The 144179-nt window shown below is 45.3% G+C and overlaps 3 protein-coding genes and 2 long non-coding RNA genes across 5 annotated transcripts; 1 reads left to right on the forward strand and 4 right to left on the reverse strand.

Moving 5' to 3' along the window:
* Window positions 1-21265: 21265 nt before the first annotated feature.
* On the reverse strand, window positions 21266-36638 carry LOC146178492 (uncharacterized). Its single transcript, XM_084579984.1, has 4 exons — window positions 36627-36638; window positions 35846-36132; window positions 33708-33778; window positions 21266-22760 (listed from the first exon to the last, which is right to left on the reverse strand). The coding sequence occupies exons 1-4, from the start codon at window positions 36636-36638 to the stop codon at window positions 22414-22416; spliced, it is 717 nt and encodes a 238-aa protein (XP_084436110.1). The 3' UTR covers window positions 21266-22413.
* Window positions 36639-36755: 117 nt separating this feature from the next.
* Window positions 36756-72816, reverse strand: LOC146178493 (uncharacterized). The gene is made up of 4 exons (XR_014700604.1): window positions 72676-72816; window positions 59749-59870; window positions 41640-45782; window positions 36756-37927 (listed from the first exon to the last, which is right to left on the reverse strand). It is a non-coding gene; the product is annotated as an uncharacterized LOC146178493 (long non-coding RNA).
* Window positions 72817-79768: 6952 nt separating this feature from the next.
* Window positions 79769-95616, forward strand: LOC146178494 (uncharacterized). Its single transcript, XM_084578309.1, has 3 exons — window positions 79769-80076; window positions 87328-88162; window positions 92128-95616. Exons 1-3 carry the CDS (start codon window positions 79949-79951, stop codon window positions 92257-92259), a joined length of 1095 nt encoding a protein of 364 aa, XP_084434435.1. The 5' UTR covers window positions 79769-79948; the 3' UTR covers window positions 92260-95616.
* LOC146178495 (uncharacterized) lies at window positions 88952-97955 on the reverse strand. The gene is made up of 3 exons (XR_014700605.1): window positions 97919-97955; window positions 92295-92386; window positions 88952-89135 (listed from the first exon to the last, which is right to left on the reverse strand). It is a non-coding gene; the product is annotated as an uncharacterized LOC146178495 (long non-coding RNA).
* A 5488-nt stretch (window positions 97956-103443) lies between these two features.
* Window positions 103444-133132, reverse strand: LOC146178496 (immunomodulatory peroxidase-like). The gene is made up of 15 exons (XM_084579985.1): window positions 133086-133132; window positions 132267-132433; window positions 131160-131307; window positions 125945-126177; window positions 123741-123935; window positions 122941-123075; window positions 119281-119382; window positions 117880-117990; window positions 116776-116911; window positions 115171-115380; window positions 111637-111774; window positions 110310-110534; window positions 107808-107977; window positions 105263-105368; window positions 103444-103559 (listed from the first exon to the last, which is right to left on the reverse strand). The coding sequence occupies exons 1-15, from the start codon at window positions 133130-133132 to the stop codon at window positions 103493-103495; spliced, it is 2190 nt and encodes a 729-aa protein (XP_084436111.1). The 3' UTR covers window positions 103444-103492.
* Between the last annotated feature and the right edge of the window lie 11047 nt (window positions 133133-144179).

The following is a 144179-nucleotide window of genomic DNA, read 5'->3' on the forward strand; positions in this document are numbered from 1 at the left end:
ACATGTTAAGTTCACTTTTAGTCGCGCGGTAATTTGAGGTTAGATATTATCAAAACAAAACAAAGTTTTAAATCAAGTGATTTACGCCTGTTTTGCCAAGGTCTTAGTAGGTCAAGTATACCCAGCCGGCACTAAAGGACAAAAAAAAATTAGACGGCCTCTTAGATGTCTCTCAAGGGGAGAATGACAAAAGCATCAAGTATCCCGGACTTATTCGCGTACCTTACGCAGCAGCGGCGTACAGAACATGTATTTATTCCAAAATATAGGCCAATAAGGCTAAACTATCTTGCAACTCACCTCGCCGATATATGAGCTTGGGGAAGCGAAAACAACCTATTCCTTTACGGGCTCACCCGTAGCATATCGGTACACACTAAGTAAAGCTCGTAATGCTCTCTCGGTGGACCTGACAACCTCGTAAGTCACGTGGCGAAACACTCAAACAAGTAGAACCACCAGCGAGTCATCTGCAGCCTCGAACAATGCAAGCATAGCTGCTGGCACCACGCAACTGCTACCGTTCCGATCGTCCGCGTTCTTCAAAACAGCGTCAGAGCGATAGAGGCGGCGTGGGGCAGGTCAAAGGATGACGGCAGTGCTGACATCGAGGCAGCAGTGAAGAATTTTGGCTACGCGAGGAAGCTAGTTACGAAACTCCTCGCTCCCGCTCGTCTTTCCTGGATGATAAGACGCATACACATTGGTGAGTTGCGAAGGTCACGCGGTCTCATTAGGCCTCACACAGGGCGAGCCCCGATGCAGCAACCCTTTTTAAATGTCGCTCGCTGACCGATTCCTTGCAACGCGACTTCCGAGTTGCAGAATTCTTCTGCCAATCTTCGGTGCTTCAGGGCATAACGTTCATTTACTTCTGGGCTTTTTTTTTTTTTTTTTTTTTTTTGCACAATCGCATCTTTGCAGAATCCGGCGTCCACGGCAGCACCTGCAGCTTTGTGTCGTTCCTTGCGTGCCCATCACATACTTCCTCGTTGCTATCATCACCGTGGCTTTTCTATATGGGCCTTACTCGGACTGCCCCGCTCCAAGCAGTGTGCAACTGACGTTCCTAAGGCCCGTCTGGAAGCCGCTGCTGTTGCCTGCCCTGTACCTTCCCAACGCATACCAGCTGGCCTACCTCGTCCTGTCTGTCTTCACAGTTGGCCGCGAACTGGAACGAGACCTCGGCCACTGTGGGTCGGTACTGCTAACATATCAGTCAAGATATTCGACGCTTCACTATTCGTGAGATTAACAGCATCATTCAATGATAAATGTCTCTTCTTCAAAGTATGGCTTCACCGTAGAATTCCTAAACAATAAATCGTGTTCGATTTGTGAATTCATGTGGTTACATTCGGATCGAGACTGTACGCGCTTGCTTCAATTGACTATCTTTCACAACTGGTGATAATATACATGCACTGTTGCTTGGCGGTTATAGGATTTAGATTTGGTTGGTTTGGTTTGGTTTGTTTATGGATTTCAAGCTCCCAACACGACTCAAGCTGCTAGAAACGCCGTAGCGGAGAGCTCTGGAAATTACAGACACATGGGGTTTTTGATGAGCACTGACTTCGCACAGCACACAGGCGCCTTATTTTTCTCTTCCGTAGAAAAGCGGCCGCCGCTACCGGGATTCAATCCCCTATCCTTGGCACGGCAGTTGAGCGCTGTAGCCATTGCTCCATCACGGCGGGGCTTATAGCATTTAATGGTCGCCCTGGCTTCTGAAGTGCTTGCTCGGATACCAGATGGAGATGTGAGCGTAAACACTTATCTTGTGTTTTTTAGTATCTATCGCGCACTGTTCCTCTCGATTTATATAGCGAAGGTCCTATATATAGCAATTATCAAGGCTCCCTGCGAGTTATGCTATAGATATATAAACAGTTACTTTATAACATCTTGTTTATAACACATTGTCCGTATTAAGGCATGTTGTACTAGAATCCGCCCGCCGCGGTGTAGTTACAGTACATCAATACTTAGCCACAAGAACACAGCGCGATCCCAGCCGCGGTTGCTGTTTTTCAGTATATACTAAATTCAAAGCCCCTGTGTAGTACTGTGCGATGTCACTGCACGGCAAATAACCCTAGGTTTTTCAAATTATTCTAGCCATCCCCCATGGCTTCCCTCATAGAAACTGGCTCGGGACGTTAAACCCCTTAAACCGAACCATACTTACATCCGCTTTTCTTTGTACAGTCAAAGTGCTAATCCTACGCTTTGCACAAAATTTAAATGGCTGGCAGGAGGGAGGTTTGATTTCGTTGGTGGATTTTAACGTCCACAAGAAACTCAGGCCATGAGACACGCTGTAGTGGAGGGCTCCAGAAATTTCTTCCACTTGCGATTTTTTACGTGCGCTAACGTCCAACAGCACATGGGTACCTTACTTTTCGCCTCATAGAAAAGCGGCCGCCGCGGCTGAGATTCGATTCCGCATCTTTGGGCACAGAAGTCGAGCGCCTTAACCGGGAAGGAGAGAGGGAGGGAGGGTGTGGCAGAAGAAACCAAATGGAATGCCGATTGACGAAGCATTTCCCTATCAGCTTTGTAATAATTTCCACTTTCTGAAATAGATTTTAAAATCTCGAAAATTCAAAAACGCGACGAATAGAAAAAGGTGGTTTACGCGCGCGCAGCTAAACGTCAAAACGCAATGCACTCAGGGATGACGTCATATATCGACGTGCTTGCAGCCTTCTCTCCTACTGACAGCCGTATCAGGTGTCATGCGGATACGTGCAATGCTTCGTGGGTATGTGGATACGTACCATACCCCGTGGGCTAAATTAACACCTATATCCGGCTCTGCCGCAGTTTCCTGCGCTTGGCCATGGGACTGCTGCTAGGACTGAACGTGCTTCTGGATTGTCTTTCCTGGATCGCCTGGACGCACCTGGTTGCCTTCCAGGATGACTTGCCTCCACCGGTGAGGCACTCGGGCTCTTGCAGCTGTGCTTTGGTTGGCGCCCTGCTTGCCATGAAGGTAATCCACCACAGGAGGCACCCACACTGCGAGTACCACATGGCGTCGTTCCCCATCTACGTGCCTTTCTGGACGGGTGTGCTGCTCGAGATAACACTGCTGACTGTTGAAATGCCGGACGGCCACACACTCGGTCACATCACAGGAATCCTCCTTGGCCTTATTGTCATTAACTGCAGAAAAGAGTGCTTCGCTGGCTGTATTCCCGGAGTGCTGAGATGTCTTTCTGCTACCGGTACGCCTGAAGATCGTTGAGATGGATAGCCTCGTCTACGTGCCCACCGAAAACCTTTCATGTGCGTCTTGGTAAAAATGTCATAATTGTGCAAAAGACCCCTCCCAACAATAGTAGAAGAACGCTAACAATGTTCTCAAAATCTGAGTATTTTCAGAATTAGAGTTGCAACTTCCTTTATTTGCCTTCATTTCTTGCTTTGTTCCGCTCTGTCTTGTATGCAATATAATGGCATATTTCCTGCTGCGACTGACTTCACACCGCAGCCTACACGTGATGTTCTCGCTACTCCTCGTAGTTGTCTCGCATTAATCAAAACAAATTGTCAGTGAGATTATATAACGCATCTTAATAATCTCACAGATAAACTACCCCATGTAAGTAAACGTTCATTATTATTCGCTAACTCACCGATGCCGTATATTCTGCTCATGCATGTTTCATCTGCTTCCCGCCATGAACTGAGGCTTAGACTAATTTTATAGCTCTCTTTATCCTGTAGGAAGCTTAGGGCGAAAAAATCCTCAGTCGGATCCATCGCCACCATCAGATGGCAGCATTCTTCGATCATTGCCTTTTACTTTACATGCCGTATCTGGAGAAAATAGAGATACCCGCAAGGTCACATAATGGAAGAAAAATTGGGGACAAAAATTACAAAGGCCCTTTAATGCTGCTTGCATACTGAAGAAGGCTAAAGCATCGACTTCAAATCCGCCGGAGTCTGCCAGTATCTACGAATAATTTACTTTATTCAACTGCCATCCACTGTAACAAAAATAATTCCACCGTATATCTACTTATAGTATTCTAAATTACTGTTAATCCATCGCAATTTACTAGAACCTGCAGTAATATTCCGGAATCGACATTAATCATACTAAATCCACCAACATATACTCGAATCTACTCTAATCCAACTCATATCAACGTAATTCGCTCTTAGTCTACTGCAATCCACTATTAATTCAACGCTAATAATCACAATCAACGAAGTCCAATTCTAATCCAGCACAATACACCATTATGCTGCAAGGCAAGCTGTGGCAAAAATGAATTCGCAGTATTTCAAATAATCCAATGTAATCCAGTCTTTTCCGACCCGTTATACCACGAAATTTGTTGGAATCCAATTTAATTCTATGAACTCCACTCTTAATTTGCCAGAATCAACACCTGACGGTACTCATTATTAAAGGGGACCTGCAACTGCAACATCATTTGAGTGTATTGTTTTGCTTGCTTGTTGCAATTGTTGAGTTGTGGCGATGTTCCTACCCCCGGTCGTAACACTCATATTTCGGTACTTAATTTTTTTTAATTTTCTCGAGAAGCAAAATCATGGCACTGACAGTGTCGGCACAGAGTGGTGGTTCTTTACAGCTGTATGACGTGAACAGGTGGGTGTTGAACTGTTGAATAAGAAGCACAAGCACTGCAAATTGTATCCATTAGAAAAAAAAATTGTTATGTCGCGTTGTTGTATTTTATATTATGTCAATGAATCCAACATGTTTGCTTTACACAAAGGCACTGTGAAGCAGTGACTCTAAAAGCACTAACAGAAGCGCTGGTTACCACTCTGCATTAGACCTTCACTGCTTCACGACACACACACGTGGAACTATACCTGCTCCCATGCAGCCAAAGCTAGGCAGGAAAGAATTCAACCACATCGCTACCCGCCACTCGTTATTGTAAGATGCCTGCGGATAGAGAGAAAGGGGTGGTGAAGGAGCGGGCTCACAAGAAAAGCACAATAGTTTGGGGTGCATGGTAACAAAGGAATGTATCCTTCCCCTGCCTGCTCCTGATCTCTTTGTTCCTCATTCTATTTCTGTGAGGTGCCATGGAAGAGATCTCGTTAACTTCAGCAAATATATGCCGACTGGGAAATTATGAGAAGAAATCTTCTGCGGCGTTGTAGTGATGTGCTCATGCAGGCTGTTTCAATTGGTCACGCACGTGTCGTCAATGGCGAGCGAAATGGGAAATCGAAATACCGGGAAAATTGAATTGAGGGCAATTTTTGGTTTCGCCCCGCCGCGGTGGTGCCGTGGTTAAGATACCCGACTACTATGTCAAAGTAGCGTTTCGATGGAAGTGATTGGTTTGGTTTTGGGGTTTAACGTCCCAAAGCGACTCAGGCTACGAGAGACGCCGTAGTGGAGGACTCCGGAAATTTCGACCACCTGGGGTTCTTTAACGTGCCCTGACATCGCACAGCACACGGGCGCCTTGCTTTTCGCCTCCATCGAAAGGCGGCCGCCGAGGCCGGGATTCGATCCCGCGTCCTTGGGAACAGTAGTCGAGCGCCCTAACCACTGCGCTACCCCGGCGGGTCGATGGAAGATGGAAGTGAGACGAAGAGGCTTCCGTGTGCTATACGATGTCAGCGCACGTTAAATATCCCCCGGCCGTCGAAATTACTCCGGAGTCCTCCTCTACGGCTCCTCTTTCTCCATTTCCAGCTTCACTCCCACCTTCCTCCCTTCCCTTGCGGCACTGTTCAGGTGTCCACAGAAAAACGTGTGACAGAGACAGCACCTTTCCCTTCCTATGACCCAATTAAGAACAAAATTAGGACCATTTTTGGCTAGCTTTTATTTTGAAAATTCATTCCTTAATAACTCGGCTTCTAGCGCACCGATTCCTGTCATTCTTTTGATTTGGTATCTGCGCGATATAATCCATCTAAAGCATAGCGGATAAGCATTGCAGGGCTCCGTTAATATCCCCTGTGATCCACCATTATTACAACGTATTAAACCATAATAAACCCTTGATTAAATGCTACCTACTCTTGTAGTGGGATTTCTCTTTCTCTTTTGAATGTGGTGCTGGCTGACAGGGTGGAGCAGGAGGAGGAAACAACTTTGTTCAACGCATTACTAAGCGTCAAGTATATCCTGGGCCAGGGTCACCAAGGCTAACTGACCATTGAGCTGGTCAGATGCTAACCAAGCCTGCCACGTTGGGGGAAGAAGGTGTCGAAAGTGGGGCGAATGAATTGCGACAGGGCATGAAAACATGCAATGTTCCAAGTTTGCATTGTGTTCGGAACAATTTGGGCATGCGCGGGAATGTCTGATCCGGTATAGAAGCGATCTGGCAGGAGTATTTAGTTGTATGCGTCTAAGAATGCGTATTTGGGTGGTAGTGAGTGATTTATCGTATAAATATCGTATCCGTATAACTCGTGCTATGGTCTTTCCAGTTGTGATGTATGGATGCGAGAGTTGGACTGTGAAAAAGGTTGACCGCCGAAGAATTGACGCGTTTGAATTGTGGTGCTGGCGAAGACTCTTGAGAGTTCCTTGGACTGCCAGAAGATCAAATCAGTCAATATTATCGACCATAAACCCTGACTGCTCATTGGAGGGTCAAATTCTAAAGTTAAAGCTCAGCCACTTTGGTCATCTGATGAGAAGAGAGGAGTCGCTGGAGAAAGATTTGATGTTGGGAAAGGTTGAGGGTCGCCGGAGAAGGAGTAGGTAGCGAACGCGATGGTTAGATGGCATCCTCGAGGCACTGCAGATGAAGTTATGTGATGTTAGGAAGATAGTGAGAGACCGGAAAGCGTGGCGTGACATGGTCCATAGGGTCACGAAGAGTCGGACACGAGTGAACGACTGAACTGAACTGAGTGATTTATCAGGAAGTGTACGAAGAGTTTCTCTAATGTGTTCATAGTGAATGTTGATTTCTTTTTTGCAGTGAAGAGTAATGTCCACGTGGGTGGATAAGGTCAAGGAATCCCAGGCGCCCGGTGTTATAGTTCGCGGGCGAGGCGATGCACTACCTCATTGCCTGGGATTCCAGCTTGACCAGGAATCCACCTCAGTGTGACAGTGTTGGGACGTAGTTTGGTGAGAGCTCTGTGCAGATCATCCTACAGTTCTTCAGGAATGCGACCCGTATAAATGGCGCGTATAGCATGTACTGAATCAGTTATTCCATCCCAATCAGCTTAATAACTGGTTAACAGAAAATGAAAGGTGCTCTATCATTCATCTATCATCATCCATTGCGGGGATCTCGGCCACCTCCTGAGCAACTACCACTACCGCCGAATTGGTCTGAGAGGGTTTTCTCCCGACGCACTTCGACCGCGGAATGGTGAGCGACCTCATATCGGGCACTACCTGGCCACTAACGAGCAGCCCTGACCGCATAGCGACGCGAGTACCTACTCCTCTCAACAAAGAGGTTTTCTTCCAGCCGCCCGTCGACCCCTGTACGGATCAAAGGCGCGTCCCCACTGCGGGAAAACTAAAGGCGCAGTCCTCTGGGATATAGGACCGCCGCTACTGCACAGAATCAAGAGTCAACCCGACGATTTTTCACGTGTCTACCGACGACAACTTGGCCCAACGAACCCAACGACGAGCTGCGAAAGATTGGTTTCCGCCGAAATTACAGTAACCGCCGACAACTGTAGCGTAAGTGCACTCGTGGACACCGGCGATAATTTTTCGGTGATAAGCAACTAGTTACCCACGACCTGAGAAATGTTTGACGCCTTCGTGGTGATGAAAACATTTACTGCCAAAAAATATAGAACCGGGCAAACTCTCCTCCCTTACATGGCACGAGGTAGCCCTAACAGAGTAAACAAACTTTCAGGACGGTGGTGATGACCCAGGTCTGGTCTGTAGCAGTAGAGCTGGCAAGGAGAGTCTCCCCAGTATGACTCCGCTGTGGTTGGGGATGGCTGATGCCTTGAACTGGGCCGCAGATCCGCACAGCCGGCGGACATGTGGTAACGCCAATTGGTGTCTGTACATCGAGGATAGAAATCTGCAGTGTAACAAATTTCCCCGGCTACTTTGCTGTACAGCCCGAGTGCTCCAAAGACCTGGTACTCGGGTTGAATTTCCTTTGGGAGTACGGTGCCGTCATCGATTTCAGGCAGCTAATGGTGTCGCTTGCCGGCCACTGCTCTGTTGACGAGGAACCCTGAGCCACAGAGGACTAAGCTGCGAGTCTGTCAGGATGAAGTGTTCATACCGTCGAGAACCAGCATGTTTGTAACTGTAGAGTGCAATAGCAGCACCGGAACTCGTGGCGTCTCTGAAGCCAACATATCACCGCTCATGTATCGGCAGGTGTGTAGCTCGCAAACTCATTGAACTCAAGAACAAGCGAACCGAATTTTTGTTAACGAATTTCCGTTATGAACCGCAACGCTTGGCAACACAGTGATTGCGTATTTTGAAAAATTCGGGAATACACCGGACAGTATGCATTTTCAGAAACCACTACATCATTGGAAGAGTCGAGTACGCCATCTAAAACTTAGTGGACCTAAACCTCCAACTTAATGAAAAAAAAATGCTGTATGGAGGGCGTTATCGACTCTTTCTGGGACTGTTTTGCTTCGACATCCAGGGTTAGACAGACATCGCTCATAAAGCATTATATTATAGTCGTGGAATGCCAAACCACGTCAGTCGTTTTATCAGGTCAGCAATTTGCAATTCGCCAACAGGTCCAAGAAATGCTTCAGGACAAAGTGATACAGCCGTCGACGAACCGATGGACATCGCCTGCGTCCTAGTGGAAAAGTAAGATCGGACGGTTCTGCGTTGATTACCAGTGTCAAACAAAGTCACAAAAAAAAAAAAAAGAAGTCATCCTCTACCACGCATCGATGGCTCACTAGACCGGTTGCACCGCGCCAAATTATTTTCACTCCTCGATTTACGCAGGTGTTCTTGGCAGACAGAGGTGGACGAACGCGACCGGGAGAAGACCACCTTTATTGCCCCAGATGGTTTGTACGCATTCAGGGTGCTCCCTTTCGGCTAATGCTCGGCACCTGCAACTTTCCGGCTGATAATCAGACAATGAGCTTTGTGACCTAAAATGCCAGTCGTGCTTGGTGTAGTTGGGTGTTGATTTTCTTCAACACTTCTGGACACCTGAGACTCTTGCGCTGTTTTCGAAGCCATTCATTCAGCTAGCCGATCTCTCTCTCGCAAGCCAGACAAGTGTCATTTCACTTCACAAGAGCTGAAGTTTCTGGGCCACAATCAGAGCACTAAAGGCGTTAGTCCAGACCCCGATAATACAGCCGGCGTCCTTCCCCATTCCAGCCAACAAGCGAAGCGCACATCATTTTCAGGGTCTATGTGCATACGTATTATCGGCATTTTATTAATAATTTCTCATGGATGGCTGAGGCTCCAACCCGCTTTACAAATAGAAGGAACTGTTCTTCTGAGGCGAAGAGCACAACAGGCCTTTGAGGAACTGCGAATTATCTACAAAATACGCCTATACTTGGCTACTTCGACAAAGAAGCCGACACGGCACTGCCCACAAACGCAGTAACGTTGTCCTTTGTGTGGTCCTAGTAAAATGTCAGGATGGTGTCGAGTACGCATAATCGCATACACAAGCGGCACTTTATCACAGTCCGAGGAGAGCTATTCCATTAAAGAAAAGGCACACGAAGTAAGTACCTACGAAGCGACCCCCCACGGCACGGTGAAGGGCGTCATAAGGGACACCTTGTGTAAATAAATGTTCTTACCACCACCATAAGGGACATCCCGCTCGAGGATACTCAGGACAACGTTGTACACACGTATAACCCAACGGCCCTACAGGCAAATCGGATCGGTAAGATCCGATCAGTTGTCATCGCTTTCGAAGGGCATAAGTACCCAAATATGTGAGATACGGCACCTGCTCACGGAGTGCACGTTACATAGAAAACAAATCGACGTATACGCTATGCGTGCGGAAGAGTGGGCCACAGAATGGACGTGTGCCCGGATCATTCGAGCAATATCTGCTGAGGGTGCGGATTCTCCAACCCCGCCGAAAATCACAAATGTGTCCCGAAGTGCGGCCTGTGCGAAGGCAAGCACCTGACCGCGGACAATTGGCCTGCAAAGTCCACTTCAAGACACCCTACGTCATCCGCCGCCGGCGCTGGGAACGGCGCCGAGCAGAGGAAGACGCCGGGAGAAGGAACCGAGATAAGAAAGGTTCTGCAGACGAACCCAACCGTAGCGCCTCCATACAACGGGGTCGGTCACATACGCCAGGCCGCAACAGCAACACCAGTGGCTGTCAACAACAGTCGCCAGAGTCAACGGACACCGAGGGATCGCCGAGAAAAAGGTGGGCCGGACCAACATGTCTTCCTTCGCTCATACCAGCGACACCGAATTCCCACCCCTCACCCCCTCCCAACCCCTTAACTCATAAGCGATTCCGCAAAAGGACAGTAGTGAAGTGATAGAGCTTAAGCGGATCATAGAGCGCCAAAACACTCAGATCAAGGAGCAGAACGCCCAAATACAGGCGATTATGACTAAGATCAAAACGCTAGCGAATAACGGCAGCTTGGCAAATTCAGGACTCCAAGACAACACGGCGGCAAACAACGCCGCAGGCTTGCGCAGGGTGCCGCGGAGGGACCCCCTCGCCCCGCCAAGGGCGGACGGCGGGAGACGCTGATGCCACGCAAAGCGCAGCAAATATTCTAGAGGCGATGGACGCCTAAGAGAGCCCTGCGAGCGGAGAGGAAGCGGCAACCGCAGAAGCCGCGACCACGGCAACGACACAGATCCCGAGAGAAGATCTGATGGCCGCTTTGGCCGCAATTTCCCAAATTACCGAATGGCTAAGCAAAATAGACGACCGACACAAAGCTGTCGAGTCAGCCTCACACGCCATCGGTGAAGCACAAACGCCAAGCGCTAAAAGTAGCCTCAACATCGATGAGGAACCGCTTCGCGTCCCTGAAAAAGGAGCGGGCCTAAAAATAAAAAACGCGATCGCGAAAAGTCGCAATCGACTCGAGACGTCCGGAAAGAATGATGCAGAAGCCAAGAAGCACAAGAAGAAGACGGAGGGGGACATCACCGTAATTTACCAATGGAACTGCCGTGGGATTCGCAACAAAGAAGCGGAACTAATGCTACACATTGGCGGGCTAGACAAGCCCGATGTAATTGCTCTACAAGAGACAAACGGGAAACCAAGACTTTCGGGGTACGTCACTTACACGGACCCCACGGAGAACGGAACGGCGGGGCTCGTCCGCAATAACGTAGCGGCAACTCAACATGTTACGGCGCAGGGCGGACGCGAGCACATGCTGGTCGAAAATCATGCGAGAGAAATTGGCAACGCGGGCAATTTATTTGTAATGAGCGCGTACTGCCGGCCGTCACAACGGCAGTACGAATTTGTCAGCATCGTGAGCCAACGAAAGGGTTGGCGGGGACCAGGCCGCTCCTGATCCTCGGCGACTTCAACGCCCCTCACACAATGTGGGACTACAAGTTCCAGTCCAAGTAAGGAAAAGCATTGGCCAAAGCAATGGAGGAACACGGGATGGCCCTCCTGAACGAGCCGGACGTATACCTATACCAGAAGAGGCAACAGTGCCGCGAGGGACGCCACGCCAGACAGGTCGTGGTTATCAGGCACACTATAGACGTCTCCTGGAGAAGCGAAATGGGCCTGTGGTCTGACTACAGCGTAATCGGCATCACAATCCGAGGTTCCCGATATCGGGCTGTGTTAGTGACAGCGCGGCCGATCACGGATTGGGACAAGATGAGAACGTTCATCCAGGAAAATATGAGGCGTCCGAGGAAGAATCGGGATAATCTGAAACACGTCAGACCTACACCGAATGGGTGAGGGACCAGAAGAAGGCCCTCCAAAAATTTACCCAAGAAATCGCAACGACGTCGCAGACACCGTACGTGGACGCCAGACTGACCCACATGCGGGCGGCCCGGCAATCGTTAACGCGGCGATGGGAACGTCAGAGGCACAACAGAAATCTGGCCAAGCGCATAGCAGCCTTGAACAAACAGATCGCCGAGCACGCGGCCAATGCAGGGAGAATTGGCTGAAGACCTGCTATGGCCTGCAGGGGCAAGCTCTCGACGTGGAAGACGTGGTGCCTCTCGAGGCATCTGATCGACCCGCTGAGTAGCAAAACTGCGACCAATTGCAACCTTATGGAAGTATTGAACATGTGGAGACGACCGCAGGCTCCTGGAAGGCCTGAAGGCGAAGCACTTAAAGACAGAGAAGGGGCAGTACCCGGTGCCCGAGAGGTGCGAAGCTAGGACCCGACAACTAAGAGTTGGAACGGTCATGTTCCATGACGGAACTGTGGACAGCGATAGAAGAAAGTAACAAGAGAAATGCGCCCGGCAGGGATGCCATAACATACAAACATGTAACATGTAAAGCGGCCGGCGGCCTCCTAGGGCACATCAACGAAGCCTGGGAAAGCTCGTGGTTGCCGAAGAAATGGAAGGACGCCGAGGTCTGCTTCATTCCAAAGCCCGGCAAGGCCCTCACGATAGGCAACATGCGGCCCATCTCCCTCACGTCCTGCGCGGGGAAGGTGATGGAGCGCATGGTCCTTCGCCGGCTGCAGAAGCACCTCGAAGAAATGGATCAGATGCCGAAGACTATGTACGGCTTCAGCCATCTCAGCACCCAAGACGTGATTATCCATGCTGGTCATCAAGCCGGCGCACGGGATACTCGCCCTCGACCTGAAGGGAGCGTTTGATAACGTGTCCCACGCGAGCGTGTTGCAGAATCTGAATATGACCAAGTGTGTCCGAAAAATATTCAACTACATCAGATTTTCTGTTAAACCGAACAGCGGCTGGTTGGGGAGGAGAAGTCGGACCCTGTCGAGCTCGGTGATAGGGGCACCCCACAGGGATTGGTCTTGTCGCCCCTGCTCTTCAATCTGGCCCTCCTGCTCTATCTACTCAAGCAAATCGAAGGCGTGGACCACGCGTTATACGCAGACGATATTACGGTGTGGACGGCTCGAGACGGGTCTGATGGAGGAAGCCTTGTAGAAGGCGGCAACGACCGTGCACGAGTACACAAAGTCGTGCGGACTGAGCTGCGCTCCCCAGAAATCAGAGCTGCTTATGATCCAACCGGGAAAATACAAAAAAGAGCTGCGCCGAATGTGATCGTCACCATCGACGGAACGACCATCAAGCCAAAACAGCAGATTAGGATCCTCGGCCTACTACTTCAGACCGACGGGAAGGCACACGCCGCCGTCACAAAGATAAAGACTACAACCGAACAGATACTCAGTATGATTAGAAGGGTATCTAACAGAAACCGAAGCCTCAAAGAGGACGGTGCCATGCGCCTGATACGCGCGTTCGTCATGTCGCGGGCTGGTACTCGAATAGGGACACCCTAAAAACGATGCTTCGTAAGGCAACGAAGCAAGCACTGGGCATGCCCATATATTCGTCCACGCAGACTGCTGACATGAGCGCCCACAACACGGTGAAGAAGCTCATTGAAGCCCACCTCTTTAATCAGAGAATCCGGCTTAGTCACACGGAACACGGACGAGCCGTCCTACGCAAGATAGGATGGCAGATTGAGCCAGTACACATCAAGGAAGCCCTTCGGGAAGACGACCATTCAGACCAAACCCCTTCCCCGGAACATTACCCAGTCAAAAAAATTCAATGGGTCCAATTGGGAATTTCCCACTTGAAATGAATTGGTCAAAAACCAATTGTTTGCGCCACCCATTGGGCCTGACCATTTGATATGAATTGGTGCTCCCAATTGGAAATAATTGGTCACCCATGAAGACCAAATAGTTGACCAATTGAACTCAAATGGCACACCCATTGAGCCCGAATGGTTTGAACTCACATAGCTGAAAAAAAAAGAACGGAGATGCAATTTCAATGTTTTGTGTCCAGAAGTTATAGGGGAGCCGACTTTTATACAAGTGGAATGAAATTACTTTTTACAGAAATCATATATGAGAGACAAGCAAGCATTACACACACGGAACTAACACAGATTCAATGTATATATCCACAGGTTGCAGACTTATATACTCCATTCTTTGAACAGTGCTGCTGGGACCAGTGACACATCTTTGTTATTCAGAATTAACTTAATTATGCCCACAGTGAACGATATAATCAATAAGATTAGGTGCCATATACGTTTTATAATAACTTATTTTTCACTGTTGTCTCTTTATAGAGGTATGTATATCTGTGCACATCTCTGTCAAGGATATCACTGAATTGACTTTCCCAATTGGGAATGTTTGCCTATAGGACCAATTAGAACCAATGGGAAGCCCAGTTGGAAGCCGAATTCGCTTCAAATGGGCATCCCAATTGGGAGCGAATCCCAATTGGGAGCGAATCCCAATTGGGATTGAAGTAACCGATTGGGCTTCCCATTAGCCCAATGGGTTTATTCAATCCCAATTTGGATGCCCCGTTGGTTTCTTGGGAGTGAAGAAACCAGTTGGGTTGGACTGTACCCATTGGACAAACCATTTGGGATTGCCAGAACCAATTCAATCTGACTGGTCTTTCCAATTGGACCCAGATTTTTTTTTGCTGGGGACGCTGGGCAAGGACGACAAGAGGCGCTCCGCGCGGGCCAAAGCCATAGCCCGGAAGCTGGAAGGAAACCCCAGGGTCCTCTACGCGGACGCCTCGCTCCGAAAACAGTGACCGTGCAGCGGTGGTGGTTACGTCAAGACAGGCTGATCGTCAGCGCGTCCATGAAGACAACAAACCCCGCAGTTGCCGAAGAAGCGGCCGTTGCCGTCGCACTCGCACAGCCGAGCGTGGACACCATGGTCATCGACTCAAAGACAGCCTGCAGAAGCTTCCACAGGGGGTAATCTCCTCCGCGGCCCGAGCCATTCTATCCAAGTGCAAGCCTCCAGGAAGAGCCATAGAGCTCGTGTGGGTCCTGGCTCACTCGCATGTAGCAGGCAACATCATCGCAGACTACCATGACTGAGAAATGCCAATCCGGGACAAGCACGAGCCGGAAGAGCTACCGCATCCGGTTACTAGCTTTCGGGAGATTACCCGGATGCGTATTGACAAACCATATCCCGTAGGAGCACTCGAGCAGACGACGCTCTGACGCGCAAGCACGTGACACGACGTCACTTCCTTTAAGTTGTTTTTTGCTTGTTTTTATTTTTTTTTTATGCCAAACGAAGATGGCGGCGCACGCGCTCGCGCCGTTGCTTCGCCGACGCTGGCGTTGGGGCGTTGGTTAACCAGACAAACGCGTATCCTTCTACCATGGCTTAGTGGTAGTGCCTGTGGCTTAAGGGGTGCTGCGGCCGCAGTTTTGAGGCTTTATAAATGCAGTGGCCCAAGCCGTGCCATTTGAATGCTGGATACTGTGATGTTTGCAGTTCGAAACAAGTGTCTTGGCCTTCATCTCGAAGTCTGGTGTTTGACTCTGACAGCAAGCGATTTTGTGAAGCCACGACTGCTGAACTTTTGCTGCCTAAACATGCTGGATGCCGACTGTGATGGTGCTGGATGTGCAAGTGTGTCGATTCCAAGAAAGCTGCGCAGCGCCGTTGGAGCTCGCCTTGGAGCCACTAATCGTTGAAAGTGCCTTGGTTAGTAGCACTGCAATATTTAGATAAGCACCGCTGGAATATGGGGGGTAAAAAGGGGGGAAAAAAAGAGGAAAAAAACTTGGTTACGTGGTGTATTTGTGCAACATTTGCTGTGATGCAGCATCGCTGCTCGGGGGTCTTCGCTAAGGATGCTAAAGCTACTGGCCTACCCAAGGGCAAATGTAGATTACTACCGATGCTAAATTACATCTCAAAGGCCGTCTCTCATTTTATGCTACCTTGCGAGCAGCTGTTTTCACTCAGGATTGTTTTTTTTTTTTTTTTTTTTTTTTTTTCAGTTTCCGGCATTTAAATACGGAAATGTTTCTATATGGCAACATGCTGGAACAGCGAAGCCAGTTTTTCTGAAATTAGCGGTAATAATCCTTGAAATGAAAACATGCTCTCGTTTTGTGAACGCACGCATGATTACGGCGCCCTGGTCATAGCGGCAACCGCCCTTTTCTGAAGCCCATAATCTGGCGACGTCAAACTATTGATTCTGAAAGTAGTGGGATATTAGGTGAACTCGATAACGAAGTACTCACGCTTCTGTGGCTAAAAACAGCGCTGACACGAGACGAAGCAGAGGGTACACGACGCTGCTTCGTCTCGTGTTAGCGCTGTTATTAGCCACAGATCATGCACCAACCAGCCAGAATTTCCACCCTCTTAAAGTACTCACGCTTGTTTGAGAGCACTGTGTTGAATAGGCATTTGTTGAGCGCAATAGCTAACTTAACTGCACCTGTTAAGCAGAGGCAGTGACATAGCATGCTGTGTAATTTGTTTTTTGTAACTCTTTATGTATGTGATTGGTATTCTGCTCAAGTGTCATGGCAAGAAGAAACAACAGTGTTTATTTTTGAAGTTGTGGGCACCCCATAACATGCTTACGCAGAATGTTGCAGTTCAATATTGAGTCAAATAAATAAGTGCTGGTTTTCACAACTGTTTATTCCTTGTATACATCTCAAAGTGACCTTGGCTAACTTGAATTGCAAACTATCTTACAGCCGCTTCAAAAGCTTCTGAATTAGGTGACATGTTGTACATGCACCATTATGCCTACCAATCTTTTTGAAGAAGGAATCATTGCTACAAGATTAAAGGATTAAGCTCACAAATTATAGCAACACTTGAAGAGGGGAGAACCAGAGTATTTTGACATCACTCCCTTATGGTTTGCACACTGGTCAGCTAGCAATCCAACATTTCAAAGAAACGCTTGTTAATGTCATCATCATGTGCCACAAGTGTGTTTATAGTAAATTAGGTACTACAAGGACTTGTGGCTATAGTAAATTAGGTACTACAAGGACTTGTGGCTATAGTAAATTAGGTACTACAAGGCTACCCCGATGAAAGTCGTCTAGGAAATAGTATGAAACAACCAGTTTTAGGCATTTAAATTTGAGGAACCCGAGTTCGATCCCAGCCATAGTGACCATGTTTTGATAGAGAAAAATGTAAGGCACCCATTTACTGTGTGGTGTCAGTGCATGTTAAAAAAAAATCATTGGTCAAAAATGAGCCGGAGACCTACACTACAGAATCCTGCAAAGCCTAAGTCAATTTGGGACACTATACTAAACAAAACTGAATACACTGCTTTTAAATTTAGGTGAAACAATGCCTTTGCTGTTTAGTAAATGCATGGCAAGCAATACATTGTAAACCATTTATGCAGAAGCAGTTTGTTTTACTGGCAAATGCCTTCAACTTTTTGGCAGGAAAAAGTGGCAGATGTGACTTCAGTTCTACAAATGACACTGGGCAGCCATGCAGCCATCAAAGAACCTACTTTGAATTGCAAATAGCCACATTTGTGTTTGCAAGGAGGCCCAAAGCACAGTGAATAAGCAAGATAGCGATGAAAATAATTCCAACGAAAAGAAAGGTGGAGAGTTCAGCCAGCAGCAATATGACCCTAGCGTGCTGCTCCACACTAGAGAAGGGAGAAAAGGGAAATAAAAGGAGAATGAGGATACAAATGGTTGATGACAATGTTGCAGTGCAGTGAATTGGTTCGAGTTATAGAGAAGACCATGCACACAGTGGATTGCACTTGTCTCGCATAGTTGACATATAACACATGAAGTGCATATTCTCCACATACACCAGTTGTCATTGCACACACTTTCACTCTCATATTCTGGTCCAAATGCATACACAGGCTCGCCACGCACTGATTCTGAAAAAGCTCAAACTACACAGAAACATTATTGATCACACTGTAAGCAGCTGTATAGCATGCGAAGCACAGCACTAACAATTTGTGGTGTGTCACATATGGAATGGTTTGACTGTTAAATTGGCAGGGTACCATGCCATCAACTAATGTCTAAAAGCTGAGATGATGGCTTTGGTTGGAAGTAATCTAAGCCCTTGGCGATACAAGTACACAAACGTAATCCAAATGCATTGTTCTTGAATGGCTGCTTTCCAAATTGTTGATATTCAAATTAAAGTAGTGTGGTGCTGTATGTTTTTCTGAAAAAAATCTTGCTGTGCAGCTAACTTCATTGCAACATCTGATTGAAGCTGGAACACCTGCAGCAGTACCACACAGCAAGACAAAAGTGTCCACGCAGATTGCAGAACTTTTGTAGACATGGAAAATAATAAAGAATGATTCATACTTATGAAACCTTTGCCCTTGTCTTCATTTTGATAGTGCGGCCCTAGGCAGCTGCTGCACCAAGATTTTCATAGGTCAACAGGCCCACCAGAACCAATGCACCCAACCGACCTTCTGCAGGGAGACCCAGCCGCTACCGATTCCAGTGGCTATGGGGAATGTGTTTATAAACCAGTACTACTGGAACTAGTAGGATCCCCGCAAGAAACCAGTAGGAAATTTTTACCTTGGATAAACAATTATCTTCTTTGGCACTTTTCAGCAATTGCTCTGATCCCTAAAAAGATGTTGGCTACATATCTACAGAATATCATTTAATATCTCATCAAGAGATGTGTGGGCATATGTGGGTATTCGGTACATGTACACTTTCTACTCTCTTCAACGTGGACATTATAATGTATACTATAATGATATATTATTAACATTTGCGGCAGATATTCACTAGATGTTCACTCAGTATAAGTTCTTTGGCTAAGATTTTTTTTTTCTGTAAACTGATTTTACGAACGTTTACAAGGGAAAGTTATCACATTGACGGCATGTGACTAGCACTTTGTGTCATCATTTCTACAATTAGTCATTTAGCTTCGGGGTGATGACTTCCTTCAAAAGCCTCTTCTCTCGCGCTTGCCAGCTAACTGCATTGGTCTGCATGGAAACTATCGCCTAATATTGTAACCCCGTGACAATATATTGCGCTCGTGTACTTTCGACTCCAGTATAAGCGAGAAATGTAGCTCCACTTTTTGTTAAATTGACTGAAATTCAACCCACATATAGCACTAGCCGAGTATAAATTATTTGACAATGATTGAAATATACTGCTATGAGCAATACTGGCTGATCGGCAAAGCACGTATCTTTCTCCATCCTTTTGAACCTATTGCACAATCCAAGACTTGTTGGTTTCGACGCTGTAGGCTTCCAGCCATTCGTTGACGGCTGCCTCGTTTGTCAGGTTCGCGCGATACACTAATCCGAGCCCTTTTGGCGCGAGCTCATCTTTTACGAGCTCGAGCGGCTCTGGGAGCTCGTCCATCATCTCTAGTTATCCGCAATTGACACACAAGTTCGCCAAGCACAAAATCACCCTGGTTAGCGCAGCGCGCAACGGATGAGCCAAGTGCACGTGCGTACAACCCAGAAGCACCGGACGAAATGCGTGGAGCTATGCGGATGGGGAGAAGTGCAAACTTCGGGGTGTAGCCGAGCCGAGCGACGATTCCAGAAAATACCAGAACAAGAACAGCCGCGCAAGTGACCACTGGATTGAAATTTACGTAACACGTGACCGGTAACCGACCGACGTTTACAGAACACCAGAGCAAAAAGCCCGCGCAGTGGTCACTGGACCGAAATTAACGTGATCGCGTGACCGAACTTTTAGCCGACGGCAATTCGCGTTATTTTACGTGAACTTCAGCCCACAGCCGTGCGAAAATACGGGCGCTGCGCGAAAACGACACCGAAACATGAGTACCTTTGACAAGCACCAGCGGGAAAAAAACGTAAATGCGAGCCCTGCATGAAACGAAACTGAAACCATGAGTAGTCTCGCCACAAGGCGCTAGGGAGAAACAGCGTCGCTGCTACTCGCGGAAGTGACGTTGTGTCACGTGCTTGCGCGTCAGAGCGTCGTCTGCTCGAGTGCTCCTACGGGATATGGTTTGTCAATACGCTACCCGATGTACCGAGAAAGAAAGGTGCAGACTGCCAGAACCGCACCCCAAACACCTGAGGCAACAGATGATCCTGCGTCGAGCGCAGGTGGGATCGCTTGCGCATCCCGTACTGATGAACCGCATGTACCCTGCGGAACATATGCTCTGTCCTCTTTGCAAAAAAAGGCACCCTGCCGCACGTTTTGGCAGCATGCACAAAACTCAAGGCCCCCCTCCTCCCCTTCCCGCCAATACCCCCAATCCCCAACCCCTTGAGCGATGGGAGATCTTATCCACCCCCCCCCCCCCCCCCCTATCGATTCAGCTCGCACTGACGGACAGGGGCCAGGAGCTGCTGGGAACATATGGGTCCCGTAACTAGGGAACCACACCATCTGTTGCTGTGGCTGTAGGAAAAAAAGAAAACGCATGGGCCTGCTACTGGATCTGTAGCTGAGCCACCTTCGCTGCCTCGTGCGGACAGGAGAGAAAGTAGACAAGAAAAAGAGGGAGAAAGATGCGCGCCGCAACAGTCGTCGTCCACCACCAAAGCGGTGGCGGGTGCAATGACGGCCTACAACAGATTAAAATTCGGTGGAAGGCTAGCCCCCGCCGCAACGGCGGTGACCTACTTGTCCCAACCCCATCAGGGCCAAGATAAGCCACCCTTCACCAGCTCCCCTTCCTTGCCTGCATGCACCACCGAATTATTTCGGGCCTAATGTTGATTCCTCCTCCTTGCTAGAATGGCGCCCACTAGGCACCCGACACTACAGGCATTTTTTGTGCATTGGATGGCGCCGCGGGCGGTGCTATCGGAGGCCGTTCTTTAGGCTCCGTCACGCAGCCATACTGCATTGGTTCATATTTGGCCCAGCCTTATTCAATTGGTGGCCAGTGTCTCGATCTTGCTGTAGATATTCGTTGCTACCTTGCGCGCGTCTGAGTAAACCTAGCTTGGCTGCTGTGAATCTTTGTCAGTGACAATAGTTGCATGACAAAAGAATTTGATGGCCTTTGAAAGCCAATGTCAACAAAGACACTTGTTTTCAAATAATCCTAAACATTTACTCTTTCCGACTACTCATAATGAATGACAAATCAAAATGTTTGCTACCACCTAGGGTTTGATGGCATGCCACCTGGTCATGTAGCACATCAGATCAAAGGAAGGAACCTCCTGTCACTATCACATCAGATCAAAGGAAGGAATCTCCTGTCACTATCACATCAAAAATATTAGCTGATAAATCTGACGTGGTCAGTGGCCAAATATCAAATCTACAATTTTCTCACAAAAGTTCAAATATAATATTAGTTCTGGTCCAGAATTACCTTTGTAATAGCCTAATCACTAAACAGCTCTGCACACCATCAAAATTAGCACCGAAATGCTACTTGGCAAGGTTCACAGTAGCAGTGGGCTGAAGGCTTCCTGCACAGTTCGAATAATCAATTTTATCTGGCATGTCTAATAGACAACATTTTGCATCAAGAACTTAGCAATAGCACAGCTTTTTTGTTTCTACAGTAGATGAGGTGTCCTAAGGCATTAGCAATATATACAATACAATTAGCAATACAATAAGGGAACAGCAAGTGGTACACAAGATTGATTACATTTTATTCCTGACATCAGGTTGAAAGCAAAGTGTGGAAGCTGCTGCCATGACTGTAATAAAAAAATATGTAGGCAAATACTGTACTTAGATCTTATTTAGGAAAGCACAAGAAGCGAAAACAGAATGGAATGCTTCATATCTGATAGGCCATGAGACAGAATTAAGGTCGAGCAGTGACTAAGAATGCATTTTTACATTGCCTAAAATATTTATGTTGCATTGTTTTAGAGAAAGACCAAACTTCAGTTTACAAGTCAACACACAAAAATTGAACAAGACATATCTCGACAAATTGTAGTAGGCAACAGACAATGAGCGATCAGAACTAGCAAAGCCTCTTGTCCCAGTCACTTGCATTGAAATTAGGCACATACCTTTGTGCTCTGCGTCTCATTTTCCAAAAAGAATTTTAAAATTTGTTTTTTGTCGAGATACAACCAAAAACCTTGTCAGAGGCTAACTAAACAAAATTTTGAATAGACATCAATCCATAAATTTCACTAAATCTTGTAATTTGCCAAATATAGTGGATCAGTAGGAGGCTTCATCATTGTGGATGTCTTCAAAGTATTTTTGTGCATCACTCTGACAAAGACCTACCACACAAACTGGCAAAAACTAACAATGTGCAGCAACTGACTATAAAGAGCACATGATGCTCTGCACCACTAATAAGCAATGTGTTTAGATGAGCACATTCTGCTTACAATACATGAGATGCAAGGAGGAAGCAAATGCACAGGTGTGAAGCACTACACTTGTGTTCTACTCTCGAGGGTATGCACATTACGGCTTAAGGGTAACCTGGAAACAAAAGCTATGGGGAACAAATGGCCCTAGTATGGGTTCTCGCCTTTGTGTGTGTGCGACTGTGGCACCTCAGGGAAGAGCGCAATGCGAAATTCTTGCCACAGTGATCACACAAGTATGGCTTTTCGCCCGTGTGTATTCGAAGGTGTTTTGCAAGGTTGCTGCTGTCTGTAAAGCTCTTCTTGCAATGTATGCACTGAAAGGGGCGCTCTCCAGTGTGTGTCCGCCAGTGGTTAATAAAGTGCGAGAAATTCCGAGTCGAATAACCACACCTAGGGCACAAGTGGCGCTGTTTTCCCGCTTGCATCTTTTGTTGATGTGGCGCAGCACAGCTGTTAGGAGTTTCATCCAAGCCTGCACAAGGAAACAAGGCATACACATCTTAAAATGTGTCAAGATTATATCACTGGCCAGTATACGTAACCCGCCCACCTGTTAACACACTTAAAGAGCAGTAAAACGATATTTCTCATGAAGGCATATCATAAAAATACATATACTGGTGATTAGGACAGGAAAAAAACTGCATAAGACATGTACAACTTCTGATGCGAAGCAATTTCACCTATAATTGCTCATTTTTGGCTTTTCTTTAGTGCTGCATTTAATTATCCCCTGAAAACAAAACTCACTAACTACATACCGAAATAAACATTTCATTTAAATACTACAGCAGCCATCCTCTTTTTGGTGCAGGAGCTGCTCACAAATGCATCATGCAAATTCGAAAGTTTAACAATACTCTTGTATGCATTCTGTTTTGCTAGTTCTACTCATACCAAAATTATTGTCATTAGCAATGCCAATACACTTATCCTTATGATGAACTAGAATTACGTCTTCCATCATAAGCAGCATAAATTTTTGATTTGATGACCGCAAGAGTCACAGCGTAAAAACTGGACATTGGCCCTCTAAGAGTGAGACTCCAGCCTTCAGCTAAAGTATATCCTGTACAGCGTCATAAAAAAATTGCACAATGTATGATAGAATCTAGTGCAAGTTATTGCATTGTACAGCTAGTTAATGAATAAAAAAAGCATTAAACTCCACAAGTCACTCTTAAATTGCAAAATAACTAACCCAACAAACTAAGGTTGCTTGCCTAGTAAGGAGAAGAAACAATTAGGTTATTATTTTCAAGCATGACGACAGAATGTGTTTGCTTTGAAAGCTAATATCAACAGCGACACTGGTGCTCTGTCAAAGACCCTGAAACCCTACTGTAACACTCTTCTTTTGCACATAAAAAATGCTTCTTTGCATCTGTTTAATAACACAAGGATATCTGGTTTAAATACTAAGCACAGCATGAAATCTTCTCCAAACAACGGCACAGGCACAGCAGTTTAATGAGGTGGCGATTTACATAATTTCTTACATCATATGATGAGCTGGCCATCAGACGGTCAAAAATCCTGATAAACATTAATTAAATTCAAGTTTACAGGTGCAGGGTGGATGTCAATAAACCTAAGCACTTCAGTGCAGTACTAAATAGGTTGGCAACATTCCAAGTAGCAACATGTAAAACTATTGCTCCACCTAGTAAAGGATAGTTGCAACTCCGTAGTGATATGCAACGATTTGCCTGGCAACAAAGTTATTTTACCAAGATGAATTTATAACTCACGCATTCAAATCAACAGAGGTAAGTCAAAAAACTTAACCAACGGGTGTTGTGCCATAAAAACAACAGGAATACACTCCAGAGTTTGTAATTAGGCAGTTCTCTTTCTCATGTTCTTTCCATTAAACCCGCGCACTTCATTTTCTCTGAAAGAATGCAGGCCTAAAGGCAGCTGCTATTAAACAGTGTTCTGACGTGCTGTCAGAACACTATTTAATAGTAGCTGCCTTTAGGCCCATGTCTTAGGCCCACAGCAGTCCAGGTGCAACCAGAAGACACTCTCACTATATTCAATGACTCTACAAGAATGTTCTATTTTCAAAAGACAGCACATGACAAATCAGGAGCAGCTACATCTTGAGGAAATATACAGCGTGAACAGAGATGACGGATGAGGAAGTACACAACACAAGCGCTGTGTGCTTGTGTTGTGTAGCGCTTGTCTGTAGTCTCTGTTCGCGCTGTATATTTCCTCAAGATGAACATAACCGAACTACCCCTTTTGTCAGCCTACTGCAGGAGCAGCTTCATTACAAAGGCGGCGAGGTTCAATCCTTGCAAAGCTCCAGCAGTTATATTTGCACTGAAAGAGGTGCTCTGCACTGTGTCCTCTTGCAGTTCTTGAAGCTTTTGTAAAGCACAGTGGAACAGCAAAGTTTGGAACAGAGAAACTGCTGCCTCCTCCTTGCTAGCAATATTTGAAGAGATTTTCTATGGCTGGCATGCACCATACTCGAACCTGCGCAAGAAAACAAATACATATCATAAACTATAATAGGTATTCCACATTGCAATAAGAGCTGATGCCCTCAAAAGAGGGGTTAATGATGAGAAATTAAGAGCAAATTATATGTACACTCTTCATAAATACGGCAACTGAAGACTGGCTGTTGCTGATAAATAAAAATATCCATGAACAGCAGCCCTCTAAGTTATGAGCTTATTTCTTTGTCATTGCTGTTCAGTAAATCATTTGCCATTATTGTTATTCCAAGCTGCCAATGCGCTGTACTGCAGCTTCACTTTCACAAGTCAGGAACAAAAAGCACAGTAACCAACATCAAACAATACCTCTGACAAGAACCCAGATAATGTTTTCAAATGGAAGAGCACTCTTTGCTACACACAGCAATGTCCTTCCAGTATGAACTGCATGAAACTGCATCAGGTAGGTACCACAAAAACAAGCACAACTTTAATATAAAATATATGTAACATACTTCCGACTTCATTGGAATGCGATAAATTGTGGTGTACTGGTTGCAATCATCAGCTGGCACAGATTTGCAAGCTTATGAGGCTATGAGAGCATTTTTTCCTAGTTTTATATGCAAAGATTAATCTCAGTGAAAAAAAAATATATTTTTTAGTAGTGGATTATGTACAGCTACAGAAAACATCACACCTGAGAAGAATCATCAACGGAAGGTCCATCTCAAACATCATGTAAAACAGGCTTTCAGATATACTCACAAATATCCCATGTGCTAAAAAGACATTTTGTGGCACTGAAATTATGGCAGCTATATGTAAGGACATTACTCTAACAAACAATGATGCATGTGAAACCAGAAAACACAGCTATATGCTAAGCAACAAAGCCCCAGGAAAGCAATACACGTCCATAGAAAAAATTGTGGGGGTTTAAGCATGGCCTGAACATAGTGACAGAGCAAAATCTGTGTTGCAAAGATAACTTTTTAACGCCCCCTTTTCAATATGTGGTTTTTTCATAATTATTTAAATGAAGTAAGGAGCCTTACATTGGTTTATAAGGAAGGAATGGAGCAGTATCTGCCAGACTTGTGAGAAGAAAGATGGGAGTGGAAGCGGAGAGAAACAGGTGCCGTAGCAGAAGGCTATGAGTAATTGACCCCCTCTGGGCCTTTAATGTGCGCGGACATCGCACAACCCATGGCTGCCTCTCCGTTAATAATATAGTAATTGGTTCACAGGAAGGGAAATGTGCAGTATCTGTCACACTTGTTTCTGTGGACACCTGAACCGTGCCATAAGGGAAGAAAGGAAGGTAGGAGTGAAAGTGGAAAAAGAAAAAGAAGCCATAGTGGAGGGCTACGAGTAATATCGACCACCTGGGGATCTTTAACATGCACTGACATCCCATAGCACACGGACGCCTCTTCGTTTCACCTCCATAAGTTGAGTTTTTGGGATAGGAAGGCGCATTGTACATTTGGGTGAACACGAAATCGTGGACACCCACACATAATTAGGTCAAGGTCATTTGAGGGGAAAATTTAGTGTCACAGGAATATTTGCTATTCGCCGCGAGATCAACCTAGAGGTGGCGCCATCGTCGCTCCGATAGTGGAGATCGGCAGCCAGCGGCGCTCGCAGAAATGCACTCAGCGTATGTAAGGCGTATGTCTGCTTCCGAGTTTACGGCGGGTTTGATGGCGATGAAAACGTGCATTCTGCAATGGATTAGCTATTTACTGTTTAGTGTTCCAATATTGCAGAAAAAATCCGTGGATTTCGCTAATGTAGAAAAGAAAGGAAAACAAGGCACGCAAACACTAGTCTTTTAGATTTGATGATTTTTAGCATGATGACTGTGGCTTTACCCCTCAAAAGACTGGCTAGGGCCTTATCGCTTACCAGCCACATTTAAACGCACAAGCCAAGAAGTTTAATGCACAGGTCTCTGCAAAATGGGAGAGACCATGCGAACCACTATAATTACCTGATTTGTGTATAAAAAGCATAAGCATGATGTAAGTGCACAGGTAATATGTGCTCAGAGGATATGATCCCTCGTCTCCCCATAGTGCTGTCGCTGTGCACTGGGAAACAAAAACGGCTTCTTCATGATAGCACCGAATCAAAGCCCACTAATGGCTGCAGTATTTTTGCTGCCAGTTACCATTCAGACACAAAAAATAGCAGGTTATTATATAACTACTCCCTTTCCACCCCAAGCTCCCACATGACTGGCTAAATAGTCTACTTGAACCCCACTAACGGTTGAAGCTGCTGACTACTGTTCCAACAGAAAAGCAAGTTTTCATGCAATTTTCACTTCTTGTCCACCCAAAGCCCCCTACGACTAGTTAGGCATCGTCCACTCAAACACCACTGATGGTTAAAGCATTTGCACATGGTAGCTTTAAGCCCCTTCACCAAAAATACAGCGTGTGCATTTGGCAATTGGAGTGAAAAATCGTGAGAAGAATGGTGCTGGCACGTGGTAGCTGGTAGCTATGGGTACTGTCCCCTACTGTCCGTAGGGTTGGCTGATGTAACGTTTGGAGCTACCAACTCTGGCCTCTCCTTTCATGTAGGAGGATATCAAAATCTGCCTGCCAGGACATTTTATTTCACGTTACTCCCAAGCCACGCAGGCACGTTCATATGGCTTGCTTAGGGCAGGGTTTTTAAATCTGTCTGGTAGCCTAAACTATCGCGTCATATGCTTAGAGATGGCATTTAAAACTACCATATATTTTTTTTCTGCTGCCAGCTACCGTTCCGACAGAAAAGTTAGGTTTTCATATATCCTTTACTTCCTGTCCGCCTTAAGCTGCCACATAACTTTGGTTAAACATAGTCCGCAAATTAAATTGCATATACATGGCAGCGCACCCCATAATGCCTATCACACTTATGTGAGCTTTATATCACAACAAAGGGCAAAAAAGGGGGAAAGCATCAGACAGCATTTTACAGGTGCAAAAGCCTACAACACCATTTCAACAATTTTGCCTGCATTTTCATTTCATGATATCAATATTCTATATTGCTAGAGGGGAAGAAATTGCACACCTAATATGGCATAAGCAACCAGTCACAGAAAACGATACAGCTGTTCTCTTTGTAAGAAACCAACTTTATTTTTGGCTTTTTCTATGCTCAGATGTAGTCCAAGAATAAAATTGTCACCAAAAATTCTATCACACCTCTTCGGTGTTATAGAACCCCAAGTAACAGCAAACCCCTAATAAGACAAGCTTGTCAACCTAGCTGCCCACAAGCCCACCCCTTCTAGGTGCTGAACATACCAAAGTTCAGGCAAGAGTGGCCTAAATTGAATCATCACCTGCCTGAAGGTATTTGAATTGCGGGCTGTCGGGAATAGCCACGAGCAATGGCAACATTAGAACAGTTCACAATATATGTGCTCCACACATGACTATTTAGGTTTGCCTTCTGTGCGAATACCTTGGGACTCAGGTTACACTGGTACATCAACTCTACCGTGTGAACGTGAAGATAACGCACCGTGGCACTGTTCGCGGCAAACCTTATCCGGCAAAGATTGCATTGGCACTACAAACACGCACTTCCCAAGATCCCTACTGTGATTCTCTCCAGTTTGTGTCGTTGCGTGTTTCTTGAGGTCGTGACAATTCTGGCCCAGCAACTCTGAACAGAGCAACTGCTAACTTCATGCTGGCACCTACCACCAAGGAAATGCAAGAAAACTGCTACAAGGAACAAATGGACCCACGCTACAGCAGACTTCACTAAAATGCAAATGGCATGTCAGTACATAGTTTGAGAGGAGTGAAGTGTTAGGAATTCTGTTACTCAGAACTTCCTACACTGATGACATGTTGTAGTGCATATTCAGCACATCAAAATTACAATGTGGCCAATGTATATGAAGATTGTTTATTTGCATGTACTTCACATTACTACAGTAGATCATAAACAACTTGCCACTGAAAGGTGGCCGAAACGGAAACCAAACTTTGGAACACGCACTTCTGCTATGAGTACTGGAATAGCCACCAACCAATTATTGGATTCTGCAGGGTCTAGGAAATGGCCTAAAATAAACAGTTTGAAAAATTGGTGAACTCAAACACCTTTTCCGCAAAGCAATCAAGTTTAAAAATTATGAACTTCGCCGCTTGCCATGTTTCGTTTGTAATGTCAGTAGGGACTCGTAGCATATTGCGATTTGCCACTATGATCTGCTTCCCCATGCATGATCGGATACAGTGAGTACAGCCATCAGAGCACACGGCCCTACTGGTCTCGACACAGTAGGTGTGCGCGCCGCAGGGTAATGTGGTTCCTTCAAGGCGAATCTGCACATGAGCAGTGGCATCCCACATAAGCTGACCGCACTAAGCTATTATCATTTCTGCTGTTCAGTTAGACTATTTCATCCAGCCAGGCTTTTATCGTGTCCACACTGCTTCACTTCATGACATGCAGAGCTATGCAGCTGCAGGTCAAGCTCTTGTAGGAAAGGAATGTATGCACAGCATATAGCAATATACCAATAACATTAAATTGCCCTGGATAACGATGGTCATGAAGATTGCGAGATAGATACCAGCTGGAATGAGAGCCTCCAAGAATGCCCAACCCCTTCTCCCCCTCCACCCCACAGGCGGTGTCATTGATACCGTGGAGACAGATTGTACACTCTTTGTAGGCCACCGCAATGACAATGAAGAGCATATCTTTACTGCAATTACATCAAATGGCAATGGCGAACAGATAGCCAAGCTAGCCCATCCGAATGACTCCGCTTGAGTTCAAGATGGCACCTTTCATAAAAGAAACGGTTGTGACGATACCCAGTTGGGTCTATTTAATGTCTAAAAATTAGCCTTTGGCTGAAAAGCGATCTCTACAGTATAGCTGGTGCCAAGTTTAGTCTGAAAAATAAAATTTTGGAAATTCAGAGTGCAAAATGGTCATGAAAGTGTACATGTTCCTATGGGGCACATGACGCTTCCCGAATGAAGACCAAAATATTGGAGTCTGAAAAACCAGCTGGCTACTGTACTCGCTGTAACTTCAAGACTGCCTTGTTTGCTTACCACCCAGAACAATGAGCACTAAGATATAGCTTCACTTCTGGCACTGCAACTGAGTATACAAGAATGAAAAAGAAAAAACTCAATCAGCTGCCACAGCAGCAACGTGCTTCGTTTGTTCATTTCATTCATTCATGTTAAATGGACTATAAAATGGCTAGAAAGGCCATTGATAAACGTTTTGAATGTGCAGAATGAATGCTTCGTACAACTCCTTGGAACAAAGGCAGCGATTTATTAGTAATTTTTAAAAACTGTTTTTTTTTTTTTTTTTTTTAATTTGCAGGCTGCTTGGTTCTCGCATGGCGGTGAGGTTTGGAACTATGCCGTGGGCAGGCCGCGCAAGCTTAGCGGCATTTCAGTCCCGTTTAATTCGCCGCACCTTCTTGCACACGGGGGCGAAATCGAAAGCGCAAAACACAGGAGGAGGCTCTCCCTCGTGCTTAAATTTTCCCCTCGCACCGACAACGCCGCTGGTAGTAGTAGTAGAAAACGTTTACTTAGCCAGGAAAATAAAATAAAGTGTCGATACGCGAGCATATAAATTGTAATCTTTATCTGCTTATTCGTATTTCCAATAAAGTACAAATAAAATCTAGTCGGGTTGTAGCCTCACTGGTGAGGTTTCGTTCAGGGGCTGATGCCGATCCACCAGCAGAGGTGCCTACCGATCAGCCCATTGACCACCAATGCAGCAGCTGGCAGATGTCGCATGTCATTGCAATCGTTGATAGTATGTCACATTACTGTGATGTGATGTCACTAGCATTCACTGATACACTAATGAGCTTCCTCGATCGGGCGAAAGATCATTTAAAGGCTTTTTGGAGGTGAATTGAGATATATGTAAAAGGTTTGTTGTGACCAAATTTTGACTGTGAGTGACCTCACATACACAGAAAACCCATAACACGCTTATAAATCCACAAAACTTGGTGTTCCAATCCCTTTAAGACCAACATGATAAAATCTGAATGCATACGAATCGAACTGGAAGAAAATAGGTCTGAAACTCAACATGAACAGATTATAACGATCCAGGAAGAAGCGAGCACAAACACATCTCCAGTGCCAGGGCGCCTTGGTATATCAGTGATCTAATTAAAAATGCGATGAACTTTAATGTCTACCGAACATTATAGGAAAATGAACAGAACTGGCAGTTCACATGCGTGCACTGTATTCTCTAGAACAAACGGAGATCACACGCAAAAAAGCTTTTCTTTTTTTTGTCAGATGGCTTACATACTAACGAGAAATGCGGTAAACGTCAAATTACCAAGATTTGATAAAGGAAAAAAACAGCCGTCGATATTAAAGAACTAGAGTATAGCTCAAAATGCAGAAATATGCGATACTTTACACATGGCTTATATGGAGATAAATATGGCAAACTTTGAACTGCATGTTAACATTTGCATGAGAAAAATAAAAGCACAAGCAAGCGTAAGCAGTAGGCATACATAAAAACACATGACGAACATACAGAAATGTTGCATGTAAATATGGTTGTGTGTTTGATGTAAGGAAAAATGAGTTAAACCTCAAACAGTACAAGATAACTCATAGGAATATAAACAGTACATTCGAATGTAAGCATAGAAAGACTAGACTAGTACCAGGAAGGAGAAAACACGGAAACGTGGCCAGATGTTACTGCCACATGATTGATTGCAGAGAAAAATTTAGATGTAGATTAAACTCCGCATAAAATTTTGCTAGAAAAACATATCACAAGTGAAATAGATATGAGGCAGAAAAAAACGTGCTAAGGAAAGGGAGGGACGGAAACAAACACAGAACTTTGCCTACCTGCACTACTACGAATTGCTGCTCCTCTCATTTCCGGTGCCGCTCATCAAACTAGATGCTTTAAGCTGTATCTTGGAACTAATGAACACAGCTTCTGTAATCTATGTCCCGTGTGCCTATGCCTATACTAGATGTGCACAAAGACTAAATTTGACCACTTCTTCTGACACGCAATAAGGGAGGCTGCAACCAACGTTCTTAAGAACACAGGCTGCAACACAAATGGCAGCAATCTTCTAGAGCTATCAAAGGTGTCATTTCTCTTTTTCTAATCGTCAAAGCGGCGTGAAATTTGCACAAGCAGCACTCTGGTAAAAAAAAAAACTATATACTGTTTTCTGTTTTAATGCAGCTATACATCTTGATTAATATAAAATTTTTCCAATAATTAAAAAAAAAAACTTTTTCTTTCCCTTTCTTTTTGCAATCTTCAAAATTTCTGAAAATTTTACACCCCTACGCCCAACTCACAGCCCCATACGTATCGCGACATTTTAAAAATACTTCGCCTCAGTAATGAAATTTCATACTTTCACGATCTGTCCTAGGATGTTCATGGTTACTCTGCACCGAATAACAACATCATAGGTGCCCCAAGAAACGAGAAAACTGCTTTGAAATCTTTTGGTTTCATGTAATACTATGGGCACTAACCCTACTTTCCACCCCCAGTCGGCTGCAGCGCCGCGAGCGCTGCTTTGTAAACAGTTGCACCACCCTGCCGTGGGTACATACGGCACAACTAGTGAGAGCGACAGGCTGCCGCTGCCATTGGCAGCAGTCGCAACGGCCGCTGTATTATACATCCCGGACACACTTCTGGTAGTTGCGAAAGCCATCTGCTTGAGTGCTGCATGCACTTGCATGCGTGAAACCCTGAGCTTGGCGCTTCGGCTCGTAATGTTAACTGAGGTGGTGGTGTCTGACTGAAAGTAGGAGTCGGTGCCGGAGTGCGAAAAGAGCACGAGCTGGCCTGATTCCACACAGTACCGACTGCACACTTCTGCTTCAGATCATATTTCAGGAGCAGCACATAAAATAGGTGCCGTCAAACTTCGTGTACCGACCGACGGCGCAGCGCAGCGTACTGTAGTCCAGTCTCATCTTTTCTACATCGATCATTTGTGCGGTGTGTTGATAATTAAATGGATCGTGCTCAAAAAAGGTCTGCCTATAGCTGTATCGCGAAAGTGCACCGATTCGCAGCGGTTAGTGCAGCATCGGATGCCGCCAGGTTACCGCAAAGATATGTCGTCCGCGAGCGCTGCAGCTTACGGCACTCCGATCGTGCACTGCTCCCTGGCCGTCACTAGGCCTTGTTTGTTTGGCATCGAAGTCACGGCGGATGGCATTTTGGAATCGGCCTCTTCACTGCGTCTCTAGCGTAGCCACTCGTGTGCTCCTGTGCGCGATTTTCGCGTGTAGCTGCGGAAATCGGTGACAATCTGCGCTGCCGAACTACATATGCCGAGCTACTTTGCTGATGTTTAGAGCCGCCGATTTTGGCTCGGACGACGCATACACAAGATAAAACGCGCGTGCACGTTACGTATTAGCACTTCCTAAATCATGTGCGAAAGGACCTAAAAAATGTACACTTCACTACCATTTTGTTAATTTCAATATTTAAGATTCGGGGACGAGTAATCCGATATCCAAACTTTGTAAGCGATCTCTTCAAATGACCAGCCCGTGCTCGCCCATGATACGTGTACATTCCATTCATTATGCATCACAAGATGCTTCTCGCCGAGCATCATGAAAGCGCTCCTGGCTAAAAACATGTTTGCATGCGTGCAACTCGCATGCTCATCTGCCAACATCCATGCAGAGTCGTTGCTATCGCGTCAACTTCGTGAAGAGACCGGCCGCAGTTAGTCACACCACAGAAGACGGTACCAAAGCTTATGACACCGGAGACTGACTTACAGTGCGACATAAAGGGTCTTGTAGAAAGCCATGCTAGGCAGGAGTGCGGCTAATTTGCGCTCAATGGGACAGGGATGTGAATGGAAGTGCTGTTCTGTGGCGGCCACCGGTGTGTGTCGACAGCAGCCTGCCCACCTGCAGGCATGCACTCGCAAACGACCCAGGTTGTTCGGTATGTTGTCCCACACAATTCTGAGGTCACGAAACTGCACAGACCGGCGGACGAGAGGACATGAGACAATGTTTAAAGCTATGCAAGCGTAGACGGGAAAGGAAAGGCAGAGACCGATGAACGAGAGAGAAGCTCGGTGAGCGTCACTCGATGAAGTTTCATTGGCGGGGCGGAATTCCCAAGCTGTTTTGTTCGTTTTTTTCTGGTGCCTCGGAGTGCTGAGTTGAGGAAAGAGGAGGAGCACCATTTTTAATCACCGCTTTCTCCTGTATTAAAGCTAGCTGAATAATTCTTGTAATGAATTGACTTGTAAGGGAGTACCTATCTCTCGACCGATTTGCTTTACCTCAGTTTAGGCATTTCATATTCCCTTTAATTAAGTGACAGTGATTACATCATTGGGAACAGGATGAAAACGCAAGTATCTGAATAAAAGCAAACAGTCAAAGTGCTGAAAAAAGGCAGAACCTATGAATACAACTAAGAAAAAGGATGTGCATTATCGTAACATCTCTGCTAAGCAACTACAGGGAAAGCAAGTTGGTGGGTTCAGTTCCTTATAGTTCTCTACATGATTGAGATTAAACAAAGCATGTTAAAGCAACCTTGCTTTTTGCTTCTTTCCAGTGTACACTTACGTACGGCCACAATATCTTTGAAGCATGATTATAGAATGTGTTGACCTTTGAGAGCAGATGTTAACAACGACACTGGTCTTGAAATACTCCCTTTTCACTTTGTTCTCACTGCTGATAATACATGACAAATAAAAAATTTTGCCACAGCCTATGATTTGATGGAATGCCACTTGGTCAGGTAATAACGTAGTAGAAGGATGGAGGTCACTGATCACATCAGAAATATCTAGAAATCTGACATGATCATTGACCAGATATTCATTACGCAATTTTTCATAAATATTAAAACAGCTTATTAGTTGTAGTCCAGAATTACTTCTTTGTAATAGCCCTACCGCTCATCTGCGCTCTACATACATCAAATTAGTGCAAAATGCCACTTAACAAGGTTCACAGTAGCAGTGAGCTGAATACTTCCTGCTTGACAACTGATGCACACAGTTTGCAGTAATCAATTTTGTGTTATAACTAATACACATAACTTTACTCGTCAATAACTTAGCTATGTGCCAATAAATAGATTTTTTTTGTTTCTATAATAAATAAGATGTTCCAAGGCATTAGCAATGCATAAGAGAACAAGAATTGATACAGAAGAATGATCAGGATTTATTCCAATACTGATCTCAAAAATAAAGTGTGCAAAGCTGCTGCCATGACCATAACAAGAAATTATGTCAGCAAAACGTAATTAGGCCTTGTTAACCAGAAAAGCAAAAGAAGCAAAAAAACATGCGACAAAGCATGAAGCAGAATTAGGGCCAAGAAGTGACAAAGAATGCATTTTTACAATGCCCAAAATATTTAATGCATTTTTTTCCGGAAAAAGACAGCACTTTGGTTTACAGATCATCAACATGAAAAAATTGAGCAAGGAACACTATTCTTTGGACAAATTGTGGTAGGCAATAGAAAAATGAAGTATCAGAACTGGCAAAGCCTCTTGTACCAGAAACTTGATTCAAATTAGGCACATACCCTGCTCTCTGTCTGTCTCATTTTAAAGTAGGATTTTGAAATTTGTTGTCTGCTGTCAGAACCCAGCAGCAAAGAACAAAAACAATGTTAAAGTCCAGCCAAACAAAACTTCAAAAGACAAATCCCCGAAATATTTCAGAACGTCTTGTCACATGTCAAAAATAGTGAGTAGAACACTTCATTGCACACGTCTTGGAAGTATCCTCGTCCATCACTCTATCAAAGACCTATCGGTCAAACTGGCAGAAATTAACAATGTGCAACAACTGACTATAAACAGCACATGATGCTCTGCACCATTAATAAGCAATTGATGTGTTTAGATGAGTACATTCTGCTTACAGTACACGAGATGCAAGGAAGCAAATGTACTGGTGTGAAACACTTCAATGGTGCTCTACTCTCGAGGGAATGCACATGACGGCTTAAGGGTAACTTGGAAACAAAAGCTGTGGGAAACAAATGGCACTAGTATGGCTTCTCACCCCCTGTGTGTGCGACTGTGGTACCTCAGGGTAGAGCGCAATGCGAAATTCTTGCCACAGTGACCGCACTTGTATGGCTTTTCGCCCGTGTGTATTCGAAGGTGTTTTGCAAGGTTGCTGCTGTCTGTGAAGCTCTTCTTGCAATGACTGCACTGAAAGGGGCGCTCTCCAGTGTGTGTCCGCTGGTGGTTTTTAAAGTGCGAGAGCTCCGAAGTCGAATAGCCACACCTAGGGCACACGTGGTGCTGTTTCCCGCTTGCATCTTTTGTTGATGTGGCGCTGCACAGCTGTTAGGAGCTGCATCCAAGCCTGCACAAGGAAACAATACACATCTTAAAATGTGCCAAGACTACATCAATGTGCTAATATACATACTTCACCCACCTCTCAACACACTTAATGAGCAGTAAAAGCCTCTCTCATGAAGGCATATAACAAAAAGTTATGTATATACCGGTAATTAGGGCAGGAAAAAACTGCATGTTGCAAATAGCACATGTGCAGCTTAAGGTGTGAAGCTATTCGACCTCTAATAAGCTAAGATTTTTTTTTTTTGTTCCTTTTCTTCTAGCACTAGTTTTATCCCCATCATCTTGAACCAAAAACTAATAAGTGTGTTCCAAGATAAGCATTCATTTAAATACTACAGCTGATTTCAAAACATAATGAAGGCCGGCAAATCAAACACTATCTTATGCAATATAGCTGCTTTGCCAATCCTACTCATACTAACAATTATTATCATTGCTATTTAAACACACTTATCCTTACACATTTTTACCTTAACTGGCATGACTATAGCAGTCAGTATGAAAAATGGGCAGTGGCCCTCTTTGGACCCCAGCCTCCAGCCCAAGTATGTGGTGTGTAGGATCATTAAAAATGCACCATGATGGGGACCAGTGCATCACTGCATTTTGCAGCTGCTCAATGATAACAAAATGCTAAGATAGCTCAATAAGCCATATTTAATAGTACTAAACTCTTAAACCTGCCAACTATGATAGCATGCCTGGTTCAGGAAAATTTTGGTAATGCATCAATGCTACATCAGTCTGAAACCTGTAGCAGCCTCTCTCACACATATAAAAAAGAGGCTTTTTGTGTTAGTGCACATAACACAAGTTTAGCTGGTTTGAGTGCCAACCAAAGCATGAAACCTCCAAACAATGGCACAAGAACTGTACTTTAATGCATTGGTTATCATAATTCCTCACATCGTATGATGAAAAGTGCTAGCCATCAGTCACTCAAAAAATCCTGAAAAACATTGCTTAAATTCATGTTTACAAGTGTAGGGTAAACATTGCTAAACCAAGCCCCTTCAACGCGGCACTAAATTGGTTGCCAATATTCTAGGTAGCCGCATGTATACAACAAAGCTCTTGCATGAGGATTATTCAAACTATAAAATCAGAAGAGGTAAGCATAAGAAAACCTGCCTAACAAGCCTTGTACACAAAAAACAATAGATACACAGTCCCGAGTTTGTAATAAGAATTGGTTCATATGAAAGGAAAGGCACAGTATCTGTCACACTTGTCCTGTTGACACCTGAACAGCACCATAAGGGAAGGGAGGAAGGTGGGAGTGAAAGCGGAAAGAAAGAAATTAGGCAGTAATCTAACTAGCCTTTTTTTTTTCTCTTGACTATACCTTCATTAAACCTGTGCCCTTCATTCTCTCCCAAAGAATGCAGCCATCACGTCACAACATTACTCAACAGCTGCCTTTAGGCTCATATCTTGGGTTCAAAGCACTCCAGATGCAGCCAAAAGGCACGTTCATTATTTTCAATGACATTACAAGAATGCTTCATTTTTAAGAGATGGCACATTACAAATCAGGAGCAGCTTTCTTGCAAAGACCGCAGGACACAGATTGCATGCCAGGTTGTCAATCCTCATAAAGCTATAGCAGTTATGTTTCCACTGAAGCAGGAACTCTGCACTGTGTCCTCTGGCAGTTCTTGAAGCTTGTGTGGAACACAGTGAAATAGCCAAGTTTGGAGCAGAGAAACCACTGCCTCCTTCCTGTCGACGGTCCGAGATGAGCTACGGCTGTTATGTGCCGTAACCAAACCTGTGCAAGAAAACAAATACATTTTGTAAACTATAATAGGTAGTCCGCATCGCAATAAGAGCTGATACCCTGAGAGGAGGGGGTTAATGATGAGGATTAAAGAGCAAGTTATATGCACAGTCTTCACAAATATGGCAACTGAGTACAACCTGTTTGCTGTTGACAAGTAAAGAAAATGAGCCTATTTTTTTGTCATTACTGTTCATTAAAAAAATCTGCTATCATTGTTATTCCAAGCTGCCAATGCTTTGACATCTGTAGTTATGAAAAATTATTGCACACTAAGGGAAAATATGTCAGCAGTACTGTAGCATAACTTTCATGTCAGGAAGAAAAAGAACAGTAACAAAAAGTAAACAACACTTCTGATAATAAAATATGGATCATAAATGTTCTCATATAGAAGAGCACTTTTTTCTACATACAATGTACTTCCAATAGAAAGTGTGTGAAACAGCATTAGATACAAAACATTCTACTGCCATGGAAAAATGTATGAACACATGCAATATACTTCCAAATATAAACAAGGCATACTGGTCGCAATATTTGGTTACTAAAGTTTCCTATAAAAGTGTTAGATTTTTAGATTTTAAGTTCCCATTGCTGCTTTGACTTCCAAGAGCAAAAAAAAAAAAAACGTACACGTTATGTACAGCTACAAAAAACATGCATGAGCAGACAAATGAATGCAAGGACCATTTCAAACATGTACAATACAGGCTTTCACTATACGCAGACATTCTATGTGTATCAAGCACATCTATCTGGTGACACCGACAATACAGACAGACACATGTTCAGATACAGTAAAACCTCGTTACAAAAGACACTCAAGGGACCCGATAAACATGTCTCTTGTAAGCAAGGTTTCTTGTAACCAAAAATTCTAAAATCACTGTGTTGATCAGTTTACTGCACATCAGTATATAAATGCATTCACATGCATTAACAGGAAGTTGTTCAGGAAAGCTTAAAGAACTTATTCCTACTAGTAGTATGTATTTTTGCGAGTGCAGAGTGTATTCCTTCCCAAATTCTGGAGGTAAAGCACTTCACTTTGCAAGCCTTCCTGTTGCTCTAATACCTTTGAGGCACTCTTACATGCTCGTCACCCTCAGATGATTCAGAAGAGAAAGACATCAGGATTCTAAGCTTTCATCTTGTGATCAAATTTTAACAGTGAAGAGTTAAAAATGCTGGATGTCATTCGTGCATTTTAATTTACTTCGTAGGTAACAGTAATGCGATGCCGTTTTGACTTTCCAATAATGGGGAAGCACTCCTCAGTTCCTGACATACACAATAAAAAGGGCACTGATATGGAACAGAACTTAGCTAAGGGAATCTGAACTGCATCATGTACGAGTTGGTATGTTCCAGATGCATTGCATGAGCACACCTGGGTTGTCTCTTGTAAATAGTGAAGAATTTACTCCAGGGACCTGAAAAAGTTGCCCTTAGTAACCGGGTGTCTCTTGTAACCATGTCTCTTGTATGCAATGTTTTTAAATGGCAGACATAGGAAAACCAACCAAACCATTTTAAAATGTCTCTTATAACCGAGTGTCTCTTGTAACAGTGTCTCTTGTAACGAGATTTAACTGTATTGCAAAAAATGATGCATGCAAAACAAAACAACACAGCTGTATGCTAAGCAATCAAACCTAATGAAAGCAGTACACATCCATGAAAACAAATGACAGACATTTTACCATGTAGAACGAGAGGAAGAAGATGGCTTACACGGTATGAAGGAGAGGGGGGAAGCCTCAGTTCGCAGGTCAAGCCAATGTTTCGACAAGTGGACTTGTCGAAACATTGACTCCGCCTGCAAGCTGAGGCTTCTCCCCTCTACCCTTGTTCAGTGATCCTTCATACATTTTAACATGGTTGACTATATGAGAATTAGGTGTGCTGGCATGCCAGGTTTCAACTTAGATTTTGGGTTGAGGCTGTCTTCAAGGTCAAGCAGGTTGCCACATTGGCTAAATTGGTGGTCACAGTTTAGTGGGAGCACACCATAAGTTGCAGCCACCTAATGCACCTGAAGAGCAGAATGCAACAGCACTGTATTCTGTCCATTGTTCGCAAACAGAAGTTGTTGACCCCAATAGCAAGCACAGCAGGAGAACGTGCAGTTAAACACACCGTGTGCTTGGCTCCAGCAATGGTGTGATGGTCTATGTAGTCGCCAGTGAACCTGATGTACTTGTGCCGCTATGAGGTCAAAAGCCACTCATGGGTGTAGTGTTTAGTTTTAATGCAATATAAGAGGACTGCACAAAGAACAATCTTCAGCGAAAGCACTGAGTGTTCCAGCGATAGCGCATTAAGGTCATGGAGGAACCCACAAGATTTGCCAGCAAAACACAATAATTGGAATAAAACTGTAGGGTGAAAAAGGGGCTTATTTTCACTAAGAAAAAATTTGTGTTCTTGAGAGAAATTCTCGATTACTGCTCCACGCATTCACGAAATTCTCAATTGCTGTGCATTCGTGCATTTTGCAACCAATTAACTACCTGACAAGACGTACTGACAGAAGATTCTATTAGCATTTCCGAATGGCTCCTCGGTAAAGTGGAAAGTTGGATTTGAAAACCTTGAGGTACGGGGTTTGACACATTCATGGGTATGAAACGCTTTCTGTGAATTGCAAAACACTATACAGTCAAATGAGACTGCAATTATACACGAAAACATCAATGTAGCGAGTCTCCATGTAGCGAATTCCTCGATGTTAAAAAATTTTTCTATTCCCCAACACCACTGCCATAGAGGTGTGTGTATTTGAAAACTGGATGTAATGAATCGGTTGAAGCAACTGACAGTGATATAATGAACTCGCATGCCAACTACCTCTTTGCTAGTGCTGAATTACTGAAAGTTTAACAGAACTCCACACAAGCTTCATGAGGATAAAACACAAACTGACAAGAATGTCTATGATTGCAACAAGGGACTCAAGTTTAATTAATGTGCCTTGCTTCAGTGCAAACGACACATGTGGCAAATTCAACAGCTAGCTTTCACTGCTTTTGCTGCTGGAATGTGTAACAACAGCTTACACTTAAGAAAAGAAGAGAAAAATAATGAGAAAAAGAGAAGGGGGCAAATCTGCATGCATTGCCTTTATGCAGTTGATTGTGAGCCAGCCCTCAACGGTAGCTAGAACAACGGAGAGCCTCAGCAAAGTGAAAAGTCAAAGGTGGTGGCCACACCAAGAGTACAAGTGCGTAAAGGCTCAGGCACCGCCTCCACGGATATCTGCATGACTGCACATTCTTTCTCCTAGCCTGGCCATGATGCCAGGTACTGTAAACTCTTTTTTTACATATCACAGAAACGCTTTGTAAACGAACCACGGGAATTTCACGTAAAAACTGGCAATGCTGTGCCTCAGATGCAATCCCAACGACGTGACCAGCCACACGCTCTCGAAAGCTTCTTCGTGTATTTTTTCCACTAGTCGGCATTTCTGCATTTCGCTTCTTTGGCATCTGATCACTGTCAATGCTGTGCACGGTTTATGTGCCCGACCGACCCCAACATGCTACCGCAACCTCAGCAATAATACAGTGCAGCTTTCAAGCGGCAAGTGATCCTCTATGCAGGATTCTTCAGACAAACTACGACATGCAATAGAAAATGAAGGATAGACCCAAGAAAGCATCTTGTACCGAAAATACACATGCAAATTAGCCCCTACCCTGCTGTGTCTGTGTCCGAGCTCCTTGGACAGCCGATCGGCTCCGCTGCTCGCCTGTTCTCCCCTGCTCGTGCCTCGCGCTCCTCGAGCCAACCTTCACGTTTTTTTTCTTCTTCTTTCTCCAAACGTCGTTTTCTTTCTTCGTCTTGTATCAAATTATCATACGTTCTTCACAAATATGCCCCCCCTTTGAGAAGTTTTTTTTTTTCGGGAAAAAAAAAACTTGGGGCCATGACACTGATGCACTCTTTCGGAGGACGACCGCACACCACAACACTGCTGCACCCATCACTGCACACCCCACAGAGTGGCCACACCATTGCTATTGTCTGCTGAGAGTCTGAGTCACTGGCGCACACAAAATAAAAAAAACATTCGTACTAATACAAGTAACATTAACACTCACTCAACACTTGTCAGAAGAAATAAACTCTTAGAAACATACTATGAACAGCACGACAACACCTCCAGAAGCTTTGTACGAAATGTGCTCTAAGACGATATATCTCCAACGGCATTGGAAGACAGCACAGAAATTAACATTGTCTCCCGTATCATTCTCGATTCAACAGTTGACTATTCTGTATCGAGTCTTGGTTCCCCAGTCCACTCTGGGACCAAGGTTCTTCACTGCACGTTGACAACGGAGTTTTCGACTCGACATTATCAAGAACTAAGAAGGATGAAGTTTGTAGGGCATTCACTGGCTGGCGCTCTTCGTAGCTTTTTGTGTTAATGGACATGTGTCCTAATGGAGCGTTCCTCAGGTTTCCTTTCGGGACAGTCCTCTGAAACACATCGCACGACCTCACAAATCGCTTAATGTCAGCTTGCACCCCTGGCCAGTAAAAGTCATCAAGCACTCTTGCGGTAGTTTTTCTGACACCCTGGTGGCGGACAAGTGCACTTCCATGTGCCTGCACGAGGACCTGACAGCGCAAAACCTTCGGAACGACCGCTTGTTCAATTGTTTTTCCTGGACAAAGTTGATAGGTCCGGTACAAAATGCCGTCACTTAGATGGAAGGTGTAGGCCGTCTGCCCTTTTCCGTGATAGGTTTCCTTAAGCTTGCGACGACACACGTCTAAGCTGGCGTCCTCTTGTTTCTTGCGAAAAACAGACCGAGATAAGTGGAGTACGGTTTGAGTGGCATCCAAACCAGTCCCTGAGACTTTCGCCGCCAGAACCTGGAAAGAAGCACTGGACCCATCATCACTGGCAGGTATGCTTCTCTGGCCCGTCAAGACTGTTGGAGCGTCAGCGAATGGGACGCTTGCACCCGGAACGTTGCCGATAATTACGTCATATAATGGCGTCGGCAGGCACCTAGCAATAGCTTTGCCTGTGAAGTATGGCGACTTGATAATAACCTCCGCCTCAGGCGCTTCGATGACAGAACCATCCGCTAAACGTAAAGATGCTCGCTCACCGGTATATGCAGCCTCGGGCACCAAAGCCTGACGCACCAGTGTCGCGCAGCACCGACACTGCTTGTCCGAACACTTCTCCATGTTCCACTGGCATGTTGTTAATACTTAGTGAGATGGACTAAGAGCCTAATCGTCCCTTCGAACTTCTAGGCATGTTGTTCCCAGCTGAGGACCAGGGCGGGAATCTCGAGGGGACGTGCAGCAAGCAGACGTCTCCCGGTCATTTGAATTTCCGTATCGACACAACTGGGTTTCATGCCCAGATTTGCGACATAATGTGCAATATGGGGGCTTCGGTTTTTTACGGCAATCCGCCGACCTATGTCCGATCTCTTCACAGATGAAGCATCGAATTCTAGTCTTTGGGTTTGGGGCTGCGTCCTGCGGTTTAGCAGAATTCTGCTCAGCTCTATCTTTAAAAATCGCGAGGTTATTCTGTCGCTGAGCCTCAAGAAAGTGATCGGCGGCCTCAGCAATCTCGTCCACCGTTTTACAATCACGTTCTCGCAAGAAGAGAACTAAACGATCGTGACAGCTGTTTAAAAACTGCTCAGCCACTATCATGTCCCGAACCACTTCAAACGTGCGACCTTGCCCTCGCATCTCAACCCAGCGGTCAAAAAAACTTAACAGCCTTGTGGTGTACTGGGAAGCTGTCTCACCATCTTGCGGCTTGCTTCCACGAAACTTCTCTCTGTAGCCCTCAGCCGTGAACCGAAACCTCCGAAGTAAGGCAAGTTTCGCTACATCGTAATTGACTGAGTCCTCAGGAGAGAGTCGTCCAAAGACTCTGAGAGCTTCTTCGCCGAAGCAGACTCAAAGCCGTGGCCCACTTCTCTTTCGGCCAGCCCTGGCCAATGGCGACATGTTCAAAACGCTTCAAATACGCGTCCAAATCGTCCCTTTCCTCATTAAACAGTGAAATCAATCCATGAGGACTAATTGGGAAAGACGGAGCTGGTACGGTACCGTGCTGAGCACTTCCAGCAGTAGGGGCGTTTTCTCCCAATTCCGCAAGTCGTACTCGTAGCTGCAAATTCTGGTTTTCTTGCTCCAAGCGCTGCTTCGCCGCTTCACGTTCTGCAGCTCTCTCTTCGCATTCGGCAGCTTTGTCTTCCCTTGCCTTCTGCAATTCTTTCTCCACCCACTCGCGCAACTCGATGCCCTGCAAACCTATACGTTCCCCTACCGCGAGCAACTCTGGTGCACTCATTTTTCTCCAATCTCTAGCCGCGGGAAAATGCTGCTTGGCCGGTCTGGTCCTGCCGTGGACGCCAAAATTGTGAGGTTCTTTTCTTTAAATCTTCTGGCCACCTTATTCTGTGGCTTATTCAGAAACAGCAATCTAAATAGACGACCAGACTGACCAAGCTAACAACGAATACTTTTATATACAGACATGGACGGGACGAATGTAGAACGAACAAGTGGGACGATGGCAAAACACAAATTGTCAAAAAGTCACCAAGTTGTTGGATTGCGGTGCAGACGCTCCAGGTAGTCAGAGGTTTGAAGGGTCGGTGCAGAAGGGCCTCAGTAAGCCCAGCGGAAGGCTAGGCCACCGGACGGGGCCCAGTAGAGGCAAGAGGCCTCGAGGTGCCTTTCCACGGCCGATGCGTCAGGCCTCCCCGACGTGCCTGGGCTCAGCACGGCGCCGAACGCTCGTGCCAGTGAAGAGCTGGCGCTGTGGCACTCCCGGGCCCGACCACCGTTCCGAGTTTCGTGGACGACAGGAGAACAGGACAGGATACGGCCGGCAGGCCCCAGGTCTGGATCCCCGGGTCAGGCCTGGCAGAAGACGCACCGCTCCGAGCTCCTTGGACAGCCGATCGGCTCCGCTGCTCGCCTGTTCTCCCCTGCTCGTGCCTCGCGCTCCTCGAGCCAACCTTCACGTTTTTTTTCTTCTTCTTTCTCCAAACGTCGTTTTCTTTCTTCGTCTTGTATCAAATTATCATACGTTCTTCACAGTCTGTTGTTTTCCAAGAAGAAATTTCAAGCTTTTTTACTGCTTTCAAAACTAAACAAAGAAACCATGTTAAAGGCTAACAAACAAAACCTCAAAACTCTAGCATTAATTCAAATTTAATTACATCCTGTAACTCATTGAAAATATCGGACTAGCAGGAGACTTTACCAAATTTCATTACATTATCCCCCTGCATCACTTTTACAAAGACCTACCGGTCAAACAGGCAGGCACTAAATATGCATGCATTACAACTGGCTGCAAACTGTACTACAGGATGCTCGTGCACCATTAATAAACAGCAGATAACTTTAGGCTGCCATTTTCTCCTTTGAGTATATGAGATGCAATATGAAAGCAAATGCAGTTGTGCAAGACACTACAACGTTCTATTCTTTTGTGATTGCAAATGACTAAAGTGTGCATTTTTGATGGGACACAAATGGCAGTGGTGCGGCCTCTCGCCTGTGTGTGTGTGTCAATGTGGCGTGTCAGGTCACAGCTCACTCTGAAATTCTTGCCACACTGACTGCATTGGTATGGTTTGCCAGTATGCATTTGAAGGTGTTTTGTAAGGTTGCTGCTGTGTGCAAAGCACATGCTGTAATGGAAGCCCCGAAAAGGGCACTCTATCAAGTGAGAGCCCTGTGGTGGGCCCTGACGCAGGGCACACGACGTGGCACTTCCCTCCTGCTTGCACTTTATGATGAAGTGGCACACCACTGCAGCTAGGAGCTGCTTCCAAACCTGCACAATGAAGCAAAGCATGCATATCTTAAAATGCAACAAATATACATCATTGTTTTATTACCTGGACCCACTTAAACACAGTTAACCAGGAGTAAAGAGGTCTTTACTCACACAGACGTATAATGCATAAAAAGAATATACCCCTGACTAGCACATAAAAAAGAATTCTGCATATGTGAAAAGAGAGCATGAAGTTAGAAAAGAAGCACTTTTTTTTTATTTGAGAGTTCATAGGTACTGACCTACCCAAAGTGCAGTGTTACACTGTAAACACAAAGTTTTTGACTGCTACACATCTCAAACCAACAGTAAACTGAAAAGCATCAGACTTGAACTCACAGTCACTCGTGCAGCCTCTGCATTCATGTAAATATACTACTTACTAAAAATGAATAAAATGTGTGCAGCATGAGTACAAACTATAGCAAACCAGAAGCTTGGCACTTAGCAGATAAGGCCATTTTTGTAAACACAGTAATTGAGAACTGATTCGAGGTTATTTGCCAGTAAAAATTCATGAGATGTCATAGTGGCAACTGAATTTCTTCAGAATTATTTCCAACTCCCGTAGCAGAGGACAGTGTTTCGATTTTTCGAAACAAATTTGCTGCCAGCAACACTGTGGAGATTGTTTCTTTGACCGAAAGATTTTTTTTTTTTTTAGGCATGAAATAGACATGAGCAAACATTGTTGTCGAAAACAACCCGGTTTTATGTGGCCGGGAAAACTTATAGGTGAAGCAAGTCATTCAGATGGACTAGCTTTATTGGCTCTTTGTGTATCGCTGCCGTTGGAGGCAATGACAATAAGGGAATGCTCAGCCTTGTCATCGTGGTAGTCTAACGGGCACAATCGGACGGGAAAATGAAGCATGAGCCCCGTCCGCTACAGCGCACTCTGGCCGCCGCCCATCAGTGACTTCAGCCACCCGCGGAGACAAAGGGGGGGGGGGGGGGGGGGGGGCATTCACATAGGCTCTGGTTCCACTCATTTTTTTCCTGCGAGTCCATCTCGCAGTCTTTGCTACCGTCGTTAGCCATACAAACAGAAACTGAACGTTATTGCCTCACACGGCGGGCATGTGCGTTCGGTCGCAGCGAGCATGATCTGCGCATCGCCGTGACAGCTTACAGTTACAGCTTAGCACGATCCACTTCAGCGGGGCACCACTGCACATGCGGTGACCACCTTGAGCGAGTTGCATGCTTCCTGGCGACCCGCACGCCTACCGCGTCAACACCAGTCAGCGCACCTGCACTGGCGGCCGGGCCCGGCGGCGCGCGGAAGCCGACCATATACTTGTGGACAAGTTTTTCTGGCTATGGAGCCAAAGCTACTAAGGAGCCAAAGGTGTTACTACACCATGTAGTTCTGGCATATCTAGCTTCAGGTACGGTTCCTGCTTTAGTTCCACCTTTACTTAAAACAATGGCTTCCGAGCTTCCAACGAAGCAGAAATGTTTTTATTTGCACTAATAAAGGTCTAAGTGAACTTATATTCACGGTTAATGAATATCACGCGCCACGTGATATTCATTAGGTATTCATTAGGTAGAATAGGTATTCAGCTCTAACTGAGGATGGCGACATTACCCTAGAGGCAAGGAACAATAATTTCAGAGATATCCTTACTGAGTGCACGGTAGAAGTAGGCGGTAGGATAGTTAGAGATGATACCCGTAAGCTGTCTAAGGAGACGAAAGATTTGATTAAGAAACGCCAGAGTATGAAAGCTTCCAATCCAACTGACCAGATCGAATTAGCCGAGATATCAAAGCTAATCAATAAGCGCGAAGTGGCCGATATAAGAAAGTATAACATGGAAAAAATTGAGCATGCTGTAAAGAATGGGGGAAGCCTTAAAGCGGTAAAGCAGAAATTGGGCATAGGCAAAAACCAGATGTATGCGATAAAGGACAAGGCGGGTAACATCATCACTAATATGGAAAAGATAGTCAAAGTAGCCGAGGAGTTCTATACAGACCTCTACAGTAGCCAAAGTAGTCAGGACCGTAATGAGATTGGCGGTAGGGAAAAACAGTCAGACGTTCCACCAGTGACGAAGAACGAGGTCAAGAAAGCACAAGAAACTATGAAAAGGGGGAAATCAGCTGGAGAGGATCAGAGGATCAGATAACTACAGATTTGCTGAAGGACGGGGGGGATATTGTGCTAGAAAAACTGGCCACCCTGTATACGCAGTGCCTGGTGTCATCGACGGTACCGGAACCATGGAAGAATGCAAACATTATCCTCATTCACAAGAAAGGGGACTCTAAGGACCTTAAAAATTACAGACCAATCAGCTTACTGTCTGTTACATATAAGGTATTTACTAAGGTAATCGCTAATAGAATCAGGACAACCTTAGACTGCAATCAAGCAAAGGATCAAGCAGGGTTTCGGAAACGGTACTCTACTATCGATCATATCCATACCATCAATCAGGTGATAGAAAAATGCTCGGAATATAAATAGCCCTTATACATAGCATTCATTGATTACGAAAAAGCATTTGACTCAGTTGAAACCTTGGCAGTGATGCAGGAATTGCGAAATCAGGGGGTAGACGAGCCGTACGTGAAAGTGCTGGAAGATATATATAGTGGCTGCACAGCAACCATAGTTCTGCATAAAGAAAGTAACAAAATTCCCATAAACAAAGGTGTTAGACAAGGAGACACAATCTCCCCAGTACTATTCACAGCTTGTTTAGAGGAAGTATTCAGAGACTTGGAATGGGAGCAGTTAGGGATAAGGGTAGATGGAGAATAGTAATCTGCGATTTGCTGATGACATTGCCTTGCTAAGCAACTCGGGGGATGAACTACAAATAATGATTGATGACCTAGACAGGAAAAGTAGAAAGGTAGGCTTGAAAATCAATATGCAGAAGACTAAAGTAATGTTCAACAGCCTCGGGAAGGAACAGCAGTTTACATTAGGTGGCGAAATACTGGAAGTAGCAGGCGAATATGTCTACTTAGGACAGGTAGTAACCGCAGATCCGGACCATGAAAAGGAAATAACAAGAAGAATAAGATTGGGATGGAGCGCATTTGGCAAGCACCCGCAGATTATGACTAGCAGCTTACTGGTATCGCTCAAGAGGAAAGTATACAACAGTTGCATCTTGCCTGTACTCACCTATGGGGCAAAAACGTGGAGGCTAACCAAGTGAGTTCTACTTAAGTTGAGGACAACCCAGAGGGCTATGGAACGAAAAATGGTAGGGGTAACATTAAGAGATAGAAAGCGTGCAGAGTGGGTCAGAGAAATAACTCAAGTTACCGACATTCTAGTAGAAATTAAGAAGAAATGGACATGGGCAGGACATGTAGCGCAAAAAGAGGATAACCGATGGTCGCTGAGGGTAACAAACTGGATTCCAAGGGAAGGAAAGCGTAGCAGGGGGCGGCAGAAAGTTAGGTGGGCGGATGAGATTAAGAAGTTCGCAAGGGTCAAGTGGATGCAGCTAGCACTAAACCGGGTTGAGTGGAGAAATATGGGAGAGGCCTTCTCACTGCAGTGGGTATAATCAGGCTGATGATGATGATGATGATGACGTGCCACGTACGCTGCCGAAACAAACGTTCCCCGGCCTGGCGCCCGGCTCTCGCAGCGGTGTGCGCTTGGAAGAGGCTCCGCAAACCCTGCCGCGCTCCTTCTGGGGCAAAATAGTTTCAAACACTTCAGCCTGCAAAAGTGGTTCGAGTTACCGTGCTTCACAGGGTTCAAAACTGAAAACCAGTATGTCCTGCACGCGCAAAAACTCAGAAAAGCCTTGAAGTTTCAAGTGCAATACGCTCTAAAGCAGCGTGTTGAAAGACGTAAAGGTTCATTATCACTGATGAAGTTCACTTTTCAGAGAATCACTGCAGTCCTGGGCAAGTCAGGATTTCCGGCTGTCTGACTTTGCGAGAAAAAAAAAGGGCCACATATGGGCTTCTGCCAAGCGAGGCGGGCTTATGGTTGTCCAATGGCAGAACGAATTACTGTTCTCTCGGACAGTGATTCGGGGTGATCTAGGGGACGTGATCTCAGGGTCTGCTTGTCTGGGACAGAAAGTGTGTTGCACAAGTCTTCCTCCCATAGCCAGGCCCATGATTGGCGAGAGCCTGTAAAACCAAGCCACAGGATGGCTGGAGCGGTATTACAACACGGATGAACAGGCACCTGGGAGCCCTCTGAGGAAGCAAAGAGGACTCAGCTGTGGCCTGTCAAAGAGGGACAGGTCAGCCTGGTGGCATTAATTTGTCATCGAGCAAACTAAGGCAGTTTTTTCAATGATGGGTGGACTGACTTTTGGTTGGTCACTGGGAGGGGCTGCGTCCTCCTGTAACCGAGCGGAGTGCAACTATTGGCGATGAAGCCTTGAGGAATACGGCTGGGAGCAGTGGCACGCTCCTGTAATCGAGAAGGCCACGGTGGTGAATGCTCAGACAGCCGAATGGAACCTCGGAAACTGGTACACTCTGAGGAAGTCTATCCCACTAAAATGGGGTAGATTCTCGGGTTTATGAACTGCTACGGTGGGGCCCATCGAAAACTACAGCCTATCAAGAAACAGGACTAGGGATAAGGCTGGGGAGCTCCCGACTCCCTGTAATTCAAGGTGGAAGCCGTTGGAGTTGGAGGTGACCACTCCTCGTAGCGGAAAATAAGAGTCAGTTTACCCGCCAGTGCAGTCCAGGCATGGGCCGTGCCGGCTAAGTCTCTATGTAGGGACGCCGCAGGGGCATCCCCACTGACTAAAGTCGTCAGAGGTAGGGGCAACCCTGTATAACCCAGCCCGCGAGGATGTTTGGGGGCGCTGTTAGAGACTGTCTTTACTCCTCATCTGGGAAACCAGAGCCGTCCTGGGAAACGCTGACGGCCTGCGGGCGTCTCAGTAGGCTAAGAGAGTGAAGACGAAGTGAAAGCAGAACTGGTGCAAGCATACTTTGAGAGTCTGTCAGTAGTACCGCTGTGAGACCATAGGGATGGAGGATGAAGCCTCCACTCGCGCTTCCGGTACGTAGGTAGGTCCTGAAGAGTTTTGCAACGGGGCCGGCGTCTAAACCAAGACGCTTGCCAAAATTTGGTAGAATCGGGCTCTCGCTTGGAGCGCGGCATGAAGAGAGTTACAGAAATCGGGGAAGCGAAGGCGTCTGGCAGGGGTGCACATCATGGAAGTGCACCGCAAGTGTTGCGACCCCGCCTGCCCGAGCACGTGGGTGCAACCCACAACATGACCCACGCGGTGGCAGTAGTAGGCAAGTCCGTCACGCACGGTGGGAGAGCTGACAGAATGCGTCTTGCAGCTCGACGATGACCAGACGTAAACCGATACAAGAGTGGTCCCTGGCATCGGTGTCCGTCATTTACAGGACTCAACTCTTAGGAAGGGGCTCGGCCTGGGCGATTCCATATAAGCCCGGGGGATACTGTTTGGTGCGTTGTAACTCTTCTTTGTACCGAAGCGTGGCCTTGTGGTAGAGCATCCGCCTCGTATTCGGGAGGTACCAGGTTCGATGCCTGGTGCTGCCGGGTACCCAGCGGTTTTTATAGCGAAAGCAATTCTACTCTAGGTTTAGAGACTTCAGCGTAGCGCAGCCAGTAGCCACGTCTTACCCACGTGACACTAGGGTGAGAGCTGGGCTACTAACTCAAGCGGTCGGCAGGAGCTGCCAACTTGGGTCTCTCATTTCTGATGGAACGGTTATGTCAGAATCAGCCTTGTACGACCCTGGTATTCATGTTACCCCTTTAGGTTATGGGGGTTAATTCTCGCAAGAATGCACCACGAGGGGGAGGGGGCTAGTCGCCTTCTAGCCCCGACGTGCCAGCCTTAGCAGACAGAGCGTGACCCCCAACCTGCGGTGCGAGAAGTCGCCACTGCGGTGGGTTTGGGCCAAAGGGGACAAACACGAGTTGTGCACTCGAACAAGCTTTAATTTGCCCGAGCAGTTGTACACGGCAAACCAACAGCACACAAATACAACTGCCGTAGCAAGCGAACGCCGCGTACGGGGGTGAAATAAACCACCTAATGAGGAAGCACGCGCAAGGAGGTGACAGGAAGAGTCTGCTCAACAGGCGCGGCTTTACGCTCACATCCCATTGCGGTAAGTGCATACAGTGAGTGGGCGATTCTCGGTGACGGCGGTGATCTCCTCGGCGGAAATCATGAACCGCGCGTGTGCGCGCAACCGCCGAAGAGCCCCGAGTCAGTTGATACAGACGCGCTCCTCCACTCGGAACTGAAGAGGAGGTCTCTGGGTTACGCCGGGAGGAAAGAGGGAAGGCAGCGTCACTGAGGGAGACTCGGAGGCGATGGGGGGTGGCCAGTGTGCCCTCTCCTCCACCAACCTCCTCAACGAGCGTGTAATCATGCGTGCTAACTACGCGTGGTCGTTATAATGGAGGCAGGGGATTGTGAATCCCCACATCCCTCCCTCTTTAAAACCGCCGTATGGCTAAAAGTAGCCGCGTTCACCGAGGAAGATACTGAGTGGGGCCGGCTAGACTCCGTTTAACTTTCAAATCCAAACAAAAGTGCCAATATATAAAAAGTTGCAGACAGCTCACAGCCACGGGTATCGGTGGGGGGAGGCTAGGCCGACAATCACTGGAGATGACCATGGAGCCAGAACACACGTGCGGCGACAGCAGCAACCGCACATTCCCCTCCTTCACCGCAGACGGCCTTGAGTCGGCCGGGGCAACCTGCCAGAGGGGCGAGGGATGCGGGCAGCACTGCGTCGTCCTGTTGCATAGTTTACAGCAGGCCTCCCGTCAGCGGGCCAACCACTTGCTCTTGGCTTGCCTCCTTTCCCTGATGTTGCCGACGCAGCCAAGGATGAGGGCAACGGGGGCCAAGCTGCTCCCTCTGGTGAAGCCGCGACAGTGGGTCTTGAGTGATGCCAAGGCTGCCTCTTTGCTGCCGATTTCGCTGTGGCAGACGCAGGGGCCCATTCTGCGAACTCCGGCTCACCTGCTCCGTGGCCGACTGGAAACCATTTGTCTTGTTGGCCTGGTTGACGGTGACAGCAGGCTCTGGGTGCAGGAACACGGCCACTCCTTGGACGGCTTGCCCTTCCATGCCGCAACAGTCGTAGTGGCCTCTGCCAGCTACCCTCCTTGCTGGCCGCAATGCCGTCTTCTCGCTAGTTACTTTTTTTTTTCAAATCTACCCCCACTCGGTCTTTTCCAAAGAGGAATCGCACGCTTGCTCTGGAAGCAAAATGCGCTGAATATCGACAGAGCATCCCATCTATATTCAGCTCAAGAAATTACTCCTTGCGCATTGGTCACAGTTACGTCTGCCGTAGGCGCAAGTCGTAACGAGGCGCGATGCTCGAAATCCCAAGCCTTGCCTCTAGCTGCAGCTGCCTGTTGGTGGGGGAGTGCGTCCTCCTCAGGCCACGCAGCGGGGCTCGAATTGCGGTGCGCTTTGTGTAAAGTCTAGCTCCACCACCTTTGCTAGCAGCTCTGTCGCGCGTCGACGTGTGTCCTACACAGCAACCGTGGCATTGTTGCGAACTTATAGAGCAAGTTCTACCCGTTCGACAACGTCACCATGCACATCACTAGGCAGCGAAATGACACAACTTGAAGAAAAGTCTTAGGGCCGCTCGCATGCTCAGCCATGCACACGTTGTGCGATTAGCTCGTCTCAGCATGGCGTGACCAACCTAGAAGGACTCGTGTATCCTTCTCGTGGGGAAGAACGGTCGCACAAGGTGCTGTCGGAGTACAGTCGGCAGGAATTCAACGCGCTCACAGCAATACAAGCTGTGCAGCACCCGCACAGGCAGCAATACCAGCGTACCCTTATGTGCACCGCGGCTGCGCCGCTCGGCTCCCAGAGCCCGTCGAACACTAGTCGACAAAAACAAAATAAAAAAAAAGGATCCTACCGCTTTTTTCCTAAAGTTCCCTTCGGCTGACTAGGCTCCCCATCACACTGATGCAATTAAAACGGTCGCCACTTAAACTCAAAGAAGCCGGGTAGGCTGCCCCTTCTCTGAGGCTGCAGCTATCGCGACAAACTGGCTAACGGGCGCGGCAGAAAGGATAGTAATAACACTTCTCATGCCATCAACGTGCGCGCACAAAAGTGCATACACTACAATGTTTCCCGTTCTCCCGTAGAGCATGGTAATTCCAAACACGAGAGAATGCTCGTCACACCAGCATCCGTGTGTCACCCTGCTGCAGAACGGTGGAGTCATGTGACCTCCTGCTCTCGCAGAAAATTACAAAGATCACTGTGGCTAGCGTCAGCTCCCAAGCTCTCGCAGTAATAAAAGTGTAGAGATTGCCAGGCAGGGGCGACCGCGGCCCCATTTATTTGAGGAGAAGCTGAAGAGGTGACGACGGCAGCGTCCGGCCGAGGCGAAGGTCGTGAGCGTTCCTAAGCTCTCGTGCCAGCGCTGCTTCCTTCTCTTCGGCACGTGTCGGACACATGCCACGCGAGTTGCTACAGGGCTCCTCCCCTAGACGATTGGTCGAAAAAAAAAGAAAAGAAAAAGGAAAAGAAGCTTGCAGTTTAAGCAAAAGGCACTGCTCTAAAAAAAAACTATCAAGAAGGCTATACACATAAGTACATGTTAAGTTCGTGTCCAAGTCACAGTCCAAGGGGCAAGCAGGTTCCACCAATGGCTGTTCACGAGGTCGCGGCTGAGTAAAACGTAGCGGTAGAGGAAGCGGGATTGTTGAGGAGCGTGCGGCAGCACCTTGAATCCTCCGCTTGTCAGAACTGAAGTTTGGTACGATGAATCGCTTTTGCCTGCTGCGATGGTCGGCTGACAAAGACTGATTTTGAACGGGGCGGGCTAGTTGTGGTTAGTTCACCAGGGTGGCGGTGGTGCATGCGACGGTGCTGAAGGCTTTGTGCTCACAACGAACTGGCCGAATGGATGCTGCAAAGCACTGCGGCGAGCCAGTTTTGGGGAGGAAACGTGACGAAGAGATATATACCATGCTAAGCTTGCGGCACGAGAGGGCAAAATTTACTGTGATGAAGACAGCGGCTGTGGGCTGCGATGTACGTACGCACGGGTCACTTGCGGTAGGCATAAGCTGATATGTTGTTGCTGCCTGATAAGGGACCGCGGCCACATTTATTTGAGAAGAAGATGAAGAGGTAACGATGGCAGCGTCCTGCCGAGGCGAAGGTCGCGAGCGTTCCTAAGCTCTCGTGCCGGCGTTGCTTCCTTCTCTTCGGCACGTGCCGGACGCATGCCACGCGAGTTGCTACAAAAGGTTATGGTGGTTTTGCTTTCTTGCCTTTGTGCAATCATCACTGCAGTATTAGAAGAGACTGAAAAGTCAGCCCAGCTCACTGCCATGGCTAGTCTATGTGTCAGTAGTCGTACACACACAGACACTCGATTTGTCCCACCTGCGGCCCCACGGTGGGCGCCAAGAATATGGCGGTTAATTCTCGCAAGAATGCGCCACGGGGGGGCTAGACGCTACAGTCCCGACGTGCAGCCCTAACAGACAGAGCTGTGACTCCCAACCCACAGTGCGAGAAGTCGTTACTGCGGCGGGTTCGAGCCAGAGGGGACAAACACGAGTTGCGCACTCAAACAAGATTTAATTTGCCCAAGCAGTTGCACATGGCAAATCAGCAGCACACAAATACAACCGCTGCAGCAAGTGAACGCAGCATACGGGGGTGAAATAAACCACCTAACGAGGAAGCACGCGCAAGGAGATGAGAGGAAGAGTCTGCTCACCAGGCACGGCTTCGCGCTCACATCCGTTGCGGTAAGTGCATACGGTGAGCAGGCGATTCTCGGTGACGGCGGTGGTCTCCTCGGCGGAAATCATGAACCACGCGTGTGCGCTCCACCACTGAAGAGCCCCGAGTCAGTTGCTACAGATGCGCTCCTCCACTCGGAACTGAAGAGGAGATCTCAGAGGCGATGGGGAGTAGCCAGTGTGCCCTCTCCTCCGCCAACCTCGTTAGCGCACGTAGTCACACGTGTTAACTAGGCGCTGTCGTTATAATGGAGGCAGAAGATTGTGAATCCCCACAAGGCCACTAAGGCAAGTGTATACAGCTTGGTTAAAGCGGGGCTTAATATTTGGTCTGAGGAAGTAGAAAAAGAGAAGAAGAACACCCGCAGCTAATGCTTTCGCTCAATATTTGGGCATTGAACCCTTGTAATTTTAAACGGGTACAAGCTTTTCCCCGGCCTGGTGCTCGGCTCTTCTGGGATGATGCTTGGGAAAGGGATCATGACCCAAATAGTTGCGCCGATGGGCCAGTGATTCATTCCGCCATCGGACAACCATAAGTCCGCCTCGCACGGCAGCAGCCCTTATGTTGCCCCTTTTATGGCTCACAGAGTTGGGCTTAGAAGGCACAGGCTCCTTTCCCAAGCTATGAGCCGTGGTAAGCCGAGCACCAGGCCGGGCCATAGCTTGTACTCATTTGAGAAAACCGGTGGGTGTCCGGCCGGCAGTGGGAGTCAAACCCACCACCTCCCGTAGCCGAGGACAGTGTTTTGATTTTTCGAAACAAATTTGCGCCAGCAACACTGTGGAGATTGTTTTTTGGCCGAAAGTTCTTTTATTTTTTTTTTTTTTAGGCATGAAATAGACGCGAGCAGACGTTGTTTTTGCAAACAACCCGGTTTTATGTGACCGGGAAAGCTTATAGGTGAAGCAAGTCATTCAGATGGACTAGCTTTACCGGCTCTTTGTGTATCGCTGCCGTTGGAGGCAATGACAATAAGGGAATGCTCAGCCTTGTCATCGTGGTAGTCTAAAGGACGCAATCGGACAAAAAAATGAAGCATGAGCCCCATCCGCCACAGCGCACTCCGAGGCAGCCGCCTGCCACTGATTTCAGCCACCCACTAAGAAAAGAAAATAGGGGGGGGGGGGGGTAGCGCATTTGTGTAGGCTCTTGTTCCACTCGTTTTTTTCCCGCGAGTTCATCTTGCAGTCTTTGCTACCGTTGTTAGCCATGCAAACAGGAACTGAATGTTATTGCCTCGCGCAGCGGGCACGTGCATTCGGTCGCAGCGGGCATTATCTGCGCGTCGCCGTGACAGCTTACAGTTACAGCTTAGCATGATCCACTTCAGCGGGGCCCCACTGCACATGCGGTGACAACCTTGAGTGAGTTGCATGCTTCCTGGCGGCCTGCACGCCTACCGCGTCAACACCAGTCAGCGCACCCGCACTGGCGGCCGGGCCCGGCGGCGCGCGGAAGCCGACCATATACTAGCGGACAAGTTTTTCTGGCTATGGAGCCAAAGCTACGGGGGCGGAGCTTTCGTCATGGTGTTACTACACCATGTAGTTCTGACATATCTAGCTTCAGGTATGGTTCCGGCTTTAGCTCCGCTTTTACTTGAAATAATGGCTTCCGAGCTTCCAACAAAGCAGAAATGTTTTTCTTTACACTAATAAAGGTCTAAGTGAACGTATATTCACAGTTAATGAATATCACGTGCCACGTACACTGCCGATGCAAACGCATTGCAAAAGTGCACAGAAACCGACAGCAGCCAATGTATGCTTCGGGAGATCCCCGGCAGATGGCCCAGCCATGCTGTTTACACGGTTGTTGTGCACCGATATTAAAACGCACTGCACTAATGGTGTACTAACATATATTGTAGTACAATCTTGATGTAATAAGAACATAGGCATTTCTGTACTGACATAACATTCCAGAGCACGATCCACATAATTTATCAAGGGACTATATTCTCGTGCGCAGTGAGCTGATGCGTTTTGGCTTTGTGCCTTTGGCTGCATAGCCACAAAAACTTGTCCGGGAGTATAGTAGCAAAATCGCGGTATGCTATAACTTCCTATTATCGACATATAAACGAAGCGCGGCGAGCGGCGAAGTTGATGATTTCTAAAGCTGGTTTTTCACATGACAGTGATTTTTTTTTCAAGTACACGAATTTCTCAGACTGTTCGATTATTCGGACCATTACCCAGGTCCCACCGAGTCCGAAAAAACGGTCGGCAACTGTATTATTCGAAGTTACAAATCTACATGTTTTTGTGCAAAAGCAAAAGATTGTCCAGAGTATCTGGCCTCAAGCAGGTTCTTTGTTCCTGAAACATAAAACCAGCGGCACTAAAGTTCCTTTCGCTGCTAGCACTTTTAGCTGGTATGCACAAAACTTTCTTAGCCAGGAGAGAAAGGCATGGAATCTTTTCGGCATGAGCCTCCCACCCCTGCAGCACGCTGTCATTGCCGCTGCTGCATTTGGCAGTGTCATGAAGGTAGCTGTCCAGCTCGCTTTCATCCCCTTTGGAGGTGTCGTACCACATCTGAAACTCATCCATCAGCTTTTGACATTCGCGCATGATAATCAATTGCCGGTAGTTTCTTCTCCTGCTCCTGCAGAAAGTGATGGCATATTCAATAGCATTTCCCTCACTTTCTCGTAAACTGCATTGCGTTGCACTTCATCAAGCACAGGGAGCCGACAGAAAGGAGGCCGCGGAAATGTTGGTTTTGTAAAACTCCCCGAGCTTCATTCTACTCTTGGATAACTGTATCGCTCTTCTCTTCAGAGGTGGCAATTTTTGAGTTGGCTGTAGAAGGTGCAAGGCATTTCTTCAGCTTCATAAAGTAAAGAAGGACATGAGGCAATGTTGGCTGCTTGTCTAGTTCAAGCTCATCACCTGCCTCTTTGAACGGCTCAAGGAAGTCAGCAAATACCCTCAATGTTGCCTTGCTGGCATCCTCCGTCAGTGAGTTCCCTCTAGATTCGAGCAAGGCTTCAAGGTCCTGGTTTGGGTCAATACTGACCTTATCATTGCGAATTTTGAATTTCATCTCGTGCTCACTTCCTGGCACACAATGTGGGGAAGCTGGCCTACGAAGCAGCTGTGTTTTAAAAAGGTCATGAAAGCCTTCACTTTCAGCATTTGCTCAAGCAGCTCAGGTAGCTCTTCAGAAAGGTAGACATCATCAAAAGTGTGCCGCAGTACAGCGTTCACAGTGTCAGCATTTCAACTAATTCTAGTGTAAGGGTGGAGAGCACTGATAATATTGGCACCCTGATCAATGACAAAGACAGAATTCTTTAAGAGGGCTTTGTGAAAACCCATCTTCGCGAATTGGCACGGAAGTTCCTTCTGAGTGTTCTCTCCTATTTTTTTCTCAGGAGGAAGTCGCCCATAGACAAGACCAGGCTTTTCAACTCCCAGTTGTCATCAACGTACTGGGCAGTTGCAGTAATGTATGAAACCTCCACGTCCACACGTCCACAGCGAAGCAACAGCGACCTTCCTCCAATGAAGCTTCGATGCTTAGCTTTAATGCTTCGCGCAGTACACTGGCCATGTCACTAATGTTATGGGACACAGTCATAGGATCTGGAAGCACGCACTTTCCACTTTCACTCCCACCTTCCTCCCTTTTCTTACAGCGTGGTTCAGGTGTCCACAGAAACAAGTCTGACAGATACTGCGCCTTTCCCTTCCCGTGGACCAATTATTATTATTTTGCAGATTTGCTGCCATACCGCACACTGACAGCGATCCGTTCATCGGCAACCTTCAAAAATCCATCGTCACAAACGACATCAAATAGCCTCATGTCTTTAGCGCACCGACGAATACAAGATGTCAAGCTTCCCTTGACAATGGCAGGAACCCCTGGTTTCTTTTCACTGAAGAATGACGTAATGTCAGCACACACTGACATTGATTTGCATTTGTGAGAACTCAGATGGGATGTCCTTGTTTTGCCTCCATCGTAACTCTAGAAGCTTTTGCAGTCTTTGCATTGCATATGTCCCACTGGTGATGAGGTGTTGGCATCAACAAGTACGAGAAATTTTTTACACACTTCATTTTTGTTTGGCTTCCTTAAAAACCAGTTTCAGCTTTCCTGAACCACTGTTGTTTTTAAGTCGTGCTGCGTTTGTATTTCAAAACCTATGCGGAGCCCTAAACACAATTCACATTGAACAGAAGTATGAATACCTTGAAATGAGTTTTCCAAGTGATACGGTGGAACGGCCTTGGACAGGCGGTAGGTCCACAGAGATGCAACAGCCCATGGACACAGTGGCTCTTTAGTGATGTGGCGCCGTGGAGATGTGGACCTGCAGCAGGAATGATGAAGCCATTCAAATAGCGGCTCCATGAATGGATAGAACAGAGTACTCAAGGTTTGAGGACTTCATTCTTGCTCGTTCTGACGTCTCAGTGAACGCAGTGATCTCAAACTGTGTCCAATTCATTGAACTCTACTTCACGCAAAAAGTGCATGGACAAAGACTGCAGCACTCCAAAGCATTGTATAGTGGGACAAGGTAGCTTCGCACACTCAGCGAATTGTCAACTCTCCCTCGCGACCTAAGATCTATCTACCAATCTTAAACATCTTTGCGTTAACTGGGGCACCTTGACCAAACATCACTGGAGACTTCAGACAATCAGCTCTGCATCATTTATTCTCATCAAGCTTATGACGTCAGCTTCAAAAGCAGCAGAATGTCGAAGGCTCAAACTTGCTCACTTAGATAACTAAATCAATTATTGTCAGCCAAAAAACAAAAAAAATAAGCATGAAAGAAAAATGTGAGGGCAGCCGCACATGAAAGTGCCATCTCATTTAGGGTCTCGTTTCTAACGGGATGCTGCCTGCAGTCATAAAGTGGTGATATGAAAGGTCCTGCATGCCGTTTTCTGGCGTGAAAACTTCCATGCAGCTGTTGACTGCACTTTTTATAGAGGGAAGACTACCCACGCCTAAGGTAATATGACTGCTACAGAGGGCCGAAGCGAGCTCAGAAATGCAGAGGTCAAGCATGTGGTCTCCCTAATAGCAACTGCTGTCGCTGGTAGAAAAGAGGGCAACGACCGGGAAAGTGCAGAATATAACAAAAAAGAATCTTCTCTCCACCCTTCTCCTTGCCTCTTGCTCATAACTAAACGACTCCAAATGTCATCTATTACGTATTATCACCCATTATCATACTAATCATTGCCACCTGTAACATTCTTAACTAAAGTGCGTCCAGAGTCCGTGGCTCTTAAGTGTTTTGTTGCGGCCGCATAAAGGAAACATTCTGAACCACACAACCGAGGGGTGGCAGTCGTCTTCCACGTTTAGGCGGAAGCCGGCGTGGCACGGTGCTTTTTTAGCGCCAAGACACCACTTAAAGGGCCACTGTCCAGGGAAGGACCTTTTAAGCAAAGGAGCCCAGTGTTTCGATCAGGTACTGGAGATAGTCTGTGCAATATGCTACAGTGACATGCGTGCCGCAAAGCAACGAAAATATAAATCAAAGCTCTCTCATTCTCCTTCGGGAAGCCAGCTTCCCTGTTCCCTGCGCTGGCCCGTCGAGCCGCAGCTATACGCCTTAGTCGAAAACGACGTCCATTGGTTCATCTCGCTGTTTGAGGGTGAAAGATGGGTGTCTACCGCTTGCTGCGCGCTTTTCCCTCGTCACGGCCGGACTGAATCTAGAGGTGCGCCTCCCTCGCCCGTTTTTGTGTGTGTGTTTTTTTTTTCGCGCACGCAAAGTGCCACGCCCCACCTCCCGCCAAACGCGGAGGAGGAAGGGGAATTTGTCTTGCAGAGGCTAGACAACCGGGCAGGAGAGTGAAAAACCTTTGTGAGGGAACGAGTGGAGACAAACACGACAGAAGCTCCCAACCTGTTGGCCTCTTTAAGGCCAATAGTGGCTGCTTTGAATTGTCTCCTGAGCCTGGAAATTGAAATGAAAAGTGATCTATCAGCAACCTTGTCATTGAAGGATATCAGTTTTGAAACATTCTTTGAACCTTCCTCAGTAGGATAAAAAAAAGGCTTTTCACTTCAAGAGGTCTAATTAAGTTTGCAAGCACTTGAATCAGTTCTGATCTGATGCAGAGCTCAGTATAAAATTTGCGACGAAATGGTGCGAAACAAAGGGACAGGTCAGAGACAAGTACTCTCTTACAACTCAGTTCATTTCAAACAAACATGACTTATAACATTTGAACCACCGCCAAAGCACAAGCGTCACAGCTGCATCACTCGAGCAATCTAAAATGACAACCAACATTATTATATATAGACAGTTGGAAAACTGCTGACGCGCCCCGCTGCAAAGTGGGCCCAAACAATCACCGGTCCGGCGTGAGTTGATCGCAAAGCGACCGCAGCGGGGGAGCTGTGGTAGATGGGCGAGGCCACTGAGCTAATACACAAGCAGAAATTTTAAAATACTACTAACCCTCTTCTTTCAGCAATGCAACAGAAAATAAAATTGCATTTGCGTTTTTAACACACTTTTGAATGCATATGAAAGCCACCACGTCTACTGATGAGTCTGAAGCAAGGAGGTTGCAGATGCCACTCAAGCGTGTCATCTGCTACCTGCCTGTTAGAGATACGTCTGCAAACGCTGTGGCGTTTCATACGTACAATGATGTGTTTAAAAAATGCAAACGCAATTTTATTTTATGTTGCTTTGCTGAAAGAAGAGGGTTAGCAGTATTTTAAAATTTCTGCCTGTGTATTAGCTCAATGGCCTCCCCCATCTATCGCAGCAGGGGAGAGGGGCGCAGTGGTCGCTTTGCGATCAACTCACGCCGGACCAGCGATTGTTTTGACCCACTTCACACCACGCAGTTTTCCAACTGTCTCTACCTAAGCACTTTGATGACAACTGAAGATTTGTAACCACGGAGGTGAATCAAACTCTTAACAGGGCAAATTCCTTCTTTGTCAACACAACAGAAGGTTTGCTGATGAAATAGTCACGCAGCCTCGCTATTGAAGCCGCCTCGATGATTTCGTGGGCGAAGTACTCTTTATGTTTAACCAATACTTTGCAACTGATGAGCTAAGCTGCACATGTTTCTGAAGGATTTGCAATGAGTCCCTAGGTTTCTGCATATGCTTGCACGAAATTCGTTTTGCGTTCTAGTAACATTTCTTTCCTGCACCTTCCCAATGTATTATTTATTCCATGTAACGGACAGCGAATAAACAAAACCTTTGGTACATTCCACATAGGGGTTCTGGTGCTGTACGCGCCGACGGGCCAGAGATGGGGGTTACACGGTGGCAAGCAGGTATGCAGATAAGCCGGAAACATCTGAGGGGAGCTCCTGGGGAGGTGTCTCGAGGTACGCAGGTTTGAGGCGATCTAGAGAGACGATCTCTTCACGACCATCCAGCAGAATTGTCGCCGACTTTGTCATCCTGTTGAGGACGTGGTACAGGCCGTCGTATGAGGGGGTAAGAGGTGCCTTTAAAGCATTTTGCTTGAGAAACACATGCGTCGAGGAAGCAAGGTCTGGGTGCACAAAGACTTGATGGGCAGATGAGCGAGGCGGCACTGGGCACAGATGCTGATGAACGTCTTGTAGGCAATGAAGGTATTGTAAGGGCTGGGACGAGGGAGCCGAAGATACGAACAAGTCTCCAGGAAGCCGCAGGGATGTACCGAAAACTAGTTCGACTGCCGAGCAGCCAAGGTCACGACGCAGGACGGCACGTAGGCCTAGGAGCACCATAGGGAGGTGGTCGACCCAGTGCTCGTGATCCAGGCGCGCAGTGAGGGCAGCCTTGAGCTGGCGATGGAGCTGCTCGACCATGCCGTTGGAACAAGGATGGTATGATGTGGTGCGGCAGCGTTTAGTGCCGAGTAGCCATGTGAGCGAAGTGAAGAGGGCATATTCGAACTGACGGCCGCGATCCGTGGTAACAATGCCGGGGCAGCCGAAGCTGGAAACCCACGCTGAAACGAAAGCTCAGGCAACTGTTTGCGCAGTAATGTCCGGAATTGGCATGGCTTCGGGCCAACGGGTGAAGCGGTCAACCATCGTCAAAATATACTTGTAGCCCTGAGAGGGGGGAAGCGGTCCAACCAGGTCAAGGTGAATATGGTCAAAGCGCAATCCAGGCGGCAGGAAAGACTGAGGGGGAGTCTTGGTATGGCGTGTCACTTTGGCGGACTGGCAAGCAAGGCACGAGCGGGCCCACTGGCGAACGTCTGTGTTAATGTTCGGCCAGACGTACCGCTGGGTAATGAGGCACTGCGTGGCTCGAATGCTAGGATGGCAGATGTCGTGGAGGGAATGGAAAATGGTACGACGAAAGGCCTCCGGGATGAACGGTCGCAGTAGAGCCGATGATATGTCGCACCAGAGCGATCCGGGTACAAACGGATGAGGCACGAGCTGCAGACGGAGGGCTCGGGGGGTGGGAAGCAGGGCTTGCAGCTCAGGGTCTTCAAGCTGTGCGCGGGCCAGAGATTGCCAGTCCACAGCAAGTGAAGACACGCCGATGGTGGTAATGCGTGAAAGTGCGTCAGCTGCCTCGTTGTCGGTGCCTTTGGTATGTCAAATATCAGTTGTGAACTCCGATACGTAGGCCAGCTGACAAAGTTCACGGGCGACATACTTCGAAGACTTCATACAGAACACATACACCAGAGGCTTATGGTCTGTGAGAATGTAAAATGGCTGGCCTTCCAAGAAGTGGCGATGGTGCTGGGTGGTGGAGTAGATGGCAAGCAGCTCACGGCCAAATACGCTGTAGTGAGTCTCGGCAGCCTGGAGCTTCCGAGAGAAGAAACCCAGTGGATGCCACTCGGAGCCGATTTGATGCTGGAGAACCGCAACCAATGGCCACGCTAGAAGCATCCACCATGATGCGAGTGGGCACAGAAGTCCAAGGGTGAATGAGGACGACTAAATCGGCGAGGGCTTGTTTTGCAGCCATGAAAGCGGCCTGAGCTTCGGGAGACCAGGAAATCGCAGAGGATGAGGACTTGGTGGTGCGGAGAAGGTCAGTCGGGGAGTGAAGAAGCTCGGCGCAGTGCGGAATAAAGCGCCGTGAAAAATTCACTAGGCCCAGGAACTCATGGAGCTTGCGTAGGGTAGTGGGTGCTGGAAAGTCCTTAACAGCCTGGACGTCAGAAGGCAATGGACGAATTCCCAGCGACGAGATGTGGTGGCCGAAGAACTCGAGCTCAGAAGAGCCGAAAACACATTTCTGGGCATTGATGACCAAACCAAACTCTTGGATGCGTTGAAAGAGTTCCCGGAGGTGACGCTCGTGATCCTGTAGAGAACGACTCGCGACGAGGATGTCGTTGATGTAGGCAAATACCACCGGGAGTCCACGCGTCACTTCACCAATGAATCTTTGGAAAGATTGAGCTGCGTTGCGTAGCCCAAATGGCATGCGCACATACTCAAACAGTCCAAAGAGTGTAGTGATGGCCGTCTGGAATATCAGCCGGCTCAACAGGGATTTGGTGGTACGCCTTGACAAGGTCCACTTTACTAAAGATCTTGCAACTTTCCAGATGTGCAGTGAAGTCTTGGATGTGTGGAAGGGGATAGCTGTCGTGGACCGTGTGAGCGTTGAGAGCCCGGTAGTCGCCGCACGGACGCCAGTCACCCGGTTCTTTCTTGGGCACCAGATGGAGTAGTGAGACCCAAGTGCTGGATGAAGGGCGAATAATACCCAGCTGGAGCATGTGGTCGAATTCCCGCTTTGCAATAGCCAGACGCTCACTAAAGAGGCGGCGCGGACGAGCTGCGACAAGTGGACCCCACGTGACAATGTTGTGGGTTATACCGTGCTTGGGTGGCTGATGGAGATTACAAGGTCTCGTGACCTCGTTAAAGTCTGCGAGGACTTGGCCGTACGGGCATGACGGAATCAGAGTTCGGATGCCAGTGGAAGCGACAGCAGATTTAACGCCAGCAGTGGAAAGGCGCGTCTTGCTGTCGATGAGACGATGGCGACGCATGCTGACGTCCAGAACAAAATGCGTCAGGAAGTCGGACCCGAGGATGGGTTGATGTACATCAGTGACGATGAAGACCCATCGAAATGTGCGCCGCAGGCCAATGTCCAGAGTAAGGGATCAGAGACCATACGTTGCGATGGAGGTTGAGTTGGCCGTACGGAGAATAGGTCCATGTGACTTGGAAGCACGGTCGGCCTTGGAGGACGGCAGTACGCTGACTTCGGCACCAGTGTCAACGAGGAAGCGCAGGCCATAAATGCGGCCCATGGCGACAAAAAGGCGGCTAGGTTAAAGAGTGAGGTCACACGCCGCCGTCAGTGATCTCGCTCCGCATTTCCCGACCAGTTGCATTATGGAGTGCACTAGCGGACGCGGTGCTGGAAAGTTCGATGATACCAGCAGAGACGCGGACTGCGAGGAGTGGACGAGTGCGCACCGCTCGGCGAAGACGAACGGCGGTGAGGTTTTGAGGAGAAACCGTGCTGAGCATGAGAGGGCGTCCAAAGGGCATCGTCGATAAAAGTGACCAGCTGATCGATCCGGGCCTCTAACCGTGAAATGACAGAGGTCTCCGGTGGAGAAGAGAGGACAGCGACGGAAGGAGAAGTTGCGTCGTGGACTCGATCAGCGAGCTGGGCGAGGCGGTCAAGGGTCAAGTCCCCCACAGCAGCCAAGATGAGGCGGGTGGACTGCGGCAAGCACTGAAGGAAGAGCTGCCTCGACAGTGCGCCATTCGAGTCGGCGTTGCTTTCGCCCAGGAGCTGCCGCATGCTAGTGAGTAGCTGGGAGGGGCGGCGCTCTCCAAGCTCTTCGTAGGTGAGCAGCTGCTGGAGGCACGCACTCTCGGACGCAGTGGTGCTGTCCAGAAGGCCCTGCTGTAGTCGCTGGTATGGGGCATCGCCCAAGGGTCCAGCGATAATGTCTGCCACCTCTTGAGGCACTTCAGGAGGCAGGTTGGAAAGTAAATGACGAAACCGAGATGCCTCCGAGGTGATGTGGTGCAGATGGAAGATGGCTTCCACTTGGGCGAACCAGATCTGCGGACACTTGGGCCAGAATGTTGGTAGGCGGAGCTGGAGAGCTGCGTCGTCCTGTTGGCGCAAGGTAGCGTCAGGCGGAAGGTCGCCTGAGGGCGGTAGGTTGCCGGGGTCTGTCATTTCTTAGGCCGGAGTCAACCCTGTGGCAAATTTGCAGGGTCGCAGCGGAGCACCACAGCAAGATGACCAGCGTGGCAGGCTTCTCATTCTGAAGAACCCGTGCCGTGCTTGCGCTCCGAGCACGCGCTGTACATCTTTATTTTCCTCTAACACGGGCTGGTAACGCTGATCTCAGAGCCTCCGCTTTATAGTGTCGGTGAGCGCTATAGATGGATTAAATGTGTGTTGTCCATGATAGCGATGACGTAATATGCACTCTTATGTATTTGTAAGATGCCGTTTAACAATGACCACTGATTTTATATTGTAAGCACAGTCAATGACTGTGCGTTTGCGCAAAAATGTTATAGATTGGCATTTATTTAGATTAAGAGACATGTGCCATTTGTTGCACCACGTTGTGATAGATGTTAAGTCCCATTGCAGAGTGCTGTATAGTCGTTAGCGCTGAGGATTGGGCTGTAAATAGCGCAGTCATCTGCGAATAAATGTAGCATGGATTTTGTGTTAATTGGCCGGTCATTGATATAGATGAGGAATAAAAGAGGTGACAGGCCTACTCCTTGCTGTACGCCGGATGTTACCTTGCTAAGAGCTGAGGTGCACTTATTAAATTAATATAGATGAACTGTTGGCGTCCTTTAAGGAAATGTTCTAGCCAGGTCAGGAGATTCTGCGAATTCTGAGCAATGACAATTTAAAAAAAAGATTATGGGGAACTCGATCAAATGCTTTTGAGAAGTCTAGAAACACTGCGTCAATTGGGGCTAGGCTTTCTAAGTGCTGTAAAATGCCCTGGATGATCTCAGCGAGCTGGGTCTCGCATGATAGCCGCTTCCGAAAGCCATGTTGGTTCGGATAGAAAAAGTTAGTTGATTCTAAGTAGGTCATTAGATTGGAATAAATAATGTGCTCAAGTAATTTCGATGGTATGCTAGTGAGAGAGATTGGACGATAGTTGGTAGGGCACGTACGGTCACCTGCCTTAAATATGGGTGTAATTAGAGTGTACCAAGCAGAAGCGAACAGTTTGGAGACTCTGCTAGTTAGATAGGGCGTGCATGCTCAATCAAAGGTCTTGAAACCAGGCAGCGCTCCCCCTAGATGGCGCTGATCCGCGTTTTTTCTTTTGAAGCCATGGTCCATTTTATTCTGTCCGCGACTGTACATAGCAAAGGAAAGTACACAGAATCAGGTGCCTCTAGAACTCAATGTCTGTCTGGCTTTAGGCATGATGGGGATTAAACGCAAAACAACGAAGGTGAACCCAGGCACAAACAAGAAATCAACGAAAACAAGGAGCAAAAAAATTTGAGAGGGCACTCTGGACCACTAAAGTGAAATGAGGTGAAAGCCATCCTCCACTACTGCACCTCTAGCTCTCTCTCTCTTATTTCACTCCCACCTTCCTCCCTTCCTGTGTGGTACACGTGTCAGTGGAGAACTGTGACAGATACTGCGCCTTTTATATCCTATAAATCAATTTCAAATGCTGCTGATGCCTGCTGTACTAACGCCTCCTAGACATCTGGGTCTGCTTCTATTTGCTGTGTGGGTGGCGTTTGAGGAAGCGGTAAATGAAAGGCACTGCATGGACACCTGGATCCGATGCCCGGTGGGGTCAGCTTCGTATAAGCATGATTCGCCTGGTGACATCATGACGTTGCATCGAGCACCCCTTGTCGAACACAACCAGCACATCATGAAGGCATTAAAGCTCACCGGCGTTCTACAATTCGTTTACAGGAAAGGAAAGATGCAGTATTTTTCCCTCGTGGAATCCCGCTATCATCCTCACAGTAGACAAGGGGAATTATGAAGAGCGTTTCACGATCCGGGGCGTGCCGCAATTGGTAATGTGCTCGGCTGGAAATCCAAGGGATGGAGGTTAGATTCCGGGTTGAGATAAGATTTATCAATTTATTTTTAACTCTCGCTCTCAAAAGCATGATGCCTCTGCTGACAACCTTCTGTCCACAACGATGAGGCATTAAAGGCCTTCGCCTTAAAAGCTCTTTCAATCCATCCAAGCAGTAGAGTAGTGGGCTCAACTTGAGGGACAGGGTAGGCAAAATTTCAGAAAAAAATATTTTTTATTTTCCTGTGATTCAAGACCACAATTCTATTCTTTACATAGTCCAGTCTTTCATTTACCCGCACGCGTAATATTTACTCCGAAATCGACATTTTTCGAATCTTAGGCGGCAACCCACCAAGTCACCCATCTGACACCTACTTGAGATCTGTGCCTCTCCTAAGCTGAAAAACAAATTTTCTTTACAGCGCCTATTTTGTTTACGTCAGTAACAACAATCCTGTTTTAACGGGATGGTTGTCACTCATCCAACAATAGTGAAAAGCTAGATAGCATATTTTGTTTAGCCAAACAAATATTCAGATCATCATCATCATCAGCCTGACTATGCCCACTGCAGGGTGAAGGCCTCTCCCAAATTTCTCCAATTAACCCGGTTCTGTGCTAGCTGCATCCACTTAACCCCTGCAAACTTTCTGCCAGCCCCTGCTATGCTTTCCTTCCCTTGGAATCCAGTTTGTTGCCCTAAGCGACCATCGGTTGTCCTCTCTTCGCACTACATGTCCTGCCCATGCACATTTCTTCTTGATTTCCACTAGAATGTCAGTAACTTGAGTTATTTCTCTGACCCACTCTGCAAGCTTCCTATCTCTTAATGTTACCCCTACCATTTTTCGTTCCATAGCCGTCTGCGTTGTCCTCAACTTAAGTAGAACCCTCTTGGTTAGCCTCCACGTTTCAGCCCCATAGGTGAGTATGAGTAAATATTCAGATACAGACTGTATTTTGCTTGTGCTTCGGTATGTTTTCGTGGGCAACTTATTTTTTTTTTCTTTTTTTCAGTTTGAAGCTGGATATTTAGTGCTCATCTAACGAAGACAGAGAATTGGTTTAGAAGACGCTTTCACGGGAACCGGCATAAATCGATCAGCGATGACGGCAAATCTCTGCAACACAATCCAACGGCGAACGTCGCGGCAACGGTCACGGCACGTCTGCATTGAAGCTTTTACGCTCGGTGGAATGCATGGAGGCCATAATGGTCCGATTGACATTAACCTTCCCTTGTGCGCCGTCGCCGAAAGCTTTTCGTGTAAAGCATGCGGTGAGGTTTTGCAGCTAGTTGAAGATGCGGCACGACAAAGAGTTGCCGGTGCATTCTCCCAGCAATGCACAACACTCTAACGCACCGGTTAGAGACATCCAAACGAAAAACATCGAGCAATGTGGCTCGAGCTGATATCTGAGATCATTCAAAATTTATGCAGGGCGATTAACAGTCTACTGGTTATGTGAAGCTGACTGGCAGCGACTATAATTGATGCGGAGGGCTATACGACAGGCCACTAAGGAGGTCCGGAGAGCAAATAAGCCAGCACAGAAAAGAAGTATTGATAACAGAGGTGACTAACAGGCTAGTGACTATTGAAACAATTCATCAGCATGTATTTGAGTTTTATATTGTAAAAAAGCTCTTTCTTCAACTTCAAAGGCAATTATCTCAAAACATGAAATTTTTCTGCATTTGATCCTTTTTCTCATAACTTACTGGAGGTAAGGGGACAATAATTACAGCTATTGAGTAAACACTACAGAGAGTCTACTGAACCAGAATTATCAACATTGATGGAGAGAGTTTCGATTTAAAGGTAATTTACTACAGATTTTGGATTTAACATTTGGTAGTCCTAGTAAAAAAAAGCTAGCAAAAAATCTAACATTCAGAAAATAATAATCCTGGTGCAGTACTACTACCGAATATTGCTGATTACAATGATACTAAGATGAATGCTCTAATGAAATGAAATAAAACAGCGCAAGGAACGGGACGAAACACGAAGGAAGGGAGACAAAGACACAGACATGAATGCTCTAACCCTAGCAGATCATGAGAAAAAGGGTCACACACATAGGCTAAAATGCATGGGAGGCATAGGGCCTACCCTGTCCCCTTAAACTTGGTCGCATCCTTACCAGGTCGATAGTAACATCCGTACTATACAGGACTCCAATAAATGGCTCAAAGCCAACATCTCCACATCAACCACAGTATGACAGAGCCCACCAAGGTTTGAAGAAGAAATGAAGTCCCCATTGACAATGTGGTTCAGGAACGTACACTCGAATGATGCTGATGTGAATGACGAAATGCTTCAAGAGACGGCTCACTGCCTCGGCAATATTATGGGTACATAGGGTTGCCGCTCATTTGGCTTGCCAGATTTCAGAAGACTTACAAAATGCCGAGTTTAGTGAAATATGCCCATTTTACTGAGACAAATTATTCTAAGCTGCATCTTGAGATGGCCAACTTCAGTTGCTCAAGAAGGTAAAGAAGAGGCATGGCATCTCGAGTCGATAAATTCATAGAGAAGGGAATAACACCAACTCCTTGCTTCCTTACTTTAAGGCTATCGGCTGAACATCTACAATTTTGATGAAACCAGTTTCTTTTAGGTGCTTCGTCCTTTTGCAACTTTCTCGCGACCATGCAATAGGAATGCAGTAAAGACGGAACTAGAGCGGGCCTGTGAGTGGGATGTACAAGGTGAAGCCGTTCGCAGTAGCCAAATCGAAGAGACCATGATGCTTTGAAAAAACGTTCTCCTGCAAATATAAAGCGAATAAAAAATCACGGATGACTTGGAAGTATTTTCAGAAGGTCTTTGCAAAAATTTGGCCAAAAGTAATGTCCAAAGTAATATCCAACCGCTCGCAAGGTGATTCTTCTAGTTGAATGGCGGATGCCACCATAAACATATCAACCCCACCTTTATTCTGGTAGAACGTAAGGAAGAAGATGGTTTGCACGGTATAAAAAAGAAGAACCGAACAAGGGTAAATAGGGTACGCCTCAGGTCGCAGATGAGCCAACGTTTCGACAAGTGGACTTGTCTTCGTCTGGGACTTGTCTTCGTCTGGGACGAAGACAAGTCCACTTGTTGAAACGTTAGCTCATCTGCGACCTGAGGCGCATTTGATGTTGGCATAATCAAAGCTACAAAAATTACAGGGTCTCTTAGATATTTCTTAAGAAGAGAATGGCGAAAGCCTACCGTTCCTATCCTATAATTAGCCTCCCATCGTTAGCCTCTTTTATCGGCATTCGTTGCAGTGCTACATATAATTATAATTGGTTTACAGGAAAGGAAAGGCGCAGTATCTATCACACTTTCTCCGGCAAGTGTAAGTTTGGACGATACACCATCGCTCCTGTCGGGTGGCGTTCCTTGGCGCGCGTTCAAGTGTGGCGTTGCAGATGGCAGGGATACATCCCGCCTCGGTCAATCAGACGCCGCAAAAGCGGCACACACTTTGTCCACGACAGCATGAGCCATTAAAGGCTTTCGCCTTAAAAACCCGCTACCGAACTGCCATGGTACGGCACTACTTTGAGTGTACCGAGCGACAGGAACACCGAACGAAAGCCCTCCGAGGCAGCTTAGCATGGGACGCCGTAAGTCGAAAGCCCACAGTTAACTGCTGGCGCCCACAGGCTTTTTCCTAATCAGGACTCGGACCAAGATAGTAGTTGTTTGAGAGATATTGACCATGCGAAGCTACGAGAATACCTAAAAAAGGCAGCTGCAGCTCACCCAGAGAACGCCGCAGAACTCTTTAATGCGGATTAAGAAGCGCGCGTGGAAAAGACGCTTAGCGACGAAGCCGATTTGAACAGGACGGCGAGTACAAAATCAGACGCTAATTGACCGACAAGTGAAGAGTTCATCAACAACGCCATCACGTGCATGGCGCCCGAAGAGCTACGTTGATAACAATAATGCACTCAAAACTGCCAGTTTTCTGTCGAATTTTGAAACTTTCCTTTCTCTTTTTTTCCATGATCCCTCGTAGTTCCTATAACTAACACATGTTCGAAGCACATTGTGCAGCGCTACAGTTCATGCATATTTGCGTAGGAACGCTGACTATCACATAAGAAACGTCAACTCACCGTTTCCATCAGCAACAGCTCTCGATGTTACCAACCTCGCAACTCACAGAATTCACGAATTCAAACATTGAGCAAGGCGCGCACGGCTCACATTTCTAATGCGGCTCGCAGGCCAGCCAGGCTTGGATAGGCTTGGATCAGACGTTGGATTGAATTGACTGAAAAAAGAGGGCGACCCAAATTTCACATCATCCTGCACCGGGGGCGCTTTTACGTCACATGGCGTCACCGTTAATTGAGCGCGTGTCTCGCGGCGGTGGCTGCTTCAGCGGAGTGCGAGTGTCGTCTGCTTGTACGCTGCGCGCAGCAGCAGCGTAGGGCATAGCTCAAGCTCGGACCTTTCGTAACAGATTACAGAACCTTTCTCCGCCGGGTACTCCAATTAACGGTTCCAATGTCATCTGTTACTTTTCTTTTAATTTTGCGTGAATTCGTGGCAGGGCACAAGGACATCTCGATCACGACTGGTTCAACTTACCGAGATGAAGCCGACCTTGCATGTACCTTGCTGCGGTGGTTGTGCGCCCGTTACTTCGCTATGTTTACAGATTTCATGTCCGCAAAATCGTGTCTGCAGTAGTTGTGAGTAATTGAGAAATGATAGAGGTTAATGAGTGGTGTCAGTCGATAGAGGGTGCCGTAATGTTGTGTCCAAAAAATAATTAGACCAATGAGTTAATTACGTAAATAATTAGAGGCAAAAATGCATAAGTCCGCAGCAGTTATGAGTAACTGAGAAGTGCTAGAGGTTAATGAGTGGTGTCAATCGATTGAGGGCGACGTAATGTGTCCGAAAAATAACTAGGCCAATAAGTTAATTGGGTAATTAGTTAGAGGCAAAAAATAAAGTTGTCCGCCGCAGTTGTGAGTAATTGAGAAGTGGCAGGAGTTAATGAGTGGTGCCAATCGATTAATTACGTAATTATTAGAGGCATAAACTGTAAAAGTAAAGGCGAAAATTGTCTCATTAGCCAATGGCTTGGCGCCACATGAATGTATCAAATGCTAAAATAGTTAATTAAATCAGTCAATAACGTGACGTCACGCAACGGGAAGTAAAGCCGAAAAAGGGCATAGGCAGGGATCGGCGCGCAATTTGAAAGTACCTGAAAAAAAAAATGGGTAAACAAGAAGTGAATCAATGTGACGTAGAGGATGTGACGTTACGCAACCGGAAGTAGAGCCAAAAAAAGGGCATAGGAAGGGATTGGCGCGCAATTTGAAAGTACCAAAGACTAAAATGGTTAAACAAGCGACCTAACAACCAACAGCAGCATCCGTGCTTTCGCATTACTCCAATGCAGATTCTGCGGTGCTCTTTATTATTTTTTTTTTTCGCTAATTCCTGGCTTCTTCATTGAAATAATGTCAACATGGTTTCACGTCGAAGAAATCGTCAACTCCAGCCGTCACAGAAATTATGTAAAACGACATTTTTACGTATAAAGGAAACAGTTTGCACGCCGCTTAACGCGTTAATTCCGTTTTCCTGCCTCACGAACAAAGCAATGCATTGCTAATTCAATAAGCAAAACAATGCCGCATCAATTTTTTTTTTTTATTATAGTGCTCCAAAGAAGCTGGCGTAATGAATTTTTAAATGTTGTGACAAACATTTCTTTACAGTTAACGCAGACTGCCCCAACATCCTATAGTAAGGCCATTACTATGTTCTGTTGAGTACATCATCTCCATAAATGTTTGTACGGTATGGCATTGCATATGCCGGCGATTCAGCTGTGGTTTTTTCTGGCAAGATGAGTTATTTTAAAACAGCTATAGAACACGGATAGATGTAAAGAGGCAAACACAAATTGCGCTGAACTCCCCAGGTGGTCGAAATTACTCTGCAGCCCTTCACTACGGCGAGTAACGGCTGTACAACAGCTCGTAAAAATGATGAGAACCTGAACACGTAAATTTGCCTCTTGATGACATTTAGGAAGGACTCTGCGTTCGCAAAATGTGTCATAGGACATTAAGAGCGGTACACAAGAATAAATAATTGCTTTACAGGAAGGGAAAGCGCAGTATCTGTCACACTTTTGTCTTTGGACACCTGAATCGCGCCGTAAGGGAAGGGAGGAAGGTTGGAGTGAAAGTGGAAGAAGAGAGGGAGGAGCCGTAGTGGAGGGCTACGAGGTAATTTCGACCACCTGGGGATCTTTAACGTGCGCTGACATCGCATAGCACACGGACGCCTCTTCGTTTCGCCTCCATCGAAACGCAGCCGCCCAGGTCGGGTTCGAACCCGGGTACTCCGGACAGTAGTTGGGCGTACGACTTACCACTGCACCACCCCGGGCTCACGGAAAGAACTTACTACTTCATGGAATGCTTGCTGTGCTCGCAAGGAAACAAGGTCGTGAATGGCCACTTGCATTGCCGTCCATTGCATTCAGAAATGCATCGCGGTAGCGCGGCCCATACAAAATATATGTAATAAACGGTTCGCAAAGAAGCTGACTTTTGCGGCTACGAAATCAGTCGCTTGTTAAGAGGTGGTGCATTCTTTTAAGGCCATGAATATACGTATGCAACAACATTCCGCGTCTGACATCTCTGTAAAGCATATTTATCAATAAATATGTGCGTCGCGTTTCCAGACGAAACCCCACGTCTAGGAAACGAGTCGCCCATGCGGCTTTTCTTTTACTTTTTTTTTTTGTGAACATCTTGTACCACGCCCCGACATCATGTTGTATGGCAGAAGTAAAAAAAAAAAAAAGAAAAGCATTGCAAGGGCTGACAGTTTGCACGAGCCGCGTAAGGAAGTAATGATGCCGTCGAGCATCGCCTCCTCTCGGAACATCGACCAGGAGGCGATGCGTCGAGACATCGTTCATTTTGTAAATTTAGAGAAAAAAAAAACGCAAAATAACGGGCACGACTTTATTGCGTACTGAAAACATCGATCGTGGGTAAGAAGACGGTATTAAAATTAATGAATATGTAGTTGCGTTGCGATACACGCATGCGGTAAGCAAGTCGTAAGCAAACAGTTTGACAGGCTCTATATTCCGAGGCTCTATATATTCGCTGCACGGTCTGCGCCGTACGGGAAAAAAAAAAAAAAAAAAAAAAAATTAATAAGACCAGGAAACCGCACAAAAAAAAAAGGCGCAGACCGATATACGACAGCCAAAGCATTACCACGGGGAAAAAGAAAATAAACGAAAAATATTTAGCTAGCATATATGCCCATTGATGAACTTGAGCGCACCTACCTGATTGAAAATTATTATATTCCTCCAGGGACTTGTATGCCTGGACGGTCTCTGCAGTGAAGCGACTCGGAGAAAAAATCACATGCACTACATTGTTTGCCATGCCCAATAGTGTAAGAGCACTCGCGTCAGCCTGGAGGACTTCCAAATGTGTTTCAGACGTAGCAAATGGGTCCGGGTGCACAACGCCGTCAATGTACAGCTTTTCATTGTAGCGCTGTTTATCCGATTCCGACGTTGCTGCATCGCACACTACATTCCTTTGCAAGCACTGAAAGTCTGACGATTTACAGGCCTCTTCACAGCACGATAAACTGACCGCGGTCAGTTGCAGACGACCATGCACCACCGCGGCGCCGTCGCTAGCAGACGCTCCGAACTGGAGGCGGCTGCGCCGTCGTCTGCTGCAATGCGCGATTCTCGTTCGGTCCACATTATCGTATGGCGTTTGACAGCTGCTTTTTAAATGTAATTCTGTCTAGGCTGTATCACTTGAGCGGCAGTAATATTAAGCTAAATTACCCCATGCTGCAGCATATCAAACTATAAATAAAACTGTACGATTCGCTACACCCAGCTTTCTTTTTGGGGGTGTCCGGATTCACAACGCAGATTATTCGGGGAGCTTTAAAAGTAGATTGCCTCCAAAATGACGCAGCATACTTTGCCACACATTTCTTCAAAGTGCTAGCCAACGTTTGACGACCGGCCACCACTTCTGGTGCTCTACGAAACGAGAAAAATGTTGCGGAAAGTTGTGCTTACATGCGTTTCTACAGGTCGCCCTCCCAACTCACGCCCTCATACGTTTCGCGGTGTTTTAAAAATATTTCACCACGGTATTGAGATTTCATACTTTCGTGATCTGTTCTACGATGTTCATAGTTGCTTTGTACAGAATAACGACATCATTGGTACCCTGTAAAATGAGAAAGCTGCTTTGGAACCTTTCGGTTTTATGTATTCATAAGGGCGCTAGCCCTACTTTTTACCCCCAGTCGGCTGCGGCGCAGCGAGCGCCTCCTTTGTAAACACGGTGTTGGTCAACGAGTCATGCCTAGTCATTGTAGTCATAACCACTCACAGCTAAGCATTTTTACTCATTTCCAATGCAGTTACGGTCATTTCAAGTCGCCGTTTGACATATTGGTCGTTTATCATTGTCATTACCAGTCATGATGAGCCATGCCTAATCATTTTACTCATTTCCATTCAGTTGCGGTCATTTTAAGTCGTTTGACATATTGGTCATTACAAGTCATTTTCAGTCATCGCCATCAATCATTGTCATTCTTAATGCTCCTCCTCACACGTCCGCTATTTGCGAGTGACACATCAGCGTACAGATCACGCGAACAGATCGTTCACAAGTTCAAGATAACTTTATTGCCGTCGTCGTAAGCCCCGCCGCTTCCTCGTTAAAAGCTTTTACCTTTATTTAAACTGCGCGCCGAAAGTTTAAGTACATTAACAGCCAAGCCGAAAGAAAACAGCGGCGGCGGCGCGCTGGCGTCTCGGCACACACCTCTAATCATCAGCTAGCCTAAATAGAAAACTGCACAGAATCCGGCATCATTAATCTACCCATACAGTTTCTTACTTTTTATTAGAAACTCTACGAATCGGCAGACGTATCTGAAACTGCTCACCCTGCCTCCTATGTGTTTACGCATGTCGCGCCGAAGTTGCTGGTTCGGTACTTCGAGATCCACATGTGAAAATGAACTGACGGAATGCTCAAGCGGTTTCCGCGTACGATTACTGCTCACAAGCAGTTGGTATGCGGCTTAAGTTGCCCATGCCACTGACCACTATAAACGTTGGTACTAACCATACTAACTGCAACCACGCTGCCCACCCATGTTGACTTGCTGTGGCCACGTCTTGGCTTGGCCCCGCTAGCCGTAAAAAACAATTACGCCAAACCTGCTACGAGAACCTAGTGCGCTGGTATGGAGGCGCCACTGCTCCGGAACAAGTAGCGCCACCTCCCGCCGGCGCACCCATATGTGGTATGTCTGCTCGTCGAAGAGAGGCGGCGGAGTGAACGCGAAGTCTACTCTTCTCGGCAGAAACCTTGTGAAAAGAAAACTTTTGTCGGTCATTTCCTGCCTCTTGTCACACGCGTACATAACAGACACATGTACCATGTGTGCGTGTTGAAAAATAAACCAAAAACAAAGCGAAGAAAGCCGCTACCCATTCATGCCGTCTGGGAGACGGCAGCCGGCGCTTTGGGCGCAGCGCATCGTCGGCGCGCGAGCGCTTCTGCTGGCGGCTCTACGGTTGTTTTTTTTTTTCCTTTGAAGTAGGAATTCGGAACCCGAACAATATGGCACTTTGAAAGTAAAGACATAAATAAAACAAAAACTAAGCCAGTGTGCAATGCGCAGCACTGGCTTTTCCCCTCGGTGGCAGTGTATGTGGAAGCGGCATGCTAGACCCCCCAGAAGCGACAGCCGAGAGCTGGGCTCCGTTGGTCAATAGAAAGGCTCTTAAAAAAAAAAAAAAAAAAAAAAAAAAAATCAACGGGACGAGCAGGCTGTATATGGAGATGTACCCTAAGGCGTCGGGCCTTGCGTGCACGTGCTTTTTCGGCGCTCGGCAGTTCTACCGTAGTTTTTATTTTCTACTCGATGCTTCGAAATAAGCGGTGACGGTTCAGTGCGCGGAAAAACAGCCATAGCTGAGCAAGCTCCACAGCGCGTGCTGTTCGGGGGATTTTGCGTGATCGGGAATGTTGAGACTTGATTTAAGAATAACTGCTTGGTGCGCGGTCAGAAACTTTACGAAGCCAGCACGTGCGTGGAGTGCGCGGGGAACTTCACAGTGCAGAAGGGCCTTCAGAAAATGCGCTAACGAAATGAAAACCGCCTTCTACGAAGTCAGCTTGGAGGTAAGTTTTATTCGGCCCTTTCGGCGTCTTTTCACCACATATGTAATTCATTTTTTTTGATGTAGTTGTTGGCAAACCCACGCAATATGACGGGTGCCAGTTGCATCTGCAAGGCCGGGTGCCACTGTTAACGATGCGACACATCGCTCTCGTATGATTTCCAAGGAAACCGCAAAAAAAAGAAACAACTTGATTTTCGATTGCCTCTCGACGGTTTTTTTTTTTTTGTACCTATTATGACACCCATAAACACAACAGCAGATCGAGCTGTTAGTTTAAAAGGACGTTTTCTCTTTGCGGGGAGCCATGAACGTGTGTGAAGTCAGCAAGCGCGCACTCCTGCAATGTACTTCGCTCTCCATGTCGTGCTTCTACGTCTTTTACGTCAGGCTAGGCTTCCCAAAAGCGAGCACCGAGAACAGCTGGAAACTATCATTAGGAAGTCGTTAGAAAAAAAAAAAAAAAAAGCTCCCGTTGGGCAGGAAGGCTCCGCGCTCTCTACAACACAGGCTGTGTCCGAAGACCTGCCAGCGCTGGTTACAACTTTTAGAGCTCGAGTTGGGTCCAGAAGTAAAAAAAAAAAAAAAAAAAAAAAAAAAAAAAAAAACCGTTTTCTTTGTGTGTATTTTTCGCGTGTTGCGCGCTCGATACAAAGAAGCGATCGCTCGTGCATGCTTGAAAGAAACCTAGCGTCAAGTACTGTACAAAAAAAAAAAAAAAAAAAGTGGGAAATGCGCAGCCGAAACGAAAAGCAATGGGTGCGATATGAGATTCGAAATGACTAAGTAAGTACAGGCCCTTGTTTTAGTCGCTGTTTATTTTTTATTCTTACGGGGAACCAAAAAGAAATCGGAACACAGCGTCGGCGCTACCCCCGGTTGCGGATCCAGACAGCCGCCTTTTACAGCGGCGCCTCCCAGACGGCGCCACATGTTCGGCCAAAGCTGCAGCGCACCAGGCCCTAGAATGGACTACGTCACTTCTGATGCTCCTCTGTTTTCAAAGTCCGGACATCCGGACCACCTGCACATACTGCACCTGCTTTAGACGGCTACTGCTGACGACGGCGCCTCTAGCAGCAAAGCGCAGGTTTATCCAAAGTGGTTGATAACGAAGGAGGTTATTGATAACGAACCCGGCTAAGCTTGTGATGCTTCGAAATAGGCCTATGCCATCGAAAACGCAGTGTTGCATTGTGGGTTGCGGAAGCATGTTTCCCATGAGATCATATCGTCTACCTGGGAAGCATCAATGGCTAGGTATTGTTCAGGAGAAAAGGTAAGTGTTAAAAAATATCGACGCTGTTCAGCGGGAGAATTGAGCTGTGAAACAGGCGAAATATGTGGCACTTAAAGTTAGCTGCGTTAATATAAAAGGATGCATCGATCTTTTTTTTTTTCTTCTTCTTTTTTTTTCTTTTTTTTTTTTTCAGCCAGAATGGTATTACATGGAAACCGTCGGTAAACTCCAGAATATGCAACCGTCATTTTGTCGAAAACAGGAAATCGCACGAAGAGGGGCATCCGGCTTACAATCCTTCAATTTTCCCATCTGTTTATAGACGATTTTACGGAAGGGTGAAGGGTGCTGCCATATTAGGCGCTGGGCTGCTTTCAAAAGAAAGTGTTTGCGACCCCCCCCCCCCCCCCCCCCTTCCGGTTTCCTCGAGGGTCGTAAAATGTTCTATAGGCCAGCACGAGGACGACCACGTGCTCGGTAGGCTAGTGATTTCTTGTTTACTTACCTTCATTTTCCGGCATACGTGATGCGCTCTCGAGGCCCGGAATGGTGGCAGACCATCCGATATCAGCACTGCTAGCACCTCAGGAGTGCATAAGAAGTCACCCTAAACGGACTTGCCAGATGCCTGTCAGGGCCTACTTGTTTTCATAATTTCGCGTTTGATCGCGTTGGAAATGGCCAGTATGCAGTGTTGTCCAGAATATGGAGGCGAAACGGAAAGGTTTTCGTGGGCTGTGCGATGTCAGTGCACTATAAAAATCTCCAGGTGGTCGATATTACTCTACATGCCCTCCACTATACGGCTCCTCTTTTTCTCTCTCCACTACATTCCTGCCTTCCTCCCTTTCCTTAAGGTGCGGTAATGGTGTCCACAGAAAGAAGTGACAGATACTGCATCTTCCCGGTAAACCAATTTATTATCGTTCATTGCTGGCAGGAGACAGAATTTGCTTGACAACAAAATTTCATACCTTGCGAACTTCATCATCGAACCAATGCACACAGAATTCAAAGACAGCAGAGGGGAACTGGCATGGGATGAAACTGGAAGACTATTTGGCCTATTCTGTGAGCACCACATGCCTTTAAAAATGCATTTCACATGAGAGCGATTATTATTACTATGAAGATTAGTTACGAGCATGTTGACAGCTGAATTTGCACAATACCATACGAAGGTCTGAAGCAGTTTACACTAAGAATTAGCCTTAGTGCATGCGCATTATGTAATGAACAAGGCAAGAATAAAAGCTCTCTGAAGGCATCTTTGTGGGTAGCACCGGTCCAACCATTTTGTTTCTGTATAAGAGCATCCTCCCATGTTAACAAGAAAGCACAGTGCTGTGGGAACAAACAATTTTGAAAAAAAAAAAAAGTTAGTAGAGCAACGGTGTTTATTGCACGTATATTTTTTCTTACGTGGCATGCTCTGAAGCCCAGGCGGCACTGTCCATCGGAGTAATGTTATAAAAATGTTATCCAAGTTGCCTCTATATCGTCTAACATTGGTGACATAGAAATATATTAATCATCATCATCAGCCAGATTATACCCACTGCAGAATGAAGGCCTCTTCCATTTTTCTCCAATTAACCCAGCCCTGTGCTAGCTGTATCCACTTGAACTGCCAAACCTGCAAATTCTTAACCTCATCCACCCACCTAATTTTCTGCTGCCCCTTGCTATGCTTATCTTCTCTTGGCATCCAATTGGTTACTCTTAGAGACCATTGTTTATCCCCTTTTTGCATTATATGTCCTGCCCATGTCCATTTCTTCTTAATTTCGACTAGAATGTCAGTAACTTGAGTTATTTCTCTGACCCACTCTGCACATTTCCTATCAACGTTAAGCCTACAAATTTTCATTCCATAGCCCTCTGCGGCATCGTCAACTTAAGTGGAACCCTTTTCGTTATCCTCCATATTTTAGTTCCATAGGCGAGTACTGGTAGGATGCAACTGTTAGATACTTTCCTCTTGAGTGATACCGGTAAGTTGCTAGTCATAATGATTGATGTACAAATCGTTAATACTTCCCATACTTGATTATGCTTGCATTATATGGAATCCTCATAAACTAACTGATATCTACCAGATCGAAAATTAAAAAAAAAAAAGCTTTTCGTTTCATTTGTCACCAGTTTCACCAGAATTTTTCGCCCACTTCCGCCCTTCCTTCATTGCACCTAACAACATTATCAAGTCGCCGGCAAGTTTAATCCTTGAAATTTCTTTACTGCATCGTACATGGTCATTATCGGCTGTCATCTACCAGTTATATTATTCCAGCGCATCGCACATTCACTAGGAATTATCATGAACTAAACCTTAGCACCTATTTTGCCAGAAGCGATACATTTAAACACAGTTTATTCCCTTGTACGATCGAGGCATGGAACAGAATACCTGGATCACATCGTTCCCTCCCATTGCTTGAATTTGTTAGGGCAATCAGCCACTGTTAATCACTGTCTTTATAACCTGAATTCAATGATTAGTTTGTTTATGCATTAGTTTGATTGTTTGCTCAATTGTTTATCGATATTGTACTGTATGATTACCTTACGATTTTTTCTTTTCATTTTTCATTTCTTAAAATATGCACACCCCCACTCCTGCTATAGCTCCAGATGGAGCTGCAGTATGTACAAATAAAATAAAAATAAATAAATAAAAATAATATTTGAGTATCTTTCAAATGCGCTCCATCCCAATCTTATTCTTCTAGTTATTTCTCTTTCGTCATTCGGATCTGCGATTACTACCTGTCCTAAGTAGATAAATTCGCCTACCACTTCCAGTGCTTCACTGCCTATCGTAAACTGCTGTTCCTTTCCCAGGCTGTTCAACATTACCTTAGTTTTCTGGATATTAATCTCAAGGCCTACTTTTCTGCTTCTTCTGCTGAGATCATTGATCATTAGTTGCAATTGGTCCCCTGAGTTACTTAACAAGGCAATGACATCAACAAATCTCAGATTAGTAAGATATTCTCCATCAACCCTGATGTCTACCTGCTCCCATTCCATATCTTTGAATACACCCTCTAAGCAAGCTGCATATAGCACTGGGGAGATCATGTCTGCTTGCCTAACATCTTTTTTATTTGGAATTGTATCACTTTCTATATGCAGAACTATGGTTGCAGTGCAGCCACTATAGATATCTTCCAGTATTTTCACATATGGCTCACCTACACCCTGATCTCGCAATGCCTGTATGACTGCCGAGAGTTTGACAGAGTCAAATGCTTTCTTGTAGTTAAAGAATGTTTATGTATGGGCTGGTTATATTCCGAGCACTTTTCTATTGCCTGGTTTATAATGTGGATGTGATCAATGGTAGAGCATTCTTTCTGAAATTTTGCTTGATCCTTTGGCCGATTGAAGTTTAACATTGTCCTAATCCTATTAGCGATTACTTTAGTAGATACCTTGTACGTAATGGTTAGTAAGCTGGCCGGTCTAACTTTTCAAGTCCTTAGCGTCCTCTTTCTTATGAATTAAGATAACATTAACATGAGTGATGGGTGGCTTCATAAAAGGAGGTTTTGTAGTGAAAGCTACACTGCGCTAGGTTTTCAAGCCGTCGGCATGGCACCGTGTTACTGCGGCACCGTGAAAGACAAAGAAGAAGAAGAAGGAAAAGGAGAAGAAAAAAATAATGAAGAAGAAGAAAAAGAAAAAAAAAGAGAAAGAAGTAGAAGAAGAGAAAGAAGGAGGTAGAGAAGAAGACAGATAACTCTGTAGTTGGTAAAGGCAAACGACAACAGCGAGTTGCTAGGACAGAGTGTTTATTCGAACATTGTGAAGGCGGTGTGCCCCGGAGTTCGACGTAGAGATGATGTCATACTACTAGAAGTCTTCTACACCAGAATGAAAATGGTCAGTGACGAGAGGCAAGGGGTGATGATACGTGAAGTGATTCCCCTATGGCATAAATAAAGCTGAAGCCATAGGGTAAACTACTATTCGCAAAAGCCATGTTTTTACTTTGAAGCCAAACCTAAGCGTAGCAATGAGATTGCTTACGCGTACCCCTAGGTTTAACCACAAGCTAAATCACAGCTAATTTTTTTTACAGCTGTCTTGAAATTGATGGAACTAGAGTGGTGTACAATTTCTTCAGGCAGGCCACTCCAGTACATAGCTGTAAGTGTAAAAAATGAATGAAGCTGCAATGATGTGCGTGCATGCAGAGGGTATACCGACCCGGAATGACCGATGCGGGATGAATGACGGTAGGAAGGTGATATGACGTCAGCGAAAGAAACATTATAAAACTTGTGATAGCGAGTGAGCCTAGCTATTGTATGTCTTGTTTCTAGTACAGGAAGGTTCACATTAGATTTTAGTGCTGTGACACTAGTATAGGAAGAATAATCATGAAAGATAAATCGGACTGCGCAGTTTTGGATTGATTCGAGGGTGTTAAAAAGATTAGTCTGGTGAGAGTCCCAAACTGAGCATGCATATTCCAGTTTGGGCCTGATAAGATATTTATAAGCGATAGCCTTTACTAAAGTGGAGGAAAATTTCAGATTTCAACGGAGAAAGCCAAGGGTAAACGTTGGCTTCGTTAGCTATTTTCATTATGTAGGAGGACCATGAAAGATTGTGTGTAAAGATAAGTCCGAGATATCTATAAGATGACACAGAACATATTATAGAGTTACCAAAAGATTACGGGGGGGATACATAAGAATGGCAGCGATGGAAAGAAAGTAGCAAGGTTTTGTTAACATTTAAAGACATTAACCACAATTTATACCACTTTTCAACTGCTTGTAAGTCGCTTTGTAGAAAGAGGACGTCTGAATTGTTGTTAATGGGTTGGTAATTAACACAATCATCTGTGAATAAATGTATGTCAGAAGATATATCATTAGGGAGGTCATTGATGCATATGAGGAAGAAACAGGGCCTAGGATGGAGTCTTGCAGTACAAAGACAAAGGGGAGGAGTGGTTATTTGCAAAAACGAACTGATGGCATCCAGTCAAAAACTATATAACAAATTAAAAACTAGGGGGTTAAGGTTTAACTGTGAAAGCTTCAAACAAAGTTGGTTATGGGGAACTTCATAAATTTGTTATTCTGCAAGCATGCAAACTAATGCAGGCAGGCTTCAATAATGCAACCAGCATTATTAGAAGCTATTCTTCTGTGAATCTTCCCTTTGTGCAATGATGCGAAAGTACTTGTACAGGAAATAGGCCTGATTTAGTTTTGTCGAGCTGTTATCTAAAACCGGCAGTCTGCAACCTGTTGTGAGTCACCACTTACGAACGTGAGGTGCTGTTATGAAATGCAGGGAATTCGATATTTTCAAGAACCTTGATTGGTGCGCTGGAAGATTCAATCTTTGAAGCTACAAATGCAAGCAAGGTGGTGCCAGCGACCAAAATGGGCCATGCTAGATCAGTACACTTGGCCAAACGCATTATTTTTGATTGGTCGTACTATAAAGCCACCATGCTATTTCTATGCCACCTCGCAGATTGATACCGCTGACATGTAAATTCAGTGAAACGTATAGCTGTGGCTTGAATTTTTTCATTGAGTAAGTGAAAAGCAAAAGTGACACAATGTTTTGCTCGGTCAGTGTTTGGTCGTGAAAATGTACGAGCATGCCTACACTTCCCATAACATAGTCGCTGAATGATAAACGCATTGCGACGACCACACTATAAAGCTAACCGTTTCATACACATTGCTTATGCGTGCATTCCAACTTGATTTCTTTAGTGTGCCAGAGGTATGCAAAATATACTGACACAGGTTGCAGTTTTAATGCCTTGATTTTGGTAAACAATGTAGGCTAATCCTTCGCAATGGCTGAGCTCTCGATACACATCAAGTGTTTTACACTTAGTGCTAAAAAATCCAGGCGCTCCTCTTCCTCTAGCTCTTACTACAACCATGAACGATGTGATGGGGCTTAACTTACTTCTTGTACTTGTAGGAGCATGACACGGACAAGTGTATACACTCACACAGGTTACAAAGCCAGATTGATTTGCATAGTGCTAAGGTGCCTCTCAGTGTTTTGGTCATCCAGAGAGGATGCACAGTTTGGTCTAGGTTTAAGAGTACCATGTTCTGGTATATGAGTCATGGCTGGGCAGAACATTACATTTTAATATTCATGAATATGCATGTCCTCATGCATGCATTGGTGCACTGTACGCGAGCATGATGACATCAGAATTTCAAGCGATGAGAGCTGCCACCAGCTTTTGAGCTGATGGCGCTCATAATGCTCACACGTGACCTTGCATTATAGGAACTCTGCTTATGCACGCCTTTGTAGTTCAGGATATGCATAATTTGATTCTGGCATTTGCCTGTTGGCCAATGTTTTTAAGATGTCGCTTTTTGAGGGCCACTAGGCTTTCTTTCTTGTGGAGCTTCAAATGGTTTTGCAATAACTGATTCAACTTAGCATGACGTCTATCTATGCACATGCAGTTTTATGATGGTACTTTGAGTGGCACCAAGTTTTTCTTGTTATAGGGCTTGAAATGGTTTTGCATTAGTTTGATTCAGTTGATTGTGGCAGGTAGCTCTTGGCAGGTGGTTTTATGATGGCACTTTTAATGTGCTACAGCACCAAATAGCCATTGTCTGCCATGCCTCTGGCAGGTGGTAGCTGCCAAATGACATGGCCAGCTACATGTTTGATATCCATGTTGTCAACCAAATGCCACCAGCAGAAGGTATGATTTTTGTGCCACTGGCTTATGGGCTAATATGGGACATATGCATTTGCACTTGATTAAAAAGAGGCAGTGAAAAGGTTTTTCTTTAAAACGGAAACCCATTCTAACAAAGAAGAAATGGAAGCTTACTTTAATGCTCCTTGCTGTGTACTCTCAGATTTTGCGGCTGGTGGCTTCCATGCTTTGAGGGCATGAGCAAACCCACCATTGGGCAATGCCGTCTGTGCTTTTTTTTTTCTCAGCATTGCGCACTACACAATAAAAATGCTGCAGTGCATTCATCGCTCAGTTGTTATAATGGCAAGTGGCAAGGGTCATTTTTAAGAGTCCACTTCAAACAAGAACCGGATGAAAAGAAAACTTGCAGTTCGCCATTTTTAGTGTGAACATTGGGCCTTTTGTGACTCGCAAGCATGAACATGACCTTATGCTTGTAATCTTTATATGACCATTGCCTCTCAATGCCTATTTATTTTCTTACGAGTTCTTTTCTTGCTAGTTATGCTTACTTCTCTTTTCTTGCTGCATTGTATTTATTGTTACAGTAGAAATATATTCTTATGCAGGCTGGATCATGAAAACGAAAGCAAGGAACAGCTTGTTCAATGTGGGCCAGGCAGCCCTGAAGACTCAAGAAACAAATGTGATCACAAAGGTGTCTCCAGAATTGAAAATTCAAGTGATGTGGACCATCGACTTGTCGACGTGAGCAAAAGCCAACGTGACAGCAGAGAACAGTGTGCAAAACGCAGGCCGGGCCGACCTAAAGGTGCAAAAAATAAGTGCAAAGGAGGCTCAAGAATTAGAAATTCTGCAAGTGATGTGGACCATCGACTTGTCAAAGTGAGCAAAGACCAACATGACAGCAAGAAACAGCACGCGAAATGTAGGCTATGCTGGCCAAAAGGTGCAAAGGGTCTAAAGATACAAGGAGGCTTAAGAATTAAAAATTCTTCAAGTGATATGGACCGTCGACTTGTCAAAGTGAGCGAAAACCAACATGAAAGCAAAGAACAGCATGTGAAACGCAGGCCAGGCCGACCTAAAGGTGCAAAAAATAAGTGCCAAGGAGGCTCAAGAATTAAAAATTCTGCAAGTGATGAGGACCATCGACTTGTCAAAGTGAGCAAAGATCAACATGACAGCAAGAAACAGCACGCGAAACGTAGGCTATGTAGGCCTAAAGGTGCAAAGGGCCTAAAGATGCAAGGAGGCTTAAGAATTAAAGATTCTTCAAGTGATGTGGACCATCGACTTGTCAAAGTGAGCGAAAACCAACATGAAAGCAAAGAACAGCATGTGAAACGCAGGCCAGGCCGACCTAAAGGTGCAAAAAATAAGCGCAAAAGAGGCTCAAGAATTGAAAATTCTTCAAGTGATGTGGACCATCTATTTGTTGACGTGAGTGAGGCTTTATTGCAATGGGTGTGTATAGTGTTCGCCAGGGCCACTTGCAACCATAGAAGTGGAGTTTGAACCAGTAACACACAGAGTGTGTATGAAAGGAAAGTTGGGATAATATTGCAAGTGACATGATTTCATGTAATCACTGGGATCTAGAGATGATGCTTTAGTTCAGTTGCAGCAGTGTAGTCGTTCAAGCTAAGTATATGCAACTAGAACTGCTTTTTTGCACCAGGGCACAATGCTGATAAGTAATTTAAAGGTTACATTGCATAACATTCAGGAAATATCGATCTGTTAATGTGAACTCGGCTAATAATAATTTTCGGATAAAGCTAAGTGTGAGAAAATTTGTTTGGTTTCCCGTAATGGTCAGTGTTAAAATATATCTGCTCAAAAAGTGCTACGCTGCTTTTTGACTAAGACCAACTTTCACAGTGAATATGAACTATATCAACCGCATGAAACAGCTTTCATGGTTTTCTGCGGCGCTGTCAGGGAAAGAATAAAAATCATAAAATGCTTTCATTCAAGAAGTGCATATCTGAAGATGGTTTTCGTACAAAGTGGTTGGGCTTGCTGTCTTGGGAAGAACCTTTCTTTCTGGTGTGGGAAAGAGCACCTATGTGCCTTCTTTTTCATGCTTTGCAGGGGTCTGTTGTACGACCAGCTGACTGCATGCACGTTGCCTCTGGCTTACTAATGGCCACATTGGTGTGAAGTGTGTCCACATGTTGACATTATACTTAGGTGTTAGGAGCTCAATTATCGACAGATGCAGCATTGCAAGATGCATTATTACAGCGTAGCGATGTCCAGACGCCATGACATGCATGTGTGCATTGCTTGAAGGAGGCAGAAAAGCATGCGGTGCATATTCTTGTAGCATTGGTAACAGCTTTACTGGGGAAGGGGTGAGGTTAGGGGCAGTAACGTAGCTTCCCAACTGGGCGTTTTGGAGCACTTGGAGCTGAAAAAGAAAAAAAAGTCAGGTAAAGAGCACAAATGGTGGTTGCTATGCAAAAAGAAAAGGAGACAGTGGCAAGAAATGAGGCTGGCAACGTTTTAAATTAGGATAACATGGGCTAGTTTGATGCCTTCACTCTGCAGCTCACCTCATATATAATAAAATTTTCTATATGCTGTTGTCCTGTCGCTTAAAGGTCATTTTCTATTTTAACGTGGTAGTGTTAAAGAACATTGTCTTGAAGATCTGCCATCGGTGTTGTTAATTAACCAATTACAAATGCAGCCAGATTCACATCTTATTATTGTTTTCTTGTCCAACCTGTTCTCCAGTACAACATTCTTTGCTAGTTTCTGCACACACAACAGTGCATAAATAAATGAAAAAGTGTCCAGCAGAAAGCAGTAAGGTTTATTTTCAACAAATACCGACGTAACGACTTCCCAACTGAACTTTTGGACAGCGCGAACCTTGCCACTACTAGTAACTGCGACCGAACTTCATGCCTTAAGTTCCCCTTCCTTCTAATAAATGGTGCTTTAAAAATAGATTTTGAGTGTTACCTAGTCCCTTCGTTTAAAAGAAGTACTAGAACTAAACATTCACAGCATTTAGTAGAGTATAAAATTCATACTGACCATACTGACACCTTTTGTTACTCATTTTCTCCGCAAGTGATTAAGGACTGGAACATGTTACTCGAGGACAGTGTTAACTGATCCCTGCACATTTTTCTTTCTAACCTGCCTTAATCATTTTAACATCTAGCATCTGTATACTACTGTTAAGAATATTAACTTATCTGTACTCATGTTGCATTGTTTATTACAACTATGGACTTTGACATTACCGGACTACTCACTTCCGATGTTCTTTTGTAGTGGTTGTATAGCTCGTGACATGTTACAAATTAACTATACCCCAGTCCTGCAACATCCTCGAAAGAGGCTAGTAGTATGCTTGAAAAAACAAAACTAACTATCATGATATGCCCCAATTCTGCAACATTCCGAAAGAGGCTAGCACTATGTTCGAAATTAATGATAATAATAATAATAATAATAATAATAATAATAATAATAATGTTTATTGCCACTTTGTAGATAATACAATATGGTTCAGGCCCGTCAAAGCCAACAAGAGGCTTGAGGGACTGGGCCCGGCAGTTACGGCCAAGACTACAAAAGGCAGTAGATATAGCAACGCTTCTCGTTACACCCAAGCGAGAGGAAAAAAAAAAAAAGAAAATGTGGAAAAAAGAGGTTAACAGCATGAGTATTGAGAAATTCAACTCTAAACCCAGAGTAGACGTCAATATAAAAATAAATGAATTAACCAATATATTTTTAAGCATAGCTTCACTCTGACAAAAGAATACAAAGATCAACAGAGGGCTTTCAGATGCATCTTTAGGTTGCGCATAGAAGTTACTGCAAAAATTTCATCCGGTAACTCATTAAAGATTTCAGGTACATAAGCACAGCGCCTTGCTTTCCCGTATCTAGTTACACTCCATGGTATATAATGACGTAATGTTTTCCTTAACTTCCGTTCAGGAGTATTATTAATTAAAAAGTCAGAATTCCAAAAATGCCGGTGAACAACTGTCTACACAAAAAGAGAATGAAATGACGGAAGGCCTAGGAACTGAAAGACATCCGTGCCGGATGGTATGTGACAATTGTACGCAATGCTCTTCAACATGTTTTTGAATATACTATCGATACGGCAATGCCAGCGTGAAGGACATGGCCCAAATGTAGTTATGCCGTATCTGAGAACACTGTACGCGAGTGCATGAATTATAGTTTTTTTTACTGACATCGGCGCCAAAGACTTCATATTAAAGAGTAACCATGTAACTTCCTGTAGCTTAGCACACAGATATGCCAAGTGGTCATGCCAAGATAAGCTGCTGTCAAAAACAACACAGAGATATTTGATTGAGTTAACATATTCTATTGGCTTGCAACAACAGGGCAGGGAATCATGATCATGCAAAAATACTTGTCTATCTATAAGTAGTGTCTTTAAAGGATTTCTGAAACATATAATTTTCGTTTTGTTTATGTTCACCGAGATTCCATTATCGGAAAACCATTTCATGACATAATTAATGTTTTCCTGCAACACATTCACTGCCGTCTCATAGTTTATATGCTCCGTGAGCAGAACTGTGTTGTCAGCGTACTGAAAAATCAAGCACTTGAATGTTACTGAGCTCAGATCATTTGTAAATATATTAAAGAGCCATGGAGATAGAATGGATCCCTGTGGTACACCCGCTTTTACAGGGAGCTTTCCACTGTGCTCCATTTGGCTGTTAATTCTGACCACTTGTGAACGTCCGCATAAGAAATTCTTTAATAATAATAATAATAATAATAATAATAATAATAATAATAATAATAATAATAATACAAGGCTGAATAATTATTACATAATCTGCTTGCCATGTGTTGACACTCCTGCCACTCGCCATGCCAGAGAGGAGTAGTGTTGCATGCATTGCGTTCGAGGCTATTTTTTTCTCGCCATGAAAATAATGTATATGCTACATCAGTTTAGACTGTTTTGCTTCAAGGTTAGGTTTTGCAAGAACTAATTTCCCAGCAGGCTTCTTGTATAACTGTCAGCTGGAACTTTGACAATATTTTTGTCCGAGCATATTCAAAGACTGTTTCTTTGATACTGTGGAGAATCGGCCCATGATTATGAGGCGCAAATGAACACTAGCCACATTTTCATTCTGTGTACTGCATGTGATAATTTGGGCAATACAGACTTGTGAAGTGTTTGTTAAAACTTTACCCTCACTGTCCTCTGCACCCTTCTCTGCACTGGATCTGGTCAGCAATTTTGTAAAAGGAATGCTGGTTTCTAGCAGGCTAAATGAGCATCCGTGATACATAGTGATGCAGGAGAGAGACTCATTTTTTTGGTCTCATTTACTCGATGCTAAACGTTTCCTTGTACCCTTTTTTTTTTTTTTCAGGCTGCTACCATGACTGAAACCACTGATAATTCTTCCTTCAGCACTAGCTTCATTTTTTTATCACAATTCTGTGAAGGCAGTGCATCGTCATTCGTCCGTCATCAGGAAAGCCGAACAACCGGCCTGGGTTGATTACTAATGGACTCATGCAACTAACTAGTTCTTACTTTTCAAGCCGTTCCCTCGAAGACAGATGGAGCGGGGACGTCTCTGGCTGGTCTCACGTCTTCGGCGACGAACTACTCTACGCATCCCGTTCCTTTTGTGAAGACGAAAAACAAACCGCTTTTTGGCGAGGCTGAGGGGAACGCTGACCGGCTCGTTATATACAAGTGCACTTCTATTTAGGGTACAGACATTTTTAGACCACTGCCATGCTTTGAAATTTAAATGTGATTAACATTTGCACCTGCTAGTATTGCTGAGTGTATTTTTACCTGTTTCAGCTATGTTGGAGCTTCCTAGTGCAGTTTGTCCTGAGCTTATTTGTCTGTTTGTTTTAAGTAGATGCTCCGAAATGGCTGCACGCAGAACAAGTGTGGCCCATACATCACTGATGTTGGTATCGGTTTGTGGTTTGTGAGGTTTAACGTCCCAAAGTGGCTCAGGCTATGAGAGATGCCGTTGTAGGAGGGCTCCGGAAATTTCGACTACCTGGGGTTCCTTAACGTGCACTGATCGCACAGCACATGGGCGTCTTGCTTTTCGCCTCCACCCGCAAGCTTTGTACTGTTGAGATTCTACCTACTGTTTTTATTGTGAGCTTGTTTGGGTTCTTTTCTTTTGCACAGCATTCGATATTTCCAAGGCTTTTATTGAATATTGTGTCATTTACAGCTTCTTGAACTGAGTGAACTTGACATAGAGGGCTCTGCACTGAAATATTTCTATGTTTATTTCTTGCTGACTTTTGCCAGTTTATCTCCAGTTCTGTCATGCGATTCCCGGTGGTTCATTCTTAGCCTTCTATTTATTCTCAGCTGTATAATTGGCTTTCATGGTAGCAGGTGCATTGTTAAATGTTTTCACCAATGGCTGCAGCCAGGACATGTCTTGTGAAATTGACAACGATGCTGACATGCTTTTCCTTTGTCAAATATTATTAGTGCTTTCAAATGGGTAACATATGATGGTACTTCAATGTATATATCAAAAAGTCCACACATGAAATGTTTTGTAATTAGAGTACTCACAAACTTAAAACTATCTCCATGAATATGTGCCATCTTGTTGATATTTAAATGTATTTACATTTTTTAACCTACCCTGCATTTCACGTGCATAATATGCAAGGAATGTTGACCGTACACCAGGATACATTTGTCAGAATGTTTACTTTATTATGTCACTGAAACTCTTTTTATACGAAGATTGTGAGAACATTAGGTTAATACCTAATGTTCTCACAATCTGTTTTAAGTGCTGAGTGTTTGAACTATTATTGGCTCAGAATTAGCCTTGCCCCTTGTATTTATTTATCATTTTGCAACTCCAGCAGGCCCACCTTTGAAACAGTCTATCTTTATCCTCCTTTCATAACACTGAAAGGTTTATGCTTAATTGTTTTTGTTTCATAATATCTTTTGTAACACTCCCAGTCTTTAGTTCACAGCAATAATATCAATTATTGTCAGCTTTCATAGATCACCATTACAAGGTGAATATTTCCTCATATGAAGCTTAACTTCTTTTTCAGCATTTTGGGACTTCTGTCCTTATAACACACAGCAGAAAATACTGAGCAATGCCCCTTTTACAACAGCTGTAAATATCTCTTGTTTTCTTAAACCTGTTAAGCTTTTGTAATACACATTGCATTACGTATTCTGCTGACCTTTTTTTTGCACTTGCTCATATGTTTATATTTATACTACATGACTCCTTACTGGTCGTAAGAGAATGTGCCACATTTGATTTTATGAATTTTACTTGTTTGCGTTCGTTTTTGTGGTATTTTATCCTACTTTCCTCTGCAATATTCATGTACCTTGATGCTACATATTACACTACTTCTATTTCTTGTCATTCTTTTCATGTGCTTATCAAATTTTGACTGCAGGTTGGAGTGGCATGAAAAATAGTGATAGTGCTCTGAAAGAGAGCAGAGCTACCCACTACTTTACCAGGTTTTGTGTGATCATCGAGCTTGAGCAGGCATAATTTTTGCTCATCTCAGTGCCACCTGTCCTAGAGTTGTTGAGCTGTATTGGAGGATTGCAGAGTAGTGTTTGTAGTGTTGATAATTTTGATATGCTAGGTATTTAAATGCTTCAAATTTTTTTCAGGATTGGGGATTTGAGATGGAAGATAATTTTAGAAATAAAATTGCCAGTCATTGCAGACATCAGTTACTATAAAAATCGTAATTAGCTTCTTGATTAAATAACTGATTATCTATGATTGTCACACCCTATTGTTTAGTGCCAGTGAGGAGTCGAGCACCGTGGCCACAATGATGGCATATCAGTTTTAGAGCGTAGCTTTTGTGCACCCGTTTGGCAGGGTTGAGTCATGTGGTCATTGGTGCCTTTGCTGGTGTAACCATGCAAAAGAGAATCATGAGCCCCGAGAGAGTCACAAGCCAAAAATACTTTTTCAGAATAGGAAGAAGAACCCGAGTCATGAACTCTGCACCACCAGTCTAGCTCCTGGCTTCTCTTTCTTTTCTTTTTTTAATCTTTTGGCTCATGAGAAAAGTAGCTAATCTCCGATTGCAACTTGGTGCCTAACCATAACAGTATTTAACTACACTCTATTAGAATTAGTTAGCCAGCTTACCAACTAAAGTTAACCAGGTGAAGAAGATTCACCTGTTTCTTGATGTCCATTAGCATTGGTTTCGCAATGCTGCAGCGCTACCTCTGCAACCTCAAAAACATTCCTTTTAGAAATTTCCAGTTCATTTTCTCTGAAACAGTCTCTAAAACCAGAACAACTACAAAAATCATAGCACTTTCGTTACAGTGGTCAAAAGAAATCAAAAGCTCAATAAAAACTGTTAGTTTAGGATTTAAAGTTAATGCAGCTATCAAATACTGCACCATTTTTGTCACTGTTACACGATATTTCACAAACAACTGCTTCCAGTGATTAACTGTCTTATTAATAGCGCACTCCTGTCAGCTCCTTTGCTATTCAACCCTTCTACACCACACCTGCCTGATAAAATCGATACATCTTTATCTTTGCAATTTCGAGGTCATGTCACTATGCTAACAGCATGCACTGTTGATGATGGCTTTCATTCACTATGGTGCCAGATTTGAACTATGTTGCTACAGTGTATCATTTGCAGATTTTGGTATTGAGCATTAGGACTGCTATCTCTGCACAGTTTGACTTTATATTTGTAGGTGATGCCTCAGAAGACTGGAATATGGGAGGAGTGTCATGTGGGACACATTGCATTGCCGTTTACAAAGTGAGGAACCTTCAAAACTCATTTCAGTGATTCAAACTGGCCCCTGCGGAACTAATTTTGAGAGTCTGTTGAACCACCTTAGTCATCATTATCATCAGCCAAACTATACCCACTGCAGGGCAAAGGCCTCTCCCATTTTCCTCCAAAAAACCCAGTCCTGTGCTAGCTGCATCCACTTGACCCCTGTGAATTTCTTAACCTCGTCCACCTACCTAATTTTCTGCCGTCCCCTGCTACGCTTACCTTCCCTTGGAATCCAATCGGTTACTCTTGGAGACCATCAGTTGTACGCGCTTCGTGCTACATGTCCTGCCTATGCCCATGTCTTCTTCTTAATTTCAACAAGAATGTCAGTAACTTGAGTTATTTTTCTTACCCACTCTGCACACTTCCTATCTCTTAATGTTACACCCACAATTTTTTTTTTCCATAGCCCTCTGCGTTGCCCTCAACTTAAGTAGAACCCTTTTTGTTAACCTCCATGTTTCAGTCCCTTAGGCGAGTACCAGTAAGATGCAACTGTTATACACTTTTCTTGTGATACTGGTAAGTTGCTAGTCATAATATTTGAGTACCTTCCAAAGGAGTTTCATCCCAATGTTATTCTCCTATTGTGCTAGAAAAACTGGCCACCCTGTATACGCAATGCCTGATGACATCGAAAATATTGAAATCTTGGAAGAATGCTAACATTATCTTAAATCATAATAAAGGGGCACTAAGGACTTGAAAAGTGTCTTGAAAAGTTAGACCAATCAGCTTACTATCTGTTACATACAAGGTTTTGCTAAAGTAATTGCTAATAGGATCAGGACAACCTTAGACTTTAATCAAAGGATCAAGCAGGATTTCGGAAAGGGTACTCTACCTTCAATCACATCCACACTATAAACCAGGCAATAAAAAAGTGCTCGGAATATAACCAGCCCATACATAAACATTCCTTAACTACGAGAAAGCATTTGACTCTGTCGAAACCTCGGCAGTCATGCAGGCATTGCGAGATCAGGGTGCAAGTAAGCTATATGTGAAAATACGGGTGCACAGCAACCATAGTTCTGCATATAGAAAGTGATACAATTCCAAATAAGAAAGGTGTTAGGCAAGTAGACATGATCTCCCCAGTGCTATATGCAGCTTGCTTAGAGGGTGTATTCAAAGACATGGAATGGGAGCAGGTAGACATCAGGGTTAATGGAAAATATCTCAGTAATCTGCGATTCTTTGATGACGCCTTATTAAGTAACTCCGAGGACCAGTTGCAACGAATGATTAATTATCTGGACAGGATGAGGTAGGCCTAAAATTGATATGCAAGACAACAGCCTGGGAGATGGACAGCAGTTTAAAATAGGTACCGAAGCACTGGCAGTGGTAGGTGAATATGTCTACTTGGGACAATTAGTAACTGGAGATCCGGACCACAAAAGGGAAGTAACTAGAACCACCTTAGTACATCAATATAAATGAAGGTTCTTTCACTAAAAACATTGAAGGTACGACAGGGCATGCCTTTTACACATGTATTGCTCTGTTGTACACTCCTGCTTAAGCTATGGGAGCATGTAGAACCTCGTTGATACATTCCCGATTCATACGATTTCCCAATTCGCACGCACAAAATCGCGAGCAGCAAAATATCTCCCTTAGAGTGATGATATATTGTTATCCCGTTTAGTATGCTCCAGGATAAAATGATTTCCTGGTTGTAGCGTTCGAAATTTTGACTAACTGTGATTGTATAATACATTGTGATCAATCAGATATATGCTAACGAGCGTTCGAGACATAAAAACCTGATAAGCGGCGCTCACCTGCCACAGATGCTTTCCTGTAGTGCCTTGTTACAAAGGTGCGAGAAAAAAAAAAGAGCCAACGAGTCAACATACAATTCCCTCAAAACATGACTTCATGAGGAGAATCGCGGCGGTTTCTTTGCAGTGTTTAGGGGCATAGGGGTGAACCTTCTGATAACTACAACCATTCTCTTGAGTATGCAGCACGAACAAAAATGCGGTGACTTTGGGCCATTGCGATGGCTTCTACACATTCCACTGGTGTAAGAGGGCTAAGCATTCGGAAATAACCAAGATTCATCGTTCCTTCTACGAAGCGGATTTGTTACTAAATTTCTTCCGTGCTAGGACAACAAATACGGACTGAATTCTGTGAGAGCTTGAAAAGCTTTGGATACTGACATCTATAAAAGTTTACCTTTATGCAGTGAAAGTCTTAACTAAATGCCTTTGTACATTATTCATCAGTTAATTTTATTAAAATCATGCAGGCAGTTCTGATTATGCATTTTCCCAGATTATACAATTATTTCAGGCATTTAAAGACAGAATGATCTAGCGAGGTTTTACTTACATGGTTCAGCTAGACCGTCACAATAAGGAAACTGCATGTAACTTAGGCTTGTGCCTTATGGTTCGTACAGAATGTCCCTTACTGTGAGCAAGTGATCCTCCAGTAGAGGATAGACCGGCCTGACTCACATGTGCATGTGTCCTAAGAATTAGGCCATGGAAAAAAAAAACTTATTTGATCATCACAACTTGGCTTTCTAGAGTAAATTTCACAACAGAGCCTCAAGCAGTGTTCTGGCTCCCTGCTTCCTCTTTAAATGGCAGGAAGACCTTTCATTGTGGACTTTTGGAACCAGTCATCGTAAGAGCAACAAAAATGTATGATGTCTGTAAAAACTGGTAACAGCTGTAACAGGGCCCAGCTTTAATGAGGTTAAGACTTCAAGATGTGTGCACTGGCACTTATTTGAAATGTTCATTTCAATGTATTAACCTTGAGGCAAAAAGTGAACGAAGCAATTTGAGTATTGCAGCAGCACTGACACTCTAACTACAGAAGATCTGACTGTTGCTGTGCACACCATTTACAAATTTTTAACAAATATCATGCGAGCGTCGAGCTTCGGCGTAATTATCGATCCATAATCTGAGCAAACCGATGGACCCTGTAAGGGTTGCCGCATCCGCATGAAGCCCAGGCCAGTGTGGCCAGGGACACCATCAATCGTGTGGCAGGCTGTTGAAGTAATGAGAAGCTCGCTGATTCTCTCCTTCGCTTATCGCCCTTCTTGTCACTCTGCACCCCAACGAAGGCAAGTGGAGTCAGCACCTAGCAGCAGGTTCATTATTCCATGATCAAGTCTCAACAATGTGGTAATTCACTCCTTTGTAGATTCAAAAGGGTAATGACACATGACACTGTCATGCATGCCAAGAAAAAATGAGAGCTGCAAGAGATTTGCCTATATTAGGGATGATTGAAAACGATTTTCTTCAAACTTAATTTTTTCCAAGTGCATGGAAGAACAAGTGTCTAGTTAAATATCAAGCATGTTACAAACACGATGAAAAAAAAAATCAATTTACTCCAATTGAAAAATTTACTGCCATAAATTAGTGCACAACTGGGCCGACTGGAGCAGTTAAAACTCGCCCAATTCCAGCCATAAGGTTTCATGAAGGTAATAGCACCCAGTAGACATTCACAAGATGTACTCCTACATTAAGATGTGCAAAGCAATATAAGATACATTAAGGTGCAAAAAAAGTGGTGTGCGTGGACAGCACTCTAAAATGTGTCAACATTTTTGCGAAGGAATGCAAATCATGACAACTACACATGCTTTTATTGAGATCAAGTCAAGGAAACAAGGATCCATTTGGGACACACTAAAATCAGACAGCGCTAACGTAACTCGAACACATATTCATAGAACACATTTGATTCCACTTAATTATATATTTTGCACATTTGACTCATACTGGGACTAGTTAACCTGTCAGCTCAGCGCAGTTATTTCATTCAATTTTAAATGCAGGAAAATGAATATGATATATTCAATTCTGCAGAAAAAGCTTGTCTTGAAAGTGCTTCATATAAAAGCCCTGTTAATTTTACCGTGGTAGTCCAATATGCAATGTTTGCATGGATATTTTGGGCATAGTTAAGCAGATTAGTTGGACCTATTGGCAAAATTAATTCTTTCCCAAACGGTTCCAATTGGCAAGTCCATCTGGACCCCAGGTAGCACCGAAACATAGAGCAAAGCTACATTTTTGTTTCATTTGAACATTATTTTTGTGTTGTTAATGTCCTTTTTTTCTAATGTTTTAGCAATGTTACATATAAATATTAGTATAATGTTTCCATAAACATTTAAATAACATAAATCTAATATTTATGTAACAGAAATATAACATTCGTGAAAAAGTAGAGCAACCTTGCACGAGCATATGTAAGACCACTGCTCGTAATGGCACACAGCTTCCACACTTTACAAGGACCACAATACAGCACAACTCCATAATACTGCACCATTCCTACACTCACCTCAGAACAAATAGCATATGAGTCAACCTTTTATATCCATCGTCGACGGGTGTTCCATGAGTGATAGTGGCGAATGGATAATAAGCAATACTTTCTTGCAAAATATTGCGGCTGTGCTTGCATTTTATGGTTGGCATCATCTCAAAGCTCTAGCTGCAAAGGAGTGTTATTGAAAAAAACATGGTTGTTGGAAGAAAAAGGGCAAAAGTGCTGGGATGCCGTGTTTAAAATATATAAGCCATGTTGTTTTATAGCTATGATCCAAATATTACTTTAACATTTAGGAGACAATATTAGAACATTTGTCTCTAACATTAAAATAATGTTGACAATGCTTCATAAACATTGGATAACATATATATTGAATTCAATAATGACTCAATTGTAACCAATTCAACTCAGTCATTTACAACTGTGGTCTCAAATGGTCCAGCTAATTGTCATTGGCAAGCACAATTAGACTGAATTGGTCTCTCCTCTCAGTTGTAACCAATATTGGAATTAAGTTTTTTCAACTGTTTACAATTGATTCCATTGATTCCTGATAATGCCATTTGGAGTCAATTATTATTATTTTTTTACTGGGTATACAAGGGCGCAACTATACAGAGCAGTTGGCCCCAAGTGCATGGTTGATCGTTATTTCTCAACACCATACACTTGCAAGTCTGTGACTAGTTTACATACTGACCCACAATCCGGTCACGCGGAAGTGACTCTACAGTGCAACGCTGGGTCATCGTAGCGGCTGATCATACTTACGAAGTATGCAGAAACCGTCGCCCTTCCATCAGCCACAACGTCAGAAGCCAGCAAACACTCAAAACTGATTTATTTATTTATAGGAAGGGAAAGGCACGGTAACTGTCTCACTTGTTTTTCCGTGGACACCTCAACCGCACCGTAAGGGAAGGGAGGGAGGTGGGAGTGAAAGTGGAATGAGAGAAAGAGGAGCCGTAGTGGAGGGCTACGGAGTAATTTCGACCACCTGGGGATCTTTAACGTGCGCTGACATCGCACAGCACACGGACGCCTCTTCGTTTCGTCTCCATCGAAACGCAGCCGCCGAGGTCGGGTTCGAACCCGGGTACTCCGGCACAGTATCTTACCACTGCACCCCCCCCCGGCGGGGCAAACACTCATGTCCAGCTGCATTAATTACTACTGGGCGAGAACATGTATGTACAACCGGCGGTAAAATAAGACTGGGCTTGCGACAGGCGATAACGACTAGAAAAATCTGCTATACCGTGCCGCTTGACGTTGCGCTGCTGTCGAGACATATGAGTGTGCATACGCGTACTTTCATTTTCGTAGTGTTGCCTTTTTTTCTGGCTAGCAGCGTGTGAGCTGATTACATGCAGCGTTTTACGCCACGGGCTACTTTTTCATTCACTACGCTACGTGCGCGCAGTTTATTGGCGGAAACATAATTAGATGAATTTATAAAAGGAAAGGCAGAGAGGTTGGCCAGAATGATTAAAATTTGGCCTGCTGCTCTGCACTGGGGAAGGGGATAAGAAAGAGGATCATGATCGGCGACGATGTGGGAGGATCGCATATGACAATATATATACGGGCACCGCAGCTTGCTTTACAAGCGCGAATCAAGTCCGCTGGCGCACAAAACAGGGCAAACAGCCCGCACTACACAATGCGGCGAGGGTTAAGCCCCTCGCTTCTCGCTTGGCCCTAAGACAAATAACATATGTGTCGCGGGGACAAAAACAGCGCCACGTGCGGAATTTCTTCCATTAGCTGCATCCTTTGTGGCTCTAATTTTTATTTAGGCTTTTTGGTTTGCTAATTTTCTGCGCTGTCAACGGCGTTCGCTCCTAAGCAGTGAGTGGTCTTTTTCACTCGGCAGCCGCAGTAAGCAACCTGCAGTGGCCAGGCGGCGCCACTGCAGTGCTGCGCTCAGCGCCGCCAACGCCGGCGTCGAGTAATTTGAGACGGCCGGCGCGGTCGCGTTGCATTCGCGTTGTGAGACGAGAGACATGTAGGTCGTCATTTTTTTACGATTTTAAGGCCATCGAATTCTTCAAGAGCTACTTTCGATTACCGATACCTACGGAAGGATGCCGCTTGGTTCGAGAATGGTCACGTTTTGTTTAGAACGTGAAAGCTGTCGACAATCGGGACTCACCGCGAATTGTCGCTTCGAGGGAATAAACGGGGTTTTTCATTTATCTATTATGTGACACCTATTCCCAAACATTGAAAGTGCAGCGCAAAGGTGAGAAGGGATTGATCAAGCGATTGACCGCCTGTCTTTTTTTTTTGCTTGCCCTCGTGGTTTCGCTTCACGATTTCGTACCATGCGAAACACTTTTTTTCGTCGCCTGCAGCTTTTGACAGGGCCAAGATGGTTACAGGAAGACAGGTGCAGTGCCCTGTACGGATGTCTTGGCAACTGCAAGCACTGAGCGCCTCTAGCGTGCTTCAAAAAGAGAACGAGCATGCATCTAGTATGCCCTTACTATAGTGCCTAGGCACTATACCCTTACCGCAAGCGTGGGAGATGTCGGTTGATAACACATCATCAATGACAGAGCGTCGATTGATAAGTGAAGTCGTGAGTTATGTGAGTTTTGGCTGTTGCTACTAATTATTGATTGAATACTCTATCGCCTGAAATAAAAACTCTTGGTCAGCTTGAGCAGTCGGTGCAAGAGGCTTCGGTGCGAAACTAGGCACGAGGTTCCTACTCCGCGCGCAAAGTCTCACGTAAGGGCCTCCAGACACCGCAGTTTGACTTGTTCGGCACATTAATAAGTGTATTTACCGAAAATAATGCCAGTCCATATCTGCATTTCGAAGGTTCGAGCGTATGTTGGGTTTTACGTCTTTGGTTTAGAGAGCACACGGGGCGTCTTATTATTATTTTTTTATTTCGCCTCCTTGTGTTGAAATGCGGCTGAAATTCGACACTGCGACTTTGTTGCTTGTCTGGACTTCTCGTACTTTAAAAAGACGGACAATGCCACTCGATCCTGCGCAGCACATACCAGTAGTCGCCAAATTTTACACCGCGGAGCGCGTACAGCAGAGATTTTTCCAACTGACGTGCGGTGGCCCGAGTCAGAAGTTTCCTCTGATCAACCAGCAATCGTTTTATTCGCCCCTTAGCGTCTGTAAGCCACTGAAGCCATTAGCCACTTAATTTTACTTCCCTTATTTTAAGTTTCCTTATATGAGCTGCACTGTAATTCAAGAAATTGATAACAGGTTCGATCATTACATTCACTGGTGGGTTTTCCATGCCAAAACAGGGCCGCGGAAGTTGAAATAGGCCATGTTCTGAAAAGGGTTCCTGTTTAATTTGGGTCCCCATAAAAGTAGTACGTTCACCGAAATCTAACCGGCGTTTTTAGCTTTTTGCCAGTTTTGAAATCGCGTCGCTATAACAGGGCTCAAAACCTTACAACCAGAAAGCTGTAATATATGTAACATATATGTTGTAATAGGTGTATATTTTCGCTTTTGCCCATCACACAGGTTCATATATCTAATCATGCATAAACAATGACCATATTGCTGGCTAAAAGCAACTTTATTCTGAAGCCTTCTCCCTGGTCATCGTTGCTAGCCCATCAGTCGGTCAGCCCATTGTTTCACATCGATATCAGGCAGGTCCTTGCAGTCCACTCTTCTAATCAATCAAAGGGAAACGAAAACACAAAATGAGTGCTATTCTCTGTTTATAAATAATAATTATTATGAATGTGTACTTTGCAAGAACTTAGCGCTAGAGTGACAAAGTCGCAGCTGCCAGATTACGCGTAATTCGGATTCGAATCCTCGTCACCTGGCAGGGCGACTCGCAGCTTGCTTAGGAGAGGGGAAACTGTAATACACTTTAACCAAAACTATAAAGTCGGTGCACAATGTTAATCATGCCCACCTACCGGCCGTAATGTGGGGCGAGGAAGTGGTAGGAATCATTTGGGCGAGACACCACACCCACTCCAAGGACCGTATGAGAGACAGGCTTACAACGGGGACTTGACCTCGCAGTGCGCATTCCTGACAGCATCCACTTTCAGGGTCACTCAGGTAGCGCTTTTATATGCGTATACAGGTTCCCCGTGCAAGATAATGACATGACGTTTCAATACATTAGGTCAATTTTACGGCATCGCAGAATAGTGGTAATAAGCCCTGCGTTACTGGAACACGCCCCAATTTCACTCCACTTTAATTCACAGCCAAAGTACATAGTGCATCTGACAGTGGGGAAGCACTTATAGTGGCATTTATAACCACCATAAAGTGTCCTAAATGAACTTGTTGAAATTATCACAATTAATGATCTCATGCATGGCAATCGCGATTACTTTGTAAATACGCAGTATTGTTTATTCCTCAATTATTTAAATATCCTGTACTGATTTTCTCAATGGTCCTCTTTTTAACTGTTATGCCAGCCTTTCTTTATGGCTGTTAGGGCAGACAAGAGATCCCTCATCTGTCTGTGGCTCTGTGACATCCTAAATAATTTTATTAAGCAATGTGCCTTTGGTACCAGAAAAGAATCTCAAAATGCATTTTTGATCGCTTGTGCAGAAAGATTAGGTATTCTGAAAGAAAGCATGCAAACCTTACGGTGTCGGCGTACGGCATCACTAACAGACATCCATATGGCGCAAATTTCCCCTGTTTAATCTTGAAACTGTGACTCACCCGTTTTCTGTGCAGCTTTCAGGGTGGTGTCATACCATTTCGCTTCTCATTGATCGTGCCAATGAAGTTGATGCTAGTTTGCAACTGAGATTCCAAGCGATGACATAGACACCTCTATTTGTACACCACACGGACAGAGGACATCGTGCTATCGGTCACACACGGTTACGTAATGTTGCGCCACAGGTAGAGCGTGGGGAGCACTCCATCTTCATAAGTGTTTTTTGTTTACAGTTTATTACCGGAATGACAATATGACAGTGCTGGCCGCTCAGTAAATCGAAAGCTTTCTCCCTGCCAACCCTTTTCAACACAGGGATGAATGGACTATAGGACCTAGTTTAGAAAATTTCGATCGCTCCTTGTCCCCCCCCCCCTCCCCCCCCGGCTTCCATTCTCTACTCCGTATTTTAGCGCAGATTTTTTATTTATTTTTATTTTTGCAAAGAAGTCGACGTAAGGAAAAAAAAAAAACACGATCGACACGTGGACAACTTAGTCGTTACAATTTTCGTCCGCCCAGCCGTGATTAGTAAACGGCATAATTTCTGTCCTGTCACGGTGGGCAAGGAAAAATATGGGCCAAGCAAAGGTGATTCAAAAGAAATTACGCGAAGTTTGCGCTACGAAAGGGCTGTTCGCTTTTTCAGCGGGTTTAAAGGAGTTGTTTACCTTGGGCTACGCAAGTCAAATACGTCTCGAGGAATCCTTGACTTGATTCCAGTGTTCTCACAGATGATCTTGGCCATGGTTGTCTGTCTTATGGTGCGCAGCTGGCCTGCACGCATTGGTTAGGTGAAAATTCGTGAACAGATGAATAAGTGAGAAAGAATTGGTGGTCTGCAGCATTCAGTCAGAATCGGAATTTTACCAAGTGTTAATTTGAACACAACTCCGCTGTAGGGCTTGTGTGGCTTCTCTTTCCCAACCGTCATGTTTGTGCACAGGCAATTCGACAGGGCAATATTTATTTCAAAGCACATCGAGTAGACGGCTGCTGGCATACAGTATCCTACAAATTGCGGCTGATGAGTGCCTTTGAGTAGGCTGTATGATGAATATTTGAAGCATGATACAGGGTTAAACATGGCATTTTGGAGGGTAATAAAAGGACAAGGTCTTATTTTATACCGTCACTGATATGATGTATGTGGCAAGAAGCTTCGTGTTAAACATATCTATTACCCTTGATCTAGGACGATAAAGGTTAGGAGAGTGTCCTTTTGGGATGCTGTGTTTTATTTCTTGAAGTTAAGGTCAGCAATGCGGGGTGTAGTGACTTTTCCTGCCTTTTACTTATATACAAGTAGCTTAGCACTTTCGTAACCCTTCTGCAAGACAAGCAGTGATCCACGGCTTGGAACTATCGCATACTGAGTAGTACCTGCACAAGCTATATATACTTTGATGATCCTGCAGCAATTGAATGCTTTAGTACTTGGACTGCATGATAAGAAATCATGTTAGCCATTGAATCTATCTCGTCACGGTCACGTTTATTCTGACATGTATCGAAGCAGCCAAGAAAAATGATACAAGCATGAAACGCTACTTAAGAAATAGAAAGGCCGTAGAACTGATATTATAAAGGTTGTAAAAAAGTAATGTCTTTCATTTTAACGCAAAAGCCGCGTTTGTATTCCCATGTCGGAAAAAGAATTGTGCGGTTACCACCGGCGTCACCCTTTTCAGCCTCGCAGCTTCTAAAAATGTCAAGCATGCCTCTGGCAGCTGGTAGTTTCTAGCTCGCATGGCGGGTCACTGATTGGGCGGAGGGTTGTGTGACGTCACGAGAACACGTGACACGATCAAGTTGAAGTTGTCCTTTCATGCGGAAAGGTGAGATGGGAACAGAACACACCGATACTTTTGCACCGTGAGTCAGAGAGGTTATTCGTGGTTGATGCGCATGCGCGCGGCGACGGGGAAATAGTAGAGGGGTGACGAGGAGAGGACAGTACACGACGACCAGGAGGTGTGAAAGAGACAAGGCGAAAGGCGCTGCAGCCGCCTTGGCTGCACCGATGCAGCGTCTACTCGGAGCACACTATACACAAACATCTCATTGACGTTGCGTGTCGCTTTCGTCACACAGGTGCATTGGCCCAGAATATTCACCGATTCAAAAGAGCGCATTAATTTCTGTGTCATTTGTTTACTTAGACGATACCATAATTACGTAGCATGTTGCAGAAATGTAGCGCTCACGTGTATAGGCCATGGATCTCATCGATCGTCTGTGAGTTTTCGTTCAAACCTTCTTTACTGGAAATTATGAAAATAACAAATCTTACAGTCGGATATTTCTCGTACATGTATCACTTTGCCATGTGATCTTGGTCAAATAAATAGATAGATAATTATTGGCGTCCCCTTTTTAACGGGGTTATGAAAAGTGCCACTTATCTATTACTACGTTTTTGTTTTATTGGTATTGTAGTGCCCCTGGCGGGCATGGACAGCGTTAAAGATCCTCTTCGGCGGAAAATGCAGCAGCGGAATGAATGGAAAATTGTGAATAGTCGAGGAAAGACATGACGCGGAACATAAGGACGTCGCTTAGAAAGATAAGAAAACAAGTAGTCAAATATAATGAAACAACCTTTGTCTCAAGTCAGCCTCCCCCCCCTCACCCCGGCCCCGTCACCAAGACACGTTCGTCCGACGGGTTTAAAGAGCAATATATGATTGCAGCAAGCGTTTCGATGCTTACGATAAGGTGCTGCAGGGGACCCTCAAGCAACACTGAGTGGCCTCATTATAGTCTTAAGGTGAACTTATGTACTTCCAAAGTTTTTTCTTCTGGTGTATCCTTGTCCTCATGGGGCTAAATGCCCTCTCGCCTTTCTCAGATATGGGTCCACGAAGTGCAAGATGAAAATGATATGGTGTATATTCAGCGTTGTTAGGAGGATAGGGATGTTCTGTCTAGCAAATCGCTTCTTTTATTTTAAAACTGGCGTGAGGGCGGGCATTCTAGCCCATGCTGAAGCCTTGAAGAAAGCTGGTAAAGTGGACATGCATGCCATTGTTCACCGGAGGGTGAAAAGCCTCATAATATGATGACCAAGATGATATCGATATTAAAGTAATGTAAGTCCAGCTTATATGTCTATAAGCACATTTGTGAACTTGAAAAATTTGAATGATGATCTTCGAGAAAAAATATAAGGGACATACGACCTTCGTAGAAGTTAACACATGGCATTGCTCCTACCTTTGCTGAACGATCCGGCTTGTCCGCCGTGTTCGTAGTAGAAGCGGTCACCCCCCTTGAGCCTGCTCATCATGTCGGCCACGATGCAGAGGAACGTAGGCCCTAAGGCTGCTCCGGAGACTAAGTTCTCATTGAGTCCTGCCGAGAACAGGTCGATGTCTCTAACGTCCCTGCGAAGGTTTTAGTACAGGGTCACTATGGACGTAAAAGCGAGGAGTATCAGCGGTACTCTCGCTACTTGCACTAATTGGATTACCTGATGGGTACCAGGGACTCGCAAGGTGAATAAGTTTACGCGAAGCGTATACAGCTCGCTCGATCGAATAGGTATCGTCGGTGCCGTAGCAATACTGAGAAAAACGGTTTCGGGGAATTTCATTTCAATACGCAAGTGATTTCTTATAAATATTCTGACGCAACCACTTTTTTACAAAGCATTCAGGGTGTGTCATATTTCGCTCCCAATTTTACTACCGTCTTCTAGTCCAGTTAGATGTTAGTCTGCGATAGTGATTTGAACTGACAACATATGTACCTCAGATAAGTTTGGTTTGGTTTTGTGGGGTTTAACGTCCTAAAGCGACTCGGGCTATGAGAGACGCCGTAGTGGAGGACTCCGGAAATTTTGACCACCTGGGGTTCTTTAACGTGCACCGACATCGCACAGCACACGGGCACCTTGCTTTTCGCCTCCATCGAAAAGCTGCCTCTGAGGCCGGGATTCGATCCCGCATCCTTGGGAACAGTAGTCGAGCGCCGCAACCACTGCGCCACCCCGGCGGGGTACCTCAGATAAGTGTTTGCGTCCACTGAGAAGTGAGGGTACAACGAGAGGAGAAAGATGGCTACACGATAAGAAAAATGACCGAACAAGAGTTAAGGGTAGCTTCAGTAAAATGTTGGCTTCGCAAGCCAACATTTCGACAAGAAGACTTGTCTTTGCTTAGGCAGTGCGGTCATCAATGGCGGCTTCAGCCATCGTATCCCGGACTGAGGACCCGACCAACCCTAGCCCCAAGCCTCAAACCATTTTCGTAAATATATGACTTGTACTACATGGAAGGATTTCGCCTGTTTTGGCATGATGACCATTTAACATTGTCATCGTGAAGATGCGGGCAAAAATCTCCCGAAAACTCTTTTTCAATCAGATGGCCATAATTTTGATTGAATAAATTATTCTTCAATCAGGCTTTAAATCTTTGAGGGACAGAGAATACAGGGAGGCATTTCTCATTCATAAGTTTAAAACATTGCAACCCGCAGGAATAAATGTCTTGGAAAAAATAAGAGGATATCTGAAATATATTTCTTCAGCACAATAAGTATTCTGGAACGCAGTCAGATACAGCATGAACCGTACACTTCCTCAGAGCATTTGTTTCCCCTTTAGGCGTCAACGGCTGCTGCATTTTTCTGGTGCATGTCTTTGCTATCGCAGAGGTAATTTGTCGCCAAAAATTATTAAAAGAAAAAGTTATTCTTGGCAGGAGGTATAGAACCTACCAGCGGCTAGAAATTACGAAAGCAGACGGCGATTTTATCACTTATTTTGATTTTCTTTCCAAGCTGTCGTCATTTTCACGACATAAACTAGACGTTTGTAGAGATAGTTGTTGCTCATTTAATGTTGTGCCTCATTCTTATAGTCACGAATATTCATGACAAAAAGTGAACACGTTTTCTCTACTGGCCATATAACTGTCAGAGCGCGTGCCAAGAAATTTTCATGCCTTCTTTGCAGGGAATGTTTTTTTCGATGTCATTTTATATTCCGAAAGAATGTCATTTCGGACGAGCCTTGTGCAGCGGACTACATGTCTGTTTATCACGCTATGAAAGGGAGTCTCGGGGCAGCGTCTCTGTTTTCTGGCTTAACATAGTGCTCTCGAAATTTTAGGCACCGGCTAAAATTATTCAAATCATTGTAACTTTAATACTATTAATGTTACCGCCGGCATCAAGACAACAAAGTTAGAGCCCAGTTCGACGGCTGCACTCAATGAAAACCTCTCCTGTTTTTAGGGAACTACGGAATACCCAGTTAACGGCTTGCGAATGCTTCAAAAGGTACGGTAAGGTATACACTAAACATAATCTCTAGCATCAGCGATATTCGCCTCAATAGCTTCTACTCCTGTAGTATGAATGTCTTTATGGGCATAGTGTAACTCAGCGCTGTAGTAGACTCGATTATCTTCAACAAGATTAATTTATATTTCGTATTCTTACAGTACGCTGTCTTGAGATAATGAAGATATTTTGCTGGATGCTGTATTAGGCTCTGTTTGTCCTACGAATGTGTCCCCGACGGCAAACTGTTGAGCCTACGTCTAAATATTCCCTTAAAGGTTTGATGGAGGTGCTGGGTATTGCTACCCGCGGGGGAGTATTATAACGGTACGCACTCTCGATACTGCGTACTGTAACAATATAAATCATAAGCTTTGCAGCATAAGCACACTATAAGTAAGTGGCCTTTTAAAGGTAAGAATAACGCACTCGTAGATCTCCGAGTACAGCTTGGCGATATTCTTGGGCATCAGCTTGCGGCGATGTAGGTCGTCGAATGAGCGGATCGTGATGTTCTTGCAAAGTCTGACGTAGTCCACGTACGGCCGGATGCCGTGGTCCCGGCCCCTCTGCATATCCACAGCAAACAGGTCGTTGCCGGAAGGGGAACCCGGAGGTCGGAAAAGGTAGTTTGTTACCGCTGTATCACCGTACCTGCAAATTTACGCCTTATGGGCAAGTGGTACTACAGGAAAAATTTTTGATGATATGGATGTGTGGGAGAGCAATGAAAACTACCCTGGTAACTCATTTTGAAAAAAAGATGACCATTCTAGTCACGGCTATGGCAATGCTTTCGTGCTTAAGGTCTGCATATTAAATGAATGGCTTTTTTTCGTTTGCTATAAGACGAGTAGGAAGTACTGAGAGCGAAAAAACTGCGCTCATCTTGATCATGTATGTGCTGACCTGAATGGCAGAACCAGCGCTCTTTCATTTGATGTTCCTTTGAGTGATTGTCGGGTGCCGGAAAGATGCCAAGATTGAATTCGAGTTGTGTACAAGTTTGAAATGTTTAGTGGAACCGAATAAAACACCAGATGAGTATGTTTCACTCACGCTAACGCTAAATACTGAATTTATCGGCGAGTGTGCTGGAGAGACAGGTATGATCATGGGAAAGAGTCGTTGACAACAAAGTAAACGTCACAATCAACCGTACATGTTAATGATACTGCCGACAGCCGAAATGACGTTCGCGGGCATAATTTCTATCAGACGAAGTTTACTGTTTCGTTACACGTCGGATATGACACAGAGACATTTAGGCTGGACGAGAAAACCATCAGAACGCATGCATCGTTTCATCCCACCTTACGATCATCCATCTTGCCACGCTGAGACTTAGCAAACTTTACTAGTACTATCGTGCATTTATATTTCATCCCAAAATCCTCGCTTTTTGCTCTGTTCTCCGGAGGCTCACGTTTTGATTAAGGCGAAATGCAGAAGCTCTTCGTATATTGTATGATGTCAGTGTACAACAACGGTCCCCACAAGATCGAAGTTATTGAAGTTATTGGAGGCTTCAACTATGGTGATTTTCCCCCGTTCCTTCTTTCACTGCGTCCATCATTTCTTTCATCGCTGCGCTCTTGAAGTGTGCACAGAAAAGTGAGACGGTTGCTGCAGTTTCCATATCTCACGATCAAGACAAAAATTATATCGATCCGATTAACAGTAGCTCATTATTGCCTCCCAAATGAAACAGCAGTAACTGGCTGTCGAGAGCAAAATAAAATAAAAATAAGCTTACCTGTCCGTCGTCTGCATTGCCTGCTTCATGAATCCTCGGAGGGCCGCGTCCTCGACGCTGGGGTCATAAAAGTCGAAAGGCCGGAAGTAGTTATCCTTGAGAAGGATAGCTCCGTTCCTTTTTCCACTCGGTCCAATTCTGCGTTTGCCATTTTAATCCGATATCAGGTTCAGCCAACATCAGTGGTCCGCTTCTCCATGTAAAGGTGCCGCTTTCGGCCAAGGTAGAAGGGCTGAAAGAGACCCTCTAAAAAGCAGTTGGGCTTATTCTTACCACTTTTAAAATGCTTCTCAAGAAATAAGCTCAGATGAAAAGTAGAGCACCATTTTAGAGAGTTTTAGTGTACCGCCATCCGTTACCGTGATCCTCCACCATGCGTTCCACTGAGCATTCCCAGATCCCCTCGACGCCGATAGATGGTGCCATATGCTAGAAGTCTGCACATGGACATGCCACCTCGGGACCAATCAGCGCGTGCACACCGCCTGTGCGCGGTAGAAGGTCGCGATGGCGGATCGCGGATCACGATATACTAAATCTGTCAGATCGCTATAGAAATAATAGCTATGATCCACCACTCTCACCACCAAGCGCCACAGCGTGTGTTTCAGAAAGTGGGTCACAATTTTATCGCGACAATATAAGTTCAGCCCTCGTAGTTCTTAACGAGAACAACTAGTCTTAATGTGGTTGCAAAATTATCCTCTTGAGTGGTACGCGCTTGCGTTGTTGTTTGCCCTCAGTATTAGCCATGTTGGCTCGCTAAATAGATGGATCAAAATAACCCTTGTACCAGTGACTACAATTACGAGTGATTGATAGGTCGATCACAGCGCCGAAAGAAGTGCTACATATGGCACTGACATAGAGCAGAATTGATTCGGCAGGGTGTTCAACTGGCGCGAATAGAAGACAAGGTCGATGGGTTGTTGCCAGAATGAGACACTAATTGACAGGGACCTGAATGATGAACAAACTACTCAAGTAATCGCTACACGCTGGGTTTTCTAGCTGTACATCGTCCCTTAACTCTTAGGATATAAAAATAGCCAGTGAAAACGTAATGGAAGAATGACGATGTAAAAAGAGAAAAATAATTTCAGAGCGGTAAAACTACAGCATACCGAGAAGATAGTTCGTGTGCATTGTGATAGAGGAAGGCTTGAGCGGAGCTTGCGTGTGCAGATTAGCGACGTTCTTAATAAACGTGCAACCGTGAATCTAGCTATTGGCTGAAGCATTCAGAGTTAAATCCAGAGTTTTTCTATGCTTTGAAGGGCTCTGCTAAAACATTCAAATGCCAGCGGACATGCAGACCAGGTGACCTTCGTGTAGAAGACCTGTGGGGGAGAAATGTGTACAAGGAACCGTACCGCACGAAGGAGTACAGTACACAGAATACTGGTACAGAGAATTAACAGGCGCGGAAGTAGTACTTTTTGATAGCGAAGTGAATAAGGGTAGAATGGTTAAGGACATATTAGAAAAGAATTAAACGTCGAAGCAAAACGTCTAATAATGATCGAATATTCCTGTGATTATTCACTGCTATTTCTGAGAATACTCACAAGAAACGAATATCCATGCTAAGCACTGAACCGCTGTAGCTGCGTACTGTAAGGAAAAGAACACTGATCACTAATACCAGGCACGGGAATCAAAATCAGTATATTAAATATATGACGCTTATGTCATACGGCAATGTTCTTTAAATGGTCCGCGAAGCGATTTTCTGGGGTGCGCAAAATCCAAGCCCCTCCCCCCCCCCAAAAAAAAAAACAAAAAAGAAAAAAAAAAACGAAAGAGCACAAGAGAGAGGGGAGAGAGCATCTACTTCGTTGGTGCCAGCATCGGCGAAACTCGAGCTCTGGCTGAACTGCTGGACAAGCCTGAAATGAAAACATTCTCGGGTGCCCGACGAGAGGAGTCCAATCCCTACTAGGGTCATGCGTACCGGCGCCAAGATGTCGCCTCCTCCCACGTCCTCTGCAGGCCATGGCGCATTGGCTTATCAAGCGCGCCTTTTTCATTTTTAGAGGCTAGTTTAGCCCTGACTCAATCCTAATTTCACGACCTACCCCTGGGACTGCGGCAGCCGTCCGAAGATCCCCCCTCGCCCCTGATCTCAAGGGGTCCCCACCACTTCCACTAGAACACAAGTTGTTCCCGACACATTCATAGCTCGAAACCACTACTATAAGCGTCCGAAGACTATTCATTGCGAATAACGATCGCGCACAAATCAGCGTCATGTTTAGAGCGGCAATAGTTGGGGTCATATGGTCTCTGATATCAAGCGTGAAAGCAGGGTTTTCCGAGCCTGGCTGAGCCATATAGCGCCACATAGTTAAAAAATGAAATGCATATTTGAGAAATATGAACGCCGTCAGAGGGATTCAAACGCATTGCGGAGCTGAAGCTATACCTTTCCGAACGTAGATCAGTGATGACAGGATATTGTGCAAGTCCGAGTGGACCTTTTGTAGCGAGAGCTACGTTGGCCACAGTCTCGCCATTTCGCCGTGCCTGACAGAAGAACGAAGAAAGAAGAAGAAGAAGAAGAAGAAGAAGAAGAAGAAGAAGAAGAAGAAGAAGAAGAAGAAGAAGAAGAAGAAGAAGAAGAAGAAGAAGAAGAAGAAGAAGAAGAAGAAGAAGAAGAAGAAGAAGAAGAAGAAGAAGAAGAAGAAGAAGAAGAAGAAGAAGAAGAAGAAGAAGAAGAAGAAGAAGAAGAAGAAGAAGAAGAAGAAGAAGAAGAAGAAGAAGAAGAAGAAGAAGAAGAAGAAGAAGAAGAAGAAGAAGAAGAAGAAGAAGAAGAAGAAGAAGAAGAAGAAGAAGAAGAAGAAGAAGAAGAAGAAGAAGAAGAAGAAGAAGAAGAAGAAGAAGAAGAAGAAGAAGAAGACAAATAACTCGGTAGTTGGTAGGGGCGAACCACAACAGCGAGTTGCTAAGACAGAAGGTTCGTTCAAACGTTGTGACGGCGGTGTGCCCCGGAGTTAGACGTAGAGACGATGTCATACCACTAGAAGTCTTGTACACCCGAATCAGAATGGTCAACGACGAGAGGCAAAGGGTGCTCATACATGAAGTGATTGCTCTATGGCATAAATGAAGCTGAAGCCATAGAGTAAATACTATGTGCAAAAGCAAATGTCTTTGCTTTCAAGCCGAATCTAAGCGTAGCAATGCAGATTGCTCTCGCCTAACTCCAGGTTTAACCACAAGCTAAACCACAGCTAATTTATTTTATACAGGATTAAAAAATTAAGCTAAGCCTTTTTAGAGCTTTGTACCATTCACTCGTAGCATTAATTGATTCCATGTGCTCCGAACGAATTGAAGAGCGCATATAAAAAAGGTAATCGAAACAGTTCGAAACTATTCTCTCGCTTTGAAATGATCTTTTAACGAATCGAATAGAGGAATATTAGATATGTTATTCGAACATTTCAATATTCACACACTCTAACAGATACACGTTTGGAAGTATCGCTCTTGTTAATCTGAGTGGTTCGTTTACGCGAGCTGATAACTCACAGATCGAAGGTTCCGTAGACGTCGGAATGGCCGAAGCGGAAAGCGGCCGCAGCGAACTCATTGATCATGGTGGGGTCCAACCGAGCGTTGTACTCGGTATAGCCGTTTTTTCGCGGTGAAAGACCGTGCTCACGCATGGCCTTAGGCCCCACGATCCAGGGCAGCCATTCGTCGAAGACCACGTGTTGGAGACGGGCACCAACGATCTTCCTGGATCAAAAATGGCCAACAGAAAAGAGTATATGGAACGAGGACATTTGCTGAAATGTTGCTTACTCTGTGGTTCATGTTCTCTCTACGGCGCACTTAAGGAACTCTCTTTCAGCAGTAATTTTACTCAAAATCCACAAAATCGCCCTCGGTGGTTTCTCCTGATATCTAGTTAGAACACGCGACAAGATCATGTAATGGCTGTATTCGATCACAGGGCAAATTTTTGGGCACCGCATCGAGTAATTTGTACCTTGTAATTGGTGACTATCAGAGCTAGCAGAGGAATAAGTGTATGTGCGCATATAATTCAACATGAGAGCCATATTTTAGGGGGATTCGTACTGGTTGGCGAAGATTTGTGACAAGATAGCAATTGCTCATTTATATGCTGCTAGCGATTTATATACTGAGATTTATATACTCATATCTATATTTAGTTGACATGTATGGCTGTATGTTTTCTCGTGACATAATATCTCATATTCCGCTCATTGTTACGATGGTTCTGTAGTTCTACTCGCTCCTACTGTAGGGTCAGGCGAGGCTGCGGCATGTAAAAATAAATGAATAAATAGATAAATAGATAGGTGAATAAAAACAGAGAAAGTTCTGAATATGAAAATCAGTAGTTAATAATCAAGCACCAGCTTTGCCAGAAAAGTGAGGCGTAGGGAGGCTAAAAAGGGAAAGTGAAAATGAACTTCGTGGAGGTAGGCAAAAACCAAGTAATCGAAGAAAGCAGGCAAGAAAAGGAGATAAAAAAAGGAATAAAGAGATGGATAGACGACAACTGAGAGATAAAAAGAAAGAATAAAGAGATGGATAAAAGACAACTGTTTTGAATAGCTGTTCGATACTAGCGTCCAAACTGTGGGGTGAGACTGAAGAACACGGTAGTGGAAGAGTGCAGTTCAATCTTCGGCAGCTGCGTTTATTTAGCATTCAATAAAACTGGTTTTTAGGCTTCGCTAACACCCACACATGCGGCCGTTGAGGCCAAGAAAAAAACCGCCACTAGCCCTCAGAAAACCCTATGGTCTCAGTGACGCTGTGGCGAGGGATATATTTTTTTATGCGACAAAAATGTTGGTCGTAGTTCCTGTGACTCGGCCTGCCAGAACTGGATAACATCAGTGTATAGGGTGGGTAACAACAAAGACGCGACCAGACTGGCCATGTTTATGATTCATGGCTTCCTTCCCCGCCAACCCATGCTTTCATAATGATCCACATCACGGTGAAATTGAACGGGAACGAAGTGAAGCGACACAAAGTACCACCGCAGATGTAGCTACTTATTTTCTGCGACTCTTTGTCCTGATATGCTCACACACATACAAGAAAAAAGTGCAGTGCTGTGTAATAAAATGAAAGAAAATTCGTTAATGTCACCTGGTGACTTGGAACAGTAACTCGTCGTTCCAGTGGGGATTGACCTGCGCTAATTTGCAAGCGATGCGGTTGTGCTCGCGAAGACCGACTGTGTGCAAAGAAACCAGGCCGGCATTCTGGTTGACCCTGAAGTCACCTGAAAGAGGCAGAAACTTGCAGGAACCAAATGGGCATTGATCATCGTATCGTGTGTACTTCGGCATGCGCTCACTGGCCGCGGGAAACTCACGGTGCCACAATTCACACGCTGCCAACTCAGACACCCCAGCGGCTCTTGCTCACATTATACACTATTCAACAGCGTTTAAGCAATTAGATCGTTTGTAATTTGCCAGAACGGTCCCTCCTTGCAAATGTTCAGCCGGAAATGAAATCCCTGCCATGCAGCGACTGAAGCGCGTTGGGCATCGAAAGTAAGACACAACAGTGCCTCATTAAGATTTCGGTGATGAGCAGCAAACATAAAAAAAAACATTGACCTTAATTGATATCTAATAAACGCTTGGCTGTATTTAACGACCATGGAAATGACATAGTTCGGTGAGAGTTTGTTTCTGCTTTCGCAGTTCTCACTTTACTAATTACGGTGCGCTTCGAAGACCAAGGTGGAGTCTCAGAAGAGCGCTAATTTGCAGCTGATGGACGAAAGTTGTGCTTTCATTTATTCTTTTTGCGTTTTAAGAGGGCTGTTATTATTTTCCCGACAAACTGCATCAAACAACGTGCAATAGTTATTTGTATTCCTCCTAAGACTTGCTGGGATAAATTTAATGATTTAATCCTTTCAATAATATTGCTTAATGCAAAACGGTGCCGTGCTAATTTTGATGATGTCTTGCTCATTCGCTCGGGCTGACCACACTTGGCGTGTTCGGGATGACTTGCTTTTTTAGTGTTGACAACCACAACCACGAGCTCAGCCAAAGCAGAGCTGAAGCCGATGTTCCTGCCACCTTTGTGATGGGCCTCGGGGACACTGTGTTATTTATTCATCTAGCCACAGTGCTAACAATGCGATATATATATATATATATATATATATATATATATATATATATATATATATACACTTTTGCTAGTAAAAGCTTACTAATTGCTGTGTACCTGCTCTGAAGCAGATTAAGTCATTCTCTGGATCACTGCAGGTATCGTTGTCCGGGTAGGGGCTCGGCGGCAGAAGTAGAGATCCATTGACTTCTTGCACCTTTAGTTGGCCTGCATGGGCCAGAGTTCAACAAAAGTAAGCATACCACGAATAGAGTGGCCTAGAAATCGCTAGAAAGAAGCGCACACTTTACCTGGTGAAGTCACGTGACATCTAGATGAACTATGCGAGAGTTTCACCGACATATTTATAGTGATCACCGTTTACAGGCCTTCCTAGAAACAAGCTGTTAATTTCTTGTTTTGCATACTTAATTAAAACTATTACAGGCACTTAAACGTAGGGTACGACGCATGATTAGTGCTTTATGATTTGTGAAAGGCTTAATACAATAATAATGACACCACGCCACACGAGCCAGGCAAATAGCCGCCGTAGCCAATGAATGGGCGGATTCATGGCCGAGAAAAAATTATACTCCAAATGATGGTCCAGGTTTGTTCTTGCGCTTTGAATTCGGTTTGTAAATCTGGCCTTCAAAATATGATAGAGAACAAGTTAGAGTTTGCCCGCCTGGGCCCCTGTAGGCAGCTTTTGCACACAGTCGTGGTCAAAAATATGCAGTCCAAAAAGTTTGCTCATATGCCCTGTAACTAAGCGCATGGACGGATTTCTCGCATACCTAAGCTCGGAAAAGGGAAGGGTGAGATTTCTTGTAACCTGCGAGACTGCGAACGCCGAAATACGAGCAGCGATTCCTGTAACAAATCCTAAAAGCGAACTCCTCAGGCTGTATAATATTTGACACTGTACATGATTGCGAAAACGAAGACGACTCGGTGAGAGAGGGAAAGTGTTGCTTTAATGCTGTCAGTATTAAGGCGATGATGTTAAGGGCCCACTCTGCAAAAAATATTGCAGAGACTCAACTATCGTTGAACGAAGTTTCAACAACGTAAGTCGCAGTCGCTGCATTCGCTTCGATACTGGTAGGCTTCTGCGTTTAACAAGTTTCTCGGCAATGCTCTAGTCTATCTCGTTGTTCGGGCATCTTGGCAGCCTGCTGGGCACGGCTGCGTTCTCTTTTTAGCGAGGGTTGCTTGCCGCCGGGCTACATCCGTTGGATGGTCAGATTTGGCCTGATACTTGCGCTGAAGCAAATGCACAGGCGATCCAACCGACGCACAATCCATGGCGAGACTTAAGAGTCTGGTATACTTTGACGGCATCGGTGCGAGGAAGCGCGGATTTGCGATTGTACAGGTCAGGCTTTCGATGTCGTGCCAGGCGGAAATTCCAGGCGGAAATTAGTACATTTTCGACGTGACCGCAAACCTCGGCCCAGTTTGCATGCATTGAAAAGAAAACGTAAGCACCAAATTGATATTGTAACGACTTACCTCCAGAGAATGTCCTCAGGCTGTCCGTGATTGCTTTTTTGATGCCGTAAATCTGTGAGGCGTCGATGAAAGGCGTCCTCGAATCGGACTGCTGACGCGGCCCTGAGAAAACATTAATTAACCTCATATAAGCTATCACCGCACTCGTTACGTGCCAAAGCCAGCATTATCAAGACGGAAATCAACTCGACAAACATATCGCGTATTGAGGGAAATGTATGATGGTCTTTTGATTAAAAATAAGTTAAAATGTTTTGCTAGATCACACGAAATTAAGAGGTGGATGCAAAAGCGATTTGAGAACGGCACTGTTCAGTTGTCGAGCGTTGTTTATTTTATATCAGCTGGTATTAAAGTTAAAAGGAATGACATATTTTAACATTTTTTTTCGATTAAGGCAGAATCGAGGTCTTGAGGATTCTTGCTCTGAAATCTCGTGGTTTCTCCGGAAAAAAACATGGTTGGCATTGAGGAAAATAACGGCGACAGGCCGTAGAGCAAATGGTACACGGCGTTGGAGGAATACGACGTTATGACGTATGCATTTGTACTGCTGTACCGTTCTGTGTGACCATTACATGTTTTGCAAGTTGGTACAAACATATGCCATATAGTGACAGTAGCGGACGAATTCAGCCCAACAGGATCCTGTTGGAGGCAAAGATGTGCAATGCACCGTGCGAGAATGCTGCTATCCGTAAGCTGGTGGTCTGCTGCGACGGTAGCTGCAGCATTACGTGCTCGATATTTCCAAGTGGTTCTCGGGTTCGAATCCGCTCCGCTGTGACGTTTTTTTTTTTTAGTGTAAAATCATAACAAGCGGACATGGAAACTTTATACGATTTTGCTAGGATATATCTTTGATTTGACTTCTTATACACCTATGATACCATATGAAAGTGCTGTTAGAATTAACTGCCCTCGGCCACGGGGGTCTGTGACATCGCACTCTGAGGGGCCAATCAGTAGTCAGGCACCAGTAAAACTGATACTCGGCGCCGACGATTATTATTGTGATTCCGTACCAAAAACTTTTTTTCGTGGCTTGCAGCGGGGCTATATCTCGGATTCCAGCTCCAATCCTGTTGTCGTACTGTGTCACATGAATCTTGTGACTTTAGGCGGGTGGGTCCGCCATTTAAACACAAGGTGGCGCAGAAGTCTCTAATTTTCAGAAACATTAGCAAACGTAGGACCTAACGTAGAACAGTGAAAAACGACCCTTTTAGAGAGTCTATGAAAATATGGAACTTGCGAAAACCTATGATTTCTTTCTTCATGCCTTGTACTATTTGCGCTGGTGCACGGCATCAGTACTGAAGACGCGAAAACACGCCCTTTGGTACTTTAACGTACCTTGCTGCCTTAAGTGGTTGGAGAGAGCAGGGAGTCTTCACAAATTAAGTATGTCGCGTCCGCTCTCGACGCGCCCCGTTTGTACCAGAAGCGATGACCTCACATATCAGACCATGTAATGCGACACACTGACATAGGCCTTCCCTTCACTCTGCTGATTGAACCTCCCTCGATGGTTTAAGAATAGCGTGCCAGATGTGCGACCCAGGTGCCAGAAATTCAATTCCCGCTTGAAATTATCTAGTTGGATACCGACGGGATTACCACCATGGCATGTCCTCACAAAGAAATAAAATAAGAAGAATAAGTGAATCGTGTCTTCGCCAGGACTCGAACCCTCATCCTTCCGTTCCTTCCGTTCCCCAGCTGAGCGCGTAAACGACTACACTACTTATAAAAAAAGAAGACATGGACAAAGAAAGACATTATCAACGCAGTGCAGTGTCGTCCTTTCTTTCTTTGTCCATATCTCAAGAGTGCGCCGTTTTTTGCTCCTAACCAACTATAGCCCGTTCTTCTACCTTTGCCACTACACTACGCCGACTTCATGGGAACAAGTCCATAATTCTCGTTAAGCATAAGCTTACCTTAGGACGCTGAGGGAAAGAACAACCGTTGCAGGCAAAATATTGTGAGCCACCGCTCGAACAAGCTTCTGTATTCCAGTTTGTATCTGGAACACTGCGCGTGATCTTCCGAAAACCGCTGAATGGCGACGATGATGTGTATGTAGAGGTGAAAGAGACGAAAGTTCGAGCACGGCGCTCACAAATATCTCCCCGGTAAGGAAGTGGCCACTCTGGTCGCTGTTCAGATGGAAGCGGGTAGGCGGGTGTACGGCTTCATGAGCGAAACGGGAACAACTTCTAAACGCCGATTCCGATCGGCAAAGGTATGCGATGGGACAACATGGCAGTCACGGGATGTGTTTGCTGGAGCACGGAGTAAGGGCCGATGTAGCGGAGGAGAAGCTTCTCGCACAATCCAGGAGTGTGGACTGGCGTCCCTTTATCACCGGATGAAAAGGCGACAGTGCGGTGGTGCTGGTCATAGCAGTGTTACGATCTTGCTGGGCGGCTTCAGTGTTGCGGCCAGCAAATTTGTCGGTCACGGGCTATACGTGTAGCAAACTGGTCGCTCAACGATGCACATAGGGGAGGTAAGAGCAGATAAGGAGGTGGTATCGAGTAGTGCACTGCCATAAGCTAAGAGGACAGGGCTGTAGCCAGTGATGCGTTGATAGCGGAATTATAGGCATAGGTAACAAAAGGCAAAATAGTGTTCCAGTTCCTATGGTCAGGACTGACGAACATGGAAACAATGTCGGACAAGGCGCTGTGAAAGCGCTCGATGAGGTCATTGGTCTGAGGATGATGATAAGATGTCTTGTGTATGGTGTTGGCAGCGCGGAGTACTTCCGCCAGGGCTTGAGAAAGAGATGTCTTTCCACGGTCGCTATCAGGATATGGGGAGCACCATGGTGCAAGACGATCGCCCGCAGGAAAAACTCGGCAACTTTAGAAGCGGTACCGGAGCGAAGAAGGGCTGTTTCGGCGTATCGTGTCAGGTGGTCAATGGCGGTTATAACCCAACGGTGACCGGCAGGCGTGAGAGGTAGGGGGCCGCATAAGTCAATGGCGACAGAATTAAAAGGCACAGATGGACAAGGAAGAAGTTACAGGGGGCCAGCAGGAAAAGATGTTGACCGCTTACGATGCTACCAAGACGCACAGAATGAGATGTATTTGGCGACGCTGTTAGAAATCTCGGACCAGATGTAGCGGTTTTTTATAGGGTCGTGCGTCTTATGGTGGCCTAATGACCGGCAGTTGCATCGTCGTTGTAATCCTCCAACACTCGATGATGCGTATGTATACAGGTGAAACAGGTGGAAATTCGGGCTCACAATATAAATAAAAAGGAAGTGTTCCCAATTAAAAACAAATATAAGAACAAGAAAATAAAAATATTATTGAAAATTAGCTGTGGTTTAGCTTGTGGTTAAACCTGGAGTTACGCGAGAGCAATCTGCATGGCTACGCTTAGGTTCGGCTTGAAAATAAAGACATGGCTTTTGCGCATAGTAGTTTGCTCTATGGTTACAGCTTTATTTATGCCATAGGGGAATCACTTCACGTATGAGCATCTGTTGCCTCTCGTCGCTGACCATTCGCATTCGGGTGTGGAAGACTACTCTGCACAGTGTGAAATTGGGTTGCATTGTCTTTTATGTCCGTTGCTCGCGAGGATCGTGTGACGTCAGAGAGAGAGAGAGAGAGAGAGAGAGAGAGAGAGTAAACTCACCCAGGTGGCAGTGGCAGCAGGGAAGGGAGCGCAGAAAGAACAGCGACGTGTTCTTGAACTGGGAGTAGAAGGGGTCGTTGGATGGTACTTCTATGTTCAAGGACATGGTACCGTTTGAAAAGCCGTTCTGGGCGCCTGTGGTGGAAAGGAATGAGAACATTCATACACGGCAGGATTTCATTTTCAGAGCATACCTGTAAGCGAAGTTTGGCTAATGCGTGTAATCGTTGTCATCGGCTATCGACACGTGTTCCGCGGGAATCATAGCTTTAACAGAAACCCTGCTAACCTCGCATGCCCCTGACACTGATATGATGGCGAACGTTGAGAGGAAAATGAAATGAGAGGAAGGGTAGACTTTCGCCATTCTCCTCTTAAGAGACATGTAAGAGACCCTATAATTTTTATATTTCCTAATGCTCCCTTCACTTTCCCAGCTAAAGGCACCTTTATATTTACCTATGGACGTTCTGTGTGAATGATGCCATAAACCCAAAAAGGAGAAATGGGCGCGAGAAGAGAAACGCGGAGAGCAGATTACCAGTGAGTGCTTTCAAGTAAGGTTAAATAACAAGACAAAACAAATGCCGCAAGAAGTGACAAATAATTGTAGGTGGCTGTAATTGCTAAGCTCTCGGTAAAAAAGGAGCTCTCCACACGACAGAGACCGTAGACGAACAGTGTTGGTGCACTTCCTCCTGCTAGACACGTAGTGTGAACGAATTCACTATGGTGAATGATTGTGGTGCTTTTATGATTGATTTAAATACATGTCGCTCGTGTAGGCGCAGCATGCGTACCCAGATACGTCTCGAGAGGGGGTAGCGTGTTCGTGGGCACGAAAGCTATGTCATGGTCGAGAAACTGCCCAAACGCCATGGTGAGGTGGCTGAGTTTCCGGTCCGGTACATCCTTCTCCGGGTGCACCTTGTACGAGATCAGCCTTGTGCTGGGCAGCGGACGACCGCTTCTTCCCACTCTGGGCTCACTGACTCCTGCAGATGTATAGAAACGCTTAGTAGCGCTCAACTCATAGCGCTCACTTACGAGGCAGATGACAAAATGAACAAGTTCTTTACGACGTTTCGGTTCTGTAAGGGTGAGCCGGGCAAAAGGAACGGATTTAAACGACCCACACGAATGACAAGTAGAACTGTGCTGCCAATTGATATTCTATTTCAAAATAAATTTCGCTTATTTAGTGTATTATCATCGCATACTTAGCATATGCATTACTATCTTCGCAATCCTCGTAAGAGTTCTCCCAGGCCTCAATGACAGAATGAAAAATGTGCTTCTCAAAAAAAGGAATGAAAACTTTCTTTAGAGAGGGCTTTTCCCTAAAACCTGCCTCTGAGTTCCATAGCAGCTGGCTCGACAAGAAATTCCGCTAAGGTATTGGGGCGAAAGCCTTTATTGCCTCATCGTTGTCGTCAGCAAAAGTGTCACGCTTTTGCGGTGGCTGTGATCGGTTGAGACGGGATGACGTCATGGAGGTCTCCAAATATCACAGAGCACCACCACAGTATGCGCGAATGCGTGGCTTATATGGCCATATGCCAATCAATGATCAATTACTAATCAATAAATAATCAGTTAACCACTAATTACTAATTACGAATGAATTACACACATTTAATTAATAAATAACTAAATAGTTATTATCACTAATTTCCCGTTACTGTCTAAATAATAATTAATTACTAAATAATGCCAGTTGTGTAATTAATTAATTACTAATTAATGCCGCGCACCAGGTGAAATCAACCACAGAACAGTAAACGTAGAACAGGTGAAATCAACCACAGAACAGTAAACGTAGAACAGAGCCCCGCCGGGGTGGTACAGTGGTAAGAGGCCCGATTACTGTCCGGAATTCCCGGGTTCGAAACCGACCTCGGTGGCTGCGTTTCGATGGAGGCGAAACGAAGTGGCGTCCGTGTGCTGTGCGATGTCAGCGCACGTTAAAGATCCCCAGGTGGTCGAAATTACTCCGTAGCCCTCCACTGCGGCTCCTCTTTCTCTCTATCCACTTTCACTCCCACCTTCCTCCATTACCCTACGGCGCGGTTCAGGTGTCCACAGCTACAAGTGTGACAGATACTGCGCCTTTCTGTGAACCAATTATTATTATTATTATAATTATTATTATTATTATTATCATTATTATTATTATCAACAACTACAAAGATACAAGGAGCGCGATCTCTTCGCTGCCGAGCAGAATTCACTGAATAATGCACTCACAGAATGTGAGAATAGTCGCTTGCTTCACTCGTAGCAGCATTCATCGCTGTACGTACAACAGTCGCGTAGCAGAATGCAGCACTCAGGCTTTCGCCTTTCATCACTTTAGTCGCCAAAGTGCTCTCGAATTTTTCACTGAATAACTGCATTACAAATCCGAGTTTCCTAAATGGAATGTCTGGCGGATTAATCTGAAACTACGCTAGCGGACCTCGGCTGCACTCGGTTATATGGCCTATGTGGCGTTTTTACCTAGGTTAAAGAAGCAAGGAGGGTGGAACTTTAAGACAGCGATGTTCACTGCGCAACGAGAGAGTGTGTTGCAGTTGGAACTTGATGAAGACGACGATGTTTGCTGCACAGCGTGAAAGCATTTTGCAGTTATGCAAAAGCTCTTGCGCCTGGCCAGGGAAGCTAATCTGTACGTTCTTGTACGGCTTCGAAACTTTAGTCGTACAGCGATGTCTTTCTTGAACTGACAGTTCGTGCCGACACACTCTATCCACATTTCCTGTCTACACCATTCATGAGACAACAAATGCTTTCGTATTAAAAATGAGGATGACTATAATTGTTCACTGTGGAGAAGAGGTAGGCGCTCGGTTCTAGCAGCAGGGATGCACGTACGAAATAATCCTTGACGTCATCAGAGTTTTCGGCCTGAAATTATAACGCGGTGGATAACTATAGAGGCCACCTCCAGTTTTTCTTCATAGCGTCCCTTTGAGGCTACGAAGCGCCGGCCGCTCTGACTTACCATCATAGTAGGCAGCGGGCAGCAGTCTTCGCTCGCAGGAGTACGCCTGTCCCCACTGTGGATGGTCCAGGTTATTGCAGCTTCCGTCGAATTCTCTGTACGGCTTGGACGGATCGCAGGAAGTTGGTACTGGAACGGGGCAGGTGCCGCGAGCGCTGTTGGCTTCCCTTTTCTGGAGCCTCCTGTTGATAAGCTCTAACGCATCCGCACTTGTCCTTGCGTCTCTACCTAAGCTAGAGGGGGTTAGAGAACAAGAATGCCCGGCTCACGTAAAAATGAAAGGAATACATGGTTCCTTAGTCGAGATTATTAATTTACCCGTAGTTTAGAGGAGGAGGAGGCGAAAGAAGATGAGGAGGAAAGGCAGGGAGGTTAACCCGTAAAAGAAACCGGTTTGCTTCCCTGCACTGGGGGAAATGGATGTGTGGAAATAAAAGCTGTAAGAGAAGGATGGGCGAAGTTAATACAGTCACATCACAGACAAGTGATATTTGTTCCAAAACAAAGCGGCACCTTTGCTCTTGTGGAACGTACGCAGTAAATAAACGACCGAGAAATGAGAACATGTTAAAAAAAAATGGAAATATTTCTTAAGCTGATATTGTAGCAAGCGCTAAGAACGACGACGTCTACAGGTGCGTAAAAAGTAGAAGCGCGACAGTTCCAAGACGGAGCTATCAATTTAGAGGAGAACAACAAAAACAACTACAGAGCTCGAAAGTACTTACTGAACCTTGTCTCGGGTGCAACTGCGATGGTCCTCGTATACGCTACATTTGACGGAGGCGCGGGGTACCACTTTCATGCACCGGACGCACCCTACAAGCCTGGACATAAGCCCAGGACTCACCCCTGAGATAGAGACCCCAGTGCATCAGAGCAGTCAACGACTGCAAGGTAAGCAAAGAATGAGACTGTAAGGTCTGCCTCCCGAGTGCGGTTCTCTCCCTGACCGCAAGCTAACAAGAAACGTTGGTGTAAGTGCAGTGAAACCGTCGGTATCGAAAACCCCTCTCCTGCTCCACCACCAGTGGGATCCATCACGTTTCCACGACCTGCTTTATGTGGACGCCAAGGAGTGGCTGGAGCAGTTCAACCGGGGGGTCGTCTTCGACTCCTGGAGCGCTGACTCCGAGCTGCGCGATATATTTCACTTGAAGATTCTGCGAGGACATGTTTTGAGAATCATGTACGAATCCGGACTCCGAACATGGGACACATTCAAAGCGGAATTATTGCGCACGTTCACCAGCACACTTCGCAAGGAAAAAGCTGAACTGCTTTTAAATTGCCGAATACATCTGAATGAAAGCGAAACGGTCTACGCCGAAGAGATGAAGCGACTCTTCTTTCGCGCGGACCCGACCACGTCAGAAGATAAGAAAGCACGCCTTTTGATGAAAGGTGTTCAAGGAGTTGTTTTTCGGCCTAGTGCGAAGCCCACAAGCGACAGTAGGCGAATTTATCAAAGAAGCAACCATCATTGAAAAGGCACTTGACATGCGCGCCAGGCAGTGGCAGCGCACTACTTTGCCCATGACCGCCGCCAGTGCCAGTGAAGTCATGTGATTTTTCACAGACCTGTTGCGTGATAAGATCCGGGCGATAGTCCGGAAAGAGGTGGCTGAATACCTTCCGATCCCACCACAGCCACAGGTCGCCACGATTTCTGATATTATCTACAAAGGCACTGGGTATGTCCACACCCGTCACAGCCACACTACCGCCCCAGACCTTGAGTTAGGCCGCGGTTACCAAGCTCTACGCGCCGCCTTTGACATCGCCCTACTAGCCACGCGCACTGGTCACCCGTGTGTCTTCCCGACCAAACGCACACCACCGCGACTTTCAAAGGACCGATGTCTGGTGAACCCATGAACACCAGACGTTGTACTATCATTGCGGGGAAGCTGGACACATCTGTCGCCGCTGTCTCTACAGAGAATACGACCTCCATGAGTTCCCTTCAAATGCCCGTCGTCCGTTGCCTGGACAGCGGTCACGCGAAGTTTCAGAATACATATTGCATGCCGATCCAGACCTAAGCCGCTTCCGATCGCTATACGCCTCGTAGGGACAGCTCTCCTGGGCTCCAAGAGCAACCCCGAAGTCCCCGCAGGATACACTAGACACAGCAGCTCTGGAGGTGCGGCTGCTCAAGTACGAAAACTTGAAGATCTTCCACAGCCGCACGACCGTTCTTCTTCGCCGCACACAACAATTTATAGCACATGAATATCAGCCGAACCGACATCGAAATAACCCGCCGATCCTCAAAGTAACCAGGACACCAACCTCCGATGCACCACTCCTTCAGAGCACCGAATCCGAGACCGGACGCCTCAAAACGGCCGGTGCCCGAAGCCACAAACTGCAGACCTATACAAATCTCCGTCGATGGCAGAGACATCACTGCTCTAGTCGACACTGGTGCCGATTATTCAATTTTGAGTGGACAGTTCGCAGCAGCTCTCAAGAAGGTTACAAGAGCATGGGATGGTCCGCAAATACGCACCCGTAGAGGGAATTAATTATGCTCACGGGAGGGTGCACGTTGATGATCATTGTACAAGGGCAAACCTTTCTAGCGACCTTCTTCGTGTTAGCACATGTGTTCCCGAGATGTTATTCTCAGTATGAACTTCTTAGTAGAAAACGGCACGATTATCGATTTGTGGAATAAGTCGGTAAGAGTTTTGATTTAGAATGTCATCGAAGGCAATAGCATATCCCGGCTTCGCTTCACATTGTTGATGACCATGTGTGTGTGTGGTGTGAAGCTCAAACATAATGGTGATTGTGGGTTTCCTATCAATTCAAACATCTGAAGGTGTCATCGAGACCAAACAGAAACTGCTTATAGAAAGAGGGATATCAGTTGCCAGGTCAGTTATTTCCTTTGAAAATGGCAAAGTTGACGTTCTTCTCACAAACATCAGAACGAAGGTTCTTGTCACGACCATCAGTAACGAACATCAACATCTAAACAAAGGGACAACTGTGGCATATGTCGACGCCATAACGGACACGAGTTGTGCACGCAGTTTAACCAGCGCTTCGGCAACTGAATTCTACGCACACAGCACCGATGTACGACGCACAGCCGGCATTGCCTCCAAAGCATCAAGAAAAATCACGAAACCTGCTCAGTCATTACTCTACTGCATTTGCGACATCGTCACGTGTCGGTCGAACCCATCTTGCAAAGCACCGTGTCATTACAGACGAAGCGGTTCGACTACTCCATGAGTCGTCTTATGAGGTTTTCACAAAAGGACTTACTGCTATCAGAGTACAAGTCAAATCAATGCTCGAAAATGATTTCATTCGACCTTCACGAAGCGAGGCTCCACCTGTGGTACTTGTCAATAAAAAAGACGGCAGACTCTTTTTTGCGTCGGCTATCGTCGGCTGAACAACATTACCAAAAAGAGATGTTTACCCCTTTCCCAGAATCGACGACGCCTTAGACTGCCTGTGCAACACCAACCAGACACTTCTCCATGGATCTCAAGTCTGGATACTGGCGGGTAGAATTCGACAGAGATCGTGAAAAGACGGCTTTCGATCAGTACACCCGACGGGCTATACGAGTTCCATGTCATTGTATTTTAGTTCCATGTCATGCCCGCAAGCTCTCAGAGATTCATGGACACCATCCTCGCAGAGTTGAAGTGGAAGACGTTTACACTTTGGACGACGTGATTGCATTTGTCCCGAATTTCGATGAGTACATTCGTCGCCTAGACGCAAGCCATCCAATGATCGGGCCTCACCCTGAAAACCGAGAAATGCCATTTCACATACGAATAGCTGAATATTTTAGGCCATGTTGTGAATCAGCCAAGAGATCTAGCGGATGCTGAAAAAAACAGTTGCCATGGTCAATTTTCCGACACCGCGGGACCAGAGAGAAGTTTGCCACTTTGTTGAATTAGATACGTGTTACTGGTGTTGCGTGAAAAAATTTCCGAAAACAGCCGCTCCCTTGCACTTCTTACTAAGGCGGATATGCCTTTCACGTGGGGAACACCGCAAATGCAAGCATTTCAATAGCTTCACTGTCGCCTGCAGTCATAGCTAGTTCTGGCACATTTTGATTACGTGATAATGTAATTGAAGACATCTTGCACTTACCAACAGAAACGAAAATATTCTAGGCTGTAAAAATGTTTATCTAGAAGCAAACGACCAGCAAACGCTTCAATCTTTCTTGTGATGAAGTAGTGGCTGCGATTTTCTTTGGTAGTAATTTTCATTAGCAGTAGTAGTGCATTTAATGCACCTAAGAGCAGAAGGGCTTTTCTAGATAAGGTGTCCGTATAGATTCAGCAGCCTTGGGGGCCTCCACTGTGTTTTTCATTTGGCTCAGGCCGGATGAATAATATATGTTTCGGCACATGATGTGAGGAGGTATTTTATTTTATTGTGCAATTGCGTACCGACGTCTATTCTTATAAAAAGACTCATATTCATTCATTACCGCAAAACTCACTGACGACGCTCCCCTTATGCACAGCCGAGAGAAACATTGGTGGATGTTATGCGAGCTTAGGCTGAATTATATTGTGCAGCCACCAGAAGCGAGCGCTTCGTGTTGAAACAACCGAAAGAGGAACCTGTTACTTGAACTCATGTCATTTCTTCCGTTTACATCCGAGGCGTTTCTTATCAAAAACTGTGAAAGCGTGGTACTGCAATGCAGTTTATTCCAAACTCGCTTCCATATCCCAAACTCCAAACTCGCTTCAATATCCAGCTGGTACAGTAATTGCATCGCCCAACAACTTTATTTTTGTTGATTACAATAATTGGAATATTGCCTCGTCCATTGCTGTTACTGCGGAAGCTTTCCCCTACAGCTAGTAAAGTGGAGCTTTCGCGGAAGAAGAAAATAGACGTGGCGTTTCTTTGTTCAAGAGCAGACCTCTATGTGCGGCGCACTTCATTACTAGCTTCAATGCCCACTGTTGCTACCCTCCAGGTACGCCATCTTTACATCGCTACCTTCCCACACACCATCTGTCCACAGCTCCCAAATAACACTGCCGTTAATGTGGAGGAACTGCTAATCAGAGGCAACACCAAAGACGTCGACGACAAACCCGACGCCGGTTTTTGAGTTGACCGAGGCCAGCAATGTGGCTGCTTAATACAGATTGTCTAGCACAATGGTAATGTAGCAGTTCTTAACAATGTGGCACTGTATACTCACGTCGCGAGTAATTCTCGCGTTGTTTCTTCGTAAACGGCCGCCACCTTCGTGTTGCGCTCTTGTTCTCCGAGGGAGTCAAAGCTGCGGCGCTGCCTTGAAGCAAAGGGGCAGCCCGAGGACGTCGCTGACCGAGCAGTGCGGTGTGGAGCTGAGGAGAGATTTGAGGGACGCAGCTCTTTTGAGTATGCAAAAGTACATCATTATGTATCGCCATGCTCCTTTTGGTTGGGTTTAAAGGCTATGGCTAGTGTAGACTCCTGGTAGGTTTATTGAAATAAATTAAAAATGATTGCTGGATCAATGAAAGGACGGAACTGCCAGAGGCCATTGTGGTCGAGCATATACTACACACATACATTTTACGCTTAGCAATTTCACGGGCTGTAGGCAAAAATTAAACAGCAATGACAGATAACTTCGTTAATACATGAAGTCATGCGAATATAAGTGGCTCAGCCGTAAGGATTGTAAGAGAACTTAACAACAGTTGAGCGGGAGCTTCAGTTCTCAAGCCAAACTAACGTTTCGACCAGTAGACTTGCCTTCTTTAGTCACCTAGGTGACTAATACTTTGTATTAGTATTTGTATTGTATTAGTATTGTCCACACGTTGGCTTGCGAACTGATGGTCCCGCTCAACCTTTGTTCGGATATTTCGTACTGTGAGATCATCTTCTCTCCCTCTTTCTACCAGGAATTGTGCATAGCGTAGTGAGATGACGCTTTTATGTGAATAGAATCGCATTCAGCAAGATTGTGTCGCAAAATTTTAAATCTTACAGCTGCGTGCCTTTGTAATAAATTATCTTCTAGTTTAACACGCACACACTTACTAAATTATGATAATTGATGTGGCACTTCAAATTCAATCAAATCAGATTTTTGCTCATTTTCGCAATCCGCATTTGCCAAAACTACAATAGTGGGCGCGGATCAACACCCCTGATTGTTTTTTTTTTAGCGGAACGGAACGCGACAGTTACTCTACCACCACTACAGAGCCATGTCGCTTACCAGAGCTCGCACGCACATTGCAACGGTCAGTCAGGTTGAAATTTTAAGCGAGGTAATTAATGGCTGCATAGATCTCTTTATTAATTTACATACCCCTTTCCAGTCGCTCGGAGAGCTCATCTTCACGTATGGCGTCCAATTTGCTCTTCAGAGCTTCCAAGGCATCCTCGGCCAGTCTGTCGAGCTCCTCGTTTGAGATTCGAGCTGCTTCATTCTTTGGGTACACGGAAGTCATGTACAGAAGGCCGAGAAAGAGCACCCTGCGACGTTTAGGAGCAACCAGAAATCATGAAACAGTGTTATTTAATTCGTACAGCCTTGATATATTTTCTTGCCCTAATATAGTGAAACCCCTGTGAAAAAAAATAAATCTAGAAAACGTTTACAAAACCTCTGTACTTTCTAATCTATTCTGCTCTGTCGCTGACTTTAACTTTAGTGTATTTTCGGTGAAAGAAATACAGAAAAAGCTGTTTATTTAAGTGTAGGAATATTTCCATGATATAACCGCTGTATTGCATAAACCCAGGAATAACCATGCGACTGCGCATAAAAAGCTGATAAGGAGAGAAGGGCGGTAAAAACAGGATGGACAAAAAATATTCAAGGAAGGATACGCATAAAAAGTAAGGGGGCCAAGGTATAGGCAACGGCATAGTTATACAGTTGGCTTCGCTCAGCGTCTGTGTGGCGGCAGCGGCTGCTCTGTGCTGGCACTTTCTCGAGTTCCTACACTCTAGCGCAGCGTTGCTAGCACGAACTTCACCCGAGAGCGCAGTTTAGTGAGTTCAAGGTCCGCTTTTTATGCCTTATCGCCTGTGTCACTCTTTCCTCGCGTCTAGTTGTTGCTACATTGCCTATAGGGTTCACGCTCGTCAACGGGCAAAACAACTTAGTCTGGTCGACGCCGACGTTGATTCTCCCAAGCGCGACGCCCAGGCGTACTCCATCACCCGCATCGCGGGACTGCGAAATCCACGCAGCCTGGTTTTTCGGCTGGTTACTTTAAAGAATGGAATTTGCGTTTCATTTGTTCCATCCTGCCCCAAACTGCTTTCCCTGCACTATACTGCTCCAAAACGCAATAATTCAGAGCTTCGGGCTCTCTGTGCCGACGTGGGAGCTGCCCTCTACACATGACGCTTAGCGGAGTGTCCTCCAGGACCCCTACTGTGGGAAATAAAGTTTTACCAAACCAAAAAACCAAATCTCCAAACTGCTCTAAACTGGCTGCCGCGATGTTTTAATGTCAAATTTACCTGAACGCGGGAGCGATGTCAGCGCACCGTGAAAGAGGCACAAAACACCTTGGCCTGGGCTTAATACAGTAAACTCTCGTTAATTCGGCCTTCAAGGGACTGGAACAATGTTCGAATTAACCGAAAGTTCGGCTTATCTACCGAAAACTACCGAAACCCGTTTTCATCGCAGTAAATGTTATATGAGGAACACCGGTGCGACAGTTGTCCGCATTTCAGGTGAATTTTAAGTGTCAACGACGGTTTTGCCTAGTTTCTTCAGATGCTTTGTTTTGCACACACTGTCGTGAACGTTGAAGAATTCCTGCGCGAGCCACGTATCGCCCTTCTACGCCCTCTACTTACACGTCACGCTGACGTCACCGCGCATGGCCTTGACCTTAACGTGGTAATGTAGTGTCTTACATTGATAGGGCATGACAGGAGAATAATATAGCAGGCAAAGCTTCCATCCATGTTTAACCGGAGCTAAACCACATCAAGGTTTTGTTTAATGTGATAGCAGTTCACTCGGATTAACTAAATCCCCACAAAAAAGATTAAGTTCTAATATGACCCAACAATGCCTTGAAGGCGGCGAGCTCGGGAGGTTCGTACTAAAGTATATTTATCCCCACACAGAGGCTCAAGGAGAAGAAGAATACGATGTGTAGCATCGTTAATAGCCCATCGTCATTCGCCTACACCCGGCGAGCTCAGGAGTTGCATCCCGGAGATTAGGGCTTCCGCTCTGAATACGGAATTGACCGGAAATATGGCAGAGAGCGATAAACAAAAATTTGTTGTGGCTCAACTCTGGTTAATAATAGTTGAATTGCGATAGCAATGGCGGAAGCTTCTTTTGCCTGCTACATTATTCCCCGCCTATCACGCCCTACCAGTGCAAGGTGCTACATTATTGGGGACACTTAAGCTCATCCTTTAAGAGTATGACGCGAGAGCGTAAGCTACCAGCCCACATATAAATGAGAAGGTAAAGGACTCGGACTTCACAACTGTATACAACGACTCTGGAGCTGCCACTTGAGCTTTCGCCAAGGGCGTGATAGACAAGACGACGCTACGGATCTTAGGCGGAAGTAACATCACCGATCACTCCATCGTATAGTTCCCGGCACACATGGGCAGCTTAGGGGGCGGCCTGCGGAATCTCAATGAGATCGCACACGAGGCGGCGTGAGGACTCATCGACCGCGTCCCTCCGGTTTCCCCTGCTACTCCACATATCGAGTACAGAGATCAATTATTCACGTACAACGAGCTCACTAAGCACTTTTATCTAGGCAGACGAGCATTTCCCCTCCCGGATAAGAAATTATCCCGCAGCCAATCAGTCACGTTACCCTTGCTCCAAACGAACTCATACCCCAACCCCTGGCGCATGAAGCACATCGACCCAGACTACGACGGACAACATGTGTGTGAACGGTGCAGTGACCGTGTAGACTTAAACCATATGCTGTGTGGTTGGGCATCGAGCAACGCCTACGCAATGAACAAGGAACGTTGGGACAAAGTTTTAAAAAGTTCTTCACTACATGATCAGCTTCGGGCTGTCCAGGAGGCCCGCGCGGTGGCGGAGAGCTTCGGGCTCTCTGTGCCGACGTGGGAGCTGCCCTCTACACCTGGCGCCAAGCCGAGTGTCCTCCAGGACCCCTACTGTGGGAAATAAAGTTTTACCACACCAAACCAAATGCAGCTGAGTCGAATGTGGAGCGAAAGTATTAGCTGCCGGTAACTGAGCGTCCTCCTTCTTCTTCTTCGCGGCTGTTCAAGGTCAACGTGGCCCTTCCCGGGACTACGCCACGTGCCGAAGCCTGGCGCAGTATTGCCATTGGAATAAAAGATGTCAGCACATAATATATCGAAGATTGGTAACCGTAACAGTGTTCCGGTGGGATGGTACTATTTCGAGTATTGTCAATAAATAACACTGATTTCTTTGTATTTCTTAACGCTTTCCACAGCTGGCCGCGTAGTTGTCATATTAGTTTAAAAGCATCATCTTTAGACTGCGAGTTTCGGCTACAAGTATTAGTACATGCAGGGCACGAGTGTTAATAAGTCCTGTTCTGAGTCCTCCCGCAATGTGGGCGCGAAATGCGCTTCATCCATTTCATTGGCGCCTCGTATTTTCTTTATTATCATTAGCATGGGCTCCTACTATGTGTATCTGTCTATAAAACGCCCCATACTCGCCTATGCATCAATAACAGCGGGTCGCTCAATGACGATTGCTGATAAATGTACTGCCTTACATATTAATGCTTCACGTATACTGCCCTTGCCTTTGCGCTGCCTCTGCTGGAAGCCTCTACAAGAAACGCGCCCGCTGTTGAAAATGCATTCAATTTATTAAGCTTTATAAGGCAACGTGCGATCTCACATAGACTTTAAACTAAATGTTCTGTAACATTGCTTCTTTTTCGGCCAGATGAGCATCAAGCCCTACAAATGAGGCAAGCGATACCATGCCCTAATAGATACGTACAACTTACCGTAAAATTGGGGACAACATCTGCGCGTACGACGGCGAAAAATGACACCAAGTATAGATCGCTGGAGTCGACGATGACACAGGAAACTGGAGGAAATTGCGACTTTTTGCGCCGGTCTACTCTTTAGCCTCCAGTGAAAATTGAGGCAAGGTTACACTCTTTTCTGCTTGTGAACATGACAGCGAAATACAAAGGAGATCAGCTGCTGCATATGATGACCCATTAGCTGTTAATCTGTGCTATATTTTTGTGAAGGACGAGTAACCGTGCGCCAGTTTCAGCGGCGTGCCGGTAAAGGGAAAGCGCGAAAATGAACTGAGGATGGGATATGTTTTTTTAACTGTCAATAACACTAGGGCTGTTTCACTTCAGCATTACTCGAAAAGTTCAGACGAGATATTTAGAGGACGTCCAGTGGAAACATTCGTTTTATCAGTGAAGTGAAATTTTAAATTTTAAGCATACTGCAAACTTATAGAAAAGGAATTACGTCGTCACTTGCTTCATGAGCTTTGTCGGCGCATTCACTTAATTCACTGATAACGTTACACGGGACTTAATGAACGATTCGAGCACTCTGCACAGCAGGATACGAGGCATTATATCGTGTGTACTTGCGATATGGCTTGAGACATTGCTGAATTTATCTACGTCTTAGTAAACATTGCTGTACTTGGCTTGAGCTCACTTGAGTAAAAATCTACTTTAGGAAGAAACAACGGGGTTGTAGAACTATGCGTTAAATGCCGGTAGGGTACATAGCAGCATGAATGCTCGTAGAACGGTATACTCGGCAACATTGGTTGTGCATAGAATGCACACGTACTTTTACCCCCAAACTTCGTGCTCATTGTTGTACAAAGGACTTGCGTAAAGCAGAGAGCTTCTGGATCACTGGCGAAATGCCGTGCTGTCTACAAAGAGCCCAATGTACAGGGAAACTGAAATGATGGGTGGGCCTTTGCGGATTCTGTTTTATAATTGCCAATAGACGCCATCTACAGCAAGGCTTGTCTAAGCGTCCTTTCCCTGAGCGACAAAGACGGCGCGCAGCTTGTGCAGCTTGTGATACTGCGGAGGGGGGCATAGAGTATGCACGGGCTGTGAACAAACTCTACAATTATCACTATATGGGATTGTTTTCTCGACTAATTATGTCACAGATATATATTTCAGGGATTCTAATTTCAATTTCGAGATATTCATTCCTGTTGGTTCCAATGTACTAAACTTATCGATTAGATATTCTTGCATATATTTTTTGTCCCTTGAATATATAAAGCCTGGATCCATATTAGATAATTAAGTATCATAAAAACTATGGTCTTTATGATTGAAATGATGGGGAACTGCTTTGGGGAGGTTTTGCTTGTGTCTACCCGATGATCATTTAGCCTAATTGATTGCCCTGTCTCTCCGATGTACTGCTTATGACAGAAGGAGCATTCTAGAAGGTTTATAAGGTCTGACAATGTGCCATTGGTGCCATCTATGTCCTGTCTCGTAGACGAACACGTCACTGTTGTGAAACTGTAGGAGGTATGTCTGGCTTCCTAGGTTTATTTTTATCTAGCGGCAGCTTATATCTCATAATTTATGCTTTTTTCTAGTGCGAAGGTTCTGCGGTTTTCTTGTCACAATTTCCGTTATTGCTTTGGTTAGCGTTATTTTATCCAAATGGTGCGTAAGTGCATCTACTTACTCTTGAAAGCATTGTTTAAAATGCCCATCTAAGCTAGCGACGCGTCATCTGAGTTATTCAGGTCATAGGGTACCAAGAGCGCATTTTACATTCACCCCAAGTCATTTCGGTGTCATTGCTTTTGTTAAATAATACTTGTAAGCATGTAAACGCGAGATGTAGTTAGCATGTTTTACTGCTAATTTTCTATAAACAAGAAAGGGGCGAAGTTTTTGCTGGGAGATTTCGGTGCTATTTTTTGTTCATTTCCGTTCGTTTCGAGTGGATTTCATGAGAGGCGTTACGTGTTTAGGGGTGGCTGATTTAGGGCTAGTGGTTGTGGTGAATTAAATGATGGTGTCAGCCTGGCAGCCAGTGTCTTTCCTTGAACGTGTGGGTGTCTGTGTAAATGTACTTTGATGTGGCTTCGGCTCCGTGGCTGCGTGTGATTCCGCTGGTGTTGATTACACGGCCTTCGTTCGTGTGCACATGTCGCGGGCCTTACAGTCCTTCTCGTTCGTTGTCACTTTCAAGTGTGGTCAGTCGTTCCGTGCTGGCTAGAGAGGTGCGTGCAATGTTCACATGGTTGTGTTCAGTTAAATGACTTCCTCACCCTACACGACTGTGTTGGCCATTACATGGACGCCTCGAAATTTGGGATGTAGTCCATATCTGGCCCTTGTCGAAACGTCGGCTCGGCTTGCGAACTGAGGCTCCACTTTATCTCTTGCTCAGGGCTATTTCATTCTGTGTAGCCATCTTCTTCGAAGAGATGACGTTCGTGCATCCGCTCTCACTTAAAAGGAATCTATATCTTCTACGTCAATACCGCTGCGGAATCATAATTATCATTATTAGCCAGGTTATGGCCGCTAAAAGAAAAAAATAATTTCTCATTGACTTGTAGTACTCCGCTCTACGCAAGCTGCGCACGCTGCACTCGACTTTGGCTCCTCCTGTCACGTTCTCCGGCCGTCGGAAACTACTCTGATAGAGCCTACCAAAACATTGGCTAGCTGTTCTGTTCATTGCACTTCCTGTATGTCGGTATATCCCCATCGTTTGCGCCAGGCTGTTTATACGTGGATTTATATATTTATTTTGAATACTGCCCACAACGAAGGGTTCTTTACAGGAGTGGGTTAACAAATGAGCGCAATAGGGCAAAACAAATGCGCATGAAGAAACAAAAACATGAAGAATTTGTTTTTTTGAACTCAGAGTTCGTAAATTTCAAGCACAGTAGCGACTGTCACCGCTTCAGGCAAGGATGGTTCACTCACCCACGTTGCATGGCTGTCTCCGCGGGAGGCTAGAAAGGAACCTGAAACGAAAGCGGGGCGTGGGCGTTTATAAATGCATCACAGCTGGATAGAGAGCTGCGGGCCAGAGATCATTAGGCAAAACAGAGAAAGACATAATATGACATGGGCCTCACTCGTAGTGCACGAGGCGGCGGCTGCTGCAGCTGCTGCAGCTGGTCGGGCTGCGCCATGAACCATGTCCGCGTGCACCGTGAGGTCATGGGTGACCTAGACAATTCACTCAATGTGAGCAGACAGGATATTACATACTGTAAAGTTGATGCCGCCGCAGACGTACAAAAGTGCTTAAGGGCCAGGTATTCATTAAAAAGGTTCTGTGAGCTGTTGAGGCTGATCGCGTATAGTTCCGCACTACAAGTGCCTAGCAATACAGGCGAATATTTAATATTGACAGCACACGTTTAGCTCGAAAAGTATATATATATATATATATATATATATATATATATATATATATATATATATATATATATATATATATATATATATATATATATATATATATATATATATATATATATATATATATATATATATATATATATATATATAGTTACAACTGTATCCTCAGACACAGAAAACGCTCACGAGGCTTTGCAAGAGCTGCCATCAATGTAGTATTCAGTGAAATCTGTCCACTCCGCTATCTGTACACTATATATACATCTATATATAGGATACAGATGTAACTGAGATGTATGGTGAATACATCCAAATTGTTTAATCCACAAATTTATAGTGGAACCTACAACACTTACGTGAACAAAGACTGTCTCGGTGCCCCGTTGCATTGCACCTTGATGTGGACGCCGCTGTGCAAGCGTGGTTTATCCCAGAAGCTGATGCTTCACTATAGCGGCCCTTTTGTCCTTCTGTAGCGCCTGCGTGACGTGAACTATGTGATACTACGCCGCACTGAAAGTGGCCGATGCTTACGCAGGACCCAGGGGGTGCATGTCGGTCGGCTAAAATGGTCCCATCCTCGGCACATTACTTAAACTGCTTGCACTGGGTGCTTCGTCTGCGAAGGGGGAAGTGCCGCGTGCTTTAGAGCGTCATGAGAAAGCACAGTAAGAAGCTAAGAGTGAGAAACGGGAAGCACAAGCTGGCTTGCCCTGGGGACTAGCAGTACATACACTACAAATAAACATCCCTTTTACGTACTGAGTACCTAACAATATTTTAGTGATAGCAGGAGAAAATGGGGCTAGTTGGTTACGTTCATCCATTTCGTGTGCCAGAATGTAGTGGAGAGACAGCAGACATATAACGCGACGGCACATCCTTAGCATAATTTCCATCAGTTGAGTCAGCCTGGAGGGACTGTTCAAGGGAACGACTTTGCCATGCTTTTTTTTTTTCGGTGGACGAATAACGGTATTCAGTGGTAATAACAGATGGCAGATGACGTTCCGGCTTGTGAGATGCCTGTAAACAATCTGAGATCAGCCCCTTTGTGTTAGTTCATAGGGTTTAAAATACCGATGCGACTCAGGGTACGAGGGGCGCCATAGTGGAAGGCTTCGGAAATTAGAAAACATGAGGTTCTGTAAACTTCACTAACGCCGCACAGGGCACGGGCGCCCTACGCGGAGGTCAGTTTATTTGTAAGCCGAACGCGCGCACACTAAAGGCGAGAACGCTAACGAGCTTGTTGTAAGGTGTCAACGTGCCATGTATACATTTTACACGCTCATAGTGTGCCTTCATACATGTCTCCAAGATGACAGAATGAAAAATATGCCCGTGTATTCAATTAAACTGTGTCCGTTGTTTGGTACCTATTCCAGAAAATCAAAGAAGCTCCCACTGCATTGATGTCAGGAACATTGGAAACAGCCATTGTGGGTAGGCGTCGCGTCGGAGTATCAGTTCTACGAGTATTTTATTATCTCCAAATTTCTTCTCTGAAAGATTCCGATCCTACATCGCAAGCTAACAAGCTTCCAGATACGTATACGCGTATATATAGTTCATCGCGTAACTGCCGTGACCCGCCAGTCTCTGACCGCAGCAGGCCAATCTGTCACCCGCTAAACTGCCCACATGCTCAAAGCCATTTCAGGTCAGGCAGTTTTTCACCTAAACAGTAGGTTAGCATGACGTCTACACAAGCACCAGCGGCAATGTTTTCTCATGCAGTTTTTCATGGTCATAGGCATCACAGTGAGTATAAGCTATTTTGCTCAGAAAACAAAAGGACTTTTCCATCGAAGTATTCTTGAAATAAAGGGCCCATATTGCGCTGAATAGTATACGAAATTCAAGTCCCGGACGAGAAAAGTACTTCCTAAAGTTTTTCTTCAACTACTCATCATTGTTGCTAAGAGCGAAAAATGGCTCACAAATGACCCCATTTGTATGACACAGCTGAAGAAAGAAGTTTAGGCGAGCGTTCATATTTATTTATATACATGCTGCCGCAATTGCTGGGTCTATTGCAGGAGTGGAACACAGAAACATACATACTATAATGCAATGAAATGAAATAACTGGAGTACTAATGCTTCTTATATAATAGGTGCGTGGTGAAGGATAAGTGGGAGGAACAAGGAATGGCGTTATTAAAACCTGGTTTAGAGCGTAAATCCCAAAAAAGAAATGCAGGCAGACGTCACATATTCCTGTATAGTGGGGACTCTAGAAACCATAAATGGGTTTTGATTAAAGTAGCATATGAGCGGTAACAGGAATGGAGATAAACAAGTTTCATGGGTTTGCTCAGATTATGAAGCGAATACGACCACTTTGGTTTGAGGGTACTATATAGACATAGCTTATGTAAGTTCAGATACAAATAACATAAAATGCAAGCTTGGCTGAAGGTGGATGAATAAGAAAACATAATATTTAGGGAGCCGAGCATGCGGTAAGCGCATCCAGTGATACACGTGGTAGGCTGCGTTCAGGATAAGTTTTTCAGAAAAACACCAAAATATACAACCTTCGCTAATTAAGCATTGTTGATGCGGTAAAATACCTGCTACCGAAGCGTTACGACGATAAAAGGACATTGATTTAGGTTAAGATGCGTTTGGAACCATTCACCACTTGAAACAGCCGGAAGGCAATTCACAGTTAATATTTGGTAACAGTAAGTCCCGACTGCAGTGACGTGGCGGCGGTGCTAAGTGTTACACATGCTGTGGGAAGTGTACGGCTTATGATTCTCAAGTGTGGTTATTTCTTTCATCCCGTATGAGTAAACGACGTGCTGTGTGATTGAAAAAGAAAAAGAAATAGAATTGGGATTCATTCATCTATCTAGGTGTTTCCAAAGGCGGCCATAAATTATGTTTTATGATAACATTTTGTTTCATATTCTTTATTTTCCCTTTTACGGCGTAGATATTTCATTTTACAGGCTCATTGTGCGAATATAACAGAAAAACTAGAGCATTTTGTCATTTGAGTTTCCAAGCCAAAAATTGCGCCAACATTACTAATATTGTTTCAGTATGATTATGATATGTTGTAATGCTAGAAAAGTTCAATGCAATGTTACTTGAGAGCTCAGAAATTCTACGAAGCCTCCCACGTTTTTTTTTGTGTTGTCATCGTTGTCTTATTGAGCAAACGCCACAATGTATTTTCCAGTCATTGCGTTCAGCGCGGCCCCTTGCTGCGCAGTCATGTGACAAAAAAAAAAAAAAAAAAAAATCTTTCGCACAACCATCGCCTCATGCAGAGGTTTTATAGGTTCGGGGACAGTTCCTCGTTTGATTTCATGTTTTTGGTGCACTCATTGCACACAGTATCGAAGTTGGAGGAGTCGGAAATTAGCGGCCTGAAAAGGAACAATGTTCCATTTTTGAGCCTATATAGACTAAGGCCGCGAACAAACTTTGACATATTTTAGGACAGAACGCGTTGAAAGGCAGTGTTAGAAACATTTTCTCTCTCGCAGCTGTTCTCTTCGAGTCTCATTTTGCGCTCTGTCCTATGTACACCGCCGTTTGAATTGTCATGGGAAGGAGACATAATGGTGGTTTTAGTGAATTTTCTGGCATTGCATTTAGCTGTTACATGCATTTCCACCACAGAAATCAGCTGCTGTGACATTCTGTTGTAAGCCCATGCTAAAGGAATCATTCAGTTAGTTCAAACCTGCAGAATGTTTTCATATCTAATTCCCTTCAGCCAACTGTTTCCCCGCGAGAATTATTCATGATTTCATTCTTATGAAAGATTTGGAGCTGTCTTTCCCTTTTCTCGCATTTTCTCCTTCTGCATTGAGAATTGATAGTGCTTCTCAACATAATAATCAGTGCGCATGCTCACGCGTGCACGAACATGCAATCATTATCATCATCGTGGTGGTTGTAGTCAGGCTGATTACGAGCAGCGCGTCGGCATCCGGACACCTTACTTGGTCGTTGGGGAAGTAAATAAGATTCAGCTTTAAGTGGAGAGTTTCCAGAAAAAATTCCAATGAAGTCATGACGACTATGGCGTGATAGATTTAAAATGTTATGATGTTTTCGGAATTATTGGGCGCAAGTTTTTGCATTAGAGGCCTGTTATAGATATGCGATGAGGATATGTTATTTCAGATGACCTGCAAAAGTTCACGATTGACCGCACGTGTATAACTCTTGTTCGCATCCTCGCAGCGACGCATGAGCAGCCGCAACTCGTATCCCGGAAGAACTTTTGAAAACGGCCGCTAGGTGGCTTTCAGTGGGGCCGTATAGCTTAGAGCGACAGTTACACGCGCTACGTTCGGCACACCATTGACACGAGTCATCGGCCTCTGTCGGAGGAACTGCTGCTGGGCGCTTGACAGGACAAGGGGAAGGGCGTCCAGGCAGTGCGTGCTCTTTGCCGTTATTTGAGCGCCAGCGGACTTGATTCGCGCTTGTAAAGCAAGCTGCTGTGTCTGCATATATATTTCATATGCCTTCTCCCACATCGTCACCCATCATGACCTTCTTTCTTCTCTCCTTCCCCTTCCCCAGTGCAGAGTAGCAGGCCAGATTTGAATTATTCGGGCCAACCTCTCTGCCTTTTCCTTTCAATAAATCCATCTATCTCTATCGTCCATTCACACCGCCAGCATATCCTTCTTGTTTTCCCTCTTTCTCCTTCATAAATCTCCCTCTCTTTCTTGCTCGTCTCCGGTGTGTCTTTCACGTCCCTCCTTCGACTTAATATATTGCAGGTGTTTAAAGGGAGCAGACCAATAATGTGTAAAACACGCTTTTCGAGAAATGAAGAGAAGAGAGCTTTTTCGGCAGGATTTT

Source organism: Amblyomma maculatum, chromosome 9 (assembly GCF_055883805.1).
Source record: "Amblyomma maculatum isolate TAMU_Amacu chromosome 9, ASM5588380v1, whole genome shotgun sequence".
Taxonomy (NCBI): domain Eukaryota; kingdom Metazoa; phylum Arthropoda; class Arachnida; order Ixodida; family Ixodidae; genus Amblyomma; species Amblyomma maculatum.

Coding starts and splice junctions, on each gene's coding strand:
- LOC146178494 (XM_084578309.1), top strand. CDS start 79,949: ATGCTTCGAAATAGGCCTATGCCATCGAAAACGCAGTGTTGCATTGTG. Junction 80,077..87,327: donor GGTATTGTTCAGGAGAAAAG/GTAAGTGTTAAA, acceptor ATTCTTATGCAG/GCTGGATCATGAAAACGAAA. Junction 88,163..92,127: donor TGGACCATCTATTTGTTGAC/GTGAGTGAGGCT, acceptor TTTTTTTTTCAG/GCTGCTACCATGACTGAAAC.
- LOC146178492 (XM_084579984.1), bottom strand. Junction 33,779..35,845: donor CACAGTCGCACACACAGGGG/GTGAGAAGCCAT, acceptor CGGTCTGTGCAG/TTTCGTGACCTCAGAATTGT. Junction 22,761..33,707: donor TTGCGAGTGCATGCCTGCAG/GTGGGCAGGCTG, acceptor TTCCTTGTGCAG/GCTTGGATGAAACTCCTAAC.
- LOC146178496 (XM_084579985.1), bottom strand. CDS start 133,132: ATGCGGGTGATGGAGTACGCCTGGGCGTCGCGCTTGGGAGAATCAAC. Junction 107,978..110,309: donor CTGTACTCGGAGATCTACGA/GTGCGTTATTCT, acceptor AAACCTTCGCAG/GGACGTTAGAGACATCGACC. Junction 103,560..105,262: donor TTTGACTTGCGTAGCCCAAG/GTAAACAACTCC, acceptor TTGATTGATTAG/AAGAGTGGACTGCAAGGACC.